We start from the raw sequence: 135,817 nt of genomic DNA, 5'->3' as shown, positions 1-135,817 counted from the left end.
AGTATAATATATACTGTAGAAGCCGTTTAGAGCGACGTCCATATAAGATTTTATTATGTTGTTATTTTGTTATTTTGATTTGAATATATTTTTGTTTTATTTATTAGTTTTAAATTTCAAAATTATTGACCCAAAACAAATGAGGACTTACTATAGTATATTTTATGTTTTTTAGAATATATAATTATAAAAAATAATATAAATGTATATACATATATTTAATAAAAAACATTTAAAAATGTAAGATAAATGTGTTTTCCACTTCTCTTTATGATTATTGATCCAAACTAAATTGTAAAATATTTAGCTATATTTTAAATTAAACAATACAATTTTAAGTATAATATATACTGTAGAAGCCGTTTAGAGCGACGTCCATATAAGATTTTATTATGTTATTTGTATTTTGTTATTTTGATTTGAATATATTTTTGTGTTATTTATTAGTTTTAAATTTCAAAATTATTGACCCAAAGCAAAAAAAAAAGACTTATTATAGTAAAATTTCTGTTTTTTAAAAGAATAATTAATCATAAAAAAATAATGTAATTGTGTATATATATATACTTAAAAAAAATATTTTTAAAAATGTAAGATAAGTGTGTTTTCCATTTCTTTGTTACTTACGTCTTACGATTATTAATCCAAACGAAATTGTTCTACGCTTAGCATTTTTATTTAGGCTAGTTAAACATATTGAATTTACTGATATCCTTAATTGCCTCATATTCTCTTGTAGCACTCCATTCAAGTTCTTTGTTGATTCATAATTAATATCTGTAAGAGTGTTTGCCCCTTTTCCTGGACAAGACAATTACGCATTCCTACAGCTGTTAGTGCAGCGCTGTGGAGGAGCGAGGCAATAGCTGAAGCTCAGCAACGTGTGTGGCCGCTTAAAAGGTTGCTAGCAACTGTTGCTCTTGGCTGTTGCTGCTGGCGTTGCCTTTTGCAGTTGCAGCTCTTGTCGTTGCTCGTGCATAAATCGTGTGAAATATCGCATTTCGCGCAGTTTCGCATCGTGTTAACGAGTGTGACATACACACACAAGCAGAAACACGCATTTATTTGTCTTAGCCAGGCAACGTTGCAGTTGTTGTAGTAGTTGCTGCAGTTGTTGTTGTTGTTGTCGTTGCTGCTACTGCCCAACTCCTTAGCTGGCAAGTGATTGTCACTTGATTGCTTTGCATGCAGTTGTTCACGTTGCTGTTGTTGCTGTTGTTGTTGTTGCTGTGTTCACTGTGTGTATACTTGCATATATTGACAGCGCTGTGTGATAATTCTGTTGACATTGATATAGCTCTGGGGCGAAGGCCCAACTATGGGCCATATTGTTACTGCAGTTGCTGCCGCTGCTGCAGCAACGCCCACCAAACAATTGACAGTCAACATGCCAAAAACCTACAAAAACCAAAAGCAAAAACAAGAAAAAGACTCAACTAAAAAAAAAAAAAAAAAAGCAAATGAACTGAGGCAGCGTCAGCTTTTGGAACTGCGGCAATCTGATAAAGTTGCGGCTGTTGCACATGCGCATGTTGCACGCCTACAAAATCATGTTGCACGTCAATTGCAAAGCTCGCAAAATGTGTATGCGCTGCATGCGTTTTTCTTAGCTCTTTTGTAGCTTTACTTGCCTGCTTATTTAAATTCTGCAATGATTTTTTTCAAAGTACTCTTCGCTGCTCGGATTGCTTTTCAAGGCCGCCCGTGCGATGTGTGTGGCCATAACTTAGTCGGGGGGAGGCGGCGGCAGCATGTTGCTGACAGACGGCAGCCAGAAAGCGGGCAGTACGACCAGCAACACCACTAACAACAGCAACAGCAACAACAACAACAACAATGAAAGCGACTGCAACACCAACGCCAAAGTCACAACGACAATATCGAATTGCGAGTTTTGGTGTTGTTGTTGCTGTTGCTGTAGCTGCTGCTGCTGCTGCTGTTGGGCGGCAATTGATTCTTAAAAAACGCTGACATCTTACATGTTGCAGCAACATGTTGCCGCATGCTCAATGGCTCGCGAGCAGAGATTTGCCTACGTTGTCCGCAGCGCAGTCGAGGCAGCGTTGACAAATTGTTACATGTGCTCCGCGGACTCGAAGAGCATCGCATTACGCAAAGGAAACGCAGCGTTGGCTCGAAATCCCAATTGCAATATGGCGAACGGAAATTGAAAATTACTTAAAAATTCGCCGAATAAAACGCCCACCAAATGGCAGCGAGTAGGTAGCGGGGCGTTGTGAGTAGTACAATAATCCTTGCCGGGCCAAGCTAATAATCGCATAATACACGTTCCAAGCTAATGATTAACTTGCATCATTATCGCACAAGATCAGCGCAGCAGCAATTGCAACAACAGCAGCAAACAACCCAATGCTGGCTCTAAGGGCTTTGAGCTGAGCCGTGCTCAAGGTTTGGGTTGGTTTTTTTTGCTCCAATCTTGAAATTAGCTGCTGCTGCTGCTGCTGCCGTATCTGCAGAAGCTGTTCCGATGGGCAGGACAACAGGGCATCCTGCACTTTTACTCGATTCATTGAAGAAACGACGCGCGCTCGATGCCCGGGGCAATGCTTTGGCTGCAATCTGCTTTTATTTTATGCGCAGCGCGCTTAAAAATGCAGTCAACGTCTCAGAAGCTGGGCTCCAGACGACACAGACAGGAACCTGCCGCTTAGGCGAAGACCTGATGGCCCCAAAAAGGCAAACGGCCCGACAGCGACAGGCACTACAGCAACAACAACAACAACAACTCAAAGCAAAAGCAACAAAGTAAACGGCAGCCAACGCTAAAAAATAAGTTTTGCCGAGGGAGAAAATTCACTGCATCCTCCCACTTTTTGCTGCTGCTGCTGCTGCTACGTGGCCCAGGCAATTGGCTATTATGTTGCTGTTGTTTCTGATGTTGCTCTTGTATTAGTCGTTGTTGTTGTTGTTGTTGCTGCTGCTGCTCTGGAGCCAATCATTATATGCGTTTTTCATACTTTTTTTATGCGGGAGTTGCTGCCGGGAGTTGCTCTTGCTCTTGCTCTTGCTCTTGCTGTTGCTGTTGCTGTTGCTGTTGCTATTGCTGAGTTGCTGGTTAAGAAATGCTGCTACAATTTTTGATTTATGCACGACCAAATGAGTTCGAGTTTGCGAGAGAAACAGCATACGAGAGCCAAAAGCAGTAATAAAGAAAAATTAAAATCCTGGCTGCAGCAGTGGGTACATCAACGTGCGTGCACACCCACACTTCCGGCTCTAAATTGAATGTGGGCGTGGCATGTGGTGCACACAAACGGCAACGGGCAACGAATGGCCAAATGGAATGTAGCACCCATGTTGCTGGCGGGCAATCGCAGCAGCGAAATACACACATAATTATTCTGCTGCTGCTGCTGCTGCTGTAGTTGTTGCTGTTGTTGTTGCTGTTGTTGTTGCTGGAGTCTTTTGATCGTTTGGTAGCCAAACATCAAAGTATCAAGCTTGAAGCAAACGAAAAGCGAATTGCAAACAAGTCAAGAAACCAACGACGATCGCTGAGCGACAAATCGTCGAAAGTTACAGTTTAAGTTGCTGCTTAGCTAGACTCGCGGCAACAGTTGCTTGTTGTGATTGGCAGCAGCCAGCCAGCCGAGCAGCCAGCAGATAATCAGAATTCCAACATTTTCACCTGTTGCCGTTTGCTGCTGCCTGCAGTTTGACATGTGCCGCACATGCCGTTGCCATTTGTCTGCACTTTAATGACACACCACGTCCCCAGCCTCAGCCCCAGCCCCTGCTCCAGCCCCAACCACAGCCACAGATTCAGCTTCAGCTGTAGCTACAGTCACTGACTCCAATCCTCGCCTCGACGGCAGCAATCAGCTAAGCATCTTGGCGCGTTGACAATCTATGCGCATAGTTTAGCATTTACTGTTGGAATTATTGAACCACATGCGAAGTTCGACTGGCAGTCGCTGGCTGACCCACTTGCTGCACCAGCTGATGTCCGCTCACGGCTGTCACGGAGCGGGACTCCAGCGGGCCGAGTCGCATGGTCGCATGGTCGCATGGGCAGCCCAAACATCATCAATGGGCAGCGGGCACCACCCTTGGCCAGCCTCAAAGTGTCATTAGTATGTTAATTTCACAGAAAATTCATACGCAGCGTGGTACGCCTGCAATGCAATTGCCAATGCGCATATTTAAATGTCTGCTTAGTGCGACTGTTTCTTGTTGCGGCTACCGTGCACATACCCTAGACGCCTTCAAGGCGGTCCCGGGTAGCTTAGCTATATAGTTAATACAATAATAACTGATTTCATTTCAATTATATTAGTCCTTTCAATATACACATACATATAATAATTATGATTTTGAGTAGAAAATAAATATAAAATTTATATGACTTTTATATTATAACTTTTGACTCCTGCAAATTCAAGCTGCTTGAGTTGGCTGCATTTCCTTCAGCTCTGATTTGTAGTTTGCTCACATGATTTTCATAAGCAATACATAGTAATAATATTTATACCTTATTGATATTAATTTTCATATAATATATGTGTCAGGATTATTATTTGATACATTATATATTTTTTAAACTAAATGCAAATAAAATATCAAAATACAATATGTGAAATTGTAATAAAAATACTTTAAATTATAAAAGTATATATTAAATGTTATACAAATATATTTATATATATAAATATTTTTTGTTTAATACAAATTTATTACTATATATTCAAGAAATATATATATATATATATATATATTCAAAATAATATATAATATATATTATTTATTATTATATTGAAGTATGTTATATTTAAGTTTAATACAGATATAATACTATTCGAAATATAATAAGCCAAATTTAAAAAAACAAAATAATATTTACATAAATATTATTTTAATACCATTCAGATATTGCTCACAGTTGTAACCAACTGCTTTTGGTCACATATATACCATATATGTATATATATGCTTGATTAGAAGTGTACAAATTTTAAATTCCTGACCTCCCACACACACGCATACACACACATATACATACATTGTGTGTGTGACGATAGCAGGCGCATCGAAGGGGGAAATACTCAATAACAAATAGCAAAAGCAACTGCAATCAAATGCGTAGTTGACCCCTGGCTTGGCCTCGGCGAAAACAAATAAACAACACAGCAAAAGACACTTGGTAAATGCGAAAAGGGGCACCGGCTGAATTTGCATAGAAAAAACGTCGTTTCCGCCAACACAAAGCGGCCACGGGGCGGTTTAGTTGGTCAAAGGGGATGTGGGACTGAGGGGGCTGGCGTGGGGGCAATTGTATATATTAAATGTGTACTCGCACTCACACACTCGCACTCACACACTAACACTTGTTATTTCGCACAACTACTATCTCGCCTCGTACTCCCAGCGGGCGGCCTTCCATGGGCCGCACACAATGGGGACTCAGATTTAACTAGAAACTGTACTTTCATCGAGTCGCCTTAAACGATGTGGTGCTGTGCGGTGGTGCAGTGGTGCAGTGGTGCAGTGGCTTGGCCAATTTATGGACAGTGCCATCATCACTAGGCATTTGAGAAATGCGTGCAAAATGACAGAGCTGGCCACACTAATTAGTTTGTCTTTCAGCCCGCCTAGAGCTTGGCGAACGGAACAAGGCGTGGCTGCAGCTCCAGTTGGATCATCGCCGCCTGGCCGGCTTGCCGCTTCGATAGCCAGCGGCTGCTGCATAATTTAGGTAGCAAAAGCAGCCACCATACGGCGAACAAATTCCAAAGTCCTGCCAGTCCGAGCTCTTGGCCTGTTTTTATGGCCAGATCACTTTGCCAGGCTACAAACGCCCACACAGCAAACTCGGTTTCGCTACCTCTTGCTGGTGTGCTTAATTTCCTGGAATTAATCCCTGCTCTGGGCCATGCTAATATTTAAGCATTAAACTGAAAGGGAAATTGCCTTGACTGCATTGAACACAGAATACCCTATAAAAATATGAAAACACTATCCAACCGATCAATGGCCTAACTGAGCTCGAATATATTTCAATAGATATACAGTTATTTCAAAATATTTGTTTTCCACTTTCATCTAGTCCTCTTTGTATATCTGCTCTGTATATGGCATTATGCATTTACAAATTTTAGAAAGGGTATGCGAACTGTGCGGCCTTCCACAATAGGCGCATGTCTTTGCCTTCTCTTCGCTTAGCTATTTACATAATTGGCAACACAGTTGGCCCTGAATATAGTCTCCCTCTATATAGTCTTTCGAAGAGATCAGTGTTTAAAAACCTATTTTATTGAAATGCTAAAATGTTACCAAAGAATTCACCAGGCCGTCGGCGTTTGATTTCTCAAGTCAACGAAGAGGTGGAAAGATATACTGGATTTGCCCCGAGACTCTTCCATTTCCTGAACGTGAACTTAGGGTAAGTAAGGATGAGTCACTCCATGAATTGTGGTATTGTATATAGTTTACAGTTAAACAGCCTCTTATGCTTCAGCTTCGTCCCCTACAGAAATCCTCAATTTCTTCCTGAAATGAAGTACCAACTGACGTAAGAAACTTGTATTACTTGTCCAGCATATCATCTAAATGACCATCTATCCATAGGGACTCGGAGGCGTTTGTTAATTTGCTCAAATGTATTCTTGGCACGGGTGTTTTGGCTCTGCCCAGAGCCTACTGTAACACTGGCTGGCTGCTGGGCCTGGCAGGCTCAGTTCTAATCTCCTCCCTTCTGTTGTATGCTATGCATGTGTTGGTAGTGTTTGAATATATGCATGATCTTATAGCTCTTACACCATCCTGCCCCATACAGCTCAACGACATCAACCTGACTCGCAAGCGCTATAAAATGACAATGCTCAGCTACAGCGAGACCATGCATTTGGCTATCTTGAATGGACCCTATTGGATCCGGCCTCTGAGCAAGTACTTTGCGTGAGTTTCTGTCCCCCAAGATCAATATGGATGATCAATATATGTGATTCATAGCCGACAGGTGGATGCATTTCTGTGCATTTATCACTTTGGCGTGGATGTGGTGTACGTCGTGTTTATTGGCAAGAATCTCAAGGAGTTGGGCGACGATTATCTGCCGCCCATCGACACGCGCATTTATATTGCCCTCATGACGCTGCCTCTAATCCTAACCTTTCTCATACGCAACCTCAAGTATCTTGTGCCACTGGCCGTCATCTCAAACCTCTTTCTGATTGTTGGTAGGTATTAGGTATCAGATCTAGTAGAATGACTTAAATGTGGACTACCTTGCAGGTCTTGGAATTGTTGTTACCTATTTATTAGTCGATTTGCCCGATTTGGAGGAGCGACGACCCGTGCAAAGTTTATCCCAATTGCCGTCATTCTTTGGCACCATTATGTTTTCGGTTAATGCGATAGGCGTGGTGAGTTGTATTCTAGCACGTGTCTGCCTTATTGCCGACCCTTCTTCTTACTTCTTATTAGACGCTCCAGCTGCAAGTAAATATGCGACAGCCAGAAAATTTTATGGGCACGTGTGGCGTACTGAATCGGGCCATGTTTATCTCGATTGCGTTCAACACAGCCTTCGGTTTCTTGGGATATTGGAAATACGGAGACGATACTGCGACATACATTCTTAAAAATCTACCCGACGAAACGTATGCTAATGCTCGAAATCTTTCACTTCCCAATACCTCCATTAATTAAGTCTTCAACAGCCTGTCCAAGTGCGCCACTGCCCTATTTGTTATGGCCATATTTTGTAGCTATGCCCTGCAGGGCTACGTGATCATTGAGATTATCTGGCACAGCTACATGGCACCCAGGCCAATGGATAGCGCCACACTGTGGGTAGAGTATCTGATGCGCATGGCCATGGTGGTGGCGTCAGTTCTGTGCGCCATTGCCTATCCAGACTTCGGTCTGCTCCTCTCGCTTGTCGGCTCCTTCTGCCTGTCCCAGCTGGGCCTGATTTATCCAGGCATTATCAATATATGCGTCTGCTATAGTGACGGATATGGACCCTTGAAAATTCTGTTCTGGCGCTCTTTGCTTTTCATCGCTTTAGGCTTTTTCGGAGGCATTGCTGGCACTATGGCCTCAGTAGCAGCCATCAAGCAAAAATATGACAATCGCATTTTATATTTTTTTAGTTATTTTCAACCGCATTAAATTCAAATTTCTATTGATAAAAGCTAACATATTCTAATCGTTTTAATTATTTTTGTACTAGTACCAGTAATAAAATCATGGGTTTACCTGCACATATATAAATATAAATTTAGTTCGACTATTATTTATTTTCAACATATTAGAACCTTAGTATGCCGACAGATACATTTCAGAATTAGATATTCGTTTTTTAGGGTTTTTTCTAATTTATTTTTTGAACCTTTTCTTTAATAACTTACCATTGTTGAGTCTAATTAAAATTGATATAGTGAAAAATTCTGCAGTGTAAACCACAGATAGAGATAGTTCGAGATGGCAGAAAAGTATGTGATTGCCTGTAAAATTATTCGGAGCATCTATAATAATCAGTTTCTATTAACTATCAACAGATCCAATGAAAAGGTGTTTGATCCATATGAGGCCCGTGAAGTGGAAAAACCCTTATCGTAAGTCTGATCCACATATATGAACCTACTGCAGGTTACTGAGCTCTTCCACAGAAATTGCGATGCGTTATTATCGCTGCTGAAGTGTGTGGTCGGAACCGGTTGCTTGGCCCTGCCCCTCGCCTTCTTCTACGTTGGCTATGTGGGCGGCATCATTCTGACGATCGTTGTCACAGCCCTTTTAATTTATGGATTGCAACTACTGGTAAGCGGCATATTTGTGAAAGGATCTTGCTAAACATCCCCCATCCTTAGATACGTTGTATGGTAGAGTCTAGTCGTCGGAACATGGTCGGCTATATGACCTTTCCAGAGACAATGTCATATGCAATTTCTGTAGGGCCGAAGTGCTGTCATTGGGCCTCAAAGTGCTCTGGGCATTTAGTAAATGGTATTCTGATATTCTCCCACTACGGTGTGTGCGTGGTTTATATCGTGTTTGTAAGCGTAAATGTGAAGCAAGTTATTGACCATAACTGCAAGGAATTGGATGTCCGGCTTTATTGTTTCATAGTAGGAATGTTATCATTACCACTATTTCTACTGCGGCATCTGAAGTACTTGGTGCCCACAAATATAATTGCCAATATTTTGATGTACACTGGTTTTGGATGTATCTTTTACTATTTTTTTACAAATTTACCTCCCATTAAAGATGTCGAGCTTTTTAATTATCAGCTTCCATTGTTTTTTGGCATCCTGCTGTTTGCCACTTCGTCCGTGGGCGTGGTAAGTCAACGTCAGATCCATACCTAAAATATTTGAAATTAAACGGCCTTTCCCGCAGATGCTTGCCATCGAATCGAAAATGGCCAAACCACGGGATTATCTGGGCTGGTTCGGGGTTCTGAATCGCGGAGCAGTGTTTGTGGCTCTGACATATATAATATTTGGATTCATGGGGTATTGGCGCTATGGTAGTATTGTGGCGGCTAGTGTGACTTTAAATATGCCCACTAGTGAAGCGTAAGTATTCTTCACAAAGGCTCTAATATATGCTCGTATTTATGCACACTTATGCCAACAGGCTGGCGCAGGTTATCAAACTGTTCATTGCGATATCCGTGTTCTTCACGTTTCCGTTGAGTGGATACGTTGTTGTCGATATCGTGTGCAATCAATATATTGCAAAAAACCACAATCCCAAGAACCCGCATATGATAGAATACATATTTCGCGCTTGCTTCGTGATTGTGTGCACAGCTAATGCAATCGCTTTCCCCAATTTGGGTCCACTCTTAGCTTTGGTTGGAGCATTTTCCATATCGCTACTGAATATCATTTTTCCGTGTTGGATTGAGATTTGCCTCTTGTATGGCTCATCGTATGGCCCTGGAAAATGGAAACTGGTTAAAGATATAATAATAATTATAATAGGGTTGGCTATTCTTGTATACGGAACTTATTCGGCTATCATGGATATGATACGCGAGTATGGCGGTAGTAGTGATGCTGTCGCTGATAATAGCAAAAAAACCAAGGGACCCGAAGATTTAGAAGATGAACTAAATGCAGCTACCATAAATGATCCAATTATTGATAATATAACTCCCGAAAAGCAATTTTACTTGTGATTGTAGATTGCAACAAAGTTGATCCTGACAACGTACAGAAATCCAGAAACCCACATACAACTCTATAAATAGTCTCTTCAAAGAGATCAGTGCATATTTTATCTATATTATGAGGTGTTACCGTCGTCGTTTGATTTCAAAATTCGACGAGGGAGCACAGAAAATACTAGATATATGGCCTCCTTCTATTTCCTGCACCCAAACTTAGGGTAAGTATAGATGAGTCACTCTATGAATTATGGTATTTTTATATAGTTCACAGATAACCAGCTCAGTTTTGGCTTTTATGTTTCAGCTTCGTGCCCTACAAGAATCCACAACTGATGTAAGCAACTTGTACTACTTATCCAGTATATCATCGAAAAGGTCATTTGTCCATAATGATTTGTGTGCGTTTCTTATTTTGACTCTGATCAAAGCATGCTCCACCATATTGCTCCATCTTGCACCATCCAGCTTACTTCGAACAGCCGCGCAGGCGCTATAAATTGGCTAAAGAGCTCAGCTTCAGCGAGGCCGTGCATTTGGTTATTTCGAATGGAGTTTGCATAACCAGATTGAGCAACATCCTCTCGATTGTGACAATCGAGTGTCTTTGTTTATCCAGAATACATACCTCACCATAGTAAAGGATATGGACCCTCGAAAGATTCGGCTATGGCGCTCTTTGCTTTTCATCATTTTAGGTGTCTGCAGAGGCATTGCTGGCACTATGGGCTTAGTAGCATCCAACAAGGAAAAGAATGAAGGCTTAAAGTTTCAATTTATACCAATATACGTTAATATTGTAGTAAATTGAGTTAGTATTTAATCTATTTACCGTTAATGGGATAGACCAGGGTGGGTTGGGCGCATTGCCCTGAAAGGACTTTTTTCTTGGGTTCACCTGCATTTTCAAGGATTATTTATCTTTCAATAATATAATCTTAGTAGGGCTGCAGATACTTATCATTTTTGACATTCGTTTTTATGCCTTTTTTTTGTTTTACATCACTCACTTTTCTTTGTTTCCATTTATAGTTTCAAAATCTTTCGTTTTTATTTTTCTAATTTACAAAATTTGTTTATTTATTTATTTTTATTTTTTTCTTTTTTTTCATTTTTATATTAATGAATAATAGTTTTAAATTTATAGTATAATCCTTGGATCAGCGAAGCCATAGATCTGGCGAAAGGTTTAAATGGCAGAGTATGTGACTATTAGATTAATTGGTCAAATTCTTTCTTATGGTTAATAACAATCTGTCTCTATGCAGTGTCAACAAACCCGTTGAAAAGAAGTTTCATCCATATGATGCCCGTGAAGTGGAAAAACCATTATCGTAAGTCAGATCCGCAATGATGAATCCACTGAAGGCTATTGAGCTCTTCTTCGCAGCAATTGCGATGCTCTATTATCGCTGGTGAAGTGTGTGGTCGGATCCGGCTGCTTGGCCCTGCCGCTCGCCTTCTACCGTGTTGGCTATATAGGAGGCATCCTTATGACGATATTTATGACAGCCGTATTAATTTTTGGCCTGCAACTACTGGTGAGAGGAATATTAGTGGACGGATCGTGTTAAATATCGCTCATCCTTAGGTACGTTGTATGGTAGAGTCTAGTCGACAGAATATGGTCGGTTATATGAACTTTCCAGAGACAATGACATATGCAATTAGTGTAGGGCCGAAGTGCTGCCAATGTCTCTCAAAGTGTGCTGGACATTTTGTGAATGGTATTCTGATATTTTTCCACTATGGTGTGTGCGTGGTTTATATCGTGTTTGTCAGCATAAATGTGAAGCAAGTTGTTGATTATAATTGCCACGAACGTATAAATACCAGGCTTTATTGTTTCATAGTAGGGACACTATCATTACCACTATTTTCATTGCGGCATCTGAAGTATTTGGTGCCCACGAATATATTAGCTAATCTTTTGATGTACACTGGTCTCGCATGTATCTTTTACTATTTGTTTACAAATTTACCCCCTATTGATGAGATTAGGCGATTCAATTCCCAACTGTCTTTGTTTGTTGGCATAATAATGTTTGGCACTTCGTCCGTGGGTGTGGTAAGTCACTGTTAGATGAATATATATCATATATCATATATTTGGACTTTGCCTTAAAACACTTTCCTTTTTCGCAGATGCTTGCCATTGAAGCAAAAATGGCCACGCCAGGGTCTTATGTGGGCTGGCTTGGTGTTCTGAACCGTTGTGCTCTGTTTGTGGCCGTCACGTATATCTTAATTGGATTCATGGGCTATTGGAGATATGGAGATTATGTGGCGGCTAGTGTTACCCTAAATATACCCATTGATGAAGCGTAAGTATTCTTCGAAAACTGTAATTGTGCTTTCATATATGTACGCATCTATACACACTTATGCCAATAGGCTAGCGCAGGTTGCCAAAATGTTCATTGCGATATCCGTGTTCTTCTCGTTTCCGTTGAGTGGATACGTTGTTGTCGATATCGTGTGCAATCAATATATTGCAAAAAACCACAATCCCAAGAACCCGCATAGGATTGAATACATATTTCGCATTTGCTTTGTGGTTGTGTGCACAGCCAATGCAATCGCTTTCCCCAATTTGGGTCCACTCTTAGCCTTGGTTGGAGCATTTTCCATATCGCTACTGAATATCATTTTTCCTAGCTGCATCGATATGTGCCTCTTGTATCGCTCTTCATACGGCCCTGGCAGATGGAAACTGGTTAGAGACTTATTGATGCTTTTACTTGGTCTAGTTATTCTCGGATACGGAACTTATTCGGCTGTCATAGATATGATCCGCGAGTATAGTTATCGTGCTCATGAGGTTAAAGCTGGCAGTAGCACGGAGATCAAAACTCCCGAGGAAATAAATGCAGCACAAGACGCAGCCACTCTGGATTATCCAATTGTGGATGATGTAACTGCCGCTGGCAAATCTGTTAAAGACTTTTACCTGTGACTTTAGACAATTTGTTAATCTTATTTTAATAAGAAATAATACCAAGCTTACATTTCTGTCTGTTCATTATTTGTAATTTAAGCAATATAGATATAAGGGTTACCCGACTATGTAATATTCGTAATTAAAAGGTAAATATTAAGTAATTAATGTAACTTAATTACAAATAAAAATTGTATTTGTGTTCTCGTTCGTTCGTTGCCTTGCCGTATAATCGTCCGCACAATCGTATGATTAGTGGCAGAGTTATGATCGTACAGCAAGCAGTTAAGAAACTTCGGAAAGCTATTTCATAGTAGCATTGTGACATTTTAATATTGCCCTGAGGACTGCGATGATTCCTTCTGCCTGTTACATACTTTTCACAAAGCCAATATACCCTGATTTCCCATTTTTAATGGGCTTAGGGTATACAAACAAAGACCGAGATACGAACCGAACAGCGGCTCCTGTTTAGTATTAGTAGTATTAGTCGACTCAGCTTGTCACCCTGATCTGGAATATATATATGGGGATCCCTTCTAGGTGCTACATACTATTAGCATAACCATTATACCATGATTTCGCCTTTTCAATGGGTTCGGTGTATGGAAACCCAAATATCTGTGCAGCTCGTTTGATATTGAAAGAGAATTGGGAGTTGATAGGTCAAGTGCGAGTCAGCTCATACAATCGAATGGGCCCAATGGTTATACGGGCTGCCATTATCGATGGCGATGTCGGCATTGGCATTGGCATCGGCGCTCATTCCGTCATTAGGTGGCACTGGGTAGCCAGATGGACGGTGGCTTGTGGCATGTGGCATGAGGCATGCGGCATGCGGCTTGCGGCAGGCAACCTGCTTGCAACTACAGCTACTCAGCAGCAGTGGCAGCAGCTCAGCCTGTTTATCTGGCAGTCGTCTTCAGGCCCACTTAACGATGCTCCGGAATTTATGCCGATATGGTAATGCATCTGCGCTGGGACCGCTGCGTCTGTGGATGCTGCTGCTGCTGCTGGGGCGGCCCGCCGCTTGCCTCATTATGCCATTGATGGACTGCAGTTGAGCGTTTGAATTGCGTAATTTATTGTTTGGGTCGTCGCTTGATAAACTGGTGTTGGATTCCAACATAACCTAAATGGTCAAACGGGCGACAGGCGACATCTGTTTGTAGTTGTTGCTCTAGCTCTAGCTCTTGCTTATTATTGTTGCTGTTGTTGTTGTTGTTGCTGTTGTCGTTGTCGTTGTTATTGTTTTTGTTAGCCAGCCAAACAATTTTTTGCCAACGCCTGCATATCACTTTCCGTTCAATCCGCGGGGCTTTAAACAACTTCAACATGGCTCACATTGGGGGATTGAGCTATGCAAGTGTGTGTGTGTGTGTGTGTGCAGCATTTATGGCTCTAATTAGCTACGCTGGACGCATGCAAAGTAAAGGCGATTCAGCCAGTCGGCCAGGCGGACAAGCGGCAGCTGTTGCTGATCTTCAGCTAATGATTTCCATTGAAATCTGGCTGCCACACGTGCAACTCCACCCATGTGGCCAGTTCAAAAGGTTAAACAGCGCAACTGTTGTGTGCAAAAGTTCTGCGTATGCGACGATTGCAACAAAGTGCAACAAATCATTTCGAGGACCCCCAACCCAACCCAACCCGAACCCAACGCAGCCCCTGCCTCGGCTCCAGCAATCCAATTTGTGTTCCGTTGCTTTGCCGTTTGTATAAATCAATTGGCTGGGATAGCCGGCGCGCGGGTATCCCATCCCATACCATCCCATACCATTCTAAGCAGTTATCCAGCCAGTTCCTGTACCATGTTGGAGTCTCGGTTACCGTCACAGTCGCTCTTCGATTTGACAACCCGCTGTGCGGTGTCTATTGGCATGGCCATCCTATAAATTGCCTGGCTCTCTGATCTCCACTGATGCATTATGTGTTTGGACTATGGTTTTTCACTTGTTTTAGTGCGTGCGATCTGCGTCTGATTGGTCTATAAATTATAAAGTTTATTGCGCCCGAGTATTGACCACGATCGCCGACCGTCGACCGTCGACCACCGACCGCCCCCGACACTGATGGATTACAAACATCGAAGCAGCCCGTTATCTATCGCCCGACTTAATACAAATATTGCTTTATCGAAAATTCCTTCAAAAATCGGTGAGTTATTGGTTACATATTTATTTGCCAGACGACTTCACTTTCGATTTCTGTACAAATATTTGCACAATTTGACGGTCAGCGGCATTCGCTTGTTGACTATAGGATAAACAGAAGTCGACTCTTAATTTGGCTGCCCCCAAGGCCTTGACCTCTGCGCAGCGACAGCGACAATGACAGCAACTATCGTACGTTGCTGTTGCTGGGGCCTCAGAATGCCGCCGAATGTCAAAAGTTTAGCAGGGAACTTGAGGCCAGTTGTAGGAGCCGACATACAGAGGATGTGGACGACGCTGCACCAAATTTGCAGTCCCAGCCCAGCAACATGGCTGTGAGGTATGTCAGCAACATGTTGTCTAGCAACAACTGACAATTGCTGACTGACTGACTGACTGACTGACTGGCTGACTGAATGACTGCCTGGACAGGCAATGTCTGTTAGCGGTACCTTTAATTGCCTGGCTGCCCAAAATGCATAGACAAAATGTCAGCCTAAGTAGTAGCAGCAACAGCAGCAACAGCAGCAACAATTGCTGTTAACTGACAACTGTGTTGCAGCAACTGCTGCCACAGCAAGCAGGCAACAACTGCTGCGCCAGCATTAATATTAATTAAATAAACGTTAATTCAGCGCATTAATGCGTAATAAATAATGCCACTTTGAGGCAAAAATTAATGCATAAACGCTACTTATCGCTGCCGACGCCACCGCCACGCACTTATCTGTGTCAACACAGCGCCAGAGGCAACAAGCAGCCCAGTGCTGCTGCTGTTGCTGCTGCTGCTGCCGCCGTTTGTTTCTGCTACTGACAAACGCATTGTCAATAGGCCAGGCCAACTGCAATATAGATCCGTTTGGCAGCACTCGGGAGTTGGTAGTCAGAAGTCGGGAGTCGGTAGGCCGCAGTCGATGGCGCGTTGCAATTACATGTCTGTGACAAGAATTTTAAATGAAAACGGCCCGTTGCCGCACTGTGCACAGTGGACAAATGATTCAAACTTTCGCATTACGTGTGGAAAATGCTGAAAACTGCGCTGCCTGCAGAGGCGCCATGCCATGCCAGCAGGCACCAATCGCAGTGCTTTTCGCGATTTTTTCTCCCTCTTTTTTCGCTTTCCTGCGCTTTGCATGCCCGCCAGAAGGAGCCTTCTATGGCGGCAAAAACGGCGACGCATGAAATTAGAAAGGCATTATTGCAAATCTCTCGCATTTGAGGTTTATTTATCAGCAATTTGTCAGAAAGTGTTTGTCCAGATGCAGCGGCTCAGATTAAAGCGCCCATGTCTTCGTCTACTTTCTAATACGATTCACTGACGCAGAGCATTAAAAGTCACATTTTACGGCATGATGCGGACCGCACTTCAATCCCATTACAATTGGGTCAAAGGACTAGCCAAGCACTCCATTATGGTGAGTTATGAAGAGCTTAGGCTGCGCACCTCGTTAGCCTCTAAATAGCGTAGAGAATCACACAATCACAATTAAACCTTTAAAGAGGTAGAGTTTATGTTGTCTTTTATGTTTTTGGGGCCATCTAGCAGTATAAAGGTGTTTGCTTCTATCATTTGATTACAGTCGATAATTTAAAATAATTTTACATAATAAAATTTTATTTGATACAGTTCAAATATTAAACCAACTTATAAAGAGGGAAAGCTTTGATATTTTCTTTGTTTTGAATATTCAGAAACAATTCGAAGAATTATTTCAACAGTACTATATTATGCTTGATGAGCATATGTATGTCAGTGTTTTAACTCTTTCAAATACTTTCAGCATCAATAAGAAAACTGTGATTGCGGAACTCATTTAAAGTTTGTACGCGTTTTTTATTCCATGTTAAAAAGCAAATAAATAAAAATGTATCTTTTTTTCTTTGTGATTTTGGACATATAATATATATTGTTTTTAATATATATAATTGCTGATTTGTTGTTATTATTTATTATTTCTTACATTTTTACGATTCCTGAAACTCAATTTATTTTGCTGCAACGAAAAGAAATATCATTACTGGTAAGCGCTATAATATAATGAATAACAAATATAACAAGTAAGAAGGCTCTAGTCGAGACTGCTCGACTAGGAGATACCCTGAACCCTCTAAGCTGATATTCTAATCATTCTGCACTTCTTTTGTGCACACATACATACACATGCATCCACACGCACGCATAAGCCTGCGCTTTGCTAACTGCGCAGTAAGCAGCGACTGCGCTTGGGCTGCGCTGCAGTGAGGGCAATATTATGAGAATTTATTTGTTGAATAATTTCTTTTGTAGACATAAGATCTTAATGAAACTTTCTGAGTGTAATTATATGATGAATATGTGTGTACATTCCATAGCGCAAGTCTCTAGTACTTGAAATGCGTTTTTTACAAATTGGGGGGAAAGGGGGCGTGGTATCCAAAATCTGTAAATTACAAAATCTTTGTATCGATTAACTTTATATACATCGCAAATTTGAAGACTCCAGGTCTAAAAATGTTCAAATTAGGTTAAAAAACCAAATAAATTTTTCGATTATTCTCGATAAAAAAGTTATCGGACGATTTATCGAAAAAATAAAGCAAACTCGTACTGCGTATGGTACACACGAGTATGCATGCCAAATTTCAGCTCTCTAGCTCTTATAGCTTCTGAGATCGCCGCACTCGTACGGACGGACGGACGGACGGACGGACGGACGGACGGACGGACAGGGCTATATCAACTCAGCTCGTCGCGCTGATCAAGAATATATATACTTTGTGGGGTCTGTCACGCCTCCTTCTGCCCGTTACATACTTTTTCACAAAACCATTATACCCTGATTTCCCATTTTCAATGGGTTCAGGGTATAAAAAGTATAATACAAAAAATAATAAAAAAACAAGTAAGAAAGCTCTAGTCGAGACTGCTCGACTACGAGATCCCCTGAACCCTTGGAGCAATAGATATTTCAATACTTTTTCGCGACTTTCAGCTTACACAAGAAACACACACACACACACACACGCACACACGTACGCACACACAGGTATACATACACACACACGCATACAGACACACATACACACACATATGCATACAGACACAAACGCATACACACACACACATACACACACACATACACATACAAGCAACCACGCATAAACACGCATGGGCTGCAGTGTGCGCTTACTATGAGAACTTAATTGTTTAATAACTTTTTTTATGGACATACGATCTTCATGAAACTTTTAGATTATGATTATAACATGAATATGCATGTAATTGCCAAAGCACAAGTCTCTAGTATTTGAAATACGCTTTTTACAAAAGTGAGGGGGAGGGGGTGAATTTAGAGGTGGGGGGTAAATTTTAACAAAAACCGAAATTGTATAAATTGCATATAAGCATACATTAAAAATTTGGAGACTCTAGCTATAAAGGTGTAGAAGATATAATTTTATAACTGGGTTTCGATAAGGTTTTTTATCGATAAAAAAAGATCGAGATGAGTTATCGATTTTTAATGATAAACTTGATATGCGCGCTGTAATTACGGACATTTAAAAAAAGATTTGAAGTCTCTAGCACTTATATCTTCTGAAATCGACGCGTTCATACATACGGACAGACGGACAGACGGACAGACGGACAGACGGACAGACAGACGGACAGGGCCAAATCAACTCAGCTCGTCACCCTGATCAAGAATATATATACTTTGTGGGGTCTGCCACGCCTCCTTCTCCCTGTTACATACATTTCAACAAAACCATTATACCCTGATTTCCCATTGAAAATGGGTTCAGGGTATAATAATATATAATATATTCATAAATATTAATATACTTATATACTGAAATTCATAATTTATTTTGAATATTTTAACGTTAATCGAATAATCTATACACAAATCTTGTTGGTTAAGTATAGATTACATACACAAAGACATCAGAAAGGTCTATTGTACTCAATGTTAATTTCATTATTGTATTTAATGTCATTTTCATCAAGGAAACAATTTATTTCTTGCTTTATAACTCTCTGGCATAGCTCTGTCTGGAACAATTCCTGGCTGTGCCTCAGACATCATTACAACCAGGCATCGCAGTTTTGGGGCACTTTAGATTTGTGTTTATGTGAATGTATTTTAGCAGCCCAATATGGTAATCGCTTTGAGCTGCATTGCACAGCATATGGGATGCTCTGGAGCATTTCGGAATCTGCTTAAACTGCAATTTAATGCAGTAAATCGCTGTACCCACGCCTCAGCACAACTTGCTCGTGTAATTTATAGCCAGGCAGTGGGCCATGTTACTGCCAGCCCATGAGTGCATTAGAAGAGCCACGCAGTGTGGCTGTGCCAGGAGCAATATAATTTAGCAGCGCACCTTTAGTGCGGTTAACAAATAACATCAACTTATTAAATAAAGTTTCAATTCATGGAGAGAGCAACAACAGCAGCAACAACAGCAGCAAAACTGGAAGATGGCAACGCATCCAAGTGAACAGCGGCTACCGTACTGTGATTCTGGACATTAGACATCGGTGAGCAAAGGATGGAGGTCGCTGCAGGCGCAGCCGCAATAAATCATCACATCGAAGCCATGGGCGCAATTTGGGAGAGGAGACTGTGGGGGCAGCTCCGGCTGTTTGGCTGTTTGGCTGTTTGGCTGTCTGGCTGTCGGAGTGGCTGGGCTGGCAGTAACTGCGGCCAAGTTATGTGGCTTCATTGTGGACAGAATGAACGCTTTTAAGCAGACAATTGCAGCCTGCGGCGCAACTGCAGCAGCAGCGGGAATAGGAGCAGCAACAACGCCAACACGGCAGCAGGTACGCAAAAAAAAAAAATGAAAATGAAAAAAGAAATACAAAACTGAGACTAAAGATTGCTGAGCCACCATCTAGCAGCTCCCACTGCCCCAATGCCATTGTTCAGCAGCGAGGAGTTGGTTCTTGTTGCTGCAGGAACAGCAACTGCTGCTGCTGCTCTTGTTGTTGTTGTTGCTGCTGCTGCTGCTGATACACATTTTCGTAGGCAGCGCTGTGCACATAAATCATTGAGTCGACTCCAACTGCAGCGTCGAATTGCCTGCTTGCTCGCTTGCAATATGAGTTAATTTCTGCGAGCCGAGAGCAGTGTGCGGGGCCGAAAGCGTATTTACGTATTTGCGTATTTGTCAACTGCAAATTACAACTTTTTCCCACACGTTCGCCTGCCTACCTATCGCAACGTTGACACACAGCACAGAGCACATGTGGGTGTATGTTGCGATTTATGGCACGCCCGGCATTATAAATTTTCTATTAACTCGCCAGACGTCAGCCGGCGACCAGCACCTGGGCGAGAGTGTGAGATTTGCATTGAATGCCCAGAGACAGAGCCAGAGCTAGAGCAGGGCACCTTTGTCGACTGTCGACTCTCCGCTGTCTGCTGTCTGCTGTCTGCTCTCTGCTGTTGATAGCGCATTATCTGTTTAAGGCTTTAATTTTGCTTACCAAAAATGTACGCAAAATAAGTGCGCGAGCCACAACGCCTTCTACGGAGCGAGGACGCGACGTCTGCTGACTTCAGGCAACTGCATTTGCATGCAATTGACTTGAAAGGCGTTGCGTTGCGGATGTTCGTGAGTGTCCCTGGTGCTGGCGTTGCAGCAGTTGGCTGTCGCATCTCATTGAACCCGACAAATTGGTCATAATTTTTAGCAACTAAGTAATCCCAATAAACATGGCCCAACATTGTGCACCTGACATTAAGCTGCCAAGCGTACAACTAAACAGCTATCAGCTGTCGAGAATAGAGATAGAGAGCGGCAGAGATAGAGACTCGCTCTTGCACTTGCAGTGGACAGCAGCAGCCGCAGCAGCAGCAGCAGCAGCAGCAGCAACAGCGGCAGCAGCCAATAAAATGCATTTATCTGTGCATCGATCAGCCAGAAACCTGTGTGCATGCAGCCTGCACAACTGTAGCGCGCCGCATCGGCTTGGCCAGCAGTCACACATCAATTGCAAATTAACAGTAGTTAAAATCCAAATGAATTTGCGAGTGCCGCCAATTTATGCAGCTGGCAGCTTATGCCGCTTAATCTGCCGGTTCAAAGGTTGTGCTCACATCGCCCGTGTGATTTAAGCACCAGCGCTGAAATATCCTCAATGAAAACCTCCTCGACCCAGCCTGATTTAGCATTGGCTAAACGGACTCCAAAAGCAGCGCGTATCCATCAGATACACACACACTCACACAATCAGTATGGCAACGTTTGCTCAATCAGTATGGCAACGAAGTCTGATTGGTTTTCAAAATTCACACGCTGCGCGCTGCTTATCGAGCTGCAATAAAAAAAAAAAGCAAAAGAGGTAAAGGAGTTGCACGTGTGTGTATCTGTCAGATACAATTTTTGGCTGTGCACGAACTTTAAACTCTTTTTCCAATTGCTAGCTGCCTTGAACGTTGGTAAACAATAACATTTCAATTGCACACACACACACACACACACAACTGTATATTGCGTCACATGCAAAACGCTTATCGCATCAGTATAGCAGCGATATATGAGTTCTTGCCGCTTATTTGTGTGTGTGTGTGTGTGTGTGTGTGCCTGTGTGTTATCTGTGGGTGTAATTTTCTCACGGTTCAGTTTTCAGTTACTCGGACCTAAATTGCGTTTGCACATTTCCCTTTTCTTGTATCTTCTCTTTTTCTGTAGTCCACTCGCCTTTTTGCCCACCGTTTTGTGGGTGATTACGAGAGAAGCAGAAAATAACAAATAAAAAACATACAGTCTACAGCACCTGAATAAATATCTTATCAGCGTTTCGTTTCGTTTTTCAGCACTTAATATCACATGTTAATTTGACTTCTTAGCTCTCAGCTCTCAGTTCTCGCTCGCCCTTCCGAACGCCATAAAGAAGCGTGGGAATGCGCTAAAAATTGTTGCAAAATATGGCAACTGTTGTTGTCGCTGCGGTTTGGCAGTCGACTCCTTATCACTCGCTATCAAGTGCTCGGCTTGCTTGCGCTTACCGCAAATAAACATGTGTGCCAAATCTCCTCTCGCTAGCCGCTGGGAAATGTCAATAGAGCGAAGGCGATAACTAATTATTGGGACGCATTCCCAAGGTCCAGTGAATTAGGGGGCGTTTGGGAACAATTAAAAATCGGGTAGACCATGGGAATGCTAAAGTGCATACGGATTCAACTGTTTTAAAGTCAAGTCCATATTATAACATATTATATGGATAATACTTAATAAAAATAATATAATAATAAAAGTAATTACATCTATAGTTTAAATTTAATCTGCCTTAACCAATGAGCTCATTCTCAATTTCACATAAAAATAGAATAAACTTAATCTCTGAAGTAAGAAAGCTCTAGTCGAGACTGCTCGACTACGAAATCCCCTGGGCCCTTCGAGTAACTGATATTTCAATAATTATTACATAGCTTCTTTTCGGCTCACACAGAATAAAGCACATGCACACACACATGCACACAGTGTGGGCTCAATTGTTTAATAAATTTGCTTGTGCGTGGACTATCTTCATAAAACTTCAGACCCTTATTATAACATTAATATGCATATATTTGCCATAACACAAAGTCTCTACTTATTGAAATGCAGGACTAGCTATCGATTTTTTAAGAAAAATGCGCGTGGTATACACGGACCTAGGAAATCAAATTTCAAGTCTCTAGCTGTTATATCTTCTGAGATCGACGCGTTAAAACATACGGACAGACGGACAAGAATATATATACTTTATGGCGCTTGCGATGATTCCTTCTACCTGTTACATACCTTTCACAAAACCAGTATACCCTGATTTCCCATTTTCAATGGGTTCAGGGTATAAAAAACACTCCAAATTTTGGGATACTTTATTATTCGATCTTTTCTTTAACAACTAACGAAATTATAGTTTCATTAGAAGACGGATTATATTTAAAACTTGGAATGGTATCCTTCATATTTAAGATTGTATTTATAAATTTAACCAGTCGATTGAGCCTTCATTGACCAATTGCTGGTCACTCAGTTTTCTCTTAGTTTTAGGAAGCAGGGGCTATCATATATTTGAGCTAAAATACCTATTCTAATATGTGACTTAGCACTCGTCAATTAAGAGTCATCGTACATAAGATGATAAATAATTCAGGATTCTTTTGTCAGCATTTCACTCCTCAGCCTGTTCTTGGAATGATTTAAGGAACATAGTCTTAGAATCCAGTAACTAAAGTGTAAGTTAGCCTATCCGCAGTGAAGATAGAATAGAACACAAGGCATTATTCTATTACTGTTCTCTTTTGCTTTCAAGTCAGTGATCAAGAAAAAGACGTTGGCAGTTTTAAAAGTAGCCTTCTTAATCTAAAGGTCAAAAAGCATGCAATACTTTTGTCAAACAAATTCCATAGCATACTTTGATGCTGCACATAATAATTATCTGTAGCATACTTTTGGTCTGTCGTTTATAAATACGTATACATATATGTATAAAGAATGATTAATAAGACATACAGGGCACTCCAGAAGCCCCTTTGGGATCTTAGTTTCAAAATTCTACTCATTTCGGAGCGCTGTCCAGCTTAGCTGTAGCAATTGACTTTAGTCAATATTTACAAATCAATATTAATGAGACATGTGCGACAGCTTCTGTTCATCATTGCAGGAGACCTCCAGTTGAGCCTGCTAAGAGTTCGGTGTCTTGGGAGTGTGTTTCTGTGCTGCTCTGAACTCGAGATCTGGTTGATTGCATCAAATACCGTGGCCAAGGCTCTGACCCATGTGCTGTTTTGAATAAACCATTTGCAGCCAGTAATCAATCTAAAAATTTTGTTCTGGGTAACCTGAACAAAACTGAATTTACGTGCAAGCTTATACTAATATAATACATAACACTCAATGGCGTACCTAGAGCATTAACGCATGGAATAACAGATAATTGCGGTCGGGGCGACCGCCTGCCCAATCTGTATCTCTCTCTGTCCCTCTCTATCTCTCTCTTTATGCATGTATATATATTATATAACACTATGATTGTCTGTGGACAAGAGAAAAAGAGAGAGAGAAGAGAAATAGTCGATCTGGATAAGACTGCCTACCGGAAATCCGTTATTGGGCACAGTTGAAAATATATAAAATTTGAAAGGAATACACAGGTACTATTATATTATATTAGTTTAATTGATTTTATTACAAATTTTGAATTGCTTTTGGTTTATACTGATTAAATTTTGTTTTCCCGTTCATGTCATCTAGAAAAACTAAATAAAATTCGAATATGGTATTTGTATTATTTTGAAAATAAAATTTTATTTGCAAATGATGCAATTTGTGTCATTTAGGATACGTATGTGTATATATATATATGTCATGAATAATAGAATAGGGCATACAAATTAAGAAATTCAATGATATTATAATGAACGAAAAATATAACGAAACTAACATTGGTTCTGCGCATGCGTTCATGTTTTGTGTGTTGTCAGTTTTTGTTTTGTTTCCTCTTGTTGTGTGTGTAACTAATTTAGTTCGGCTAAGAACTAATTACAACTACTTTAACTACGATATATTTTGCTGTCAAAAGATCACTACGTTTACAAAATCACTTTTGGAAGAATTCTCTAAATAAATGTGATGCCACGATTACTGTTCGTAATGCGGCATCGACTAAATCAAATACTTTGCTTGGATGATAGTAATTTTATGGTTAGAAAGGCAGAGGGGTATAGGGGCAGAGGGGTTGCAAGATAGCCGCCTGTTGATTAGCTTGAATGAGGCTCATGATGTTAGAACATAATCGGTTTATAGTTTTATTTTAATGTTTTAATAGGGTGGATGGATAAATGAGAGTGGTGGGGGCATTGATTGGGAACGTAGGTGAAAGTGTCGCAGAGGGAGAATCTTATAAAACTTTGGTTAGCCCTAAAATTAGTTAAAAACTTAACTTAGATATCCCTGTGCTTAGAAGAGTTTTATTAAAACTAATCTAAATTAAATTAGCATAATCCTTCGGCGGCCGCTCACTGTGCATCGCCCCCATGGCCGCCGTCGAACTCGGCCTGGAACTCGCGTATGCTCACGTACGTGCCTGTCACAAAGCCAACAATGCCGAACAGTATCAGGCCGGAGTTCTTCCACAGTCGCCACTTGAAGCGCCCGAAGCCGGGCTCCTCGTAGTACACAGCCAATTCGATGACCGCTGGCACGATCATGCCCAGCGTACTCAGGCAGACGGCGCCGATGAGCGAGATGAATGGCCCGAGATTGGGCAGCGCCACTGCAATGCCGCAGCACAGGCACTGGCAGATAGAGAAATTCCACAGTGAGTTATTAGCAGAGCATTGAGCAATCTAATGAGACTTACCACCAGGCCCACTCGCATGCCGTACTCGCTCATGTTCTGGCGGGCAGCGGGAATCTTGCTCTCGATGCCCTTCCAGAGAATGCTGACTGGCACATAGAACTGCAGCGTAAAGGTGAAGAATATGGCAATGGCAATCATCAGCTTGACGGACTGAGCCAATCTGCAAGAGAGAATATGAATCGAAAATAAATAAGTCGGTACGACGCTCACGCTCTGCGCTACTCACTTGTCTTCCAGTGGCAGGTTCAGCGTTATGCTTGCCTGGGTCTCGTCCCCGTACTTGAGGTAGCCGAAGAAGCCGACGAGTGTGTAGAGGCCGATGACCAGGCCCATGCCGAAGTTAAGCACCGAGGGGCAGCCAATGAAGTGGCTGGGGTTCTTCATGTCGTTCTCCAGGGACATGACTACACCGATGCCCTCGAGGGCGAAGATGACCGTGCCGAAGAAGAGGGGCCATTGTGCGGGCGGCACGATGCCCGCGCGCTCAGACGGCGCTGGCAGATCCGAGAACATATAGATGAACGTTATGACAATGCCCACAAACATCAGAATATTGGCGATCATGGAGAAGGGCGTCAGAAACTTGAGATTGCGCACCAGGCACATGAACACCAAGGGCGCCGACACGATCACAATCCACAGGCGCACGCTCAGCTCGGTGTCCATGTAAACGCCGACGACCTGCTGCACATTGGTTGCCACAAACACCAGATAGATGCAGCAGCAGCCCAGCAGATCGATCACCAGAAACGTGTTCACCATGAAGCGTATGAAGCGGGACCAGCGATTCAGGGCGGGCGGGCCATCCAGGAAGGCCTGCTCGGCCACATCGGCGAAACCCATCATGGGTATCTTGCGACGCCGGCACAGTATGTGGGCACACTTGACCAGCACGTGGACGCAGTAGGTGCACAAGGTGCCGACGGCAAAGGTGGCCAACAGGCCGAACCACAGACCGGCATTGGCGAAGGCCATGGGCATGGCCAATATGCCGGAGCCCAGAGAGCCCTTAAGCAGATGCACAAAGGTCTCCAGGTCACTGGAAATCGAAATGAGCTCGAGTAAAAATTGGCATGCAATGCATCTACTACTTAAATAATATCTATATTACGCAAATCCCGTCTGGCTGCCAAAAATAAATAAACTATCTTAAGTTGCATTCAAATATTTACAGACTATCAGAGAACTCTGCCAAAACACTGCCGACTGCTGCGTTTCTAGCGATGATTCGCATGGTCAGAGATATATAATAGAGAGCGCGTTGCATGCACATATACAGGTATATCTTGTATGAACACACACTCACACGCTTATATCAGTGCGTCAACTAGCCGTAAATTTCATAATTAAAATTAAAAATTGTATTTCTATGTTTAGAGCAGTTCGTTAGTGAGTCAATTCCAAAGTATGAATCGAAATTGTTGAATCTAGATTGTATTAAACTTAGTTTGCCTAACCCAACATTCTCTTTTTGTTCTGGCAGTGCAGCGCAAATGATTTCATGCCGCGCATGCCCCTCTCTCTGCGATTCTCATCCACAGCCACATTTTGAATTTTGCACTGCGAACGAATCGTTTAGCATTATCTCGACATTTGTTTTTGTTTTTGTCGTATTCTGTTCTCGTTTCTATTTGCGAATTTACTTTATTTTTAGTTTAAAAGCTTTTCGGCAAAAGTCCAAGGACAATGTCAATAGAATTTCAAATGTATTTCCGTTTTTTTCCTTTTCGTTGAAACCACAAAGCCAAGCAGAGAAATCAAAGTCTAGGCAAAAGTTCAATGACGTTAATTAACTAGTTAGTCATTGATTTATCTATAGCAAATATCAGCTGTTTATATAAGATATTTCGAGAACACACTTTTGATTCGATTGTGTTGCACATTGCCATAGATACCAATATGCATACACCCGTACACCCGGTGCAAAGGACATTGGGTCCTTAACTGAATTTAAGGTTTCTACGAGTTAATTTTCATACCATTGATACTTACGATGTGGGGTGCTCCACTTTGCGATGCTCGAAGGGATTGTAGAGGCCGTCCTCGCCATCGTCGCCGCCTTTTTTGCGCGTCAACACCAAAGGAAGGGTGGAGCCCGCCGCCTGCTGGGCAGGCACATCGGCCATGTCGGAGCGGATGAACCTATCCGAGGATGAATACATTTCGAACATTGTAGTCGAGGAATTGTTATCGACATTCTTGTACATCTTGTACAGCGAGTGCACAATCTGTATCTAGTTGTAGGAGTGATTGGTTCTTGAGTCGGATGCGCGATATAGCTACGTTGGCCACGGCATCGAAAACTTAAATGAAAGGTACTCACTTGGGCTGGCCCATGCTCGCGTTGTTCCTGTTGCCATTTTTCCTCTCGCTGTCGTAGACCGTCACAACCGTCGGAATTTTCTGCAAAAGAGATTGCCGATCGTCAGAATTCGATTGAGCAACTGATCTAGTGCAATGAATCAAATGCCACTGCACAGAGAGAAACAGAGAGAGACAGAGAACGAGAGCGCGCACTTATGTAAATCGGCCAGCTGCTGCTGCTGGCACTAGCTACTAGCTACCACTGCAGAGAAATGCAGCTATGCCAAAAATTATTTACGTATTTGTTGGTGCGAACATTGTTTTCGTCAGTTTATGGCCAGCGGCGAGAGTTGAGCGGCATCTTGGTAACTTGTTGCTGGATATGCAGCCAGATGACCTTGGGAATCTCAGTGCGCAAGGTCAAACGAGCACAGTTTACATCACTAGACGCGAACGAATCGAAAAACTTGTGCGATTCAACTGTAATGTTTCGATAAACAAAACACCCGACAATGCAGCGCATTGAGACAATTTTTGGCACCACACGCCGTATGCGCAATATTCAAGTTCAATAGACAAACTGCTATGCGGAAGAAGCAAAATGCGTTCAAACGCGTACACACACGCAGTACACAGCAAGCAGTTCATTTTCAGCTTTTCAGGCGCACCTGCTGATCCATGCTGGCGCCACTCAACGATGTGGTCATTGTGGCAGCACCACTTGATGGCGCCGGCGGTGGACCGCCGCGTTTGAGCGACATCTTCAGCTTGTGGCGACTGAGCACGCCGCTGGATAAACGCGTCTCGTGCTTCCTTGGGCCAAAGCTGCTCAACTCCTGCTCATGCGGCTGCTGCTGACGCGGCGGCAGTGGCGGCTTTCCGGCGGTGGCGTTCAGCTTGAAGGCGTTGCGCTTTTCGCAGTCGATTTCGAGATCAAATTCAAGATCGAGCGATTAAGCGACATGCGCGACGTTTTCACGTGCAGTTCCAGTGAGTGACGATACAAATCTGTTCGCGTCCACGGCCAATGTCGTCCGCTTATATGCACTTTTGTTGCCAAAATGAAAAGCGACAACTACAGCAGCGGCCACAGCGAGAGTGGTCTGCGGTATATTGCGAATAGCTCGAAAATAAATAGTAGACACAGAGCAGCACAGGAACCCACACAGCAGCAGAGACTGCTGCATCAGAAGGGGCGCCTTTTCCGAACTGAGCAGCCATTGAGTGGTGCCAGTAGTGGGAGAGCTCAGAACGAGATTTTCGGCAGCTGTAACTGCTGAGATACACTGCTTGGGCTGCAGCAGCATACAGAATGCCCGCATTAAAAATGACGTCATTGAATGTTTTGTCTGCTGCTATTGTTTCCTATATATTCACACGTGTATCTAGCAAGGCAGCGAAATAGAGAAAGAGAGAGAGAGTGAAAGAGAGAGAGAGAGAGAGACAGAGGGACGGGGATCGGAGAACGGAGAAAGAGAATCGTGCGCGTTGCTATTAAAAAATAGGTACAATATCAACGTGTGCTCCCACATATAAATTGATCGAAATCAGTGCGACGCCGTAAGCGACATGATCCGCCTATGGTAAGTGCGACGTAAATAAAATTAATGAGGAAACTGTAAATTTGCGCAAAAATGTGCGAAAAATATTTACGACGGCAGGCGCAATACACAAATAGAGCCAAAAGCCAGCTTGATTTTAGTAATTTTTCATGATTTGTATTTTTGTTTGAAATTGTCCAGAGTTAAAGCAAGGGGCAGATGTGTGTTTTATTTATTTATTTTTTTATTTTATTTTTTTTTTTTTTATTAGAAAATTGCAGCATAAATAACCCATTTATTCGCCACATTTAGCTCAATTAAAATAAAAAATTTGTTATTTTGAATTATTTATGAGATAAACGGATTATGTCAAATAAACAACGACAGGCAACAGTGCGTATACTTATTGTACATTTGCTACTGCCATCTATGGTCGTTTAGGCGAAACTGCAGCAAATACGCCACACTTAACAGCGGCGAGCGCTGGCGCGCAGAAAAGTAGGCAACGACTTTTTAAAAACATTTTCGCGGCAATTGCAGTAAGGCCGAACGCGCTCGGTTTTGACGTTTATTATATAATACAAAATAAATATTTTAATTTCAATGACTAGTGACATTCGAACGTTGAGTTATAAAAAATTTAGTTGCTATTCGCTACAAATAATTTTTAAATATAAAAAAAAAAAAATAGAAACATTTAAATATTGAATTTTAAAATAAACTCGAATTGAAAAAGAAATTTATTTTAATCAAAAATAAAAACAAAGATACAGTCGACTCTCGTTATTTCGACATTCAAGGGACTCTTAAAATATTTCGAATTATCGAATGTTTGAAATATTAAATGGTAAAATTTTAAGAGAAAATAAATAAAACTTCGAATTATCAAGGGTTTTTATTTAACGTAATGTACATACACATGTTCAAATTAATTAAGACTTATAAAGAACTCATTTATACGGGTTTGCTTCGAAGCACATTGCTTCTGCTCAGACTTTTCAATAATTTTTTTAAAGACAAAAAGTGCCTGATATGCTTCTTCATCAGTTTCGTTTTGTAGACAAAAGCTTTGTAAGTTATCCAATGAGGCTCTTGCTACCTTAACTGACACCATTGCCAAAGATTCTGATGTATCGTGAGTGGAGTGGAATCTTAAATTCTTTTGCAACATCGCTTTTCTTCTCACCTCCTTCTACTTTTCCAATTAGTTTCTTCTTTTCAGCAATCGTCACACTTTTATACTTTTTAGGACTCATTGAATAAAAAATTTTAATATGTATACTAACGAAGCGATTCGTGCGGAAGCGAGCATCAAAATGTGCCTATGTTTTATGCGTAACTCGTAGCCACGCACAATAAAGTTAGTTTCAGGGGAGTCCCAAAATTCAAATTCAAAGTTCTTACTAACACACCAAGAAACTTCGCAAATTCGAATTGTCAAGTGTTTAACCATATGAGTACGAATTACCGCGTCTTAGCAATGATTTTTTAGCTCGAATTACTGAGTGCTTAAAAATGTATGGACTTAATTCGAAATATAAAGAGATTTTGTAGGGGACTCGTGATAACTTTGAATTAATGAGAGGTTCGAAATAACGCGGTTTCAAATAACAAGAGTCTACTGTATTTGTTTACAATAGACAAATTTAATTCAGTCTAAGCTCTAACCTTACATATATTTTATATTAAATGTGCTTTCTATAAGTCTCCCGGTTCATAAGAAGCTGATAAAACTTAGTAGAGGTATACCTCCATTCCATTGCTTCACTCCCTCCTTAATGGTGTTCACTCTTAGAAAAAATCTTAAACAACTGTAGCACATGCCAAAATGGAACTTGACAGTTTAACGCATCAGTTGACATTTTTTATGGACCACAAACATATGAGTGCTATAAGCGTAAGCGCATAAATTTCAGACTGCTAGATACCCTCGAGAAACATTCATATATTCATATATACTATTTATAAATAATACAGATGTATATAAATATTTTTTCGTACATATTTTAGGTTGCCAGAGTACCAGAGTACACATTTGGTTTTCTTTTTCATTAAGTTGTATTGTTAATAAAATATATTTAAATGACTTGGATTCAATTTTAATAAAAAACAACTGCAAAAACTATATAGCTAAGACTATAATCTTAGTCTGTAAAACCCATGCATATGGATAACGACATCACACCCTGTTTATGCATATTGCATCGAGATTAACACAGAAATTCCGAGAGCTGTAAATCAACGAATTCCCTAGTTTTCCATAGACAAAAGCCAACATTCGAGCAATAAAATGTGCCTTATTTAGTGTTTAAGTATATGGCATAACAATAATTGCTTATAATCATCGCTTCACATCACAAGTTCGAAATAAAAATAGTTTACGCAATAATTAGACAGCTGGGCAGGCAGAAACTCAGCTGCATTGTGGCGCCAGTGCATCTACAATAATAATAATATCCAGCCAATCCGGCAGCCAGTCACCCAATGAGACAGTCAACTGTTTTGTCGCGTGCAACATTATATACTGTGCAATAGTTTAAAAATAAAAAACATTTACAGTGCTAACAATTTTTTTCCGCATTTAACGTAGCGTGTGGTCTTTTGTTGGAGGGTCTAGAATTTGTACCCGCATTCAAATAGCAGCAACAGCTACCCAAATAACACGAGCAAAATGGAAGCGATTCGAGACTGCCTGACTAGAAGATGCCCTGAACCCTGGGAGAAACTCCAGTCTTTCCATGATTCTCTGATTCATAAGCAAGAGCTCTGCTAGCAGCGCAGTTTAATTTGAGCTATTTAATGGGTGCCTTTATTCTTTCTTTTAGGAAGACTTGCACAAATAATATTCATATGCGTAAGTTTGTCAAAGTAAAAGTCGCTTATATTCAAAAAAAACATTATTTTGAATATAGAAGAGAAAAAAAATACTTTTCTCATTTCATAGAAGTAAAAAGTTAATTTGATATCTCCAGCTTCTACAGTGGGCACACCAAAATGGGATGAGTTCTCTATACCAATTTATATATCTCATTTCATTTTTACCAGATCTCTGACATCATAAGGACGGACTGAAAGACGGTCATGGGTATATCGCTATAACTCACTTCGACACGCAGATTAAGAACGTATATACTTTATGTCGTTCGCCGGGCCTTGTTCTGCCCGTTCCCCTTGCTCAAAATCATTATACCCCGACTTCCCATTTGCAATGGGTTGAGGGTATATGCATAAAGTAAGGCACAAAGCATGTGCACAAAACAACATTAACGTAAATGGAGCTCAAAAGCGAACAGCAAACAAGCTTCCCGCTCCCCCAGAGAGAGCAGCGAAAATAGCGATCGACACGTGTCGCTGGGGCTCTTCAAGTTCAATATGGTCACAACGGACGATAGAAATGCAAGCCATGGCGAATTAGGAGCTAGAGAAGCCGTGATAAGAAATAATTTTTTATCAAATGAACATTAAATTGAACAAATGAAAACTAAAGAAATAGTTATTGCAAAAATTTCAAAGAGTTTCATTGTTAAGCGTATTTCTCCTCTCCCTCAGCACATGATATAATAATCGGAATTGGGAGCAGGAATGGGTAACTACTTCTGTCTTTAACTTGAATAAGATCATGAAGGTTTATTTAATTTATTTTTATCCAGCTGCCAGTTCAATATAGATATATGCCGCTTTTAAATATTTGCGAAATGATTTATTCTACAAGCGTAGCCGTATTATATTATAGAAACAATATACCTTATTGATATATTGCATAGGCATGCAATGAGAAAATTCTATTTATAGTGCCGATTGTCAAGTATGCATTGTATAATAGTCAGCCTAAAGCAAACAGCATGCCAAATGTCACAGCTAATATAACCCCAAGATGACGCAGAAAGTCGTGAAATGTACTAAAATTAAAGTAAACGTGATTATGGCCAAATGGCAAATGGCAAATTCAAATTGAATCTTTTTTTATTAAATCGATACAACAATTGGCAAAGTTGGTAGCCCATCAATCAATACTGAATTCCTAGTTTATTGTAGGTATTTCTTAATGTGTGCATTTCGATAGCGATAGCATACAAATTGATTCCAATAAGTCCGATAAGAACCACAAGAGGAAACACTGTCCGCAGCACAAAAATCTCAGTGTAATCTGAGTACGTGCTATTACAAAATTGCGCTACAAGTGTAAATAATTATTTTCTAGACTTGCAATGCGTGTTGGCACGATATGACGAAATGGCCCACACTCTGCCCTAGCACACTCAACAACCCCTCCCACCCATCCCCTTATAAGTGCAATGACTAACTAAGCAAATTCGCACATTCGCAGGCGTACAGGGCTAGCAGAAACATGCCTTCATGTCTCACATCTAATTAAAAGGCACCTTTGGAGCGTTAGAGCTAGGGCAGTTCTGAAGCTCCATAATTCTGCGTCTATGGGCTCTTCATAGTTCCAACCGCATGCCATTGAACTTACATAAGCGAGTGGAATAGAAACAGAAACAGAAGCAGCAGGGAAATGAAATCGAAAACGGCACAAGCAGCACAAAAAATAACAAACAAAGCCAACAATTTGTAATGGAAAATTTTTTACAAAACTGGCTAAAATGCAAGCAGCGAATATACATACATACATACATACATATATAAAGCACAAACGAATAGTGCATCACGTGGCGCCCCGCGTCGGCTGAGCGGGGCTTGTTGCGGCTGCGACTGAACTCGGCACAGTCGAGTTCTAGCTAAATAACTGTTAGCAATCAGTCAATGCAAACACGTCGATTTATGGCTAGGTATGCTCGCCGAAATGTCGCACGGGGCGTATGGCAAATGCATTGAAATTGCATTTTAGGCGCCAAACAACGCTCAGATAAGATAGTCAATGGGGCGGCAAGTCCATGAGGGGGATACCATTTCGATATTCCAGCTGCGACGGGCACCAATCAGAGACAGCATTAATAAGCGCAAATTGAAACGGATTCGATCCGAACACAAGTTGCTCACAACTGAACAGCAATTAGAGAACCCATTCGAGACTCTGTTTACCTGAGCCCCTAACAGAATTTGTGCGGCAGTCGGGTTTCAAGTGCAGCGGAGTTGCTTGGCTCGGGGAGAACACGAGCGATATTTGCAGTGCCAGAGTCGAGAGAGTTTGGCCACACTTTCTCAATGCGACATGAATGCTCATGGCATGGAAAATTACCAAATGCGATCGAATTTTACATTGTGCCACTTAGTGAAAACCAAACTCAGCAAATTCACTGGCGGCGCTTGCGCACCAGCAGCACGAGCGACAGACCGCCTGATCGGGCGACTGACCGACTAACGGACTAGCAGACAGACCGACAGACAGACAGAGTATTCGAGTCAAAGTACAAAATACCATGATTTTTGTGCATATTGCCACGAAATCGTAAACGCGCTCAGCACAAATATGTAAACCCTGAAATATGCTGACGCGGTAGGTAGACGAAAGACGAAAGACGACAACGTCGACGTCGACGTCGCCGTCGGCATAGACGGCGAGCAACATGCCCTACATCGTCCCCTTGAGCATACGCGCACCGAGCTCGAGTCCCAGCCAGGCAAACATAAAAATGCAAGGCGCTCGCACAGGCTGCGAGTGGAAAATTCCACTGCTCACAAACAAAGACAACAAACATTAGCAACAGCAACAACAACAGCAGCAGCAACAGCAGCAATTACAACAGGAACGAGCATGCAAAAGTCATTGTTTGGCTGTAGGAATAAGAGCGAGCGAGGGTGGAAATGTTTAAGTGTGTTTCTCATAGCGACAACAGTAGCCGAAGCAGAAACATCCCCGAAATTAGACTTCAGTTTTGGGATTCCTCGATTCGTTATCATATCATGCAAGGTAAACGATTTGCATGCCAATTCGATCAATCAATAAAAGAAGCAGCAAAGAGTTCTAGAAGGTTTAGAAGTAAGCTCTATTTATATGGAATGCTTATTGTCAAATGACACCTGATTAAATAGATATGTCACATGATTCACTATCTCTGGGAATCAAGTAAGACCGAGCTAGGTGGAATTCACTCTGACTCAGAACTTAAATTGAATATCGCAACAAATTACATGAGAAATAATTATCAATTGGTCTAATGCAGATTTCGTTTCATTCTAATACGATAGAATGAACCAGTCGAATGGGAACACAACTGTCATTACAGGCCACTCTAACGGTTTTCAGATAACAACAACCTAGTGGCTCTGTCGTCATCAGGCGAGCCCAACATTAACCCCCTGAGGGAGTTCTCTCATTAACATAAGTCGGAAACCGGAACTCGGAACTCGGAACTTGAAGCCCTCACGAACCACTTGGGTATGGTACTTACAGTATATTCCGCCGGTGCGAGCGGCGTGCGTGAGTCGCTTTTGTGAAAACTCATTTTCACCGCAGCGAAAATCCAGTTGGTCCTGTTATCCTGTCGGCAATGGCAACTGTCGCGCGCTTAACGTATTCTGTAAACTCTCGGTCAACGCGTTGCAGTGCGTTTTCCAGCAATTTCCAAACACTTTTTGCGATACAAAATAAAATTTAATGGGGAAATTTAGTGCAAAAATTGAGACTCGATTTTTTTGGTTTATTTAATTTTGTAAAAAGATAAAATGCAATATTACTAATGCAATTCTCAACACTTGCGACCGCTCTAGCTTCGATAGAAAACCAAAATTTTCTTCTCAGCCTTATTTTCTTTGTGTCGAGGGAAATTGAAAACGTTGCCAAGACGTTGCAAAGAAATTTTCAAAGTTCTGACAACCGCACGGTTTGACAAACAGAACAAGAATGCCAACCTTCGCGTAAAAACGAGCGAGTAAAAATGCACGACTTGGCGATTGAGCTGCCAGAGAAAAGAGAGCGTGAAGCCGCGAGAGACGCACAGAGAGCGACGGAGAGTGAGAGAGAGGAAGAGAGCCCGTCCAGTTCCGTGTTTGATAATGAACACGTAAACTTCCATCGAAAGGAAACTTGTTCGGTACTCATATGGGCGTACCGGGGACTATCCAATATTCTCAGTTCCGCTGCACTTATTTGATACATGAATCCGAAACTCTCGCTCTCTCGAACAAATAGTAACGCAATCATGAAATCGAAATCTATCAATCGACAGAGTCGACTCATAACAATACCCTGCTCGAACAATCCACCCCGCTAGCATTATCATGTGCATTCATTTTGCTCATGACATATGTTCCTAACTGAATAGTTAAAGTAAATACGAATATATATGTAGAGCGAGAAAAAGGTTAAAAGTTAAGTACAAATATAATTTATACTATTCGATAATAATAATGTGTGTATAAAAACCCAAAAATAGTTGACGACAATAAGTTGCAATAAATCAATATAATTTTTGTATATCGATAAGAATAATATGCTATCCATAAACAAAAAAAAAAAAAAAAAAAAAAAAATTGTTTGTTTAATTATTTATTTGTATTTATTTTTGCAACTTATGATAGCTATTGGTTATATATGTTTATTGCTGTATAACTAATGTGCAGGCATTGTAGATAAGGCATTCCATACATGGAAAACTCTCCACAATATGCATAGCAAATAATGCTCTAATTAATTAGCGATGCCGTTAGATAAAAGAGGGCCCAAACAGAGACAGAAATAGAAAGGGTCGTTTATTCACTGGGGCCGAGCTTGGCGAAAATATGTAAAAATATCCAACTGCGCAAAACCGAATGGAACGGAACGTCATGAAGTTGCATTTGCCTCTCCGCAATTTCCCCTTTGGCTGATAAAAATAACTTTTCTGTCACTCGCCCAATTAGGCATCAATTGAATTGTGTGACGTTTACCCGAAGCAAGGCAAGCAATTGGCCACTGATTGCCGAAAATGTGAAAACGCAACATCGACGCATTGACATCGATTAAGTCAAGGAAAGTATATAATATATAAATTGAATACGTGCTCGTATATAAGCAAATAAATGGAAATGTGTCTATAAAACAACTGCAAATTTAAATCAATTTATGTAGGTTCTTTGCGGCGCATTTATTTATGTGTAATTCGAAACGTGACAGCTGCAAAAATCGAATCGATACCGATCTCGTCTAACATATAACCGGAGCAAACCAGATCGCTGCGAGCATATGGAAACTTTTCTGATTCCGATTTATTATTTGCGGATCAAAAAACAATTGAAGGAATTAGAAATAGCTTCAACTTGACCGACTTTAGCGTTTGAAATCAAAATCCATCAAGAGAGCAGATTATATAAAAATGGCATTGAAGTCAACCTGAACCTTTGTCCTTGCATGAATTCCAATCGCAAATCAATATGTGCATATGATATTATATCTAATGGATGTATGTATGCAATGAATTAGAGACTGACCGCTTCCTTTTCGATTCTAAGTATAGGAAAATTGTTTTTCAAATAATTCTAATTTAATCAAATATTTAGTTTATAAAGCCATCTGTATGATGAATAATATTTTAAAATTCCAAATCTGAAATGCATCTCATTTGAACTTCCGTTTCAGTTTACTTTGTCGCGTAAATTAATATTGCATACTTTTTTGCGCAGCGGCTATTGGCGCCATCTAGCGGGCAGTGTTGACAAGTCGCGTTCAATCGACGAAACACTTGCAGTCGTCAAATCTGAGCCACTTAACGAACACTCACAGTGCGCCAGCTTGGCTGGACATCGCGCATACGCCCCAAGGCGTAAGTTGTGTGTTTTGAATGCGAATTATATTCGCTTGAAAAGCGCGATTAAAATGGACTTAATTTTTGTGACCTTTGCAATGATATCAACAATTTTAGCTGCTTCATTTATAGAAAAACAAAACGACAAATCCAAGTTCACACGCTCATCGCACAAATCAAAATCAAGTCGTACTTGACTGCTTATTTACTGCAATTCCTTCCAACTGTTATCCAAATTGTAGCTGGCGTGCAAATTAGCTTTAAGTTGAGCTGAGCTGAGCTGAGCTGAGCTGATCTGAGAAATTTATTTGCATACAGAACTGCCAGAGACCGGAGACATAATGCATTCTAAATTTAGTCAGAAAACCGGTTGCCCACATTTGCTACATTCATTTATATTATGATTTTATTTTATTATTTAGCTCGCACAAAAGCCAAAAGAATAAAAACACAGCCGACCGTGGCTAAACTTAATTCTATAGAAACAATAAACAAGAATTTGTACTATGCTCCATTCAGATAAACATGTACAGATATATACGTATCACTTTCGTATGCAAGCCGCATGCCTGAACTGCTAAGCCGACTCCCCATTAAGCTCATTGGACGATAAACGAAACACATTTCCGAGAGCCTACGACGTGATATTTGTCAAAATGTCGATAAGTCCCAGACTCACAGGGTTTAACCCAATACTTGTTTACCTCAAGTCTAAGATCCTGTTGAGAACCTAAATGAGGTTCGTTGCTTATCGATAGAGTTCTCACTTCTGCATCAGCTGACATTTCGTATATATCCATTGTCGAATGTATATCACTTGCTCCTAATTAATTCACTCCGTTAATTCACTCCGTTCAATAATCACTGCGGAACTGATTTCTAGACGATATTTTCGCTCCTAAAGTAACGTTGGCCAGCCGCGTATCTTGCGACTTTGTTATTGGCCAATTAAGCTAATCAGAGTGCAACTAATCAAATCGGTTCTGAGAGTTTGTAATTAATAAACAACTATGGAACTCATCAACATTCCATTCTATTCCATTCCGATACACTATAAATGAGAAGCGACGATCCCACAGATTCGGCGGGCCAAGAGAAGGTGTAGAAAACAGTATTAGCTCTGTGCCATATGTTCCTTTAAGCAAAAATCATGCATTCCCCTGACTGATTAGCTTACTATTGCCAGCTACTTTTGCTATTATCAGCTGTGCATTATTTAAAATACTTACTTACAGCAATAATACTACCACAAAAAAAAAAAAAAAAAATCATAATAAGACTGTTTGAATAAAAGAATGGCTGCAAATCGAACTGGGGATATTAAACCAATGCAATATCAGTGTTTATGGTCAATAATCAGACACGATAAGAAATGCTGTTGTGGTTTTAAATTTCCATTACGTATTGAATTAGATTACGTTACTGCAATTATCTTTACGTTGAGAAAACACACTGTTCTTGGCACTTTAAGGAAGTAGAACGCAGAACCACACGGACTGACAGCAATCCAGTAATAAAGAGAAACATGTAATTTATATTGTCTACAGATCAACTTTGTAATGGAATTTGTTTAGCTGGCAGACACGATTTTACAATCACAATCCCATGAGAATATGCTTAACTGCAATTGTTGTTGGCGACGAGTTATCAATTATATTGTGTATAACTTTTATTTGAGCCATTAAAGTAATCCATTCAATGCACTTGACAGAGCGCGGTTATTAGGTAACTTTTTAGGTAGATGAGCGTCGGACTACTGCCGCTTCTTGCCATCATATAAGCACCTCTAGGCAATCCAAATGGGGTGAGCTGATAAGAGATTTGACTGATGTGTCTTTGTCATTGTTTATTGTCGTCACAAACTGTCGACCAAACAGATGAGATACAGAAATCCTAGCCCAGTCTGTACCAAAAACAGTGGATGTCAGCGGCAAATCAAGGACTCACCCAGCTTAGATATCACTTTGGCAGATTTATATCAGCCTAATTGTAATTTAATCACACACAAACTGGGCGCACGACCACAAGGTCTGATCCACAATCACAATCATTATTGATGTACGATAATCAATTCATAAATATGTCACGCACAATCGGGCACTTATTGTCGAGAGCTGATAAAGGCACTTTTCATTGGTAAGAACTTACTGCTCCATTATTAGATTCCGTAGCTGGTCCACTAATTACAGCCAGCGTCATTATTTTCGTTGTTTTTTTCAATCACGTGCCTTTATATACACTGAACTCGTGAAGTAATTAAGTTAAGTATACGCCGTGCTGTGCGACGGTTTGCTGTTTATGTGGCGATCGGCGTGAACGGAATAAGCCCGCAAACCTTACAATACATTCCGTTTTAAACACAGAGCTAATACCAATTTACTCAACGTTTTAACTAACTGCACTCCATTCGAAAATAAAAACCAAGCAGAAAATGGTATAAATATAATGAAAAAGCACTCAAAACCCGCTCGCTGCCTGAGTGAGTTTTATGGTTGCAGCCTGCTGTGCTGTGATATTGGAATTTACTTTGAGACTGAGATCATTCGGAATACACATAAAGCGCCTGGCAATGGCTGCGGCTTAACATTAACATTGAACATTGAAATAACGCCTGCCAGCCCGTACTCGTCGGGCTTGGCATGATTTTGCTTTTGTTTTGTCAATGCAAATGATTCAGTACAATTTGTGATGCAGACAGCGAAACGTGCGAATAGACTCAGAGAACCCGACAAATGTTTACCTGTCAAGCTGATAAGATGGAGACACTTTTGTGGGCCAGCGAGCACAGCGACTAGCCTGCGCTTATCTAGACTGCTTAAGGGAAGCCAAACACACACCAAACTCACTCAGATTAGTGCTGGAGTGGTTGTTGTTCCATTAGTCAGTTTTGGCATGCGGCTGCCAAGATTAGGCCAACTGATTGAAGCGTCAGCCTCGTGCCAATCGTGTGCAAGTGCAAAAAGCCACCGAGCTGCTGCTGACAACTGCTCAAGAGGGGCGAAAATAATTAGCTATTATTATCAATGTAATTACAGAAATATTTCAAATTCCACGACAACAGTTGTAAATCAATTTCAGATACTCTTTATAATAAACTTGAAATTTTACAGAATTATTACCGATTGCCATGTGAGCCTTAATCAGCTCTCAATTCTCATTTCCTTTAATGGTGAGTGTGCGTATGTGTGTGTGTGGGTATCTGTTTTCGGAGCGAGAGCAACAGATAAATCAACATCACCCAGTTTTACATTTTACGGTATGCCGAAAAGTACTATGCGCAATTTTTTACTTGATTTTAGTTGCACGCTAAATTTCTATTAAGTATATAATACGTGAAATAGTTGAGATATGAGATGCCCCACAAATTGACAATAACAAGGTAATCATTCAATTAGGCCACCACTTGCATATGCCACATGAGCCATGGGTGGCTAGCAAGATTTCAATATCATACTGATAGAAACAAAGGACCAGATATAATACAAATGCAACTCTGACTGCTAGCAGTCGGGAGTGCCAGACTAGCAGATGACCTAAACAGCATTAATGTTGTACATTTTGGAAGCGAATTTTATACACACCTACTTTATGTACTGTAAGATATTATGTATACGAACTTTGGTTGAAATACCTCTTTAAAGCTCCTCGATTACTCACATATATTAATTGATATCTGCTTTTTACTTAGGAGGAGAAAAGCATACGACATCATTTTGCTCGGATTTAGAGGCGCACAGGAAGAAGAAGCACACAGATCTACATATTACTCAGCTGTTGATCCTGACTCTGAATATAGTTGATATACTCTCCAAAACCAGCATCTGTCTCTTTTGCTGATTATATATATGTGAGCAAAAGCCAGCATACCCCGCGTTCCCATTTTGAATGCGCATCTGAACGGAAAGTGAAATAAAAGTCTGGAATATAAATTATAATTAATAAATGTATTAATATATACATACATATATGTATTTATGTACATATATTTACATATATTTCGCGTGGCTTTGACCCTTCAAGCGACCCTAAAGGGTTACTCCGACACGATTCTAATTTTAAGTTAATAACATGTGTTTATTAGTGTAATGGAATTGTTGTTGATCGCACAAGTTCATGGCGAAAACAATTTTCAATTATGTATTACTTTATTTTTCAGTGTTTATTTTTTTTTATTGTTATGAATATTTTCCGCGTATTTATTTCTATATTTATCAAAATCGAGCCAGAGTCAACTACAATATAGCAACTGTTTATCATATACTCGATTTTCGCTTCTAATTATTCTATGCAATTCATATTTATCTAGATTTGTTTTTTTTTTATTTGTTTTTTTTTGCCAGCAGCGTGCAAATTAAACCATTTAATTAGCGTGTTTACTGGTCAGCCAAATAATTGGCCTGCTTACGTATCAGCTAAAAGGTTTTCTAGTTGACAAAAAAATAGAATTCGCTTAGGGCAGCACTTGCACGGAAATTCTCAATTTAATTAAGAGCATTTCGCAAACAACGATCCGGTTTTAATTATGTAATTTAATTTGAATAAACAACGCAAATCGAATTGATAATTTAATTATACTTTTCAGCAGGTTTCAAACGGTTCGGCAGCAATAGAGGAAACTCCAGCTGCTCTCAAATTAGCACCAATTTCTCAAGACTCGCGGAGGCGACTCTTAGCACCTGGTGCTTAGCTATTCTACCCTTTAAATGGATGAACACGGACATAGGCAATGGAATCTGTGGTCAGAGATGGCAGGCGAATAACATTGTGTGAAGTGCGTAGATAGCATTTGGAGAGATGATCATCAGCTTCAACTGCTTGATTTACATGCTCGATACAGCTCCATATGATTCACGAGACTACCAACTCGCCGCTGACGTCACAGGCCAAACATGTTCAAGAGATGATAATGGGGTCTACGAAACTACGTCAGAGTCCGTGTAACGCCCGACCGGTTTTTAGCAGCAGCTAGACATGGGCCTGGGCAAATGGTTAGCCGGCTTTCGGCTCTGCTCACACTAGCGCTGGCTGGGTCTTGTTCGATATCCAAGAAACTGTAACACACGGCGTATGCGCAATGCATGCAAAACAAAAACTATTGGAAGGCCGCCGCTGCAAATGAAATTTGGCGCAAGCGCGCGAATTCTCTTCAGCGCAAACCGGTTGCGCGCCTGAGAAAGTGCATTAAGGCACTGCTGCCCCAGCCAGCGACACTAACAAAAAGCAAAAAATGTTAATTGACGATTTTGGCAACAACAAAGTGCTCAGCCACTGCAGTCACATACAGTGCCCGCTGAAAGCACCTTACACCTCACTGCGCACTGGTTCTTTCGGCAGTCGAAGCATTGTTACGAGTCCCAGCAGCAATGGTCGAATATTTGGCAACAACTTTTTACGCCTGGCCCTGCCGCGACTGGAAAGCGCTCAAAAAGAAGCCAGTTTATCGTCTTTTATCGTTTTGTATGGCTTACGCATTAAAAGACAAGACGCATCATGTTTACAATTATCGTAGTTGCTTTTTCATGTCATGCCTTCGATAATGTTTGCCGACTGAGAGTGCGCATCGACGACGTACTGACGCAGTCGCAGAGCTAAGTAAATAAAATTAATTTGAGTTCATAAAAAAATAACGACTTTAAGCAAACTTGATATGCTTTATACTATGAATGAATTTCTACTATGAATAAACAACACATTTATATAATTGTACATATTAGATTTAGCTGTAACATTTTTGAGTAATTTTATTGAATTTATTTAATTAATTGTTTGTAAAGTGCACAAATATATTGATCAACTGAATTTCCTTGAAGATCATAAATGATTGATTTAAATGATGTGATTTCCCTCGATGCTCAAAGTTGCTTCAATGATTGCTTTACATAGCCATACATCTTCTAGGTCTCTGTAAAATCAATTCTAAAAGTGGAACTACCTTAAAAAGCTCTAGCCAGATTATGTGAAATTAAGCTGGGACCATTAGCGCGCACATTTGAGTGGATATGAGCTGTAGCATCATATGGTACGCAGTTCGTTCATACGGCATCTCACTCTCATCTCGCTCTCAGTGAGGTTTTTTGTTTTAATGTGATGCCAAAGTCTGTAGTGAATAATTTTATGTGACTGTGGATTCTGCGCGAAACGACGTTACTTAAAAATTTAAGTTACATTTTGACGCTCGGTGTGATTTTCCATGAGACTGGTGGTGCAGCTACCCCGTACCCTGAGAGAACGAGTATTCGTGAGTGGTTAGTTGGTTGCTTGCCTGCTGGCGTTACAATCGGGGGGCAACATTTAGCGGAGTGCATAAAACCGGTGATCCACGTTGGATCTGATTTAGTCGTTAGCGCGCGGGCAACTCGATCACATCGTTCACATCGCAAAGCGTGGATCGTTCCCGTTAGATTCGCTACCTTTGACACCGGCAGCTCGCGATTTTTTTAATATTAGTTTCGGCTTCGGCCTTTCAAGGTGTTTCTCAGTCTTTACTTACTGTAATTTAAAATAAAGTAATTCAATAAACCCGACTCATCACGTGCGAATTGGCGATAATTTACAATCGTGTATTTTCACATTCTGCTAGCATATTACTCAAAAAATAATCTGTTCTTGGGCTCATCGGTAAGTTGTATTCGTGGGCAGTGTCTCAGCACGCATGCTTAAAATTTTTGCGGCTAATTAACACCGGAAGTGTCACAGCATTTGCAAATTACCAAGCATAGCTCAAACCTCTAAAAAACAAATGAAACAAATGAGAAATTCGGAGTCAAGCTTCAGCGCACACTCTCAGGCCGGACTCTGACCAGGCGTGTTGAATGAGTGAACGAGAGACTAGCTGAATAGCTCTTTTGTAGATCTAAATTAATTGCGCTTAAAATTAGCACACAAAGCGTCGAAACTGTAGACGTAAATTATTGATCAAGTGTACGAAAATAGAACAATCTCAACGGTTTCGCGACATGCAAAAAGAGCGTGATGCAAACTCATATGGAGTCGAGTGTCAGCAGTAGAATGTTAGTAGATATATGAAAATAGAGTCGATCATATCTATCCGATTCCCGTTTCCAGTCTGTACTCCTATATGAGCATTAGATGTTGCTGAAAAAGTAGACTAAGTAATATTGCGCAGATCTCGGACTTAGGAGCATTTCTGAAATAATATCTTACTCAAATTTCTCCAACAATTTTACTTGTCTTGCCATCTTCAATTCTGGCTATAATTTCTTCTTTACTAATCTAACATCGGAATTCGCTTTCAAAACATATATGATCAACAGGGAAATCTTCTATATTTCCATTTTGTCCATTATTTAATGATATGCTGAAATGTTAATGATGATAATCGTAACAGAAGAAAGTAGTATAAGCTAATTCGCTTAATTCTTTAGGGCCTATGCAAATATTTTTAAATTCAAATCAAAATGCATTTATTTTTTTTATTTATTTTTTTTTTGCCGCCCTATAAATACGTTAATCAAAATGACATGAGCCCAGATGTGGACAGAGACCTCTGATTAAGATAGCTACAAGAACACGGCTATTACGAAGGCAAACTTCAAATAAGTGGTGCAGCCTTCAATGTGTTAAATATTCTGAGCTCTAAGGCTAAATAGTTGAGTTGGACTATAATTAAAATGTCATTCAATCGTACATAATTGATATGCGTAAATTTTCCGTTAATACAGGTTTCTGCATAAAAGAATCGGAAAATTTTCTCAATGTCAAGCCAAGTAAATGAAATATGCAAGCGAAATAAAACTAAACTGCACTCAGAGCGTATCAAATGTCCATGCAAATAGGCATACGGTTGATAGGTTGATAGAGTCGAGCTGAGTTGCTAGAAATGAAAGGATATTATCAACTAGTCAGTATTTCTCTCAACATGTAAATGATAAAATCATATAATAATCGTAAATTTATATAAAATTCAATTAGAATAAAGGTACTGTTACCTATTGCATACTCGTTCATTTCATAAATTTAAATAAAAGTTAAAGCCAAAATGCAGAGCAAGGCCAACAACTTCTCGACAGCAGTCATAAGCATGACCAATTGATATTGCGAACACGTCGCTGACAAATGACTGTTGAATTTCAAACACAAATAACAATAACAGAAACTCCACAAAGGCCGGCCAGTAAACTTGGCTCATTGAACTCGAACCCGTCGGCAGATCTTGTAAAGTGCTTAGCACACATTATATAAAGTGTCGCGTGCTGATTGAGTTTGATGATATTTCAATTATTCTGTATACACTTGCAGAGGGTATTACAATTCTTATCACGAAAAGTGTAACGCACACAAGATGACAACAAATGCATCAATAAATAAGCTATATATACTCGATCAATAACCGTACCAGGCAAGTCTACATTATGGTAGCTATGGGCATCATTAAAATGAAATAAAAGTTAAAATTTGTATACGTATTCCTCTATCCCACACCCACAATGGATTTTAGATATTAATCATGTGAGCTCAAGCTAGGGAAAGACAAGGTCAGATTAAATCAAATTTGTTGTCTTGTATATCCATAATTGATTAAACGAACATTAATATACATATTTTTTAAATTTAAATTTATTAAATTTATATACACCTTGCAAATAACAACAATAACTCACTATTATGTCTCACCTATAGATAATAGCGAAGAAGGGTATTCGAGCTTTGGCGCCTATATCCACTTAATATTCGCATATTTATGTATAGTATTTAACGCGCTGTTAATATTTGCTAAAACGTCGTTTTTTGCTATTCTACTAATTATTTTATTCATCAAAGCAAATTTGCATCGAATGGTATTGCGCATTTAGGCAAAATCACGTTTGATTTGTGTTTTGTCAAATGGAATTTATTAAGCGTATTGGGTCTTTGGCTGGCGGCATACAAGTTTTTCTTGCCTCTCTGTTTTGGCCAAAAGGTTCGGTGCGAAAGACAGCACGCATCCAGTTTGAACCGGTTGCAGTTAATTAATAAAACAAACTATGAAGTTTTTTTTTCTTTTGCTTTATTTTAGTAAAGTTTCGCATAAATTATTGATGAATAAATTATCTGAAGTATTTCTGCGAAATTAGGTACAACCACTAGGAATAAGTGAGTTTTGTGAACAAAAAAATAAATAAAAATTAAAAATGAATAAATTGACAGAAAAACGTTTTAATTATGGACATACGTAATCTGTAGATTAGAAAGTTATTAATTTTGTATATTTAAATGTTGACTAGGTCCATTCTTTTCATTTCTACTGCTTGTCTAGCGTTTGATATTCTCCCGAGTTTATTCGAGCGGGCAATTCTCCTAATCTATCCATTTGAATATAGTTTCTAGAGCTTTATGTTGCTGTGATTTCAGATGAAGCTTACTCTCAAATTCTATCCTTGCTATTTCGCAGAACTCGTGATGGTTTTCTCATGTCGGAGTTTTTTGTTTTAGATTTGCACTCAAAGCCAATTGCCGTAGTCATTTGGCTACAGTGCTTTTTATGACTTCCGCATACCTCAGATCTGATTGCGGCGTACCTCACACTACGGGCTAGAACAAAAAACTAGCTGTACTTGAAATTATGCATAATTTGAGCTTCCGTACCAAAGTGGGTGTCAAAAATTGGTTGCTCAACATATAGTATAGTCATTTAATTATTCAACCCGAGACAAGCTGATCGATGAATCAGTTGCGAATGACCTTCTGCGCTCGTCAGTTATGTAAGTCAGTGCAGTTGGAAATGTTTCGAATAATATACATACATTATGCAGGCATGCATTCAACCGAATCACAGTATATATAAGTATATATGTATTCATATGTATGTGAAATATGTATGTGAAAGTCGAGAAGTCAACTGGTATAATTAAATATAGCAATTGCTCTCAAAACCGGAAAAATTGCCATAGGTCCACTGATATTTTGATTGACCAAATTTAGTTGTAGTGCCTAGCATTCGGGAATTTTCGACTGGGATTTTGACTTTATCTCCACTAAGATCTTGTGCCTAATAGCGGGCAATAAAATGTCAAATTGTGCATGTCACACGAAAAGATTTTCTCATTAAGAAATAGGCAATTATTTTTTGTTTGTAGATTTGTATATAACAGAAAGTTTTCCTGTCTTTCTTTTTAAAAAGGGTAACAGCAAAGGTCAGCAATGCCAAGCGCTAAATGAAATCACAACAATTTATGTACACTCCGAAGCCACTCACAAGTGACAGTAAAATTGGCTGCAATTAGAAAATGTTAGCACGTTTCATTTGCAACAAGTGGTTGGCAATATTATATATACACATTCCGTCTCACTCTCTCTCTCTCTCTCTCTATCGTTCTCTATCTGTGTCACACTAACCAACACAGACACAATAGAGACCATGTGCCCCGATGCGGGGCAATGATTCCGTCACACTGAACTTGACATTGTCGTGGGTCTGCTTTTAATTTAGATATATGTCAGACTTTTTTGAGCTGCATTTGTTGCTCTTAGATATGTAGATCGCGATCTCTATGGAGAGTGTCAGAAATTAAATAATGATTTTATACACAGAGTACAAGTAAAAGTGCTCAAGTGTGGAAGAGCTCGACTAGGAGATGCCCGGAACTCACACAAAATCAGGCACTCTGCTGACTGCATTAACTAGACTATGGAAAATAAAATAAATTGCATAAGTTTTGTATTAGTTGCACATTCGTAACCAAATTATAGGTCAAATTGCTCTATAGTAAATTTCAAATTTACAGCTTTTGCTGGAATATAAGCTATGCTTAGTAAACAATATATATATATATATATATATATATATATATATATGTATATGTTTTATTACAATAACAGTGGGGACTTATTATGGGAATTTGATAACTTTTCTTGTGGAAAGAAACTTTCATGAACTTTCTTCATGAAACTTTCAGATCGTGATTATTTCTAGTCTATAGCTCTTATATCTTCTGAGATCGACGCGTTCAAACATACGGACAGACGGACGGACAGCCAGGGCTAAATCGACTCAGCTCGTCGCCCCGATCAAGAATATATATACTTTGTGGGGTCTGTCACGCCTCCCTCTGCCTGTTACATACATTTCAACAAAACCATTATACCCTGATGTTCCATTTTCAATGGGCTCAGGGTATAAACAGTACTGCCCATAGTACACATATATTCAGAAAGTCAAGTATCCGGCTTTTGTGGTTTATAAGATCGTTGAGACCGACTCCGCTCGGCGTCCTAATTGAGAATTTATGAGTCTGCCACGCCATAAGCCTTTTCACAAAACAGTTATGCCAGGGAATCCCATTTAAGAACAATACGATGAAGACTTTATATCGCCTGGGCAAAGATATTACAAGTGTATTTTTAAACAAACTGGATATAATATACGCCGTTTATAATGTAGAAGCTCAAAGAGGGAAAGACGCTTATATTTTATGACGCGCGTACTGTTTTGGCCAAATCAGGTTTTAGCATTAGGCTTTGGGCGAAGCAGACAGACGCTCAGACGACAATCTATTGCGCATAACCTGTTGATCAAGAATCAAATGAGCTATATGAATCATTAAAATCATTAAAATTCAAATTATAATTAAATCAGAAATTTATTTAAGTTTACCTCTCTCTCTCTCTCTCTTTGTCTGTATTCTTTCCAGCCATGAGTAAAAATGGACACAATAATCAGGCGTTTGTCAGTGATCATGTGGACAACATCAAGCAGCAGAGCAGCAACAAGTACTCACTGGAGCTAGCGGAGAAGGGTGCTGTCAAGGCTCCCGACTACAATCCCTACGAGCATCGGGAGGTGCCGCATCCCACAACGTAAGTGTAGCAGGAATGCAAACTCTACTCCATGCTAAGATTTCAATGCCTTCAACAGCAACTGGGAGACCCTATTCCATTTGCTGAAGGGCTCTCTAGGCACTGGCATTCTGGCCATGCCAAATGCCTTTCGCAACTCGGGCTATGTGACGGGGACCATAGGAACCATTGTAATCGGCTTCATATGCACCTACTGTATACACCAGCTGGTCAAGGCGGAGTATGAGCTCTGCCGGCGTAAGAAGGTTAGTTAACGTCAACTCTTATCTCTATTGGAAGCTCTTCTCATTGCGAATCTACAAACAGGTGCCCAGCATGAACTATCCAGCTGTGGCGGAGGCAGCCCTGGGCGAGGGTCCTTCTTTCTTCAAGAACTGTGCCCCCTACATAGGCACCGTAGTAAATGTATTCCTGCTGATTTACCAACTGGGCACTTGCTGTGTCTACGTGGTGTTCGTTGCGTCCAACATAAAATCCATTGTCGATACCGTCTACGAGACCAACGTCGACGTGCGTCTCTGCATGATAATCATATTGGTGCCACTGATACTCATCAATTGGGTGCGACAGCTGAAGTACCTGGCGCCCTTCTCCACACTAGCCAATTTCATCACAATGATATCCTTTGGCTTCATTTGCTACTATATCTTCCGGGAGCCAGTTACACTGGAGGGCAAGGATGCCATTGGCAAGATTGAGAACTTCCCACTGTTCTTTGGAACAGTTTTGTTCGCCTTGGAGGCCATTGGCGTTATTTTGCCTCTGGAGAACGAGATGAAAACGCCACACAAGTTTGGCGGCTCCTGTGGCGTTCTGAACATTTCCATGGTATGGATCGTTTTCTTGTACGTGGGCATGGGTCTGTTCGGATATCTAAATTACGGTGCCAGTGTACTGGGCTCCATCACCCTAAATCTGCCAGAGCATGAAATGTAAGTAAACAGAGCACAATGCTCTTGACCAAAACTCACGATTGTCTCATGTCCTTTTGCAGTCCAGCGCAATGCGTGAAAGCCATGTTAGCATTCGCCATCTATATCACACACGGTCTGGCCTGTTACGTGGCCATTGACATCACATGGAACGACTACGTCGGCAAGAAGCTGGGCCCCCAACGCAATAAGCTCTTCTGGGAGTATGCCGTGCGTACCGGCCTTGTGCTGATCACCTGTAAGTAGCTGGACAAGCGAATAAAGAGTGAAGATATTAAGTATCTGACTGATCTTCTAGTTCTGCTCGCCGTGGCCATACCCAATCTGGAGCTCTTCATTTCGCTTTTTGGCGCTCTGTGCTTATCCGCCTTGGGCCTGGCTTTTCCAGCTCTGATTCAGATCTGCACGCACTGGTACGAGACCACTGGAATGGCCAAGGGCTGGCTGCTGTTAAGTGAGTGTTTGATCTAATGCCTCGTCTATGCGTATGATTACATATCTTTCGTTTTTAGGCAACTTTGTGCTGATTATTGTTGGCATTCTGGGTCTAGTTATTGGCACCTATACCTCTGTCAAGGAGATTGTTCTCACATTCACCGAATAGTTGGCCACTTGCAATTACTTTAAGTCAAATAATATAATTTGTTATATTCCATTCCTTCGAATTTGTCGTACAAGCAAAGCACTACGCACTCAATATGACAAATGGGCCAATTCGAAAAGAACGAGTGCTGCACCGAGCGACTGCATGTCAACTACTGATTCGTAAAGTTAAACTTCAATACTTGTAAAAACAAAAAACTAAAAAAAATTTATCAAATTTGTGATATTTTTAAGCATTGTGCCCAAAAATTTTTACATACACATATTGTATTTGTTCATAATTTATACCTGTATAGATGGTTAAGTTCTAAGTCGTTTATTTTTAAGCATTATTTAAAATACGATAACAAAACAACAATGAATTACAATTATTTTTGCCATATTATAAAATTAAAATAGCTCACGTGTGTTTAACACTCTTTATAAAGGCTTTTAGAGCCAGACACAGACGGCTGATCCCATCCACAAGTTTTTCCTTCTTGTGAAAAGCTATGGATATGCGAAAGAACTGTTGTCCCTTTCCCTCCTCAACAGCAAATCGTGAACCAACAATGAATGTAATCTTCTCATGCTCGAAACAGTATTCCAGAAATTCGGATGCCTTCACCTGGTCCGGCAAACGTATCCAAATAAAGTAACCGCCAGAAGGTGTTACAAATCGACAGGTGTTGGGTAGTTCAGACTTTAACACCGCGATGGCGGCCAACATCCGCTCTTTGTATGCTGCATAGAGTCTTGCAATATGCGGTTGCGCCAGTTGAAGTTCAAATAGACTGCCAACAATTCCAGCTGTGTAGTTATTGAAGCAACCACCGCTGTTAATGATCCCACTGTGACGAAGTTGCGGTTTAAGACGTGGAGGCACCTCTAGCCAGCCTACGCGCACCCCAGGTCCAATAATCTTCGAAAAGCTGCCATTGGAAATCACATGGCCGACGTAGTCTGCATCTGTGCGTGTGTCATAAGACATTAGACGCGAGTGCTGCGGTTTATTGTCATAATGAAGAATGTTGTAGACATCATCGCACACTACTAAGAAGTCGTATTTACGAGAGAGCGCCACAATTCCACGACAAACAGCTAGCATAGAAGATAAAGCGATGAGTGATTAAAGTTTTCACAATTTTATAGTTATAGTTACTTGGTGAGAACAAAATGCCAGTAGGATTGTGATATGTGGGTATCGTATAGTAAATGGCCCAAAACTCTTTGTTCTGTGATTTAAAGCGACGTTCTTTGACTTTAACCTCCAGATCGTTAAGGTCGACGCCATCGTCATTCAGCTTAAGAGGAACAATCGTAAGACTGGTGAAGTGTTTCATGCTGTCCAAGGCAATCATATACGTGTACTCATCCACAAATAAATAGCCATTAAAGTCTATCATTGTAGAAAGCAAGAAATGCAAGCCTTGACTAGCGCCAGTTGTGACTATCAGGTCTTCGCTTAAAGTGGGAATATCAATAGCTGAGCAAATCTTAAAATTTCTCATTACATACCAGTTTACGGGACTATCATACATTCCGGTCAAGTATTTGGCGATTTCGTTGCGTATTTCATAAGTGCCGTTGGTTGGTCCATATTGAAATATCAGAGACTGGTTGACCTTTTTTTCCCTTTGCTACGGATAACCAAAGGTTATTTAGAATAATGGCGAAATCTAATAATCATAAAAATAGTTTAATACTAACCAAGCAATGTGCAGTAGCCTCTTGAAAAATATCACAGCAAGGCTCTAATAGATCTGTGCCTGGAGCACCAACACCCAAATTTAATACAGTCGGTTCATATACATTCCATTCCCCGCCATCAAAAAGATGCTTAAGCTTCCGCTCCATATTCTGATCAGACATTATTTTGCGTTATCTTGAGCGCTGGCAAAACTGAACTGATCTCATATCGATAAGGAAAATCCACGAACTTTATGAGCGCCACAATATTAACCATTCCCAAGGAGACGCGTGCGTTTGACATTAACACTGTCAAAAGCATTTAGCATTCACTTATATCGGAGACATCAGCTGTTGATGTAATTGTTTTGGAAAATTCGTCAAGTAACATGGATAAGGAGCAGGCAACAACAAGCGCTAACGCCGCTCAGGCAAAGGATCAGGATCATAATCCGCTACTCGACTCACCGATGCGGGGTCCCACACTGTCGACTTCAACATCCAGCTTCGAGGCCTTAGCCCACGCCCATGACCCAAATCTTACCAAACTAGCCACGAAGATGTTCCAAAAAACAGAAGAATATATAACACACGAGCTCAATGCGCCATTAGAAGACTATAAATTGCTCGAGGAAATGAACAAGGCAACCATAGCTAAGTACAAAGACATGCGTCAAATAGCCGAAAACCTCAACGTATCCACCAACGAGCTGTGCGTCAAGTTTCAACAGCTAGCACCCCTCATGCAGCAAATTGATGAAATATCAGACACCGTGGACAAGTTGGAGGCGGCTGCTTACAAGCTGGATGCATATAGCATAGCCCTAGAGAACCGCGTTAAGTGTGTGCTGCAGCGCAAGTCAAGTCACCATGTAGGATAATAATTGCGAGTTTTTCGAAACCCATTAATAGTACATTTATTACAATAGAATTTAAGTTTTACCCAAGTAACAGTTTAAATATAATCGCTATTATGTTAAGAAATATCAGTGGAACTGTGAAATTGAAAATATAGACACGTGTTAGCTATATTCGCTTTATTTTATGCAAATAGGCAAAATTATGTACAAATACTCACTCTTGGCAACTGTGCGGATCGATCGAATAAGATTTAGGACTTGATCCTTAGCACTGGGAGCTCCGAAATCCTGTTGACCGGCTTGTCGTCCCCAGCCAACTATAAATATCATTTTTTTTGTCAGAGGTACAAATATCGTCCTGCAAATACTTACACTTGGCCAAGAAACGCTCTTCGTGCAAAATGCAAACTGCATTTAGACAAAGCAGCGAGGCCTCAATCAGTGTCCACAGTGTAAACATTTTTACAACTTATCGAAAAAAAATAAACTAAAAAATTGTTGACGTCAGTTTCAAAGCGACACTTGCCAATCACTACGAGACGCGCACAAACAGCTGATTGTGCTACTGCGACGACCAGCCTCTGTCAGTCTAAAGTTGTTTTCCAGCACTGTGTTATTTATTCTTTTCAAGAGATCCGTCAAATTGTTTACTCGTTTTTGTGTGCTCATAATTTTGAATTTTTGGGAATTATTTTTGAAATAAATCAAATCTCAACTATAATGGCCTCATTTGTAAAGGTTATTTTATTGCTGGCCTCTTTAGTCACATTCTGCTACACATTTTATGTTGTCGGAAAATTGACGCTGTTTCTCTCCAAGCCGCGATCGATTTCAAGAGCGCACATCTGGGTCTTTAATTTATTGGACAACGTCTCGCGAGTGGAAACCGCATTTGGACCTCTTGTATTCGACACTATCTATTTAATCACATTCATATTCCAGCATAGCTTCTTTAAGTCAGCAATAGTGAAGAATCTGCTGCGCAAGTTGCACTTGGCTCCAGCCGAGCGAACTATTTATACTTTGACGTCATCGCTTTGTTTACATGTATGTATACGCCATATACACCGAAATAGCCTTGAGTTCCTGTATACATAAACTTCTCTCCCTATTCGTTTAGCACCTGGTGAAGAACTGGGTGCCTGCTCAGTCGATTGTGCTCTGGCAAATCGACGTGGACGAGAGCATCCCGCTTTGGTGGACTTTTGTTATAACCCATGGTATATGTTGGGCTATCATTTACGGAGGCAGCTTCATTATGGACCTGGGAGAGCTGCTGGGCATCAAGCAGACCTATTATTATCTACATAACTACTCGGAGCCCATCACATTCAAGTCGCTTGAGCTGCGCAACCTGTACTCCCATGTTCGTCATCCATCCTTTGTAGGATTTACTCTCATTCTGTTTGCCACCAACGTGATGAGTATTGATCGCTTCCTACTCGCTGTGCTGCTCACTGCGTACATGTATGTGGCCTGGTCCTCCGATCAGACCGACGTCGCCTACCAAAAAAAACAGCTGCAGCGCAAGAAACAAGAACTAAAAGCTCATTAAGGACAAGATTAACATTCATTCTAGTGGGTCCTTTCCTGGATACCCTTTTAATTTAAGGATCATACATGTTTTAGTATCTCATCTATATATATGTGCCTAATAAACTACTAGCTCATCCGCACCACCGACGGATCAAAGGGTTGTCCTTTAAACGGGGAGCCTTCTACATCCCATGCTGTACGCAGGCGCTCTAGCGTTTTGGCATGCTCCGGATCTGTAGTCCGCATGGAATTTTGTTGTGAATCCGCTTCCATCTGTTGTACGCGAAGCTTTTCAATGGCCGCCTGCGACTCTTGGGGCAATTCATCTATGTAGCGCTCACAGTCAAGTTTTTTTATATCGATCTCATCGTCATGCTCGAAGAGCCGCTCCCACCAACGTTCCTTCACCTTGTCTAGAACAGTAACCAATTAAAGCTTGTTTCGATATTAGCTTGAAATACCTACCACAACAGATCAGCAACCGGCCATCTTCTATAGACCACATGGCTTCATTCTGTCTTATACGCTGGCTGAGCGTACCCTCGAGGATCACCTGCTCCGGTGTGCTCTTACTGCTCACCTTGATTCGCTGAGCTTTGATATCGATTGACAGTTGCTTGGCAGTTCTTAGTGTGGGTGGGAGTTGAACCTGCACTTCCAAATCCTTTAGGGTCTGAGACCAACAATGGTGCTCAAACACGGCGCCATTCTTAAAGTCACCTGCCTCAAACGGACGGCTAAGGTCGTCCACTTTCTCGCTTGGCTGCGTCGGATGGGTTTTTGGCGGCGTTTCCTCTGTAGTCTCTACACAGATTTCTTCAACTGCGGGCGGAGCAGTCTCCCCAGAATCCCCAATATCGCTTTCAGCGCTCATAGTTTGTAGCCAGCAGTCAGGATCATAGCGCTGCATGGCGCCATAAAGGATTTGATCCCTCATTCCTTTGGGGAACCCGATTTGGTCTGATGCATCCTTCTTGGTATGATAAAAATCGGTGCTGCAAAATATTTTTATCTTTCCTTATGCTTTCTATTACTGAGGAATATTTATTACTTGCGCCTCAAGAAACCAAATATCGCGTCTAAAAACCCAGTGATTGTTTTGCGCTCCTGCAATATTTCCATAAGAATAGCATCGCTTCGTTGAAAATCCATACTTAATTGCTCTTAATATTTATAAATTGTAAAAGTGTAAACAAATTTGTTGGCTTAACTAGTGCAGACAGTGTTGATAAACGATATCAGGGAAATCGCTGGGAATGGTAAAAACAAAAAAATGAGGAGGTTTCGCGCCTAACTATTTTATTTAAATATTATTTTTAATATCTTCAATTTTTTCAAATGCTGTTTTATTTTTTCGCCTTTTAACAAATTAATTAGCATTGGTCGGCAGTACTCCAAGTGCACATTTGGACCAGGCATTATCTGTAATAGAGTATATTAAAGCAGTGTACATTGCAGTAAAAACTGCTACTTACCCTCTTCGAGCTTCCAAATGCCAAATACAGTTTGAGTTTTATTAGAATTATCTTCTGTGGCAACCACCGTAGAATGATTATCAGTGTTAAGAGGCTTTTCCTCGTCTATATCTTGCATCTTAGCATTACAAACCTTAGTAAAATCGTCAATCTGTTCGTCTGTTAAAGGTGGAACCACGAGAGGCAGCAAACTGAAATATAAGGAAATAAAAACATTTAAAATCTATTTCCAACTAAATAAAAATTCATTTTACCCCTTCACGATGGGTACTGAGTATTTATTCAGTGGACCAAGTCTATTCATTAGAAATTCTCGCTCAAATACCCAAGAGCGAGGCTTCCTTGGACATTCGCCAAAAATCAATGTGAGACTCTGATCCACACCCGAGTGAATAAGCAGACGACGCATAGTTTTTGATATCTCCGATTTGTTAAGAGTTGTAAAATCCACAGCCTTTATATTGGAGTTCTATAAATAAGAAAATGTTGTAGAAATGGCGGCAGTCTATTTCAAATGCTTACCGAATCTAATTCCTCTTTGTACATGCGCTTCATTCGGCACAGCATGCCAAAAGTCTGTAGCATCTTTGTGGCCCAATAACTCGCGCCTCGCCGTCTCTCATCGCATTCAGTTGCATTCTCTGATAATTGCACGAATGCTACAAACATATTCTCTATGTAACCCTGCATGGCCAGCAGTCGGAAGAGGCCCTGGGTAGCCTTAATGACGAGCTCCTCGTTGTCGTTGTGCGCAAGGCCTGCGCCTAGGAAATATTTCATTTTAAGCACACCCGCCATATAAATGTCAATCAAATCTTTCATTGCCGAATTTTGTCTTTTCACAGCTACGCCCAATTCACTGACCACCGTATCAAGTACCTCCTTAGTAATTTTAAGCTTTCTCGTAGAACAATAAACCCGAATTTTGTTGAACTCCGCGCTAGGCTTCAGTTTACTGATCGACTTTAACTTTTGTGCACCGTTCAGTTCGCATTCTAAGGCCAAATCGAACATCTCAAAAAGAGTCCCCACCTCATTCTCAAATTTGACCACATCCTTCCGCTGCAGCTTTGGCGCATCCAGATTACTCAGTCTCTCTTTTTGTGGAAGCCAGTAGTAGGAACGTAGCCAGTCTAAGCAGTGGGCGGCTGTGTGCCGCAATACAAGCACAGGCGGCAGATCCTGTCCATGAGAGCACAAGTGCCTCAAATCCACGATAAAAGACTGCAGGCCAAGCTGCTGAGCCGTGACGTACATGCTAGTCATGTTGTAATTCTGCATAATCGAAGACATAAAGTTGAAGAAGCGCGTGAAGGCGCTTGCATATATTGACTGTATGTTGTCGCTGCCTTCTTTATCGTCCAGCTGCGCCTTGACCAGCACGGCAGTCGCCAGCACGGAAGCCGGACATAGGCTGCCCCGGCGCAAGTTCCATATTCGCATGTGGCTAAGAGCCTTGCGAAGATTTGCAGGTGATGACTGCTTTCCAAATAACCAGTCGAATACAGAGCTAAACTCTGTGCTAAAAATGAAAACAGTTTAGATTTTAGGGAACCTTTTTAGAGCCAATCACCATGTGTTTACGCACGTGTCACGCCAAGGTGTGACAACCATTCTCTGTTTAGCAGGCGGAGGTGTTGTTGTTGCAGGCAGAGGACCCTCGGCATGTTTTCTTTTCGCATTCGGCTCTTTTTCTTTGGCGGCGACCATGATTTAGTTATAAATTCAATTTTTATGACGCGCGTCCAAACACTTGTGGAATGTGGCTGTCAGTGTTAAGTACAAAAACACCCTTGAATGTTACTATCGATATCGCACATTCAATTCAAAATACATAGATAGTATATCCCAAATTTATGATTGTCTAAGTAAGGTCATTTAGATGAACGTTTTATTTTTTTAGTTAAAATTAGGTTTGTAAAGTGAATGTTAAACAAACATGCAAATATTTGCAATGTGTCCATCTCTAGCAGTGTACATCGTTCATCTCTAACGTGTGCAAAGTTCAGTGTTGCAAGGCGCGAAAAAAGGTACACAACAAGAGCGACGAATTTTTCTTGTGATTAAAATACATTTAAAATTTGCATTTTATATTGCAATCGTAGATAAATATGAAATTCTTTATATAATTCCAGTGAATGCCAAATACAGCTACTAGAAGGCATAGCACAAAAAATAAAACGTTTTTCCCGCCCGTACAACACGCGCCTTTTTTCTACCTACGTCTACCTGCTGCATTTACTCCACACATGCATATCGTCTACAATAACAACTATAACAATAACAACTTGGTGGATATTTTTAACAGTGAATATGTGGATGGGCCGCTGACGTCCAAGAGAATGATAATTGGCTCGTTTTCAATGTTTCTGATATTTTCATACCTTAAGCTGCTGTACATACTCGTGGCAATCTATTTGGCGCTGCACCACGTCCACATATAAATAGGTCGAAAAAGGGGCAAATGTATCACTTTGTCTCAGAGCGAACAGCGGAAGTACGCGTCTCCGAGAACGTGCTGATTCCCAGCAAGACGACGCAGTACTTAAAGAGCTTTCAACTCGAAGCAGTGCGTTTTCTCTATAAACGGCTGTCCCAACAAGAGTTTTGCATTTTGAATGATGAGAGCGGTTTGGGCAAAACAGCGTCTGTTGTGGCCCTGTTAAGTGGACTGGGAACGGCCAAGAAGACGCTAGTTGTGTTGCAAAACGATGAGCAGTTGCTGGCTGGCTGGCAGTTTCACCTGGGAGTGCTCACTGATTTGTCCGTATGCGTTATTAAGGACGTTAATGGTATTTATGGTTTATTTATTATATATATGTAAATATTAAATTATTGATTCACGTCTATTTTATAGACACCACAGAGTCGGCGCATAGCGTTTATCTGAGCAAGTGGAGTGTATTACGCAGCATAGGCGATCTCAGCAAGCTGAATTTTGACTATATCATTGTAGATCATCGCGGATACACATTAAATAATAACTTTTGCACCTCCATGCTGCTGAAGCAGTTCGAAGGCAAAGTGAACATTGTGATCTCTAGTGTGGACATAACGGTAATAGCATTATATATATAAAAATATGAAAGTCTAAGCATAAGAACTTGATCCTTTTTCCAGTCCGACGTTAAGTTGCTGTATAAGGTGATGCAATTGGGAGGCTGTTTGGATCATCAATTCAATAGCTTTAGAAGTTTCGAGAGCAAGTTTCGTCTACCAGATGTTCAGGAGGTGCTAAGCAAGCGTGTCGATCTCGAGGAGTACTATAAGCAGCGGGGTATCCTCGGCGAATACATCAAGTTGGTGAACCTCAGCAGTAAATTTAAACTCATTTACTAATATCTCAATAATAATTTTATAAACATTTTTATTTATACTTGCAGGGATTATCGTCTTCGTCGCTACCGCCATCAGTTCGATTCATGCCTGCCTCTTGTCACGGCCGAGCAATACAAGAGGAACGTCTCTCTGTGGCTGGGCGAGAACAATAGTAACAGCACAATAAGTGACTCAACTGGAGGTTCAAAAACATCAGAAGTTCCTTCCACAGGCGACACCGAAGAAATCTTTGGGTGTCTATTAAGCCTTCAACAGGAGCGACATTTGGCGGAACGCCAAGAGCCAGATAAAATATCGCTTTCTGAGCAGAGTGATGACGTGATTGCCATGGAGCCTTTGATTTTGGAGTCCGAATCAGAACCTGAGGTTGAAGCGGATGCCCATGCGAACAAGTGCAGCACTAATGTGGTATTGCTTTCCAGCGATGATTGCGAAATTATTGAGTCGTCAAAATCGGCGCCAATGACATCGAACTCGCCAGCCAAACGAAAATACACGAAACGTGTACAAGCTCCAAAGTCAGTGGAGCTGACTGAATCGGAAACGGAAGAGCCGCCTAATACATCGACGATAACAAGGAAAGTACTTAACGTGAGGCTAAGACGAGCTTCCATACAGATCGACCCCACAAACTCTGCAAAGGCGTCGGAGCTGCCGACGAAAGCTGTCAAGGCTTCACCTAAGAAATCACCCAATTCTCCGCGTAAGCCGAAGTTACCTATAAAACCCGAGCCGAAAACTCCGAAACGTGACACATTGTTGCCAGTTACGCCTAAAACTGAGCCAAGGTCAGGACGCTCTAATGGAAATAAAAACGTTGACGTGGAACCCAGACAGACGCGTGGAATGCAAAGATTAACGCGTTCGGCGGAGTCACGGTCGAACAGCAAGTACATGACGCAGCTGAAGGCCCTGGACTATGAGAAGAAAGGGACACCCAGAAGAAAACGTAATTCCAGCACTAATCAAACGCCCAAAAGTAGCAAGGTCAAAGAGGAGAAGGCTACTGTGAAGCAAGAGATTGCTGTCACGCCTAGGACATCAAAGACAACGCCAATGAAAATGAACCAAAAGGAACCAGAACCCAAAAGGACAACGAGGAGCCGAGCGGAAAAGGAACATTTTTCCAATAAGCTGACCTCCTTGCCTGTTAATAAAAGAGTCGAAAAGGTCAGTTCTAAAACGATTAAGGCTCCGACCGCTGCCACCTTGAAGCCATCGGAATCTGTTCCGAATAACGAAAGAAAGGGCAAGGCCAGTCCAAAAGTTGTAACAGCTTCATCAGTTACGCCCGATCTACCGAATTCTCCTCTTGGCAGTCAAAAAAATGGAAAGGCCAGCTCGAAGCCCGTGACAGCTGCTCCCGCTGCAACACCTGAGATACTAAGCTCTGGTTCCATTTTGTCTGATAACTCGTATTTGCAATGCGCACAAAAGCTCCCAGAGAACCTCGCAGAACTTGAGGCTTTGGAACTGCCCGAGTTTCGGGTGCCGCACGCACCGCCGACAACTCAGCTGCTGTTGCCCGTGAACCTGAATCTGTTTAGTGGCTCCGAGGTGGCTGTCGTGCCTAGTCCAAACCCAAAGCCAGATGTCGTGGTGATCAATAGTTCCCATGATGAGAGCTCGCAGCCCACGACTAAGCCATCGCAATCCCGGCGCACTCGAGCATTGAAGAGGAAGTCTGTAGCTCCTGCCAAGGAACAACAGTCCCAGCCGACCACCTCCCGATTCGGCCTCATGCTGGCTCAGCACCGCGGCTCGGTGAACAAATCCCCAGACATCTTCAGCAACTGCTCGGAAACGTCGCAAGTTTCGCTAGCGCAGCCGGTGCCATTTGAGGGCTTCAAGATATTCGGTTCGGAGGTGAGGCAGTCGCATCAGCAGCTGCATGACAAAACAGGTGTAGGCATGCCGGCTAAAAGGAAGCGCGAACGCTCCTGCCTGGAACTTTTGGAGAAAATGTTTGAGCCCCATCAGGCTAATCATAACGAGCCGGGCGTTCAATTGCTGCCGGATCTGCCCAGTCCCAAGCAGCAGCTGCCACAGCGTCGGTTCACCTTGCTGGACGACGACATCTTCGAGATAACCAATAATGGGGAATTCGGCAGTCGCCTGCGAGTTGACTCCACAGGCAACGTGTCGCCCGTGCAGACACAGCAGCTGGCACAGCGTAACAAAATCACAAACTATCTGATCAGCTCTGGTGGCGCTCCGGAGGATACTGGCCAGCGTACCCAATCCAACCAATTGCTGCGCAAGTCACCCAAACCGGTCAAGTCCACGCAATCTACAAAGCTGACGCGCTGGTTTGGCACGGCCATCTCAGGCGGATCCCAGAGCGCCCCTAGCACACCTGTGTTGCCTACCGAGGCAGCAGACCGCGCCCGATTGGCGCGCAGCGCGGGATCGAAGAAACGCAAGCGACTAGTGCTGGACAAGTGACTCGATATCGATATCAAGTTGACGACGTGATCTATTCAAAAGACTCGAGAGACTCAAGACTATGTAGCGAGTCGAGCTAAGAAAATTTGCCAAAACTCTTATCAAAATCTAAGTCCCATTGTCTAACAACCCAACCAGACTTTACTTATCAATTTTTTTTCTTTCTTATAAATTTTAATTCTTTTTTTATTAAATTTTTTTATGGCTTATAGCATGTACCTCAAGCTAGGAGTTTAGAGAATCTAATACAAAGATCTTTCACTGCAGAATTTCAATTGTGATGTCTATTCACAGATCGATGAATTATTTATAAAACAAAAAATATATATATACACATATATATTTGTATATTTTATGGAGGCAAGCATTTCAATTTGTAAAGAATATTCTATACTATGCCTGAATTTTCGATTTAGTATACATTGGAATCATGTATTTTAATTGTTTTGTTATAATTGAACAAATACTTAGCAACAATTCCTGTTTGTTAATTTAGTTGAGTTGCACATTCAATACAATGTAATTTTAAAACTTTTTAGATGTGAAAATACAAAGAAATAGAGCAAAAGAATGAATAGAATGGAATACGAGACTTTCATTATTGCAGGCGCTAACCTGGGACTAAGCCCGCTTGAATATTTGAGTCAGATTGTGCATCACAGCGCGGCGCTGGAACTCGAGCTCGCGGCGACAGGCGGTGCCCAGGAACGGCGGGCACTGATATTGGATCTTCTCATTGGCATATGTGCCCGCTCCTATTGAGCTGAAACTGAATTCGCTGCGCGAGAGCACTGAAAAAAAAAATAAGTGGAATGAAAAGCAAACGCAATTCATGAGAAACGTGCAAGCATGTGCTTGGACTGCTCGATCACTTACAGCAGTAGTGGCCGCCGAGGAAGCAGGTCTCGTGTGTCGATTGGATGGACCAGGCGGGCGGATGGACGCCCGGCAGGGTCTTGGTCACCACATAGTGGGCGGTGGCTTCGTTCAGCCAGTGCGGCCAGTGCGACAGCCGCTCCGTATACCGCACCGTGTAGCGCCAGTCGTGGGCGTGGCCCTGATCGGCGAGAATCCTAAAATTGATGCTGGTGCGCGAAGCTCGTGTTATTCGTTGCTATCCGAGACGCGGGCGCATACTCACATTGTGGGATTCAACAGGCGCATTTTGTTGAAGTCCGCCACATACTCCCAAACTGCTTCCGGTCTGGCATTGTCGATAACGCGGTCTATTTGATACTTGTGATAGCCGCCAGAGAACACGAATAAGTACAGCAAGACGACCGCGCCGAGCAGCAGCGCCAGCCGCTTCAGATTCCATAGACGCATGCTGTGCATGGTGGCAATGTGTGAATGTGTTTGTTAGAATTACAATAAACAAATCGAGACAGAGGCGGAAGCAAAAACAGAGACAGAGACCGAGACGATGCCCACATAAACAATGCTCCAGCAGTCCGGCGCCGAACCGAACAGCAGCGAGGCAGGCAGATGACTAAATGTGGAAGAGTTTACCCGGCTAGTCGTAAATATCTCACTGGATCAAAGGCTTTGCCTGTGGCGTAGCACGAAGGGGGTGGAATAAAACTCAAAAATAGTGCAGGGAATTTAACTCCGCTTTATATACGATTATATACAAATATTCTATTTTTATGGATTTCCTTAATTTCTATTATGGTTTTATGAATCAGGGAGGATCTGATAGCAATTTAATAGTCTTGAAAGAACTGATGTCCATGCATCTCTTCATCGGTTGGTGTTTTATTAATTTTAACACAATTTGTTAATTATTTTAAACATTCATATGTATTTGTATATAATACTATCATCTCATTTTCATTCAGTCATTCAATCTCTATTTTGTAAAATTTTGTTATTGATCTAATATAAGATATTATTATAATATTAATTTATTTATTTATTATTTTATTTATTTTTTTGTATTGGTCATCAAAATGTATTCAGTTCAGTTCTGATTAAAACCCTTAAAAATTTGTTTTATATTATCTAAAAATAAAATGCGAGAAAGACAGTGAAGCTCATGAAACTTCACAATGACACCCTGTTTAAATTATAAATTACTTAGGAATAATGAAGTTTTATGAATGTGTGCAACGACCGAAATTTCTAATTGATTCAGCAAAAAATTTGTTTTTGTATTATTTTTGATATATGTAATATATATACATATATATAACCAAATGTGGAATGGAATATACATATATGTATATAAAACTAAATAAATAAAATTTTTATAAAAACTTAAAAGCATTCAAAATATGCTTTATTTTTATACCCTGAACCCATTGAAAATGGGAAATCAGGGTATAATGGTTTTGTGAAAAAGTATGTAACGGGCAGAAGGAGGCGTGGCAGACCCCACAAAGTATATATATTCTTGATCAGCGCGATGAGCTGAGTCGATATAGCCCTGTCCGTCTGTCCGTCCGTCCGTCCGTCCGTATGAGTGCGTCGATCTCAGAAGTTATAAGAGCTAGAGAGCTGAAATTTGGCATGCATACTGGTGTGTACCATACGCAGTACGAGTTTGCTTTATTTTTTCGATAAATCGTCCGATAACTTTTTTATCGAGAATAATCGAAAAATTGATTTTGTTTTTTTAGCCTAATTTGAACACTTTTAGACCTGGAGTCTTCAATATTGCGTTGTATATAAAGACAATCGATACAAAGATTTTGTCATTTACAGATTTACAGATTTTACAGATACCACGCCCCCTTTCCCCCCAATTTACAAAAAACGCATTTCAAGTACTAGAGACTTGTGCTTTGGAATGTACACACATATTCACCATATGATTACGTTCTAAAAGTTTCATTAAGATCGTATGTCTACAAAAGAAATTATTCAACAAAGAAATTCACATAATATTGCCCACACTGCAGCGCAGCCCAAGCGCAGTCGCTGCTTACTGCGCAGTTAGCAGAGCACGGGCTTATGCGTGCGTGTGGATGCATGTGCATAAAAGAAGTGCAGAATGATTAGAATATCAGCTTAGAGGGTTCAGGGTATCTCTTAGTCGAGCAGTCTCGACTGGAGCCTTCTTACTTGTTTATTTTATAAGATCTTTACTTACTCATATATTTTATGTATTATTACATTTATATTTTCATATGAAATGTCCGATAAGATGAAATCATTCATATAGTAGGGCTACCCGCCAGCGTAGTAGATTACAAATTGGTTGTTCATTAATTAGACTTGTTACACCAATACAACTTTCAACTGTGTGCGTGCGCTTAGATGGATTTGCAGAGCTTTCGGACCAAAGCTCGCGGTGTACAAATGCCATATGATCAAAGCGTTCAGTTTATAAACAACGCTCGGCTGTTGATGTTCGTATTTTCGCCGGTGCGGAGCTATTCGAGTTGGAATTACAAACGCTTTCGCTTGTGAGGTAAGCGTAAGCACATTGCCGAGTCTAAGTGCATGCTTATCAGAATTGCTTCTAATTGGAATGTTTTGATGGCACAGCGGAATCCAGGCGGCAAGCCCCCAGCATCGAATTGTAGGTTAGGTAATCCATCGGCCGTGTCAATAGTCTCTGATTAGAGGCAACAACGTAGAAACGTCCATCAAATGCGATTGCTGGTGAAACGCTCGGACCTGTGGCTGCGTCAATGCACGGCACAGCTAAGGCGGCAGGCGGCAAACATGGCAACCGGTTCCCAGTTCCACAAACTGGCGACGGCGGCAGAGAGTGCGGCAACAGGTGCACAACTCGATATTAAGAGCGACAACAATGCGCTGGAAGCGGCTGTCACGCAGGTGATTATCATATAATTTATATAAAATAGACTTTGATTAATCTGTGTGAATGACATTCGTACATAGAGCGCTGCTGCCGCCTCACCCCTGACAGACAGGTTTGGGCGGCATCACACATACCTGAGGATTTCGCTCACCGAGCGCTGCAACCTGCGCTGTAAGTCCACTTCAGTGCTGCCCGATTGGGTGAGGACGTTATCTGTCCGAGTGCCAGACTTTGAGTGCTCGTCGCTGATAAGCAGTGGTGAAATACTTTCGGCTCTTCAATTACAGGTGACTATTGCATGCCGGCCGAGGGTGTGCCGCTGCAGCCCAAGTCCCAGCTGCTGAGCACCGAGGAGGTGCTGCGCCTGGCGCGCATCTTCGTGGAGCAGGGCGTGCGCAAGATACGTCTGACGGGCGGCGAGCCGACGGTGCGGCGCGACATAGTGGAGGTGGTGGCTCAGCTGAAGGCGCTGCCCCAGCTCGAGCATGTGGGCATCACCACCAATGGGCTGGTGCTGACGCGCTTACTGGTGCCGCTGCAGCGCGCTGGCCTGGATTCGCTGAACATCAGCTTGGACACGCTGCGCAAGGAGCGCTTTGAGCAGATAACGCGCCGCAAGGGCTGGGAGCGGGTCATCGCGGGCATCGATCTGGCCATTCAGCTCGGCTACCGACCAAAGGTCAGCATAATATAGACTAAATATTATCATTCTCAATAGGGCGACTCATGATACATAATTCTAGATCAACTGCGTGCTGATGCGCAAGTTCAATGAGGATGAGATTTGCGACTTTGTCGAATTCACCCGCGAGCGACCCGTGGACGTGCGGTTCATAGAATATATGCCCTTCTCGGGCAACAAGTGGCAGACGGAGCGCCTGATCTCTTACAGCGAAACGGTGCAGACTATTCGTCAGCGATGGCCCGAGTTCCAGGCGTTGCCCAACGGACCGAATGACACCTCCAAGGCGTATGCGGTGCCTGGCTTTGCTGGCCAACTGGGCTTCATCACCTCCATGACTGAGCACTTCTGCGGCACCTGCAATCGCCTGCGCCTGACGGCCGACGGCAACATCAAGGTGTGCCTCTTTGGCAACAAGGAGTTCTCGCTGCGCGACGCCATGCGTAGCGAGGGGTGCACGGAGCAGCAGCTGGTCGAGCTCATAGGCGCCGCAGTGCAGCGCAAGAAGCGACAGCATGCAGGTGGGTGTCAAATTGTTGGGGATCACCATTTGTAGTTGTCTGTATTAATGGGCGCATTAATCCTACGCAGGCATGCTGAATCTGTCGCAAATGGAAAATCGCCCAATGATACTCATAGGCGGCTAGCACAGAGATTGCACACCATTCCCCTAGAACGAACTGTTTGCTTGCAGGTATCGGCAGCTACAGGATCGGCAGCAGGACCATGCTTCACCCTCATCAACCACAGCACGCACAGCTGCGCAACTGCAGTGGATTGACGCACATCAACGCCCAAGGCAAGGCGCAAATGGTGGATGTCGCCGGCAAAGCTCATACCACCCGCACGGCCAGCGCCGAGGCCACGGTTCTTGTGGGCGAGCGTCTGACAGCGCTGATTGCAGCCAACGAACTGGCCAAGGGCGACGTTCTCAGCGTGGCACAGCTGGCCGGCATCATGGGGGCCAAGCAAACGTCGCTCCTGATACCGCTGTGCCACAATATTGCCTTATCCTTGGTGCGGGTGCAGGCCACGCTACTGGAGCAGCAACACTCCGTGCGCCTGGTAGCCACTGTGCGCTGCAGCGGCCAGACTGGCGTTGAAATGGAAGCCCTGATGGCCGTCTCAGTGGCCGCGCTCACCGTCTACGACATGTGCAAGGCCGTCTCCCACGACATCTGCATCCAGAATGTGCGCTTGCTCAGCAAGTCGGGCGGCAAGCGGGATTACCAGCGTCAATAAAATCACTCAGCTTGTGCATCCATTTGCCATTTCAAATTAGCTCTATTTGTTTTAATTGTGGGCCGATCGGGTGAGAGTTATGCATGTGAATGTGTGTGAATCAATGAGTGGGTGGTGTGAATGTGGAATCGTGAGTGGGGTGGTGGGGTGGGTCGGGACATGGATGATTGACATTTGCGTGTGTAACGGCGCCTTATAGCTAAAATTACATATAACATTAGAATCATAATCAATGCATTCATTATTGTAGTGCCGCCGCACAAAGAACCTCAATGGACACAATAAATACGCTTCGTTCTCCTCGTACATCTCGTCTGCTGTTTGGTGTTTATTTCTTGGCTTCGATTAGGAGACCAGCACGTTGCGATTTTCCGATTTGCTGGCGTTATCCGTGTCCGCCGGTTTGGCGGCGTCGGTGCCTATTTGTTCACCGCGTATTTTGATGTTGTGCTCCTCCTTGAATTTGTTCAGCTCCACGCCCTTTTTGCTCAGATCAGCTGTGACAGTCGCGATGGTCTTCGCAATGAATTCCTTGTTTTCCATGAGCTGAGGCAGGACGTCTTTAACGGTGCGCTCGCACAGCACGCCACCGATGAGGCGGAAGCACTTGCGGTCGGGGTCCACTGCATTCAGTGTTTCTATCACAGTTCTATTGGAATATATGGATATCGACAATTTGTTGTTTATATTTGATATTTTGGAGGTTAGGTTTAGCGGTCCCTTCTGACTCACTTGTGTTCGCGAAGATCCATTTCCAGCGTATTGAGGCTGTTGGCCAGGTTTCTTTGTTCATTCCGCAGCTGTTGGAACTGGGCGACAATTTTCTCTTGGGCGATCTGGGCTTTAGCCGCTTCGTTGCTCATTTTTCAAGTTAATTTTTGAACAGATGTCTAATGAAGTTGAATGCTAGCTCGATAAGGTGTGGCCGAAATTCATTTAGTTTGGTATTTCAAAATTAATGTAGGCCCATTTTTGCATAATTTAGATGCGGTCACACTGATTTCAGGATGTGGATCTTATTATTTCTTGCACAGCGCTGCCCATTTATTATAAGCAAGGTTGGCAGCGCAGATAATAGAGCGCGTACTTCAAATTTTGCTCAGATATTAAGAATATAATTAAACAACAACTAACTATTTGAATACTGAAATAAAGTTGTCTGTTATTATTAATACATTTTTCTAAGCAAAAGTGCTTAGAATATATAGATTAAATCTTATAGGCAATTGGCAATTGCAACACGCATAAATGTCATTCTATTCAAGTTGGCAGCTCAGATTTATGCAGCGGGTATTTCAAAATTGAATTAACTATTATTTTATTACTATTATTATTGCATTGACTATTAGTGATTAGAATAATTCAGATATGTTTTTGTATTGTATTTATTAATAATTATATGTGAATTATGGAAAATTATTCAAGCTGCATGAATCGCGGTGCCAAGCTTTATAACCCAATTCATCTGCTAATTGTGTGCGCAAATATTGGTTTTATTTGTATCATTCATCATAGCGGCATTCGAAATTCTGATTGTTTCGGAGCTATCAACGATGATTCTTCAAGCGCTTTTTGCACTCCACACACAACTGTCATTGAAGTTCGCAATGCATTTTACAATCTGTCTGCTATCGCTCATTGGCCTCTTGCCTGTCCTGCACTGCTCCTACGATGTGATAGCGCCTGCCCAGAACTTAACGGCTTACATGCTCGCGCGCCAGAAGCGCCAGCTGATTTTCCCGAGAGGAAGCTCCATTCGCCTGTTGCTTGTCCCCGTGTCTGCCATCCAGCTGGATGATCCGTATAAGTGGCGCAGCTTTGTCGCGTTCGTGGTGGTGCACCTGGGAGGCTACAATTTGCCTTCAGCACCCCTCTACCCGTGGGACAAATGGGATTCCGTGTTTTCCCGATCTCTCAAGGAAAAGATACGGCAGCTGGACGAATCGCACGAGGATGACACACGCCTCTTTGCCTACGCCGCCCTGGAGCACTACATGGACAACGCGAGCAGCATCCCGGGTCGTGGTCGCCAGTGCCTGCTCCGTGCCATGTGCGAGAATGCGCAAGTGCATCACCATGTGGGCATCATAGCCGAGCTGCTGAATTTGTTGCTAACGTAAGTCGTGTAGATCGAAGATCTCAATTGCCTTAAGGCTTCATTTCCCCATTGCAGACCCGGCAAGGCGCGACTCGATCAGCACTACAAGGAGGCCCACGCCGCGGGCCTGGCCGGCGTCGACTGTCTGCACCAGTTCCACGGTTGTCCCAGAGGCGCCAGCGTCTTGGATGAGCTAACGGTGGATGTGAATTATTGAGTTTCTGTTATGGTCCAATCTGAAATAAACTTGAATTAAAGAGCAAACTATGCCAAACAATTTGGAATGCGTTTCACAGTTTCTTTGCTAGTGTAAGCTGACTTCACTGCCACGCCCCCCGAGCAGGTTGCGGCTGCGGCATGCTGAGAGCTAAATGCTGTGCAGCGAGCGTCTGACCGCCATTTTTCAACAATGGCTTCAATTAAATGGAAATGCAGCAACAACAACAGCAACAACAACTACATCTAGTGCAACTACGACAGCTGAAAGACAGACAATAAATGCGTCTTAAGTGCCACATTAGGCTTGCCAGGTGGCTAACGCGCTGACAACAACAGCGACAACATCGCCCGGGTGCAACGGGTGCTCCACTCCAGCGCAGCTCCAACAACAGCCTCTGCATAGGCAGCAGCCTCCAGCTGCAGTTGGAGCACCCTGTACGACTATCGCTCGCCGTTTTGTATGCACAGCTAATTCAAATGCGATTATGACAACGCGAACAACGCTGCTGCTCGGTGGGGCGGCTACTCGGTGGGTGGACAGTGTTGACAGGGAGTTAAGCATAGCTATATATAGAAGGAGAGAGGGAGACAGAGAGAGCGATATATATATAGAGAGAGAGAGAGAGAGTGAGAGCAGCAGCAGTTGTGCAACTTTGCGGTATTTGAACTTCTGATGTCGCATAGGAATAGGTAACAATCCAGCGGCAGAGACGTTAGTGCGCACAGCGAATTCGTGAAATGGAGAACTGGAATGAAAATTCAAAGAATAATTTGGTGAGTGTTGCTCGAGAACCAGTTCATTCAGTTTAAGGTATCTGAATCAAAATATTTAAATACATATGCATGTATATTAAATGTATGTATATAATCAGCTCCTTTCTGAAGTGAGAGGTAAAAGCTCGTCAATAATAATTCCGATTTCCATTTTGATCATCCAAACAAACAAACAAATGAAATTGTAATATTTGAAGTTATAGTTGAATCGCATATTCAAGTTTTCCTAGTTTTTGATCTAATCGAGCTCTGTTGGCAGACAGAGGTAAAATTATTTTAAAATTCGTGTCTAATGTTAATTAAACTAATCAGGTTTGCTTCTGTGTCCAGAAATGGATGTGATCAAAATATATGAGATTCTGTAGAGTAGTAACTAAAAGTTTTTACCATAATGCCGAAATACCGCTAATTTCATTTGAGGAACCCTCGTGTAAACTGTAATGTTTGTTTAGCCTTTGTGTGCTATAGGTTTGCTTGTGCAGCCGCCCCTATTGCCTTTTCCTGCCGCATTCCGCATGCCACATGCCGCATGCCACATGCCGCATGCCACATGCCGCATGCCACATGCCGCATGCCACATGCTCACTGCGTGCGCCTTTGACAGAGAGTCGCAAATTATGCAACAGTTGCAACAACAAGAAGCAGAAGACATGCATTTTGATTTGTGCCAAAACTTTATTGTTGTCCAATCCAATGCATCAATCGATCCGTAGCGAAAATCCAATTAATCAAATTTCAGCTGCGCTCCGCAACCAACATCTCGTCCAGAAAGTTGAGGCCACGTGGACAGGCCTCAAACACGGCCAGGCAATTAGCACCCGCCTGTCCAGCCGCAAAGGCATCGTGATAGCAGTTATCTATATCGGCTTTGCCCGGACTGCACGGATAGGAGAGAGGTGATGGAGGTAGGGCGGGGTAAATGATGCCAGAAGGAAAGGTTGGAACAGTTCGAATTGTTTGCTCACCTCAGCACAATGTTCAGTATTTCGGAGAAGATGCCAACGTGATGATGCACCTGGGCATTCTCGCATATGGAGCGCAACAGGCATTGCCTGCCCGCAACCATGTCGTTGTTCCGCCTGCCCATGTACTCCTCTAGGGCCGTGTACACCAGCTGTCGTGCGTCGTCCGCGTATCGGAGAGCTCCGCTGGCCGTGTGCCTCTCGATGTTGCGCCTCATTTGCTGCAGAGATCGGGCAAAGGTGGTCTCCCACTTGTCCCAGGGCCAAATCGGACTCGTGGGCATGCTGTAGGTGCCGCCCTGCAGGGAGAACGAAAGGACCGCAGAGCGGAACTTCACGGGATCGCCCAAAGGAATCGGCATCGAGGCCCCTATGCTGAACTTGATGGAGCCGCTTTTCTGAAAGATAAGTCCGCGCCGCTGCCGATGGGCCAGGAACTCGGTCAGATTGGCCGACGCGCTGGCACTGTAAATACAGCCTAGGGCCAGTAATGTGAAGCCCATGAATCTCTTGCCCGTTCCAGACATATCCGCAGCACGCCTCGAAGCTAACTAACGACCGCCGCGCCTAATCAGCAGGGCTAAAGTGAGTCGTCAACGATGATGACAAGTGGACAAGATGACAAGAGGCACAAACATTTGCCCCGCCAATTAGCATTCGAATTGTGCTGGAAATTGAAGCCCCGAAATTAGTTGGGTTTCTATTTGCGCACGTGAGCTAAGAATTTACATTCGACTGCCCGAAGGGGTATCTGTGGCACGCTTGATAGCCTGACCAAGATCTGGACTGGAGACCACTTAAAAGACCATTAGGAAAACACACAATGAAAAACGAAAAATCTTTTGCAAATTATTTATCCAAATAAACATGACAGAGCCTGCCCCAAAAAGATGGGGATGGGACACCGCAGCGACGATAGTGTGGCCACGGAAACAGTTTTGCTGCAGATAATATCCTTTTTGGTTGTTTGTGATTTGTCGACGTGGCCGGAAATGAAAAGCAAACAACAGCAGCAGGAGCAGCAGGAGGAGCAGCAGGAGGAGCAGCAGCAGGAGCAGTGCCAACATCATACGAATAAATTTGCTTATACAAAAACAGCAGCAGCCAAGAAATATCGTCTCTGCAAATCGGCCTGACTAGGTGAGACACATGTGCACACACTTTAATCTAATTCATTGTGCAATCTTCATCCAGAATATTTAGATTAAACGCCCCAATAAAAATATGGTAAACAATAGTTATATAATCAACAGCAGAAGTTTTCAAACATTTAATATTATATTATATTATTGTTGAGCTATCACAAATATTTTTAGATCATTTTTTTTTATTATTTGTATATATTTTATTTTTAGATCATTTTTATTATTATTTTTATATATTTTATTGTAAATTAATATACTAGATAATAACAAAAAATAAAAGAAAATTAATTGCATATTAATAAAATATAATTTATTTACAAATATGAATGAAATGAAAATATATATAGTAAAACAATTATTTATACAAATTATATATAGTATATAGTAAAATTGAAAATAAAGTAAATTTATTATTAATTTATTAAAGTTGAGTTTAGGAATCAGCTCTTATTCTAGCACTTTTTGTCCAGGCCTTTAGCTTGATTTAAAAAGAAATTAATAAAACTCCTCCTCTAATACTTTTCATCTGGACTTTTAGCTTAGTGAAAAAAAAAAAAAAAAAATAAAATAAAAAAAATTATGAATTATACTTCTAAAGTAATAAGCTCAGTGAAGAGTAAAATGACGAGGTGGAATAGCAATAACAGAGAGAGCGAAAGAGAAAATAATAAAACTAGAGAAAAAATTTGATTTTAACATAATTTTTTTTGAGCGAAAATAAATTAATTGCAATATAAAAGTTAATGAAAAGTCATAGAAAATAAAAAGAGATATAATAGCAAATATCAAATTCATTGCAATAATATTGTAATACTGAAAGGTAAATGCCCTACTGGAACATCATTCACTCGAAATATTATTATTTGTATGTTATTTTTGCTGCCTTTAGTTAGGGTATCTCAACTACAATAAAGCTGCCTACCGCAAGGGCGAACAAAATGACAACAGAACAGCATAAACTATTACATTAACACACATTCACGCACACCTACAATCACACACACACATATACAGTCACCCATACTGTTGCATAAATCTACAAATACGAAAAGACACTGGGACAGACTGCGTCGCCAGCAACTTGAGCTCTGACAAGCTCTGACAAAAGCAAAATGTACTGAAGCTGTAGCTCGCCTTTGCTCCTCCTTCCCCTCTACAGAGTCCTTATGACACCCTTGATCATCACCTTGGTCGCTACCACTGGCACTGCTACTGCCACTCCGAGCCCCACTCTGTGGTCCATTTCCGCTTGGGATACCGCAAGAAACTTACATGAAACGAAAACGCAACGCAAATAAATTCCTGTTGACAATTTGAATGATTTATTTATGGGTGCGTACCCAAAAATCGTCAGACACCCAAGAGGGAGCGGAAGGGTTGGGGCTAAGTTCAAAATAAACAAGCACCACAGCACGATTAGAAGTGGTAAGTGGAAGGGCCAACAATATTAAATTTATTTAACTACAAATTGGGAAGATCTCATTCGAAGCTGGAACTGGAAAGATTCTCTGCACGACTCAACTGGACCAGAAGAGTACAAATAGTCTTAATTATGATTCAAATCTAGTCACATTACTCTATATTAACGAAGATGTATACCGCTATTTACATTTGCGGGTTGCTTTATTGATATAATGTGTTAAATCTAATATGAATTGAAAAAAGAAAAAACATGCATGAATAAAAAATAAACATTTTGTTTATTAAATAATATTATTTCAGAAATAAATATATCTATTCGTTCATATATCTTATATCGATTTGACCTATTAAATAAAGAAATACAATGAAAAAATAAAAAAAATAAAGAAAGAGATAAATAAAATAAATATAAAAAAAAAAATAAATAAAAATAAAAATTAAATAAAAAAAAAAAAATTAAAAAAAAAATGAATTAAAAAAATAAAAAATAAAAAAAAAACTACAATTAAATAAAACAAGTAAGAAGGCTCTAGTCAAGACTGCTCGACTAGGAGATACCATAGACATACACATGAATCCAGACGCGCGTATAACAACGCGCTCTGCTAACTGCGCAGTAAGCAGCTACTGCGCTTGGGCTGCGCTGCGATGTGAGCAATATTATGATAATTTATTTGTTGAATAATTTTTTTTGTAGACATACGATCTTAATGAAAGCGTAATTATAGGGTAAAAATGTGTGTACATTCTAAAGCACAAGTCTCTAGTACTTGAAATGCACTTGCACTAGTACTTACAAATTGGTGGAAAAGGGGGCGTGGTATTAAAAATCTGTAAATTGCAAAATCTTTGTATCGATATACTTTATATACAACGCAAATTTGAAGACTCCAGGTCTAAAAATGTTTAAATTAGGCTAAAAAAAATAAAATTTTCGATTATTCTCGATAAAAAAGTTATCGGATGATTTATCGAAAAAATAAAGCAAACTCGTACTGCGTATGGTACACACGAGTATGCATGCCAAATTTCAGCTCTCTAGCTCTTATAACTTCTGAGATCGACGCACTCATACGGACGGACGGACGGACGGACAGACGGACAGGGCTATATCGACTCAGGTCGTCGCGCTGATCAAGAATATATATACTTTGTGGGGTCTGCCACGCCTCCTTCTGTCCGTTACATACTTTTTCAGGAATCAGGCCTTCTAGATACTGGTGCAAATATAAGTTGCATTGGCGCTACTCTAGCGAAAAACGACTTTTCAAAGAGTCCATGTTTCAAATCTTTTGTCAAACCAGCAGGAGGCGCAAATCAAGCCGTCATAGGGGTTTTGAGTGTTGTCATGCAATATAAGAGATTAGTGGTAAAACCAAACAAAGTTCGTCTCTGTTTAGATGCTCAAAAGCTTAACGCCGTGACCAAGAGGACGCATATCCATTGCCTAGTATAGATGAAATCTTTTCGAGATTGCCAAAAGCTAACATTATCTCAAAACTTGATTTAATAGACGCCTATTGGCAAATAGGGCTGACAGATGACTCAAAGCCACTGACAGCGTTCTCAGTACCAGGAAGACCACTATATCAATTCAAGGTCATGCCATTTGGTCTGTGCAATGCGCCGTCAATGATGTGTAGGCTAATAGATGAAATCATTCCTCCTGATTTACGGAATTGTGTCTTTGGATATTTAGATGATTTATGCATTGTATTGGAGGATTTTAATTCGCACATCTCCGTACTAGTAACAATTGCAGAGCAATTTCGGAAAGCTAATGTCACTCTAAATATCGAGAAGAGCCATTTTGCAGTCATCAAAGCTAACTATCTTGGTAATGTAATTGACAAAAAAGACATATGCACAGACCCTGATAAAATCTCTTGGCCACCTCTGAAAAACTTAAAGCAAGTGAGAGACTTTTTAGGTGTGTGTGGTTGGTATCGCCGTCTTATACAAAACTTTTCGGACTTAGCCTGTCCTATAACTGAGGTTTAATTTTCTAAAAAGAAGTTTAACTGGACGCCAGAAGCCCAAACTGCTATAGAAAAACTAAAAGCTGTGTTAACCACGTCTCCAGTTTTGCAAAATCCAAAGTTAGACCAGAAATTCTTTTTGCATTGCGACGCTAGTGATTTTGGAATAGGCGCAGTTTTAGAACAGCTTTTCGAAGAAAATGAAGAAATACCGGTCTAAAAAACTTAGTCGATCGCAGCGTAACTATAGTGTTACAGAGCGTGAATGTCTTGCAGTTATTCTCGCTATAGAAAAGTTTCGTTGCTATTTAGAGCTTCAAGAGTTTGAAGTCGTTACTGACCACTCCAGTCTATTGTGGTTAATGAGACAACAGAACGTTTCTGGACGCAGGTAGATAGATTTTTCGTTTGCAACTGTATAAGTTTACTATGTCGTATCGTAAGGGAAAGGATCACATTGTGCCCGATGCTTTATCGCGATTGCACGATTGCAATGAAATCGCTTCTTTAGAAATGAGTTTCATCATAAATTTAGAATCAGAGGCATTTCAGTCCGATGAGTACAACCAATTGAAGTCTAATCTAGAGCAAAATAGTTCACGTTTTCCAGATATACAAATTGTGGATCATAACATCTATATCCGAACTGAACACTCGACCGGAGATGAAGTTCAGGATAAGTTTTTGTGGAAGCTATTGGTGCCCGAACCACTTAAAGGCGAGGCATTAAAGTAAGCACATGATAGTTTAATGTCAGCACACTCGGGTATACAAAAAACCATCGAAAAATTGCGAAGAAATCTTTTTTGGCCTGGGTTAGCAAAGGATGTCCGCGATTATAATAAAAATTGTTCTGTATGCTAACAATCCGAAGCCCCGAAGTATACTCTCCGTCCGCCAATGGTAGGGCCATTTCCAAGGGCCATTTCCAAAGAGAAAAGGGCATGTGGGACTATTAATAGTATTTGATCATTTCAGTAAATTTAATTAGCTTTGGCCTTTGAAAAAACTTGCATCATCTGTTATCCAAGACTTTCTTTTAAAACATTTTTTCCACAGTTTTGGCGTACCAGAGACCAGAGTAAGCGATAATGGACAGCAGTTCAAGTCCAATGAGTTTAATGCTTTTTTAACGGAACTGGGAATACGTCATATATATATGGTTTTGTACTCCCCTCAGAGCAATGCTGCTGAGCGAGTCAATCGCTCTCTATTAGCTGCTATTCGGTCGTACCTCGAAAGTGACCAAACTTATTGGGACCAACATATTTCCAGTATCTCATGTGCATTACGATCAGCTTTGCATCAATCCATAGGATGTTCCCCTTTTAGAGCTTTATTTGGGTTAGATATGATTACTCATGGTTCAGACTATAAGTTGATAAAGCAATTAACATTGCTTGAAGAACCATTGGTACCACTAACTAGATCCGATAACTTATCCCTAATTCGTAAAGATATACAGGCCAACATAAAACAAGCCTATGAACGAAATGTTAAGCAGTATAATTTGCGTTCTAAGCCTGTTGCATTTAAGGAAGGGCAGGAAGTGTATCGCCGAAATTTTGCACTTAGTAAATTCGCTCACAATTTTAATGCGAAATTGGCACCCCAATTTTTAAAATGTAGACTGAAAAAGAAACTGGGAAATTGTTTTTATCTATTAGAGAATTTGCAAGGTCAAGAGATCGGTACCTTTCATGCCAAAGACATTAAGCAATAGACATCCGAACATATTCCCGCTAATATTCCCTCTAACGGTGCTATATTATCGGGTGGTGTAATGGTCGCAAGCCATACAACTCGAAAGCTTCTATTTTCACAAAGATATAAAAGCACCTTGTAAAAATATATATCAATATATATTTCTATATGTAAATATTGCATGGAAGGACTTCGGGGAAAAATAATAAAAAACAAGTAAGAAAACTCTAGTCAAGAGTGCTCGACTAGATACTACCCTGAACCTATCTAATAACAAGAAGGCTCCAGTCGAGACTGCTCGACTAGGAGATACACTGAACTCTCCAAGCTGATATTTTAATCATTCTGGACTGCACACATACATACACATGCACTTTTAAGCACGCGCTCTGATACTGCGCAGTAGACAGCGGCTGCGCTTGGGCTGCGCTGCAATATGGGCAATATTATGAGAATTTATTTGTTGAATAATTTCTTTTGTAGACGTACAATCTTAATGAAAGAACGTAATACCCTGAACCCATTGAAAATGGGAAATCAGGGTATAATGGTTTTGTGAAAAGTATGTAACAGGCAGAAGGAATCATCGCAGACCCCATAAAGTATACATATTCTTGATCAGGACGACGAGCTGAGTCGATATAGCCCTGTCCGTCCGTCCGTCCGTCAAATTTGCGTTGTATATAAAGTTAATAGATACAAAGATTTTGTAATTTACAGATTTTGGATACCACGCCCCCTTCGCCCCCAATTTGTAAAAAACGCATTTCAAGTACTAGAGACTTGTGCTTTGGAATGTACACACATTTTATGATTACGCTTTAAAAGTTTCATTAGGATCGTATGTCTACAAAAGAAATTATTCAACAAATAAATTCTCATAATATTGCCCACACTGCAGTGCAGCCCAAGCGCAGCCGCTGCTAGCTGCGCAGTTTGCAGAGCGCGTGCTTATACGTGCATGTGTATGTATGTGTGCATAAAAGAAGTGCAGAATGATTAGAATATCAGTTTGGAGGGTTCAGGGTATCTCCTAGTCGAGCAGTCTCGACTGGAGCCTTCTTACTTGTTCTGTGTAATTTTCTGTGATAAGCAAGCTATCACCATTTAAATTACGGAAAATTAATTCGAAACTCTTAATACAATTCATAATTTCCTGTGATGGTTTGCAAAGCCCTCCTTCACTGATTTGATCGACCCAGGTAAATGATGAATCTACATCTCCATCATTCTGCTCTGACATCTTTAGGTGGTGGGAAATGTATCCAGCCAAATTTTCCAAGTCATCGTATTCCAATTCTGGTAGATCTTCCTCGTCATCTGTAGGCGCTGGCTAATAATACCTGTCATAGAAGGACTTGCTGACTCTAAGTCCGGTGTGTTGTCTGGCGCCACATTTGCATTGTTGGAGAGCACGCCAAAATTTCGACCCAACAAATATGACCGAAGTCTATATTTAAATTCCTGGCGATCGTGATGGTCGTGCATTCCACCTCTGGCTCTTATAATACCAAAGAAGTTATCTAATACATCTTGGTTGAGCCGGTATGTCAATAAGAATGTTATTTTATCTTTGAAGTCGTTGTTAGTTTTAAGGATACCTATAATATAAAATCTATTTTATTCTTGTCAATATAAAGAAATACTGCATTGCACAAACCTTTTTGAAATGGCAAAATTGTTGAATTTCTGCCAACTTAAATGTTCAATATAAGGCAGCTCATTTTTTCCAAAATATTATTTATAAAGGCGTGCATTCGCTCCCTGCTATCTGCTCTTGGCACTCGGACATTGAGAACATCGAACCAGTCATTCGTCTAGAAAAAAATAGACTTTTTAAAGATGTTGTTCCACAAATATATTATTCTAACGTACTGTTTTAAAAAGTTCATAGCACTCAGCCCAATTATGATCAGTTAAGTATCCAAGGCTTGCTGCCCTTTGAATAGCTGCAGCGACTGTATTTGAAAAGAGCTTTGTTGCCATCTTAACCTTTTGCCTTTCTGCTCTTGCAGCAGTTAAACTTTTGTGGCTTATTTTATGGGTGATGGACAAGTCACCCGCAAAATTATTTAAAAGCTCCGATATGATAGCTGCATTAACGGATTTCCCATTAATTATAAATTCGGAATCTATAAAATGATTTCTTATCAATTTTATTAGATGCGGCACATCGGCAAAGACGTAAACTCTTCTGCCATCAAAGAAAAACCTAAGTGAAAATGTATTTTAATAAAAATATTTCATAAAATATATTATTGTTGTCCACTCTCACCTCGCAGCATTGCAACTTGCACATAGTTAGAGGCGGCAATGTAGAGTCTGCAGATTTATCGTATGTATAAACACTGCGCACTTTCCTTTCATCGAAACTCAAAATTTCGGACATATGGATAGTTGCACTTAAAATTCTTACAGCTGGCGCCAAAATTCCGGGGCATATATCAATTTTTTGAGCCCAATGCTGCAAAGTTCTTATTGCAGGAAGTGGAAAATTATTCCTGCGCAGCAGTCTGTATCCGTTTGGACTGGCTGAATAAAATATTATTGACCTGGCAATGTCGTCAGTATTCCAATTTTGCCTTCGGTCTTTATTTTTCAATTTTGTTATTTGCCTTTCTGTAAATATTATTTTCAGGCTGTTTTCCATATTTTTGGAGTCGTTTTCCACTTTTTCGAACTTTCTTTGTAGTTCACTAAATTCGAACTCCTTTTTACGCAACTCTTTATCATGTGCGTAGCCTTTATCACGTAAAGCAGTTTGCAGCTTCTGATTTTCTGATTGCAATGCTCTTATTTGGCTTTCCAAGAGCATTATGCGTTCCTTCAACTCATTTTGGAAAACATTATTATTATTTATATCCTCTAATAACGTTTCTGCTTCCAATAGTCGAACATTGTCTTCTTCAATAACCGCAGGCTCACATACATTTTCTTTATTAGCTAGAATTTGTTTAACTAGTTGCCGCCTCTTATGATCTTCCGAGCGCTGTGTACGGTGCCTTATATTAGCGCCGTCAGGGTCGGCTTTAATTGTTGGCACGGCGCCTGGCTTGAGGAGCAGCTTTCTTGAGAAGCCTGCAAAACTAATTTGTAGTTATACTATTATTAAATTAACTCTTATAGATTTACTTACCAGGACCACATTGAACTTTGCCTATCAAGCATTCTGATTCAAAATGTGCCTCGCACACTTTCCAAATTGGGCAGTTATTTTGTCTTGGCCACTTTCCACAGAACTCCATCCATTTCCTCTTCAGCTTAATATCTAAAGGAAACGAAAAAAAAAAAAGAAATATCATTTTTCTCATAATGGTTCTTACAATTTAGCACCGAACACTTCATTTTTGGTTTTTGATTATAATTATTTATTAGTTGTAAACAACAAAATCTCAGACTATGCTTTAATTGAGTGCGCGCACTAATGAATCTAATCTGAATATGTGACGTCATAAGAGAGTTAGTTAACATTAAAATTAACGGGACTGCTTTTTGCGCAACCTACTGTGTCTTTTAACAGTGGTCTGTGATGGTCGTCTATTTGTCTGTCAACAGCTTGTCTGTTACAGCTGCCAACTGATCTTGCTACTTTTATAGTTGATATTATTACGATTTTTTTTCGTTTACTCTTCCTCTTCCCTCTTTAAGCACTAATACAATTTGTGAGTCACATGCAAGCAAGAACAAAATTGAGCGTGAAGACATCTTTTGTTCAACATTTGACCAGCTTGGCCGAGCGCATGAAGCGAAATGATTGTGCTTTCGTATATTTTCGTAGCCTAAACTTAAAAGTGAAGAGCCGAGCGAATACGAACTTGTTGGTACCTACTAGACAGACTTTTCGCTGTTGAAAAACTTTGTTTTACATGTCTAGTAGGACTGCAAATCCATCGATGGAAAAAACTATCGAGTATATCGATGGTTCCATCGAAAATTTAAAAAGCTGAAGAACATTTTATTTTAAAGTTTTATATTATTTACATTTAAATATTTCGCAATTTATATTGTACTTTAATTAAAAAAAAAAAAAAATTCAACAATATAATAAAACAATATAATAAAACATAATAAAACAATAATAAAAACAATAAAAAAGGTATTTATTTTCGAGCAACCGCTCTGTCGATATTAATATTTTTTATGATGAGATTTCATATGTGTCATGGCATTTTACAAATTTATCTCTTTTATTTAAAGTAGATGAATCATTTGATGTCACTGGATGTGCCACTTGTTCTGCATTCTTTACCGCAAAGGCGACACTTGGATATTCAATATCCATCGATAGATCGGTAACAGCCATCGATAGATTTGCAGCCCTAATGTCCAAATTCGAAATTCATTTAGTTTGGTATTTGAAAATTAATGTAGGGCATTTTTGCATAATTCGGATGCGGTCACACTGATTTGAGGATGTTGTGGATCTTATTATTTCTTGCACAGCAGTGCTGATATAAGAGCGCGCACTTTAAATTTTGCTCAGATTTTAAGAATGACAATTTAACAACAACTAACTATTTGAATACCGAAATAAGTTGCCTGTTATGATTAATACATTTTTCTAAGCAAAAGTGCTTAGAATATATAGATTAAATCTCATTGGCAATTGGAAGTGCAACACGCAAAAATGTCATTCTATTCAAGTTGGCAGCTCAGATTTATGCAGCGGGTATTTCAAAATTGAATAAACAATTATTTTATTGCATTGACTATTATAGGTGATTAGAATAAATCAGGTATGTTTTTGTATTGTATTTATTAATAATTATGTGTAAATTATGGAAAATTATTCAAGCTGTATGAATCGCGCTGCCAAGGTGAAGAATTTATAACCCAATTCATCTGCTAATTATGTACGCAAATATTGATTTTATTTGTGTCATTCATCATAGCGGCATTCGAAACTCTGATCGTTTCGGAGCTGTCGACGATGGTTTTTCCAGCGCTTTGTGCACTCCACACACAACTGTCTTTGCAGTTCGCAATGCATTTTACAATCTGCCTGCTGTCGCTCATTGGCCTCTTGCCAGTCCTGCACTGTGCCTACGATGTGATAGCACCTGCCCAGAACTTAACGGATTACTTGCTCGCGCGCCAGAAGCGCCATCAGCTGATCTACCCCAGCGGAAGCTCCGTTCGCTTATTGCTTGGCCCCGTGATTGGCGTCCACCTGGATGATCCGGTTAAGTGGCGCAGCTTTGTCGAGTTCATGGCGGTGCACTTGGGTGGCTACAATTTGCCTTCGGCACCCCTCTACCCGTGGGACAAATGGGATTCCGTGTTTTCCCGATCTCTCAAGGAAAAGATACGGCAGCTGGACGAATCGCACGAGGATGACACACGCCTCTTTGCCTACGCCGCCCTGGAGCACTACATGGACAACGCGAGCAGCGTCCCGGGTCGTGGTCGCCAGTGCCTGCTCCGTGCCATGTGCGAGAATGCGCAAGTGCATCACCATGTGGGCATCATAGCCGAGCTGCTGAATTTGTTGCTAACGTAAGTCGTGTAGATCGAAGATCTCAATTGCCTTAAGGCTTCATTTCCCCATTGCAGACCCGGCAAGGCGCGACTCGATCAGCACTACAAGGAGGCCCACGCCGCGGGCCTGGCCGGCGTCGACTGTCTGCACCAGTTCCACGGTTGTCCCAGAGGCGCCAGCGTCTTGGATGAGCTAACTGTGGATGTGAATTATTGAGTTTCTGTTATGGTCCAATCTGAAATAAACTTGAATTAAAGCGCAAACTATGCAAAACAATTTGGAATGCGTTTCACAGTTTCTTTGCTAGTGTAAGCTGACTTCACTGCCACGCCCCCCGAGCAGGTTGCGGCTGCGGCATGCTGAGAGCTAAATGCTGTGCAGCGAGCGTGTGACCGCCATTTGTCAACAATGGCTTCAATTAAATGGAAATGCAGCAACAACAACAGCAACAACAACTACATCTAGTGCAACTACGACAGCTGAAAGACAGACAATAAATGCGTCTTAAGTGCCACATTAGGCTTGCCAGGTGGCTAACGCGCTGACAACAACAGCGACAACATCGCCCGGGTGCAACGGGTGCTCCACTCCAGCGCAGCTCCAACAACAGCCTCTGCATAGGCAGCAGCCTCCAGCTGCAGTTGGAGCACCCTGTACGACTATCGCTCGCCGTTTTGTATGCACAGCTAATTCAAATGCGATTATGACAACGCGAACAACGCTGCTGCTCGGTGGGGCGGCTACTCGGTGGGTGGACAGTGTTGACAGGGAGTTAAGCATAGCTATATATAGAAGGAGAGAGGGAGACAGAGAGAGCGATATATATATAGAGAGAGAGAGAGAGAGAGAGCAGCAGCAGTTGTGCAACTTTGCGGTATTTGAACTTCTGATGTCGCATAGGAATAGGTAACAATCCAGCGGCAGAGACGTTTCTACGGACAGGGAATTCGTGAAATGGAAAACTGAAATGAAAATTCAAAGAACAATTTGGTGAGTGTTGCTCGAGAACCAGTTCATTCAGTTTAAGGTATCTGAATCAAAATATTTAAATACATATGCATGTATATTAAATGTATGTATATAATCAGCTCCTTTCTGAAGTGAGAGGTAAAAGCTCTTCAATAATAATTCCGATTTCCATTTTGATCATCCACTGTGGGTAAACAAAATTAAATTGTAATATTTGAAGTCATAGTTGAATCGCATACTCAAGTTTTCCTAGTTTTTGATCTAATCGAGCTCTGTTGGCAAACAGAGGAAAAATTATTTTAAAATTCGTGTCTAATGTTAATTAAACTAATCAGGTTTGCTTCTGTGTCCAGAAATGGATGTGATCAAAATATATGAGATTCTGTAGAGTAGTAACTAAAAGTTTTTACCATAATGCCGAAATACCGCTAATTTCATTTGAGGAACCTTCGTGTAAACTGTAATGTTTGTTTAGCCTTTGTGTACTATAGGTTTGCTTGTGCAGCCGCCCCTATTGCCGTTTCCTGCCGCATTCCGCATTCCGCATGCCACATGCCGCATGCCGCACGCCACATGCTCACTGCGTGCGCCTTTGACAGAGAGTCGCAAATTATGCAACAGTCGCAACAACAAGAAGCAGAAGACATGCATTTTGATTTGTGCCAAAACTTTATTGTTGTCCAATCCAATGCATCAATCGATCCGTAGCGAAAATCCAATTAATCAAATTTCAGCTGCGCTCCGCAACCAACATCTCGTCCAGAAAGTTGAGGCCACGTGGACAGGCCTCAAATACGGCCAGGCAATTAGCACCCGCCTGTCCAGCCGCAAAGGCATCGTGATAGCAGTTATCTATATCGGCTTTGCCCGGACTGCACGGATAGGAGAGAGGTGATGGAGGTAGATGGAGGGTAAATGATGCCAGAAGGAAAGGTTGGAACAGTTCGAATTGTTTGCTCACCTCAGCACAATGTTCAGTATTTCGGAGAAGATGCCAACGTGATGATGCACCTGGGCATTCTCGCATATGGAGCGCAACAGGCATTGCCTGCCCGCAACCATGTCGTTGTTCCGCCTGCCCATGTACTCCTCTAGGGCCGTGTACACCAGCTGTCGTGCGTCGTCCGCGTATCGGAGAGCTCCGCTGGCCGTGTGCCTCTCGATGTTGCGCCTCATTTGCTGCAGAGATCGGGCAAAGGTGGTCTCCCACTTGTCCCAGGGCCAAATCGGACTCGTGGGCATGCTGTAGGTGCCGCCCTGCAGGGAGAACGAAAGGACCGCAGAGCGGAACTTCACGGGATCGCCCAAAGGGATCGGCATCGAGGCCCCTATGCTGAACTTGATGGAGCCGCTTTTCTGAAAGATAAGTCCGCGCCGCTGCCGATGGGCCAGGAACTCGGTCAGATTGGCCGACGCGCTGGCACTGTAAATACAGCCTAGGGCCAGTAATGTGAAGCCCATGAATCTCTTGCCCGTTCCAGACATATCCGCAGCACGCCTCGAAGCTAACTAACGACCGCCGCGCCTAATCAGCAGGGCTAAAGTGAGTCGTCAACGATGATGACAAGTGGACAAGATGACAAGAGGCACAAACATTTGCCCCGCCAATTAGCATTCGAATTGTGCTGGAAATTGAAGCCCCGAAATTAGTTGGGTTTCTATTTGCGCACGTGAGCTAAGAATTTACATTCGACTGCCCGAAGGGGTATCTGTGGCACGCTTGATAGCCTGACCAAGATCTGGACTGGAGACCACTTAAAAGACCATTAGGAAAACACACAATGAAAAACGAAAAATCTTTTGCAAATTATTTATCCAAATAAACATGACAGAGCCTGCCCCAAAAATATGGGGATGGGACACCGCAGCGACGATAGTGTGGCCACGGAAACAGTTTTGCTGCAGATAATATCCTTTTTGGTTGTTTGTGATTTGTCGACGTGGCCGGAAATGAAAAGCAAACAACAGCAGCAAGAGCAGCAGGAGCAGGAGCAGTGCCAACATCGTACGAATAAATTTGCTTATACAAAAACAGCAGCAGCCAAGAAAATCGGCCTGACTAGGTGAGACACATGTGCACACTCTTTAATCTAATTCATTGTGCAATCTTCATCCAGAATATTTAGATTAAACGCCCCAATAAAAATATGAAAAACAATAGTTTGATAATCAACAGCAGAAGTTTTCCAACATTTAATATTATATTATATTATTGTTGAGCTATCAGAAATATTTTTAGATCATTTTCTTTTTATTATTTGTATATATTTTATTTTTAGATCATTTTTATTATTATTTTTATATATTTTATTTTAAATTAATATAATAGATAATAACGAAAAATAAAAGAAAATTAATTAAATTTGTCCGGGCCATTAGCTTGATTTAAAAAGCAATTAATAAAACTCTTCCTCTAATACTTTTCATCTGGACTTTTAGCTTTGTGAAAAAAATAAATAAAATAAAAAATAAAAAAAATTATGAATTATACTTCTAAAGTAATGAGTTCAGTGAAGAGTAAAATGACGAGGTGGAATAGCAATAACAGAGAGAGCGAGAGAAAAAAAAATAAAAAAGAGAAAAAATTTGATTTTAACATAATTTTTTTGAGCGAAAATAAATTATTCAAGAGATATATTTTAATTGAAAATAAATTATTTGCAATATAAAAAGTTCAATTGTTGTTAGCAATGTATACATGTAAGTGACAATACCACAAATAAAAAAAAAAAAAAAATTAATGAAAAGTCATAGAAAATAAATAGAGATATGATAGCAAATGTCAAATACATTGCATTAATATTTTAATACTGAAACGCAAATGTATGGGATTTTGGTGCCTTTAGTTAGGGTATCTCAACTACAATAAAGCTGCCTACCGCAAGGGTGACCAAGATGACAACAGAACAGCATAAACTATTACATTAACACACATTCACGCACACTTACAATCACACACACATATACAGTCACCCATACTGTTGCATAAATCTACAAATACGAAAAGACACTACGACAGACTGCGTCGCCAGCAACTTGAGCTCTGACAAGCTCTGACAAAAGCAAAATGTACTGAAGCTGTAGCTCCCCTTAGCTCCTCCTTCCCCTCTACAGAGTCCTTATGACACCCTTGATCATCACCTTGGTCGCTCCCACTGGCACTGCTACTGCCACTCCGAGCCCCACTCTGTGGTCCATTTCCGCTTGGGATACCGCAAGAAACTTACATGAAACGAAAACGCAACGCAAATAAATTCCTGTTGACAATTTGAATGATTTATTTATGGGTGCGTACCCAAAAATCGTCAGACACCCAAGAGGGAGCGGAAGGGTTGGGGCTAAGTTCAAAATAAACAAGCACCACAGCACGGTTAGAAGTGGTAAGTGGAAGGACCAACAATATTAAATTTATTTAGCTCCAAATTGGGAAGATCTCATTCGAAGCTGGAACTGGAAAGATTCTTTGCACGACTCAACTGGACCAGAAGAGTACAAATAGTCTTAATTCTGATTCAAATCTAGTCTTATTACTCTATATTAACGAAGATGTATACCGCTACTTGCATTTGCGGGTTGCTATGTTGATGTAATGTGTTAAATCTACTGCAAGTGCTTAGACTGATGAGTTGGCGATTTCTTTTCCCGAGTTGGCAAGTACATATTATAGATGTATGTACGTGGTCGGGTACTCAAAGTGTTACACATTCAAAAGATCATTAATTCAGTTTCGAAACTGAGTTTTAACAAAAAAATAATCAAGAAATATATAATCAATTCACTTCGACTCGTTATAGACAACCTTTACTTTGACTACCGAATGTATTGCAGATGGCATAGATATACATACATATACAAGTATATGTAAATAAAATACTTATGATTGATTCATTTCCTATGCGAATATTATTAATTAGTTATTATCTGTACTGGCACATTTAGTTTGTTTAGTTTGTCCCTTCCACACATTTTATACAAAAATGAGCTATAAAGCAAGTTGTATTTCTTATATTGCTAAGTACGCAAAGAGAATGTACAGCCATTCCTAACGACCGAATATAGATGGGCTCTATACTCTAATTACAATGGTCGTACATTGGAATTTTTAACAAAAGCCGGTGTTCTTTGGAGCTACAATCAGTTCAGTGTATATGTTGTAACTCAAATAGATATGCATTTAGGGTTAAATTAACTTAGACATACAATGTATTTATCGTATAAATATTATACTATATATGAAAACAGGTAAAAATGTTGAGTCTTGTATACTTATAAAATAAATAAATATATGGTGTTCATTTGCCCTCGCCCCATAGATGTGTGTAGCACTATTAGCTGACGAGTTCAACTGTAAAACTTATTGATCTTTAGCTTTTTCTAGTTTATATTGCTTGTTACTAAACTTGTGCATAAAAATAATAATATTCTATTTTCTTTAACCAGCTGCCGAATATTCTTGGTGTCCTCCCTAGTATTTTGATTTCATTCCGATGACTAACTTTACACTCCAAACTAACATTTTGTCTATCGCTGTTTGGATTTCAAGATTTCATTCAGGTAGTGTCACTTTACTTTTATAACAAATTTAACAAAATATCTGCAGGAAATAGTTTCGTTCGTTTCTCTTTTTGGCTGCAAAGAGCCAACTTTAGTTTCAGCCACAATTAGGCTAGGAGTGTGGCAATGCTTTAAACATTTCTCGAACTGTTACAAAGCGGAATTGTGCCACCAAAGGCGAGGCGACAATGACGCGCAGGAGACCCTCCCCTCTGCAATGGGCCGTCGGAGTCAGTGAGTGCCTGACACACCAACTGTATATAATATTTATTATGTTGGCATAATAAATTGCAACATGGGGCAGATTCATTTTCGCACTTGCGGACATTTTTCATTCTGTTGTCCGGGCAGCAGCTGCTCGGACGTCTGTCTATGTGTGTGGCGAGGGTAGAGCGGAATGTGTGCCGGGGGTGGGGCGGGGCCAAAGTTAGGCAGCTGATAGGTAGCAAAGGAGAGTGCGAAAGTCGCAATGGCGCCACTTCCATGTCGCCAACACTCGACTCGATGCAGTGCAGCCGCCCACTTGCGCTGATGAGCAGAGAAAGAGAGAAAAAATGCAGGAGACTTGTTGCCATTCCTTGCTGCTGCTGCTAGGGCAGAGGAGCATCTTCCTCTGGGCAACTTGCCATGTGCGCATTTTAAAAAGGAAATTTAATAAACCTTGTCACATTTCATGCTCATTAGTGTCATGATAAATTTTAGAGCAACTCTGCAGGTAGAGCGACCCAGCCAGACCCAGCCAGGCCCAGCCCTGCTCAGTCCAGTCCAGCCCAGCCCAGCTGTGGGGCGTGGTGGCTGAGGTCGGTCCGTGTGCATGTAAATGTGGCCGGGGTCGAGAGTTCAAAAGGCCACCGGCGCTTAACTGTTGCATTCCACGGTCGTAAATTAGAAAAGTTGGCCGACGCGGGACAAGTTGCTTTGATTTGCCATTTTGCCAACGTTTTATGGCCGTTTAATGTGCTGACATGTCGGCAATTACAAGGCAAATTGCGTGGGGGGCTGGGTGGTAGCGAGGGGCGTGGGGCGCAGCCCGTGCAGCAGCAGCAGCCTCACTTCATAGAGAGCACATAAATTTAACCAATAATTTCATTGTTTCCACATGCGCTCCATTGCGCGGTTTTTAGCCGCTAGATTCTCGGCTCAGCCATTCTCCTTGTTGTTGTATCTCCACATTGTTGTTGTTGTGGTTGCTGTTGTCAACAAAGTTTTGCAGACACAATATGTCTGTGACGGTCGTCTATTTGTCTGTCCTCCAGTCTGTCTGTCGTTAGGTTTGCTTACAGCTGCCAACTGATGTTGCTACTTTTATAGTTGATATTATTACGATTTTTTTCCGTTTACTCTCTCGCTCTCTTCCCCCTTTAAACACTCATACAAACTGGGTCTTGCCCTCTCTCTCTCTCCTCTCTCTCTGTCTGCCTCTTTTCAGCATCTGCGGCATATGCACAAAAAGTTTTGAAAAGTTTTCTTAGCGTTGGTTAGCTGCACCTGCAAATACACTTTTAGTTCATGCCAGAGCAGAATTTAACAGAAGTTAAGTGACGAAGCTCATTTGAAATAAATAATTGAGAGCGAATATAAGAGTGTTTTCAAGTTGACTTATTAATGTACCTCAAATTCAAATAATTTAATTTTAATGGCTTAATTTGGCGCTTATTAGATTTAGCTTAGCTTTTATTTTAATGATTTTTTTAAGAGACCATTTTGATTTTTTTCAGAAACCAAATGAACTTTAAGATAGTTAAAAGAGAAGGAATCTATTGTAATGATACACTCAAAGTACTGTAAATGATTAGTATGAACTAAACATTTCCCGTTTTGAATGTGTTCAATTTAAAACATTAAAATGTGGAATTTTCCGTTTTTCTATTGAACAATTAGTGGATATTTTTTTGGATATGGATCGGTGAACCGATATATTTAATAAATTCCATAAATATATTGGAAAATTTACTGTCACTGATATTATTGTTTCAACAGAGCTCGGTCAGTCAGTGCTTCGTATATTACTTTCTGGTCATGATACGATTCATTTAGATATAAGCTATGGAAATAGTTAGGCTAATCTACCGCACAGATACAATAGAAGATGTCGGAGCTGTTTCTGTTGACTGCACCCAAATCCGGATTAACAATTATGTAACTAGATAGTTCCTAGGGGCACCCGATTTTAGGGGTTACTAAAAAATTAAAGAGTCTCTATTTATACCCTGAACCCATTTTCAATGGGAAATCAGGGTATAATGGTTTTGTTGAAATGTATGTAACAGGGAGAAGGAGGCGTGGCAGACCCCACAAAGTATATATATTCTTGATCAGGGTGACGAGCTGAGTTGATTTGGCCCTGTCCGTCTGTCTGTCCGTCTGTCCGTCTGTCCGTCTGTCCGTATGTATGAACGCGTCGATTTCAGAAGATATAAGAGCTAGAGACTTCAAATTTTTTTAAAATGTCCGTAATTACAGCGCGCATATCAAGTTTATCATTAAAAATCGATAACTCATCTCGATCTTTTTTTATCGATAAAAAACCTTATCGAAACCCAGTTATAAAATTATATCTTCTACACCTTTATTGCTAGAGTCTCCAAATTTTTAATGTATGCTTATATGCAATTTATACAATTTCGGTTTTTGTTAAAATTTACCCCCCACCTCTAAATTCACCCCCTCACCCTCACTTTTGTAAAAAGCGTATTTCAAATACTAGAGACTTGTGCTTTGGCAATTACATGCATATTCATGTTATAATCATAATCTAAAAGTTTCACGAAGATCGTACGTCCATAAAAAAAGTTATTAAACAATTAAGTTCTCATAGTAAGCGCACACTGCAGCCCATGCGTGTTTATGCGTGGTTGCTTGTGTGTGTATGTGTTTGTGTATGTGTGTGTGTATGTGTGTGTGTATGCGTTTGTGTATGTATGCGTGTGTGTGTGTATGTGTGTCTGTATGCGTGTGTGTGTATGTATGCCTGTGTGTGCGTACGTGCGTGTGTGTGTGCGTGTTTCTTGTGTAAGCTGAAAGTCGCGAAAAAGTATTGAAATATCTATTGCTCCAAGGGTTCAGGGGATCTCGTAGTCGAGCAGTCTCGACTAGAGCTTTCTTACTTGTTTAATATAGAATTTGTATTTTAACCGCAAAGAGAAGCTGCTCCCCAAATTTATAGTAGCCTAGGGCCCCGTTGAACCTTCATATCATTATATCATATGATACGCTCATACATCAATAACTTTCGAAGTTTCCCAATTGAATATTTCAGCTTGACAGTGACAAAGAATTTAGCACAAATGCTTGAGATTCAAAGTCCATTCTCATGTCGATTTTGAAGCATAGTTTATGCTGCCCCGATCTATAAATATTATTCGCACATATATATATAGTATTCACATCATGCGGGCAGCTTTCTCACCATTGGTAGAGTATAGCTGCAGTCTGCATTGCAGCTCTGCTGTTGTTGTTAGTTGCCTTTGTGGCTACTGCGGCGGCTGTTGCACTTCAGACGTCGCTGCTGTCGACACTGGAGACGACATTTAAAGCGCCATGAATATGCAAAACTTTTGCACTCGCTTTTTATGCGCAAATATATAAATCTAAAAAACAGAAATGCATCGACAAGAATATTGTGCGGGGGCCTTGCGCTATTAGTCGTTCCTCGGAGGCGGCGATGGGGCTGGGATGGGGCATCGTCTGTATTGGCAACTTCTGTTGCCACTCCGCGTAATAATTCTTCAATAATAACCGCCCGATGGAGGGGTCGGGGGTCGGTGGACGGATGGATGCGGGCAATGCAGCAGGAGCAAAGCGTTTGGTGGTTAGCTGCCGGGAGCCAGGCACGGGCACTGGCAGAGGCACAGGCAGACGAAGCCAACTCCGTGGCGACTATAAAATAAACACTCGCTCACATTTGCCACAGCTCCTTGCAACGTGGCATCCTGTTCGTCGCGCTCTCCAGCGCCGCCGCGGGCTGTGCGATTTCGTGTTGTCTTCCGCTGCGTTTTTGTCGCGCGTTGCGGTTTAAGTTTTCTCTGCGGCTCAGCGAAATTTGTTTGCATTTGCAATGCAGAATTAAATTATTGCTTCCTCTAACACTCTCCGCACCGCGCTCCCCCCTCTTCTTTGCGACACATTCTGGCTGTCCTGGCTGCCTCCCAACTGTCTTGCCTGTCCTCTGGCTGTCCTGGCTGTCCTGGCTGTCCCAGCTGTCGCAGCTTCTGTTGCGGTTTTTCTAGCTGTTGCCAGTTGTCGTTGCAGCTCTTGTTTTTGCGCACCACAGCAACATTATCGCTGCCTTTGCCTCCGAGCTATTCGGAGCTCTGCACTGCGGTCTGCGGAGCATATTGATTGGGTCCCACAGGCGCGTCGCTTTAGCCAACATGGAGAGGCGTAAGCTCGAAAATTAGTTAGCCGAGAAGCTATAGCCGGCTATGCAATGAGATCCACATGAACATGAAAAGCCAATTTGAATTGGGAAAGATATAAACTACATTAATATGGAGCAATGGCTGTAGACCTAAGTCTATTGTTGGGCAACTATCGGAATAATGCAGATTAGCATTATAAATCTTTGCATGTGTAAATATTGGTTTTTTATTTGGTGTTCAATTAGAGCTTGAAGAAATTCGATTTTCCATTTTGCATGTTATCACAAGTAACATTAAACTATAATTTAATTAAATAAAAGAATTTATTATATCTTTTTATATAAAAATATCTTGAGCAAATCAATTTCTAGCATAAGTTTGTGCAAATTCAACTTAATGGATAATGGATCAATACGTACATGTTATACATACGTTAATAATACTTGGTAAAAAAATGGAATACGTGATATTAAAATTAAATTATTTTTTATTAATATTCAGCATAAAATAAAGAAACTCAATTAAAACCTGGGCATTTCTCTACGAGCTCCACTGTTGATTTATCATTGATATGCTAAATTCATTCAAACTACTCAAATATTTATCATCAGAGAACAATGTTAATTATGCAATATCCATCAATATATTAGATAAATTAGCTGACCGATCCACCTAGTAGTAATTAAATTAGATTAATAAAATAATCAAAAATCATTCAAATTAAATTACTAATTATAGTATTTACTATTTATATATTACTACATACATATATCTAAGATGAAATGGTAAAGTAACTAATGATATATTACATTGTTTTCTAAGTAATAAATTAGTTGAATTGAATATACAGTTGAGTCACTTTGTATGTAAGTTGTCTAATTTAATATAACTACATATTTTCTTAAATACATTTAACTACATAGTTTTCCATCTGTGTAGCCAGATTCTTTATCGCTTTGCCAGGAGACAGGCCAAGACAGTTTCAGTTTATGTAGCATCTCGTAGTCATGGCTTGTATGTACGTATGTACGTATATATTTAATCTATGAAAACTTGAAAGCAAGCAAATTCCTTAACGCGTTTTTGCTTATCCTGTTGCTGATCCGGTTGCTAGCTGTCGTTTATTTGCCGCTTTGCGCTTATTTCAAATATTTGGCGCCACATTCTGCAAACAATATTTGCATGCATATTTACCAAAGACTGAAAACCGAATCAAAAAATGCAAAAAAAAAAAAAACGTGAAAATAAAAAGAAAAGGGAGTAGGAGGAGTAGAAAAACACAAGCTGACAGAGGAGCAAGACGAACGATTTTTTTTCTGATTTTTATGGGCTACAAGAAATCAACTAACCAAGGCAGACAAGATGTCCGCAAGGCGACAACGCAGCTTCCTCGGCTCGATGCGTGTCTCTAAATTATGCACAGCGCAAACAACGTGAAAAAAGAAAGGAGGAAGCTAGATAAGGGCAGGGGGCAAGCAGAGATAGACAGAGAGAGGGGAATAGAGAGAGAGAGAGAGAATCAGAGCGAGGTGAGAAGAGTCCTGAAGGAAACAAGCAGCCCGAGTGCTGCCAAGGAAGTTTGCCCCAGCTTGTGGGCCAGCATGACCTGGCCTAGCCCGATCTCTGAACCTGCCCCTTTGGCATCCCGTTATGCAGCAATGCGGTGGATGGAGAGGGGTGGCTTAAATATGTTTTTGTTATTTATGCAAATTCGTTTTTGTTGCCACTGCGAGGTGAGCGTTGGCTTCGTTGTATTGTCAAAATGCCACAGCACACAGCCAACTGCCAGCAGATGGATGTGGTGTGGTGAGGTGTGGTGGGGCGTTTGTGGGTCTATAATAAGTGGGCGTGTCGGGTGCTAACCTGTTGGCATTTGAGACGCTTCGCTCATCGCCAGCTTGTTTATGTGCCAACAGTCGCGCGCTTTTCTTTCAGCCTTTGGCCTTCTGCTGCATTTATTCGCTCATTTTATGCAAATATCGTAACGGGCGCATTTTCTTGCTCATTTTCCACAACAACAACAGCAACATCAACTAGTCTAACAAAGTTGCAAACTTTGACTTGACATTCTCCTATCCAACCAATGCTTTCACATATTTTATGCACGACAATAGTTTGAATAATGAAAGCATTTTGCCCAGCTTTAACACTTGACTAACCGTTTCTGGCCAAAACACTTACACACACACGCACACACTCACAGAGACATTCATACCAACATTATTTGGCATCTCAGTCTGTACACTCAATATTTGACACTCTCTATCCAAGGGTCGATCCTGGGGCTTATTACATTTTTATGTCATAATTTATAATGTGCCTGGGTCTCGGTGTCCAATAACCGGGCAAGGCCAACATATCCGACATATTATGTTATATAGTAACGCTCCCAGTCGCCTGCTTCTGACCAAAACACTAGAAGCCACAACAGCACAACATTAACAACAACAACAACAACAAGGGCATGAGAAATTGCTAGCAATTTGTGGGGCAAAGGGTCAGAGAACCGTACCGAGTGCCTGGGCAGCTTCATAAGCACAGAAAATACTTGAAAAAAACTTAATTAAAATTTGAGTTCAGTGTTTGGGGGATAAAACAGGCTAAAAGGTGCGATTTATTCGTATATAGGGTGTTCCATGCAGGCCAGAATACATAAACAGAGTCGAACTGAAGAAACGTTTTATATTAAATAGAATGAAAGAGTTGAACTGTACAAGTGTTTTATATGAAATGTGAAGAATATTTGTTCAACTTGATTCATTGTGAAGCTTCATTGATTTCCTGTGCAAAACAGCAAAGTTTTATGACATGCTAAGCTTTTAAGCTCGTTGCATGAGAATCACATAGAAGAGCGAATTCGACGCCCTTTACCTATAATTATAGCTGAACATATTCCCATTAGTTAGCCGAGCTTGTTTAATACATCCCTGGGAATTGTACAAGGCCTGCAACAAGGACGAACTGAAAGGATTGACAATGTGCATTTGCCTGACAAGCTGTATGTGTGGCTATTTGTGAGTGTGTGTGTGTGTATCAAGTGTGCCAGTGTGCGAGGGCGTAGGCTAATTTATTTAAATCTCACTTGTAATTCATATTTTAGAGGCGACGTCGGCTGCATAACAAGTAATGCGATCCTGTTAAATGATTTTAGCATGAGTAGTCGAGTCGAGTCGAGTCGAGTCGGGTCGAGTAGTGCGCCAGAGTCAGCGCTGTCGGGAGCTGCCAAAAAACGACCTTCAAGTTACAGGCTCCGTGTGAGTGTGTGTGTGTGTGTGTGTATATGTGTGGTTGTGTATATTTGAGACATAAATTTAGTAAATTTTTGGTAGGGAGCAAAGTGTGCGACGTGTTGCCTCGTGGTGCCTGGTGTAAATTTGCAGATAAGTCGCATTAGTTGGGCCCTCTGTATCAGGAGGCTGCTTCTGCTGCTGTTGCTGTTGTGGCTCCTGCTGGGTTATTATGTACTTAACGAGTGTTTATTAGCATTTTAATTACCTTTCGGCGCGTGAAAGCTGCGCGCATTAGTCAACTTTTAGTCCTGGTTTCAGGCATTTGTCCCAAAGGATCGGCACCATGCAAAACTTTAATTATGTTTTTCAACTTTGTTAAGCTGGCAGTACAACCTCCCTCCAGCCCCCTCCCATCCCGCTCACAATATTAGTTTTGTATACATAATAACAGCATATACTAATTCTGTTATATGTACTATGTATATGTTTGCTGGTATATTATCAGAGTATTGCGAACAGAATTTGATTCCATTATGGAACTTATCTTAAGCTTCTTTGTCAACTTACAATTTATAGAAGGCTAAACAAAATTATGTTCAATTTAATTAAATTTTTTAAATTGCTGTTAAGTATCTAATAATCTGGTAAGAGATACGTGAGCTAACATCTATCAGCATTCATGGAGTAAAAGCTCAACATGTTGAGCTAGGACTTCAGCTAGCATATCTGCAACAGGGTATCAAATCTCTATCACTATAACCATAACTGTATAAATCTCTCACTCTATGTATATGTATGTAGATATAATCTGCATGGTGTTATTTTTATTTCCTTTTCGCTTGATGGATGTGTAGTGGAGCAGTTGAACAATATTTGCATTGCGCTAATAAAAGCATTGGAAAAAATTGCAAAAACTAATTGGATGCGCAAAAACTAACGCGTCGACGCCGGGCTGTGTATGGTTGGGCATTGGGCATTGTGGGCGTGGCAGTTGCTTGTTAAAAGTTCATTACACTCATAGAATGCTTGTAAAGCGAGATGATAAATTAATCTACAGTGTGCAGCGAAGCGCGCTATTGAGTGGGCGCGCTAAGAGAGCGAAGAGGGGAGAGAAAGAGAATGAGATGGTTATAAAGAGAGAGGGAGAATGGAAGCGAGAGAGACAAAGATAAAGAGGCATGAAGAGAGAAAATGACAGAGAGTGGGAGATAGAGAAAGAAAGAGAGAGAGAGAGAGAGGGAGAGAGAGCGCACGTATATGACGAGTTTAATTTGTATGCAAACAAGTTGGCGGCGTTGTCGACACAAACACGATGATGACGTTGGACATACAATAATTACATACACACACACACACCGACACACTCACACACACGCTGGCAGGCTTTAAGAAATGCATGCGCACACATACATTAAGAGAACAGGGTGAGGGAGCGCGGGCCGAGCAGCCATGATGGCTGCTAACTGTTTCCGCTTGTCGCTGACGTGCGAATGCCAGGAATGAAGCATTACATGCCATGGACTCCAGTGTCAGCGCCAGAAATGGCTGCGAGGGTTTGCCAGTGCTGAAGGGTTTTGGGTTTTCGTGATGAGTTAGTAAGTGCATTAGTTTAAGATGCTGTCTAAGTTTCAAATAAAGGAGCTGGCGCTTACAATGAGCTCATGTTTTAATATGGAATGCACTCTTTTACTCGTTCACAAAGTCAGTGGAGTATATTGGATTCGTTCATCTGCCTGTCTGTATATATGTATATGTATACATGTATGCCTGTATGTAAGAAATGGAATTTAATTTGCAAAATGAGCGAGTATTAGGCAGCCGGTTACGTTCGACTGCAGGTTACGCTTTAAATTCATAATGGAGTGCTGGAGATAAAATGTTTGAAGTGTTGAAAACGGAAACACACGGGGACTCTATTTAAAATGCATTACATTCTTTAAAGAAGAGAATGGATGTAGACATAGTTTGGTATGTGTACATAAATGTGGGGAGTTGTAAAATAAGGTATTCGGGACAAATGTACAATATAGTAATATTATATGCCTGTGCTCAAGCATAAAAATTGAATATATAGGGCAGACCATTTTGCATAAACTTAAAATATTTTTAAGAAGATTTGAGTTTATTAGAAAAGTATTCTTGTTAAAGAATCATTTAAAATACGGCGTTGCTCCTAAGAGTTTACGTATTATTATCTTTCAGAATATAGCATAGATTTTTATTAGTATTAGAAATATTCAAATTATAAGCCACATGGCGAACCGTCAATGACAAAAGCAAACCAAATCCGAAAGGCTTTGCCTCATCTCACAATCATAAATCTAAGCAATAATAAAATCTCATCCCTTAGCTGCAGCTGGAAAAAACGTAAAATGTGAAACAAAGAAATAAAAAGTTGAAATGTGAAGGTAGGAGAAGAGAAACGTAAGTATGCGAGCATGTGAAAATACGCTTAAGATTATAATACGGCAGCTTTAAGCAACTAAAATACTTTGCTGCTTTTTCTTTTCTTTTTGTTTCCATCAGATGTAGAGGTGTACATAAGTAGGCAAGGCAAAGTAAGGTAATTAAAAATAAAGCAGCAGACAGTCTTAAAGTCCATAAAGATGTTGCGCAACTCTAAATCCCAAATCCGCTGCGAAAACCTAATTGAATTGCTTTGAATATATTAGAGAGACCGTTTCGTTTGGATTGAATATTCTATGAGCTGAGTGAAATCTGATATTGGCTTGTCTATCCGACGTATGTATATGTTGCAAGTTCTGGAGACATTTCATTTCGCTTGTACTTGGCATTGGGCGACCTTTTAATTGAGCGCTTGCCAGGAAGTGTTTCGGGTGACTTGGGCGCGTGTAATTAGCATAAACTTAAACAGTTAATTAGCGCAATAATTGCGTTACATGAGCACCCACAGGAAGCGAAGCGAAACGAAAATTGGATTGTGAAGCAAAGCGCTACACAGCCAAATACCAGATAGAACCCAAGCTGCGCACAATCGACAATACCAACAACTAAAACTAAAACTAAAACTAAAAGTAAAGCCAGAACTATTGGTGTCTTAATTAGCGTGCGTGTTCAATTAAAAGCGTGGCTGCTCCTGCAGATGTTGCTTAGGGCGGAGCTATATGTGAATAGAGGGGCTAAGTATGCCATTATCAGCTGCTGCTCCTTGAATTTATTTGCCAGACAGAACGTGGGGCTTCCAGCGAGAGCCGGAATGCCACTCATGAATTTCAAATAATGTCGAACACTTTGACTTTGACTTGCTGCCATGCAATGCAATGCGATTGAGTGAGGGTGGCTTACAGCTACTCGCCTCAATTCCATTGTTGTTGTTGCTGTTGCTGTTGGTGTTGGTATTGGTGTTGTTTTGCTGTCGGCTGCTGGGAGTCGTGATTCCAAACCTGATGCCTGGCATGCCAAAATCCAATGAAAGACGTTTAGTTTGCCTTGGTGTCCTCAGCTCCATGGCCGTTGTCGTCGGAAGAAATTCGCAAAGAAAACAAGCAATGAAATCGCATAACTAACAATGAATTCCTAACTTGAAGCTACTTGAGGAGCCAAGCACAGGATGAACGTGGTCTCAACCATCTCACGTATTCCTACACTGCGCAAAATGTGCTCAGCTCACTGCGTCGACTGTCGACAATTGAAGTTCCCAGGGATTTCATGGCAAAACTTACTTCGAGCGAATTCTCCTGCGTTGCCCTGCTGCGATTCATTCTTATTCTATTTGTGTGCGCGATAGTCGCGATGCCTCGCACACCCCATATCAGATGTATTATCATGGGGTATATTAGTTCGTTGATTTGAATGCATCTGGCTTAAATTCAGTATAAGAAATTATTATTATTTCTCTGAATTATAATGAAGTACAATGCTTAATTCAATATAGACAATCTATTGATGTTTTCCTATTTCTTTATAATTATTTTGCCAAGTACATTTGCATAGCTCATAACGACCTAAGCACATGAGAAAATTATAATTGAATAAAATAAATTAAATAATATCTTCTCTTAGAGCTTTTAACTTACAGGGTATTCGATGATTGATTACTCCAGCACTCAACTTTAATTCGGCTAGTTGAGAACGCATTTTGATTTTCTACTGCGAATTCGATCAAAAATTCAGCTTTGCAATTCCTATTTTATTTATTTTTTGTTATTGTCATGGCATTTGGCATGATTTTTGAAACATTGTATTTATAATTTAACGGTTCGCTATGACTCAGCGTAAACGTTTACCGTACATTTGGCGGCAGCGCAAAAACGTTTCGAAGCTTATCGAACGTTTGTAAACGTTTACCAAACGCCACTCGAGTTTCTATAAAAGCTGTGGAGGCATTCTACTTCTTATCAGTTGATAACGAGAGCTGCAAGTGCGAGCATCGGGAAAGTCGGGGCCCAATCAAAGAGTGAGTGCTAAAAGTTAAAAAAAAAATATTATCATGTCGGCTGGGGACAATAAAGAGTTGATTGCTCGCTTAATTTTACAGGCGAATAAAGCGCAGTCTTTGCTTGTGAATGTCTTTAAAGATTTGGAGAAGAGCCAACTCTTGGAGGAGCAGCGCTCAAAGAGGACGCGTTACTCGTGCCGTTGTCGTGATTATCCCGACTCAGACTGTTCCTTGGAAGAGCTTGCAGTCACTAGAAAACGCTCTGCAGCTAGACGAGATCGCAAATGCGATCGCTCTAGCTCTCGCGGCCGTTCCCGTGGGCATTCCAGGGGGCGGTCCCAGGGGCGTTCGCGTTCTCGCTCTCATACTAACAAACAGCGCAAGCAATTGGCATTGGCTGTGAGAGAGAGTGAGAATTTTGATAATCTTAAATTATGATATTAACAAATATATGTATTAAAAGTAATAAAAATATATTATTATCTCAAACCAACGTTGATTTGTATTTATCTAAAAATGTATTTATTATTTTTTTAAGCAATTCATTAGTTTATGAAAAATGAACGATTTTCAAGAGAATTATTATCTGTAATCATATCTGTAAACATATAATATAATGAATATTCTTCCTACTTTTACCGTCTCTCTCTATTCCTCACTTTCTCTCTCACTTTCTATCTCTCTCCCTCTCTCTCCCTACACTCGATCGTTCTGTAATAACTATCGTCGACTTTATTAACAAAGCTCTTTTGGGCGCCTAAAATCACTGGATCTCAAATGAAAGCTATCCAGCTTAAAGTGAAAGACTTGGAGCTAACCATAGACCGGTCTAACCATAGACCGCCCACCAAGGTGCTTCAACTCTTGGTAAACATGTGTGTAATTACATTTGCAAACATCGTAATTGTTTTTGTTCTCTTGTTATTATATTTGTATTCGCATTGTTCTGTTTACAGCACTAAAAAAAAAAAAAAAAAAAAAACAATATAAAAACATTGGCCTCAAAAACCATTTTCCAACAACATATTTTGGGGCGACTGCGCTGTTGCTGCCGCTGCTCTTGACTGGTATTTCAAGTGCATGACGCAGCAGCTGTAGCAGTCGCTGCTGCCGTTGTTGGGGCTCTCTGCTTTTTAGCGAAACAATGCCGCAAATGCTGCACATGACGGCGCTTCAAGTTGTAGTACACACAAATAAATGTACAAATCTACGTATTGTTGTTAGTGCCGTCGGCTCGCGGCAGCTGGTGGAGCAACTGCTCGAACACGCTGGAAATCGTGTCGGTTCTGGTTGCCTGGCTGCGCCAATGAGCCACTGTGCCACTGCACCACAGCGATAATCACGGCTAATGCAAAACGCACCGCAAAAGACGCAGACGGATAGATGGATGCATAATTTTTATGGGCTGCTTGAAATAGGACGACTTGGCTTATCAACACCTCTAATCAGGGCAATAGCGCATAGTTCTCTGGCCGACAGGCAGAAGGCAACAACAACAGGCAGCAAATGGGTGCTAAACAACAACACGTAAAAAATAAGAAAAATAAATGTGTACAAAATAATTCCACAGCATGCAGAGGACAAAAATAAACAAGCTGCCAACGGGCGAATGTTAAATCGTGTACAATGGCATCGAATCGAAGGGACTGCGGTGAAAAATGCAAGGAAAGGCTGGAAACTTGAGTGAAATATTAAAATGTGTTATATTACATAATATTTGGGTTGACTTAACTAAACTAAACATAATGATAATGAAGGAAATGTCTTCATCTAAAACCAATAATTAATTTTTTGACTAGCTTCATTTTGAATAAGTTCTTTGGATTTAACAAATCTATTTAATTAACAAAGTTGGTTCTTTTCAATAGGGGCTAAAATCTTAGATCAGAAAATGTTTATTAGTGAATCAATGAAAATAACAAATATCTAAGATGTAGATGTCTTTAATCAACCTCTATGGCCTATACTCTCGACTTTTACCACATTTGCAGATACAGTACACCATCTCAAATCCGAGTATCGCTTAACTGACTAATGATATCACTGATAAAATCAATAATTTAGATCTAGATCCGGCATGTCAAATTTCCGTTTATAATTTCAGCTTAGAATGAAAAACTTAAGCAAATATATATATTTAAATAAATTAAATAAATTAAATTATGTATTGTGCTTTCGGTGTTTCCGGTTATTGCACATCGTTTTATATGGCCATAAGTTATATTACCTTCTTTACATAAGATATAAATACTGGTTTCTAACCCACATATAGGTTAAGGTTTAGTGATGACTGCGCTATAGATTCATAGACAATGAGCTGCAATTAATAATTCTTTAAATAAAAAAAAAAAGATTTATTATTATTATTATTATTATTATGTACAGCTAACTAACAATGTGAAATTATATAGCTAGCTTAAATTATAGAGTGCTGGCTGCTGGGGCCTTAGACTCTCTTGTTGTGAATTATATTTTGTTCACAATTTTTGTTTGGGTGAGGAACTTAAGGATAATATTTACATTATTTGGTGTTGGTTGGGATAGGAGTTGGATGGGGTCAAGAGTTTTGAATACTTTATTATTAAATGTTTGTAGGGATTGGCATTCTTTTAGTATATGGCGTAATGTTATTACTGTGTTGTTGCAGAATGGACATGCTGAATTTAATGTTGGGTCGAGGTAATGTTGCTGGGTGATGTTGGTGTGGCCGAGTCTAAGTCTTGTGATTATAATTTGTTGAGATCTTGGCGTGTGAATTGATTGAATGGGATGTGTAAACACTAAAATCGAAAGTGGTTCTAACGGCATTGCCAGATGAGAGTGTTGTAGAAAGAGTGCTAATAGAAAGCACAACTAACTACAGTCTGATGGAATATTACAGATATGAATTGACAGATTGGAATACTAATGAATGTTAATTAGCAGACATATACTTTCACAATTTCTAAACAGTTATCAAGTCTACTTTATGTCTGGCTGGGATGTAAATTGAAATACAAAATATTAGAACATCTTAATTATCACATAAGTAGTTTTGGGCCTGAGCCCTGTTACTGATCTGAACTATATAATTGGAATTGTTCTATAGCCAAGCTATTATATTACAAATCAAGTTTACTTGTTATGAAATGTTTCCATTGCCTTTTCCCTAAGTTTTTTTTATAAAAGTAGTAAAGTGAAGGGATTTTCAGTACCTGGCCCATTGTGCAGCTGTCATTTTGCGTGTTGGCAGCGTCGACGTTTTTATGACACGCCAACACCGAGGCATACGACACGCCCACCACACCCAGCAGAGCGCGTTGCTTCATGTTGGCTGCCCGGCAACCGGCAACCGGCACACAGCACACGGCACCCGGCGCACGGCAGCTGGCAAGGCCGGGTCCGGGCCGGGCTGGGCGCCTTTCGGATGAATGCAGACAGCGAATTGAGCAAGGAAGGGAAAGAACTGTCCATGTTTGTGTATGTATGTACACAGTGTACATTGGAGGCTGCAAGCAATTTAGAGTCGGGAAGCCAAGACGGGCAGGCTCCAAACGCCAAGCTAAAAGTCTTCGCACAAATTCTAATAAATGTTAAAGAAATTGTATGAGGTTATGCCACGGCAGCTGTGAATATAGCAAAAAGTGGCAAGCGAGCGCATTTGCAGTGTTGCTCGGAAAATGAAATGAAAACTAAACGAGTTTTTGCCCGCCTAGGCCGGCTGGCGGTCTGGCAGGCAGTCGTCCTTGCCGTCCTTGGCGTCCCCCAGCCGTGTCCTGTCTGCTGTCAGCAAATTGCCAACGCACTGCGTATTCAGGGCGCTAAAATACGAGATATGAAAGTCTTGCGCTGCACGACGACACCGAGACGAAATTGCTGAGCCAAAATGGATATCGTTTTAATTTTTTCTATTTTGTATTTCTTTTTTTTTCAGCTGCTTCTTCTTCCACTTCCCTATGTTAAATTACAGCCGCAGAAGATGAAGCGTGGGTGGTTCGTTAACTGTGCGCGCGCTGGCTCGTCAGGTGAATTGCGGCAAGAGCAATTTGCAACGCCTTAAATTGGCTGCGCTGGGGCACGTTGCGCATACGCCGCAATGTACAAGCGACTGCCTGCTGCTCCTGCTGTTGCTTGCTTGACTGACTTTACATAATGGCTGCTGATTAGTAGAAAATGCCTGGTAGGGCGACAGGGCGGTAGGGCGGTGGGGTCGTGGGGTGGTGAGGTGTTGCGCTAGTAATGAGCCTGACCAGAGTTAATAGCGCTCGCAACTAAGTAGGGCTCAAAATACATAACGGGACCAGTGCCATATGCAGCTGCCAGCTACATAATGCCAAAAATATGCATGTACATGCCTGCATGCGTGTGTGTGCATGTGTGCATGTGTGTGCATGCATGTACGAGTTTATGTGCAAGTGCGTACGTAAAATTCATGTCTCTATACGCACAGCGGCGGCGAGTGCGAATCAATAATGATGACCTGAATACGCACGTTGCAGCCGATTAACTGGACCTGCAACACGCCCCGAAATATGCAACGTGCAGCATTGCCAGCCTACTCTGCAATGTGGCTGCTGTGCTGTTGTTGTGCTTCAATTTGTTGTTGCTGTTGCTTCAGCTGCTTCTGATGCTGCTGCTGCTGCTCCTGCTGCTGCTGCTACTACTACTGCATGCCGTCTACACAATTTTTCATTTTCATTTACGCTTTCGACAGCTGCGTTGCGTTTACTCTTTTGCTTTCATTGTCTCTGCTTGCCTGCTCTCTATGTGTGTGTGTGTGTGTGCGTGTGCTGCACGCTTGATTGTTCAAAGCGCAGTTTTCAGCTGCAAATTTGTAAAGTGCCGTGGAGCTGGGCCAGCCTCTTACCTGCGCCAAGCGTTTTACTACGACTCTACATACACAACAGAGCCTCAATAAATAGGCCCATGTGTATATGGCTCTGTCTCTCTTCCTCTGTGTGTGTGTGTGTGTGTGTGTGCTATATTTATGGGACATGTGCATGTGCATGTGCATGTGGTCGAATGTGTGTATCCATTGCTGCTGCTGCTCCTATTTGTACACACTGTCCGTTTTCATTGTGGGTCATTCCCGTTCTCGTTGTCGTTTCGTCGTTTTTATGCTTTCGAAATCCGCTTTACACACACACGCACACACACATATATATATCTATATACATATGTTTGTACGCCACAGTTATATACACGTCCCGTTCATGGTTTGCGCCAGTGCGTATGTATTGCGTATACGCCGTGTCGCCCATTGTGAGCCGCACCTCGATTCGCCGCTGCCTCCTGCCGCGTTGTCTGCCCATTTGCATTACTCATACACGACGCGAAACAACAACAGCAACAGCAGGAGCAGCAGCAAATGAAAAATAAAAATAAAAATAAATACACAAATAAAAAATTGCAAAATATTTATTCATTTATGCTGCAGACCAGGGCTGCCGCACAATGAAAGAGCCTGCATAAGATGTTTGGATTATCTGAAATTTAATATTGAAAATAAATTGAATTTATTTACAAATTTTTGTATATCTGAATATTTCGATGATATGTATAGTTCCGTTTTTTTTCAGCAAACTGAGTTAATCTTTTAAAAATCCGAAATGAAAATATTTTTTTTTTTTTCAGTTTCTAGTGTAGAATTGAAATATATTTTAATCTTTAATCTAAATTTGTAATAAATTGTATGCAGAACAAGATTAAGTTGTTACTAACATATCAAAAATCTTTTTTAATGAAAAAAAAAAACATGTTCATTGAAAAATTTTAAAAATGTAGATATTTCATTATTCTCTTTATAAGCTTATATTACAAAATACCAAGACCTCAATTCATTATATATATGAGTAAAATATTTTGATTCCATTTCCATTTCCATTTTTCAGATATTCAAATCTTTAAATATTAAAATTCAAATATTTTATTGTTTAGTTTTTATTTTAAATTTGAAATAGTATCTGTAATATTTGTATTTATTTTAAATCTCTGTACAATCATATTTTGGGTAGAGTTAATTTCTATATTAAAATATAAAATTTGTATTGGTATTGGAAATATGTAAAAAGCTTTATAATATTTATAATATTTATTCTTTGATACGTGAATTTGCCACTTCTCAGCATAGGAAACCTAACGAGCCTAGGTATTGAATTTTTATAAAAAATTAAAAAATATTAATTAAATGAAAATCCCATTTTTGTTCACATTTTAGTATAGTATAAAGAGAAGATTTAATATAAATTGTATATAAATTATAATTCTGCATAGAAACCCATTTAGGGCATCGAGTTTATTTCCTTACAAAATATTTGTATTTGATTTGGACCTCGCCTTGGATTATACACCTATTGATGGTCTTATGTACTTGAACCCTTGGCTTAATCCTTCAATGTGGGGCTTCTTTATGTGCGTGCGACCAGCTGGGCTGACCGCATCACAAATCTCATTTTTGTCCAGCCCTTGGCTCCCCACCGCTCGCCGTCCCTCTCTAGCCCACACTTCGCCCAAACATCGTTGTCAGCTTCTGTGCTCTTTCTTCTGTTGCTGTGCAATGCGCTTGCTGCATTTTATTTATTGTACGCTGCATCTGCATGCTGTTCACCTCAGTCTGTGTGTGTGTGTGTGTGTGTGTGTGTGTGTGTGTGTGTGTGTCGGTGTGCGTTTGTATTTACGCCTGCTCCAATTTATTTATTGTATGTATATTTGTTTATGTCGTATATAGTAGAACTTTCAACAAATTGAAGTCGCTGTTGTTGTTATTGTTGTTTTCCGCCATTTTTTATTGGGCGTTGGCTGCTGTATCGATTGGTTTTCAAGAGTCCGTGTGTGTGTGGGTGTGTGTGGGTTTCTGGCTGTTGGCAATGCATTTTCAATTATGCACGCACAAATAATTAAATTCTTTTAAATTGCGCGAAACGAATTTGCCATGCTGTTAATTAAGGAGCTGCACGAGCAGTACCCACAACAACTACTCGCAAAACGAGACCAAGTGCTTATCAGTTGAGTTGCCACACAAACATAGACGTCCTACATGGTGGGATCCAGTGAGAGGGTCTCAAGTCTCTGGCATGGGCATCAAAGCATTTCTGTCCTGCCAATTCTCTGCATCTTCTTTATTTCTATTTCTATTCCATCGCTTTGCTATCGTTTCATTTCGTTTCGTTTTGAGCTTATCTAAAATTGCTACACACACGCACACACACACACACACACACACGGAGACAGAGACACATCCATAGGGAAAGGACGAAGGCACGCAGCAAGATTAGAAAATATTAAGGTCAACAGGTTAGTGTGCTGAGCCCAAAGGACATAAAAAAAGGCGGCAACTGAAACGGCAAACGAAAAACTGTTTCAAATTTGAGTTGAAAGTGGGTTGGGCAAAACTCTCAAAGAAACCCTCATAAGCACACGCAAGCGTTGCCTCTATATATGTGTATGTGAGAGTGTGTGCTGCGTAAGTGTGGGCGTGCGTTTGTGTGTATTTTGATTACTGCCTAATTTTGTGACGAGGCGTATGTAACGCTTTTGCTTCGGCCCTCCTCTCGGGGCATCTGCAGCTTCCTTTTGACGTGAAGTGTGTATGTGTGGTATGAGAGATTCGCAGCGACACCACCCGGCCACCTCTTGCTCCTGCCTCACCACTGCCCACCAACACAATTTACGTACAATTGCCAGGGCCACTGTGTGTATGCGAGAGTGTGTGTGCGTGCGTATGTGTGTGTAGAGCGTGTGCGTGCTGATGACGATGCCAGAAACGTTTCAGCAACACTTGTCGCAAAATGCTGCATTAAGCAACAGCAACAACAACGTGCGTGGTGTACCAAGTCGCTAAAGCGGTCACCAGCTACGTTTTCAGCGTTGCTCTCACTCACTGTCTGGCAGTCAGGCATTTAGACAGTCAGGCAGCCAGTGCTGCAAATGGATCAGCTATGAAAGCTTTGGTTAAATATTATAATCTAATCGGCATACTTAATCGTTTCAAGAAGACGAGCTAAATTCGTTATAAATTTGCCACATTTCATTGTAATTAATGGGCTAATTATCATTTAAAAGTTTGCTACAATTTTACATAATTGTAAAGCCAATTAAAATATACCCTATGTATAAATTTATTTTTCTGTACATGAATTACCAACAAATGCTTCGTCACTCTGTGGGGCAGACTGTTATCAACGAAACGGTTAGGTCGATTCAAGGACTATGCCACACTTTAATACCTTCAGCGAATGCCATACAAAGTTATATTTTCGAAATATATATCTTATTCATTTGAGTTTACTTTACATATTTCTGAAATTTTCTGTAGATCAGAGTCGTTTTTATACCTTAACCCAATAAATATGTAATGTTTTATAGTATATGATGTTAGGGAGTTTCTCTATAGAAGTAATCGTAAAACGACTCCGTATGCAAGTATTATAGTCAATTAAAGGTTCAACGAAACGTTAATTAATGAGATAAATTGTGATTGGAGTAATAAATACATAAATACTTCATAGAACGAACGGACTGTGTCTTAAGTCAAATTATTTAATATACATTTTTCTGGCTTATTGCGGAGGTGTTTTAAAAAAGAAACTGAGAACATGTCTTATTCACAAACTCTTATAATAAAACTTTAATATTAAAACTTGTATGGAAAAACTATTATACCAAAATTCGTCTACAAAATCTTTTATACAAAAACTCTTCTTCAAAAACCCATATGAAAATGCTTATAGGAACACTCTTATACACAACTCTAATACAAAAACTCTTATATACAGCTGCTATAGAAAAACTGTACATTATATGAAACATTTTATACAAAAACTCGTATGCAAAAACTGTTATACTGATTTTATATAATCTCATAAAAAAAACTTGAGTACAAATACTCTTATACAAAAATGGATCGCTTACTTTACTCACTTTGCGTTTCTTTCTGTATTAACAATCTTCATTTTCTTTCGGCTTCATCGGATCATGCCATGGCATAGTCTGCTGCTCGCCTCACGTCAGACTTTCTTGATTTGCATTCTCATTAAACTCTTTAAGTTTTTGCGCTGTGTATTGGCACATATGCTGCTACTTAGGGAAAGTGACTTTCCGCTATGCGACAGCACACACTCTTCTGCACATTTACACACACACACTCACACACTGCCGTGCATACGTGTGCATACACACGTGTAACTCAAACCGCCGCACGGACAAAATGTTAGCATAATTTTAGGCACGAATGCGCTGAGCTGCGCTGATGTTTCTCATGTGCTAGTGTGTGTGTATGTGTGTGAGTCTGGATGTGACTGTGTGCGCGGTGTATGCTAGCCTACAACTACAATGATACCGTTGTAGGGCTCGTTGTAAGCATAACTCAACGAGTCAATGACTTCTTGGTGGCGTCGTTGATGTGCTTTAATATTAACAACAACGCCAGTTGGCCAACACACACATACACACACATACACACACACATACACACATCGGCATCTCTATTAAGTCCCCTTCATGCGCATGGGGCGGCATTTGAAGAGCACATTGCGCATCAAACTGCCACTTACCGACACACAAATAAATTTGCAAATGAACACGTTCCAAGCAATGATGCTTCATGTGCTTTATGCATGCGACTATGCCAGCTATGTGTATATGTGTATGGGTGTGTGGGTGTGTGTGCGAGTGCGGGTGCGGGTGCGTATGTGTTGATAAGTGTGTCAACAGCTAAGTTTTTACGGTCCCCGTTGACTAAATCAGCAAATTGGCTAGGCTACACTTGGGCCGGTGACTTCTGACTGCTTATTATTAATAATCATCTTTCTCTCGTGCTCTTTCTGCACTCTGCTTACTTCTTTTTCTCTTTGCGGGCGGCCTCTGCTTGGGGAATGACAATTAAGCAGAACACAATAATAATCAGCCAGCAAGGCATAAATCAGCAAATTGCCATCAGCAACGGGAGCCGTAGCAGCAGCAGCAGCTGGGACAGTGGGCGGCCAGTGGGTGGGCGGGAGGCGCTAGTGTCGCGGCAGTGCATAATTAAATAAAAGCCAACGTGATAAATAACAATCTTTCAGCAGCGACGCTTGGCGGCTAAAGCGAATCGCTAGGGAGATTTTTGCATTAAATTGATTAAATGCGCAGCACATGCAACATGATAACAGCAATGGCAACGGCAACCAGCAGCCAGCAACAGCAACAGCAACAACAACAACGGCAGCAACAAAATCAAGCAGAAGCCGCAGCAGCATCAGCAGTGAAAATTATCAACTCGGAGCAAAAACCCGTCGAGACTCATAAAAATGTGCCACTTAGCAGCAATGGACGCAATGAGCTGGGTGGCCAGCAGGCGAATGTTGGGTACGTTGGCTACGTACATTGCGGTGTGTGTGTGTGTGTGTGTGTGCGTGAGTGTGTGAGTGCGGCACACACAACAAGGGCATGCAAATGAAATGCTGTTTTTGTTACTTCTCTCTTGTCATGGTGAGCATGCGCAATGCGGCGAGTAGTCAAAATGGCGGACTGTATTGGCCGAGACGAGAGCGAGTTGAAATTTGAAAGTCAGGCAAGAGCAAGAGGAGCAATAGGCACGAGAGTGAGAGATATGCTTCGTTGCTGCTGCTGCTGTTGCTGTTGCCATTTCTGAGGCAACTGAAACATCAGCGGCAGCAGCAGTTACCGCCGTAAATGTCAAGTGTAATGTCACAATCAGCAGCAATCAAATACGCAAACACACGCAGACACACACACGCACATACACTCGCACTCACACACAAACACCTATGGAGAGAGTATGTTGCATGCATACCAAATGCAAATGCTAATACGAGCGAATGCAGTTTTGCAATTGCAGCGTGCACAGGAAATGGAAGTGCAACGACAGACAGCGAGGCAGACAGACAGACAGACATACAGATAGTCAGGCAGTCAGCGACAGAACGACGCAGGCTGAGCACATACATGCGACTACATGACATTTGCGCAAATATTTAGAAATTGAATTAACCATCAGCCACGGAGTATCAGCAGATTTTGCTGAAAGCGATACAGATCTGATATTCTCATTATATAAAATGGGAAACCAGGGTATAATGGTTTTGTTGAAATGTATGTAACAGGTAGAAGGAGGCGTGGCAGATCCCATTCTTGATCAGGGCGACGAGCTGAGTCGATTTGGCCCAGTCCATCTGTTTCGCTGTCCGTATGTTTGAAGGCGTCGATTTCAGAAGATATAAGAGCTAGAAACTTCAAAAAAAATTTCTAATGTCCGTATATATAGCGCAGATATCGAGCTTATCACCAAAAATCGATAACTCGTCCCGTTATCGAAACCTTATCGAAAATCAGTTTTAAAATTATATTTCCTACATCTTTAAAGATAGAGTCTTCAAATTTTATATGTATACTTATGTATCTTATACAATTTCGGTTTTTGTTGAAATTTATCCTCCACCCCTATATCCACCCCTCACCCACATATTTGTAAAAGACGTATTTCTCAAATACTAGAGAGTTGCGCTTTGGAAATAATCATAATCTGAAAGTTTCATCCAAAAAGTACATCCATATTATTAATCAAGTTCCTATAGTAAGACACCACTGCAGCCAATGCGTGTATATGCGTGCATACGTATGTCTGTGTGCGTGCGTGTGTGTGTGCATATGCGAATAATTATTAAAATATCAGCTGCTCGAAGGGTTATTATTATATTTATTAATATTATAATTATTATTATTTCTTATTATTATTATTAATTATTTAAGATGAATCTATTCAGCTGATTTATTTATTATTTTGACAGCCTTCACATCTTTCTTTAAGACTGCCCTGTGCTAAATTTTATTAAAAATAAAAAAACTTTATTAAATTTGAAAGAACTTTACAAAGACTTTTTACAGTTGTGGTGTTCACTTTTAGCAGTTGCGAAATATAAGTTCTTATTTCATCCTTCTTTGAGAGGTTTTTTCTGTGGTTCAAGTATAGCAAGAAAGAACTTGCAATAAAATGTATTCGACGAAGATATACTCTTCACTAAGGTAATCTATAATAATATTTAATAACGAAGGTTTTGAAACCACTTTAATTTAATGGAATACAGCTTCATGTTCTTTGATCACAGATTAAAATGAAATTCCATTGACTTGAATTTCGAAATGATATTCTATGTTATCAACTTAAATTAATATTAAGAATAACATGTGGAATCCTAAACTTCTTTCGGCTAACTCTTTGCTCGAATTGTAAGTAAATGAAATTTTAATTATATTGATCAAAATTCGACTAAAAGCCTGCTGAGAGAGGACAATTTTAGTATCATGTCTAAGTCTGCATAGGGCCTATTTTTATAAAATATGCCTTTAATTGTTCTTTAATTTCACAGTTATTTAAGAGTTTGCTTTGTTTTTATACTATGAGAAAAAAATGCAAAATAAAAGCTGGGTGAAAACTAACAAAAAGCAAAGGCTTAGCAATTGCAGTTTGGGTCAGCTTCAACTCTTGGCTCAAGTTTCAAGCGCAAGACAGAGACTAGGGCTGCGGAATCAGGGCTGCATTTAGTGGATGTCGAGGGGGCGTGCCAAAGTGTTATTAGTTTTTGCGGTGCCCGCTCGTAAAATATTTTCTTCTCTTTTTTTTCAAGTGCTCCTACAAGCAACCACGACTCTTTTTGAGCAACTTTTTAATAGTTTTTTTTTGTTGTTGTTGACTATTATATAAAAGGGAAAATAATTAAAAACTCAAAGTGCCTGTTTGGCTGCTTAGTTATAAAGTTGAAAAATGCAGCATAAAGTTGTTCGTTGTTGGATGACTGACAGGTTGAAGCAGCTGGCTTATGGTCAAAAGCGAAACTTTGACAGCGGGGATTTGAGTAGATTGAATTAATATTGAAAATGTTTCAAATGGCCGAATAAACTTTTTATATCCCAGTGAAAAACTATTTTTTTTTTACAAAGAGTTCCATTGTCAACAATATTATAGTATTTATGGAAATGGCTTACAGTTTGCAATCATTTGATAAAAATCAATTTGCCAAGCTTACGTTCTACAAAACTATCAACATAATTTTATTTGCAATAACAAATGTTTGTTAGACTTTGCTTTAAGCTGTTTATGTTTGGTTTGTAATGCATACGAGAGTTGCATTGACTCCATTACCACACACACCACACACACACACGCCTGTATGTTGGCATGTCTTTGTGCATGTAGCAGGTTTCGTGTTCTCAAACAGTTCATCTTGGCGTTCGAGACTGTGCTTGACATAGTCGAAGCAATGCTTGAAAGCAGCCAAGCGCATGAATATGGGCAGCCTTTCAGCGGATGAAGATGACGATGTGGAGTGGCTCTTCGAAGGACGGCCTGTTGATGGAATAGAGTGAAGCGAAACTTTGAGTGGATTGCAAGTGTCAAAGGGTTTTTTCTTTTTTTTTTTGTTCGGTCTGCCACAGCTGAACAAGCAAACCGAATTGGGCCGCATTCAACCATTGATCTGTGTGTCGTCCACTGGCCTCTCTGGTAATTGCCATAAAAATAATTTCCGAAAAAAAGTTGTTTCTCTGTGTTTCTCGACTCTGAAGCATTTTTACGCAGTTCTTTTTAGTTTGCCTTGCTTTGGCTTCTGTTTTTCCGCATTGTTGCTACACTTTGGGGGCTTTTGCCAGTCTAAACAGCAACCGTCGCGACCTCGGGGAGCTCAAGTTGAAGTCTCCTCGGGCATTTGCCAACGTCAACGGCAGCTTGGCAAAGTTATTGTTCCCCCAAGTGCGTGCAGAACATTTATATTGGCCATAAAATATTTCTCATATATGAAAGTAGCGCATGAAAAATGTCGCACAAACACCCACAGCCTCACCAGTACACACACTCACACACACATACACAATACATACAAATACATAAAGTAAAGTTGAATCGAAACGATTCCGCGCTGCAGTTCAATCAACCTTTCATTGCTTCGGTTTAGTGCGCAAATTGTTTACAAATGCAATGGCAATTATGCAATAATTTGTATGAGCAAATTAAAAGCAATTTATATGCGAGGCCAGCAGCCCCGCAGCACCCCCGCAGCGCCCCCGCTGCCCAGACACCGCACAAAATCGATGACCAAATACAGCAAATATAAATCGAGCTTTTCAAAGCACAGGCTCGGTTCAGTTTCATTGCAATGGTGTCCAGCTCCCTGGCCAGTCCGGGCTACGACGAACCAGTCGAGGGCAGGTCAGTTCACAGGGCTACTGCTGCTGCTGCTACTGCTGCTGCTGCAGCCAACGCCCTATCAGCCCATCTCACTCTCAACCTAGCAGGCGCTGATTGCATGCATTTGTACATGGGTGGGGTCGACGCTGCGTATGAATGACCAGAGACCACATTGCGAATGAGGGCTTTCTGCTCGTGTTCACGTTGTTTGTCGTGTGTCTCTCCCTCTCTATCTCACTCGCTCTCTCTCTCTCTCATTCTCTCTCGCTTTTGGTCGTTTGTCCCTCGCACTGTCTGACTCTGACGCTGGGTCAGTCACAGTCACCCATCTGCTTATTTGTATGTATTGTATTAGCCAACATAATGGCCCGAATAGCCGCAGCAGCAGCAGAAGAAGCAACAGCAGCAGCAGCAACAGCAACAGCAACAGCAACAAAAACCACAGGCAGACAGGCCATTGCTCATAACGTAGGCTCGTCTTCCGAGTGTGGGTCAGGCGAGGCTTACGTTACCGTTTCCGTATCCTGCTGCTGCTGCAGCAATCCAATTTTCAGAGCTGCTATGTTTTTGACACTTACAAAGTGGTTACGACTTTTGCTTTGGCATGTCTCACTTCAGCAACCGCACAACGACCCTCGGTTGCATCCACACACACACACACCCACACATATACCAACCACAGCGATTTCCAAATGTGTGTCAAAATCTGCACACTTGGTTTACTGCATGCACCTTCATGTCGGCTTCTCTGTGTTTGCCGAGCCTGCTTGACTGCTCGACTGCCTGACTGCCTGACTGGCGCCCAATTTTCATTGACGAGGTCAACTTTTAACAAAGCATTACACTTCACCAGAATTTGCTTTCATCAACATCCCCAGCCTCAACAACATCGTTAGCCGGAGCAGAAGCCTCATCTCATGATTGAATTACCCTGCCAATCCTAAGCATACGACCGCACATCACGTACTTTGTGCATCTGAGCTCTGTCTGCGCTGTTAATGGATTTGGTACTTTTAAATTGCACGGCGATAGCTGAATTCCAATTTATATCCAGCATTCGAGTATGGAAAATATTTGCTTTAACATTAAAGACTCTTTTTTTTTTTATAGAATTTTGAATAAATCGAATAATAGAATTGATACAATGGAAAACTAACAATAAAATACGCGTGGGAGACAATGAAATTATCAATATAATTTTGGATGCAAAATATATTAGCTCAACTCTCATTTAATTTCAGTAAAATTGTGCAATAATACAATGGGTGAAAATTAAAAAAATTTATAAAATAATGTGTCTGAATAATTAAATTTTCAATAATTAATAATTTTAATATACTCTGTATTTTTTAAGCACAATATTGGCGGCCACTTTCTGTAGCCTCCAAATGGGGCAGCAATTTATTTAAGACCATTCTTATTATAAGCACAAGTCCAACAAGTATAGGAACATAAGAAAACGGTTCTGTCAAATCACATAGAATTACAAGCCATGGAAACAGATAAAGATATAAGGATAAGGATAAGAAATTTCAACAAAAACGTCGCTCTGAATAAGAGTCATTATTATCATTATCATCATTATAAACAGAACAACTTGCAGCTCAAACAATATTATTGAAGAGAGTGCAATGAAGCAATTTATTTATAATTCTTCCGATAATCATTTAATTAGTCTCACGAGTTACCAACAGAAGACTCTCATGGGAACTTATAAACCTGCATATGTAATCGTACGACATAGGCTCTAACTATAAGAACTGCCGAATAAAAACTTATTTCCGATTTGAACTCCAAAAACTATTTTAATTTATCTATCTGAACTTTTGCGCATTTGCACGAATCGTCGATTTGGCTCGCTTAGGAATGCACCGAGGAGCATCTAATAATCAGACATTTCGTTATTTCCCCTGCATGCCAACCAATTTCATATAGATATAGATTAACATCCTCGGACGAGCACCCCACATCCAAGGAGAACTATCTACAATATTTTTTATCTTTTCAGCTCCCAAGGGTAATAAATCATCTCATGCATTATTTATTACTAGATAAGTAAATTTATTACACGAATTTTAAATATGAACTCAAATTCTATTATCATAAATCTATGTAATGAATGCGAATCAATGCTCTCTGCTCAGATTAATAATTTCATAAGCGAAGGTATTTCAGCATACTATGCTGTTGCATATTATCTGGTTTACTGATTCCACAATGTGTTGTTGTTTAAGATTATTATAAGCCTAAGAATGATTGTATTAAGCAGGACATTTTTTATTTCTCTTATCTGTCTGATTATACTTTATGCAATTCTATATTGTTCGCATATTAGATATGACATTGGGATAGCAATTTTGATGCTTCGGCCTTCAAAATTGATAATGTTGAGTGCTGGACCACATATATATCAAATGTTGTGCATGAAGCGTATGAATTTTGCACACTTATGGCACCCAAGCGACTCGTAAAAAGTACCGCACGCAAATAACATTAGTCGGCGTTGGCTGAATGGAACGCGGAGTGGAGTGGAGCGGAGAGGGCGCGGAGGTAAGTGTCTGTCAGCTGAGCTGCTGCGGCATTTATTTGAGATGCCACACGACAGCCACAGCGGCAGCCCACAGCGTGGCTTAAGCTCATGCCAAATGGCTGTCCATGTGACAGCTGGGGCCGTGCAGGGCAGAGCGAGGGCGAAGACGAGGGCAAGGGATTGACTTTGGTCCGTGTCCCAGTCGTGGCTGAGCGTCTTATTGTTTTGTGAGCAATACCGTAGTCTGGGCGCTCTAACAAGGCAGTCAAATTGTATTTGCATGCAAGTCGCAGCAGCAACGGCAACATGCCTGCAATGTTCTTGCATCCGGTTGCTACAAATATGCAGATGCCAGGCAACAGATACAAGACAGCAAAGCAACGCATACGACAGCCAGGACACCCAGGACAGCCACGACAGTCTAAGTGAATTTGATGTCGAAAACTTTGAAAAGGGTAGCTGCTGGAGAGGGGCAGCGAGAGGGGGCAGGGGACGAAGAAGGAGATGCTGCAGCTTAAGCAACAAGTGCTTACCAAATGCTCAGCAAGACGTAAGTCAACGTCTCTGGCTCCGTCGGCTCCGTCGTCTCCGCCGTCTCCGCCGTCTTAGTCTTAGTCTTAGCCGCATATTCAGACTGCTGCTTCCTGCCTGTGTAACATTTGCATTTTTGGGGCTTTTGGTCGTTCCGATTTAGTTATTTTTGTTTTTCTTTTCCCTTTTTTGCGAATTATGTAAATGGCGAACTAAATTGAAATTTATACCAGAAACCGCGCTGCGGATTGCTTAAGCTAATTGAAACAACCAAATTAAGCTGCGAGCATCTCTCGCTCCGCAGCTTTAATTATCTCTCTGTCAGAAAGTACGCCATCAACTGCAGCTCCCTGCCTGCAACGAAATGCACTTGCCTCATCAGCTCGGAACTGGCGACACTGTGGGCTCAAATGGCACTCATTGCAATTAGGTCCGCAGTGCAATTGCAGTGGAGTGGCCCTGGCCAGCGCAGTCCTGGCCATAAAAAGAAACGACTACTTACGGTCACGCACTTCTGTGGGCCTTTGGTTGCCTGGCAAATTATGCGCTGGAGGCGAATGCCATCGAAATGTTCAGCCACTGGCGAATGAATCACACTCGCACTCGCCACATCTAGCCCCATCAGCCGAAAGGCGGCCAGCAGCTGCCACGGCACGCCATTTGCGCCAATTATAAATATTTTCAGCCATAAACAACATTCGTGGCACGCTGCTCCATTGTTATTGTGTTTGCTTGAGCCTTGCTACGCATTTATTAAATTACGCTCAGAGACATAAATTTCCAGCTATCGTCTTTGGCAATCCAGTAATGTATAAAGTGCGACGCAGCTGCGGCTAAGACTCCAAAGTCTGTCTACGCAGTGCAGCAGTCCCACAGATTTCGTTTTATTCGAACTTTAAGTAAAATGAACAATTGGCATTAGGCGGGTCGCTCTAATGATAAGAAATGCCATATAATTAAACTGCTCATATTTTATTCGTAAAGTTCTCTTAACTCATTATGTAAAGTGAGCAATGAAGTTGAAGTTGAAATTTCGACTTTAAATAGTGGGTTCCGCTAATAAAATATGATTTCCTTATGGATGAAGCAAAAGTAATTATCCAATTGGAAACGTTTTTAAATTTTGCAATTATAAAATTTTAGCAAAATGACATCGTGTCGGATTTCTTTTTTGCCACTTTGATTATTTACTTAAATTTTATGCAGTTCAATTTGTTAACATTTTTTCTTAACTAGTAAGTGGACCTGAAAGCCCCCAAATCATATGGAAACTTATTTATTCTGTATTCTTTTCTCTTCTGTAATATGTTAAGCTCATCACATATTTTCAGCCTTTTTCTTATCACGCTCTTGTCAATATCGCATAAACATATATATATTAAGTAATTATTTAGAAATTCAGTCTTGCTGTCACTGAATAATAATGTGATAATCATTATATTCATAAAACCTAATCTATTTTTTATAATATTAATTATATTTTATGCAATGTAAGCATATATTTTTCTTAAATTTGTTACATGACAAAAAATATAAGTCAATATACTTAGTACTCGTCATATCATGCAGCTCCATGGGTAGACTTCTCAAGTAATCAACCTAAGTATTTTCAATAAAATACTTTATGATTTTTGTAAAATATGTATCCTTTTTTTTATGAGTTTACACATATACTATGTATCTGTATTTCTAGTAGCCTTTAGTATGAACATTGTGATTTTGCAGAAACTGCAGATGTTTCTCTTCTAAGCGAAGCGAAAGCGAGACAGATTTGTAAGCTCGTCAGCTTCGTGGTAGTCTACACCTTCCTCCAGCCAGGCTCCATCCATATCAATGTCCTTTTGTCTCGGCCTCTGCACGCATGCTGCATACTTAATGGAGTTAGACGGCCGCATGGACACGTCTGTGTCTAACAGGGCTGGCCAGGCCTTGGGGTTACCCACTTATGGGTTATGCCTGGAATTTTAAGCATAATTGAGCGCATATTTGGCACTGCATTATTTAACTATTAACGTTCAATTGCCACTAGGATTTATTTCGCATTTTTCCATATCTCAGAGCTGTGCGCGCTGGAATGTTCCATTCACGTTACCAGCTCAGCGGGGGATGGGCGTCAGCGGAACCGAGTCGGTTGGGTCTGAGCTGCACGAACTGAAAGGTAATTCAATATCTTAATATCCGCATAGATCAAGTGCAGGTACGTGCAGGTTTGGACAGTTTGACTCGGGCGCCGTTTAACGTGAGCCACGTCTTTACTGGGGCTTCCTTCGGCTTTAAGAGGCATGGCTGAGGGCAGACAGGGGCGTATTGGGTCTCCGGCACCTGTAACTGTTTATGGCAGGAAGGCAGCGCTTGATTAGAGCCGCTTTGCATTTTTGTTTGGCTGCTCAACAGTTTTATGGGCAAACAGCGCCCGGGCACTTTGTCAGCCAGGCGGGCTACAGCCAGGCTAGGCACTCAGTCAGTCAGTCACTTAGTCGTCGATTTGTGAGTGGAGCTCAAACTAACTGCAAAGCGAAAGTGTTGTTGAGACAAGTTTTGGGAGCGCTTTGTGGCCGGGCCCCAAAACTTCTGCCTTGTGGCTATTATTATACATAGACGTTTTTTTTTTTTTTTTTGGCTGTATGTTGTTTCGACAGAAAATCTCGTCGAAACTTTGGCAATAAAACTAAAAGTTTCAACGTTTATTGTCGCCAACTTGAAAGTTTAAACAATGAACCACAGTTCATGAGCTACATTTTTGTGGGGGCCTCTTCGGTTGCAGCTGACGAGCACTCTAGTAAGGGTTGCCAGCATAATTAAAGCCAAAGCTAAGTGTGCGATAGAAAAAGTGGATATAAAACGTTAGTTTTCCCATTTTTTGGTCGGGGTGCCCCCTTATTGTTGTGAAAAAGATAGGCCGCCATAAAAAAAGAAAACGAAAAAATTAAATTAAAATTTCAAATATGTACAGTTTGCGCATTATATAAAAGTAATAAAATATTTAAATTGCCGTTTGGTGAAAACCAAATTAAAAGCACACGCATTGAAAATATTACGTATACGGGCTTATATTTAATTTAAAGCAGCGAATTTTATGCTGGCGTTGACATTTTTATTGACCCACCCATTGGCCCAAAAACCCACCCACCCAATGTAGAAATAAAAATAAAATTAAACAAGAAAGGCTGAGCAAAGAGCTTCGAATCGAAAATACCCTGTAATAATAAATAAATAAATAAATATATGAAACCTGATTGTTGTATGAGAATTGCATATGAGAATTCTTTGAAACCAGAATTTAATTTTTGAGCTCAACGGGCTTACATATAATAGCTAAAATATAAGAATCAATATATGAAGTACATTTAGAGGCATATGAATATGTATATGAATATTTATATAAATGTCTTCATCTCCCTAAAAATCAACGATTTTTATTAGATTTTGTCGCATTTCGTTGCATAGTAACGGTTCTCTTACATAAGTCCATGTAAATAGAAAAAAATATACTTTTGTATATATAGATAACATTACATATATCGCTTTAATTCCTCTTTTTAGTAAATAAATTCTATTTATTTAATTTTTCTGTTTGCCTTCGCGTTCTGTGCAAACAAAAGCGCGAACAATTCATTTAAAATGTAACGTGCTCACCTACATACATACACACGCACTCCTACACACCACTGTCTCACACACATGTACATGCATCCACTCGTATTTGCATATAAAGTTGCCTGGCAACGGAAAGCCAACTTTTTATTGTGGCATATTTTTTGTGGTGCATTTGCGGTGATTTTATTTTCATGTTTTAAGGGGGTTTTAATTGATTTTTAGCGTATGTAAAGGAGATTAAAAATATCGCGTGCATCCAGGCAGAGATAAAGAATAGACAGAATTTATAAAAAATAAATAGAGTTTGTAGCTTAATGATTAAATAATAGATTTTAAATTAGCTAGCCAATTAAAATAGTTAAATTGAATTTTATGCTCTATAAATATAGCTGGAAGTCTTATCAAACTCTATCAAATTGCTTAGGCTTAAAGGCGCTTTGATAACATCTAAAGACTGTAAGTAATATTTGAATTTAGTTTAGTCTCTTCTGTTTCCAAGATGCTTTAAATAAATTTATGAAACTTGCTCTTAAGCCTCAAAGCCAAAAACCGAGGGCAAACTTATGTCATTTGCGCACAGGGCGCACAGGGCGCAGAGGAGGCACAGGGGAAGCTACAAACCGACAACTGGATTGCAACGAGCTGTGCATCTAATAAATGCCAAAAGCTTTACTCAACTATCTCAGTGGCTGTTGCTGCTGCTGTTGTTGTTGTTGTTGTTGCTGTTCGTCCTGTTGCTGCTGGTCGTGGACAATTGCTTAAGAAAGTTGGGAGTTGCTTTGCCTTTGGCTAAGCGAACGTAAAAACTTTCTGCTGCATTGTAAACAAACCCCAATACACAATTCAATGCGCTTCAACACGCCTTAATGCATGCTCCTCAGTGAAAGTTGTACAGTCGGACGGAATGAGATGGCGATAGTTGGTGCAGTGGAGCAGCGCGGCAGACAGAGGCAGCCATAGGCACGGAATGGCCCCAGAGCAGGGGCATGGCGAGAGCAGTGTGCTGCATATTATTGTATTAGTTTTTGTTTTTTGGACCAGAGTCCCCCCAGAGCTTAAGCTCGCAGTACAAGTGGCATGTGCTACTAAAAGTGTATGTATGTATGTGTGTGTGTGTGTGTGTGTGTTGGTGTGTACGACCAGATTTGACATGTTGATGCACGGCAGAGAGCCGCTCGCTTAGCTTGGCTCACACTTTGTTTGCACTTCAATCTGTCGGCAGTGTCCAGGTCCTGCCTACTCCTCCTCCTGCTCCTCCTCCTGCTCCTGCTGCTGCTGTCAATTGGCCATCGGCATTTTGTTTGCCGAACATATCACAAACTTTCCTCTGACGGCTTGCTTGTGTGTGGCCTTCGGCTTTGGACGCCTGTTCATTATAGCTGCTGTATTATAATAACATGCTTATCGACTCGGCCCGGCCATTGAACCCTGAGCAGAGCAAATTGAGCCATCGCATAAAAATCGTTAGCCAAATCTATCTCATATTCCATAGTAACAAATAAAAATGAAATTAATTTCCGTTTTGTCTGCGCCAGAACCTACGCTTTCATTTTGCTACTGACATCGCATATCTAATAGCGCCCGTAGCGGAAATGAAACTTCGCATACATAGAAATGCGATTTAATTGCGTGTAATTGACATTCGCTTTGAAATATCAAACGAACAAACCGCAAAACGGATGCTGTTATTATGCTCGTCCACGAAGTGCAAATAAAAATATATTCGTTTTGTTGACTGACCATTTGTCCGATTTTAAAGCTGGATAAACGAAAATGAATAAAAATCCAGTTTATATAGAATGTATGTCTACATACATTTGTAGTAGAACTCGATATCAAATGCAAAAAAATAATAAAATAAATATTCTTCTAAGAATATTTTAATGAATAATGCTTTATGTGAAATCTAATAAATTGGCAAATATTTATGATTGTAGTATATTTTGTATTCATATTCAATAAATATAAACGAGTATTATGCATTCTGCTACACCCACTTTATAAATTCTCCTTTATATTTTCTCTATATCTATCCCGCGTAATTTTCTGATTTGGAGTGGACCTCAACAGCTGCCTATGATCATCTGCTTTTCACTTGCAGCATTTGCAAATGGAACAATCTCGATTATATGCTGAATATTTAATGGAAATGGAATTAAATTCAATTTGTGCTGCTGTTGGTGAAATATTTGACGAGACTTATCAAATTATTTTCTCTATGATTTGCGAAAGCGAAATTAAGTGAAATGCATTCGAATTATTGTTATCGTATAGTTTAAGCATAGTTTGTTTGATGTAAATTGCAAATTGTGTGCTTACGAGCACCTGCAACAACATTTTGTTGCCTTTTAGCACACACACACACACACACACACATTTACTCACACCGGAACCGTTTGCAGACAAAGTCAATTTACCTCGAACTTTTGGCTAATATCCTGTCGCCGCACTGACAAAACTATTTTCAACGTACTATCAGAATTGTTGTGATTTTTAATTGCTTTTGCTGGGGGCGGTCGAGTCTTAATTATAATTTGAATTTGAATTGCTTTTACGACTGCCCGCAAAACTACAGCAATTATTTTGATTGCTTTGCCTGGGGCTTTAACATTTCGCTACGTAGCTGGGCGCTGTTAAGTCTTTCGTTAATGTATGTTGGGACTGTTAAAACTACGAAATCGTATACGTAATAAATTGTCGAAAATTGCTTTTTATGCTCATTAATTAGAAATACAATTTCCTCAGGCAAACAACAGCAGCGCCGGCAGCAGCAGGAGTAACGACAGCAGCAGGAAGCGAACAATGCTCTGGGGCTTCGGCTGACACCTGAACAACAAGAGTCGGTTACATCCGGTCAAAGGACGACCAGCTGGGCTAACTGATGAGATTAATTAAGGCAGAGCAAACAAAAGGATTTTAGTTTCATGTATACACACTTGGCATTTGTAGTGGTTGTTGTTGCCAATGTAGTTGTTGTTGCTGCTGCTGCTGCTGCTGTAGCCTTTGTATCCTGACAGGCAGCAATGCGTATGCCTGCTGGCATTTTCATTGACAAGGACACATTAATTACTCAATGACATTGTAATCAAATGTAAGCTTTGCCTTCGAGCGTTTCATGATTGTTGTTGTTATTATTATTATTATTATTCAGCCTGTTCCTGTAGCGTGTGCGTGTCTGCATGTTAAAGTTCAACCTGCCTCTGTAAATCTTGCGCTGTCAATATTGCGTATACGCCGCCATCACTCAGGCTGTGTCAGGCTCCTGTTTACCTACATAGCTTCAGCTACGAGCATCACATGGGCACCTGGGTAGGTGTGTGTGTGTGTGTGTGTGTACTGGCAGCGTGTTTTATTAATTACGTAATTATGTAGCAAATTAAATGTTAGTAGTGTAAGCGAAGTATCTCTCGTGTTATATGGAGCAGAACACATAGAGCTGAATTGGATTTCAGCTACTCAAAGTGTCGGCCCCAACGTGTGTATAACCAAATAGGTTAGTTTGTTCAAAGGGTAATATGAAGTGGCACAGTTGATAAAGGATTGTGTTAGGGCATTACATGCACTGCTGGATACACGAGAGCTTGTGCTGAGCACACAGTCAGCAGAGAAGAATCTGATAAAGCAACGAATTCAAAGCTTAATACAAAGCAGCTATAGTCGTAAGTGGCCGATCTTTTAACACAGCTAATTTTTTTTTTTTATTCTACATACATAAATATATTGGTGCACTCACATGAATCAGCACAAAAAAAAATCTAAAATAAATAAAATCTAAGCCGAAAGAGGTATTATTGAAGTTTAAATGCCAATAAGCAGTCTCGCTTACATAATATTAAAATATTTTATAATAATTAAAACTAAAAAGATTCCCACATTATTTTAACTATTTGCTTTGCTGAGTTAAGATCAATATTGTTAAAATTAAACTCGTTGCTTTTTTATGTTTCAGTCATTGTTTCCCCGATAAAATAAAAAAGTGCTGAAGTCTGGTAACGAATCCGACAGAAATAGCACTATAATAATATTACAACCTAATATCAAATGAATAAAATGTTGTATTCAAAGTATCCCAATTTTTTTCATATTTTTTGTGTTGCAGTAGGTTTCTGTTTAAGACAGACAATTTATTCAGAGCTGTTAAAATATTTTCAGAACGAGTTAAGAAACAGCGTCTCAGATGAACGCTTTCCAGTTTTGGCTTTTGGTCATTCTCTAATTCTTACTTTGTGATATATAGACAAACATAACTTAATAAGAGTGAGATAATTATTTATAAAGGGTCGTTAGATCTATCAGTGAATGAAGCGAAGCCACAAGAAATTGTCATTCGAGAGAACTTTATATAGGAAGGTGACTATTTGAAGACATACCACTTCAAGTTAATTTATTTATAACATTATACAAACTAATATACATATTTTTTAGATGCCTGCAACGTGTGTTTATTTTATACAAATATCGAGGCAGTGATTCTTGGGCTTACTCGAAGGCATTTTGTATACCTGTCATGCCATAATCGGACGTCAAATGCTGCAAAAATTATTGTAGTTAAATAATGATTCCCGTTGAAAAGTTGTTGAAATTCTGAATCTTTCGAGTTGTTAACATTGACATCGATACGCAGACATTAATTTGCAAAATAAATTAAATAAATGTTGTTTTCGCCCGAGTCAAGGAAAACATATGAGCAGAGCATGTTCGATTGGGGCACAATGTCTACAAGTCTTAGCAATTAGCTGTAGTTCCCATAATCAATTAGATGTTGGCTGACAGCATGACTAACATTGTGGAAGCCAATACGAGGCGAAATCTGAGCTAGCGCTCAAACTTTGTTAGCTCGGAAGTCAGTCACACCTGAAGCTGAGACGACAGGCCGTAGGATGGGGAGCTGCGACCTAGAAGGGGAGTTGACTGCCGCAGGCACACGACCGTAAAAAGTTTCGCTTGGCATTCGTGCCGCACCTCTCTCGTTTTCATGGAGCTGGCATCGTGCCACAGCTGCGACAAGAGGTAAAGTTGCTTCGCTTCAAGGGTCGCTTCGCTGGTCTTGGATTACGGCGCGGCAGCACGCACTTAAAATCCAAATTAAATATTTCCGCATGAAACAAAAATCTTACAACTGATTTAATAAACCCGCGTCGAACGCCAGCTCGGCTTCCAGCCGAATGGCTGCAGGGCAAGTCAAAAGGCGGCGCGCGTGAAATGCCACAAGTATATGAATGCGAATGCTCGGCTTGTGTGTTTGTTTAATTGTCAGGCCAGAAGACACACGTTTGGCATGTTTGGTAATTACGGCTGCTCCTGCTGAACATTCGCAGATGCGGTGAAAGCGCTTTTAGCATTAAAGAAGAACTCCAGCCACGTCGCTGGCATAATTGTGCTGTTAGTTGCTGGCAGCCCCCTCCGCAGCTGTAAAAACTTTCTCCTAGACAAAAAGTCATTTGACTGTCCGTTGCGCGGATGGCAACAGTACCCAGCTGGCAGCTGCACACCTCAAGTATGTCTCCTGGCTTTGCCTGTTCCATGCACGGATTCAGCTGCTCGCATTCAGATTTCAACTCGCATTGCAACTCCAACTTTACCTGACTGCCTGACTGGCTGACTGGCTGCCTAGCTGCCTGGCCCGGGGCAGGGCAAATGACAATGAGGCGAATGCCGCAGAAGCGAAGATGAAAATGTTGTCCTTTGCCTTAGCTAGCTAGCTAGCCTCGCCCCGCGTCTCCCGCATCGCCCACATCCGATTTCCCGTTGCCTCATTGCCTGCAGTTACAACTTGCTCGTGCAGCGACAAGTTGCTCGTCCCGGCCAGGGCGGAATGAAAATCATTTGCACGGTAAAACGTTTTTCGGTAAACTTGACTTGACTTAGATTGTGGAATATAAAATAAAATTACCAACAAATTGAAAATTGCATCCTGCGTGAGCTGGCAAGGGTTCCTGCCAACTAAGCGCCTCCTCCCCCGCCGCCCGCTCAACGTCGCTGCACGAAAAACTTTTCCATTTTATACCCAAGGATTATTCAATGAATATAAAATCTTGCAAAATTACACATATACCCCCATGTAGAAAGTAACTATAAGTTGTGGTCGTGATGTTCCAGCGGTCGTGCCAGGGGTTATGACTGTGGCTGTCTGTCTCCTCAGATGTGTGTGTGCGTGTGGGAGTTTGTGTGTGTGTGGGTATGTCTGTATTTGTAGGTTTGGCAACTTTGTGCACTGCAAGAAATTGCAAGTTAACTTAATTGCACTTAACTAGACAAATTACTAAAATAGAACCTATTGTGGCTCCAAAAGTAGAAGAGTAAGTAATTCGAGTCTGTTCGCCAGTGAACACGTTTTCACCTCAATTAATAGAGGGCAACTACTGTGATCAGAGGAGTAAACTGCAAGTAGCTGTGCTGGGAATAGAAATCGGAGCTTGGTTTCTTAAATGAGTCAGGTTGTGAGTCTTTTTATATTGTCTTATGCATATTTCATTTGATTTAGTCTTTTGCTTAGACGAATTTTATTGATGTATTCCTCTATGAAATGCTTATAGAATTTAACTGCCAGTTGAAATGGAAAAGCATCAAATTAGTTATTACAGCAACTGTAGAAAAGCATTAAACTCAGCTAAGCAGAGCCTGATTGCTATATTTATATCGCCATTATCTACAGCCCAACACGAACTCTTATCCATTTCTTATAAATTAGTTTGAAAGACAATACTAGAATTCAGTATGACTCAAACATATTTAGTTATAACTTCATTTGCTTAAGGGTTAATAAAAATCCGACTTATCACGATATTGCATTTAATACCAGAATTTACGATGATTCAATCATCTTTTGTTTTTTATTCCATTTGAATAAAGCTTAATATATACTTTATATACAATAATCTCTTCACTTTCAACAGTGAGTACCCTTAACAGATTTATTTCGTAAACAACTCTTCTACGTAGAAAGCGTATGGCGTGTTGTTCAGATTGACTGAACTTGTTAGCTTTACGTCGTTGTATGACGTTAAAGTGCGCTACAGGCTGAGAGCATTTCAAAGGCTCACATAAATAGTCGCTGGCCTCGGGCTAGGTAAGCTCAGTGTAGCATCTCAAATTCGCTGCAATTTAAGCAACTTAGTTGCAGTTTTTGTCGCTGCATCCAACGGCAAAACGAGACGCAGAAAGTTCAAGCAGCAGCAGGAGCAGGAGCAGGAGTAGCAGCAGGAGCAGCTGGCAATGCTGCCGCAAGCGCAATCATAAGCCAACACCTAAGCACGTCAACAACTCTGGCAGTCCCCAGGTACCCCTTGCTGCCCGATGCTGCTGCCTCCTGTTGCTCCTGCTACTGCTGCTGCTGCTAACGCTATTTAGTGTAAGAGCAAGCGAAACTTCTTGCAGCTACTACAAGTAAAACTAAAATTTGCCAGATCATTGCTTCCGCTACGTGTAAGGATTCACTGAGGCTGCAGCCGAGGCTAAGGATGCAGTAGCTTGGCACAGATTTCATAGTCGTGGCCACGGATGTGCTGTGCTGCATACATAAGCGGCTGCTGCTTTTTTGGCCAACTGCAATGTAATGCTGTAATGCATATGGTACGGCAACAGCAGCCCATGTTGTGATTGTCACCAGTAAAAAGCTTGTGCTCGTGTACAACTTTCCAGGGCCAAGCTTGTGTTTGTAGTCCTGGCTTAGGGGCCTTTAAGCCATATGGCAAGGCGCAAGTTTGGCCAAATTAAATGTTAATTAAATTTTAAACAGGACATGCAAGGGCCACTTGCCTGCTGCACAGCAACTGTTGGAATTCGCTTATCATACCCTGTGAAAACTCCTTAAAAAAGTTCCAAAGAGAGGGGCCTCAACTAGCAGAAAAGCATTCTATTCTCATTTTCCTCATTAAATACAAAATAAACGATTTAGATATATACAGACATTCCAGTATAAAATCCCAGCTTAATATAACTGGCCTCCGGATTCTATTGGGAGGAATAAGAGTGAGGATTACAAGGGTTTCGCACAGTCGAGCATTTCAACTTGGCTCTCCTGCTTCCTCACCATGTCTCTCTCTCTCTCAAAAACTACTGTTTTTTAGCAGTGCAACTCGCTTTGAAAATAAAGTTAAATAAAGTTAAAATACAATTTCTGCACGGATTGCCACTTTACAGCTGGCAAAGCTGGCAGCGATAATCAGAGAATACAGCTTATAGTAGCTACGGCACAAATACGAGCTGCTTGCTCCTTGAGCGTAAATTGCATGGCTCCGGCACAGTCGGAGTGAGAATCAGAATCCGAATCAGAATGGGAATGAGAATCTGAATCGGAGCCGGAGTGGAGGCCCGAAGCACACAAAGCCAACCACTCAGGCGGCTAAAGTATGGGCTAAGGGTAGCTCACTGAAAGGCAAAAGCCAAGTCACTCAGGCAAGCAAGCAGTTGGCAGCAAACATCGACCAAAAGCCAGTGACCAGCTGCAACTGCACCTGCAACTACGGCTGAAACTAGAGGAGTTGCAGAGGAGTCCGGCTTCAGTTATTGAGGCAGTATAAAGCAGCAAAGCAATGAATGGTTAATCAAGCAACCGGCCTGAACTGTTTTTGGCTTCACTTTGCACTTTACAGCTGCACTTGCTCGAGTGGAAAGAGGCCAGTAACTCCCATTTCGCAAATGTATAGAAATATATCTATATATCTACATTGAGCTAAACGCGCATTAACCAAACGCATATTACAAGCATAGTAAGCAGAGCAGAGAATGGGATTCCTGTGGACACAGCCACGCCTAAAAGGATTTGTATTTATATACGACAGCAGACGGAGGCATAGACCAGTCCTGGCCAGACACTGCTCAGTATCGATGTTACTTGAGCTGGTAATTCCAACAATTTACTGTAACATAGCTTAATTGGCTAAAATCCTCTCCTGATAACTAAGAATAAATCTATTTTTATACTTATTAATTTATACTTTATTAATTTAACCGCCGATCACACTTGAGTTGAAAAACGTCCATTCTGTGATTACGCTAATCACAATAAAAACATAAACAAACCAGATTGTAATGATGAGACTCTAACAGAGGTCCAAATATCTCTCTCGAGCAGTACAACAGGATGCATAACCATGGTGTAAACGTTCAATGAAAACTATTGGAAATACTAAATCGAACCAAATCAAAGCCTTTAAATGTGTAGCTGTGTCTTGGGTTTTTCTTTATCCTAATCTGTAAATTGAATTAGATATTTTAGTCGATTAAACAACGTTCAAAATTTTAAATGTAATATACGTACCTAATGTAGATATGTAATATATTCGTAGGCAACATTTTCTTTACTAATTTTTTATAAAAAACTGAAACGATGTCACTTTGGGTGCTACAGAGCAGAAACTGAATATAATAAACACAAGCTTCGTATACGAATATATAGTTTATACACCAAAGCCTACTGAGTAATGTTAATTTTGTAAAAATATTCTTCTATAGCTTTGCAAATTAATATGTTAATGTATTATTTGTATGTAAGCTTATTCTATGGCTTTACATAATGCTGAGACTTACTAAGAATTCTGCATGCATATATAAGTCAACAGCTAATTATTGGTGATTTCTATGCCTCTTACGGGCGTAGCATGTCAGAGAAAGACTAGAATTTTCTAACGTCATATTAAACCTTATCCACACATAGACATCTAACTGATATGGTCCATCCCCACTTTAAGCTATCTATGGATAAAAACATTTAACTGTTTTTTAACGAATGCAATATTCTCCGTTGATTTCTGTGCAGTTTTTGCACGCGTTTTGCTGAATAGCTGATAAATATATTTAGCAACTCTCAGGGCTTTTAATATCCGGTCGGCCCAAAAGTATGCAGTGGCAACAACAACAACAAATGCAGCGCAAAGCCAGCGGCCATTGACTGCGACGCGAACGTGGCCGCGACCGCCATTGTCATTTGCTGGGGCAATGTCAGAGACGCAGGCCGCAAAAACAAACTGCCGGCACCAGCGACAACAACAACAACAACAATAGCAACAGCAACAAAATACCACAAAAAACACTCGCAATCACACATACATGCACATAGCTGACGAGTGTGAGCGGCCAAACAGCAAATAACAAAAAGCACACGGCAAAACACTCAACCAACATCCATACCAACAAGAACAGCAACAACAGCAACAACAACAACAACGAAAACGGGAGAGAATCAGGCAGCAGCAGCCGTCAGCCAACAGCGAGCAAAGTAATTTTAATTAAAACTTATGGCAACGTCTGCGAGTGAGTAAAACACGGCGAAACGAGTTGATAAAAGCGCTCACAAACACACACACTCACACAGACACACTTAAATACAACTACAGCAAAGCTCACAAATACCAACATACTGAGCTCGCACATAGAAGCTCAAGGCCCCGTTGGCTTAAACGAGGTAATTAAAAAAGCGTAAGCACCTTCATTCCCAGCCAACAGCGTCGATTCCCCGATCCCATACCTTATATGAACCCTTCTTCCCGTCGCCCACGTCCAGGTTTTTTCTATATCTCTCTCCCGCCTTCTCTCTCCGTGTAATTTCCATTTTATTTTATGCGCGCGTTTTTGTTTGCTGCACTCCTTTTTTTATTCTTTTGCTATTTACCTTTGTTGTTTTGTTATTTTCCTTTATTTCTATTTTTTGCTGTGCTTTTGTTTGTTTGCCTTTAAGCCGGCGCCGTAATCTGATATTACGTATACGATGTGAGCGCCAGATATTTAATAGAAATTCAACGTTTTCATGCTTGACAGCCAATAAAAACTGGAATTTACCTTTAGTTTCTGCTTTTCTCGTTGTTTTGCATTATTTATCCTCCTTTTTAACAGATAGTTAAGCTGTCGTGGGGCTGGGACTGCAGCAGACAAAAGGGTTGGCTTCTATTTATCAGCTCCGTTTTGTGTGCACATAATAAATCGAGATGTATTATTTGTTTTGTATATAGGGACGAATAGGCATGTGATTTGCACCCAATTAAGCGCACTAATTAATTCACATGAATTATCAATCAGAATCGAATAGAGTTATGCACTCACATATAAGGATATACATATATGCAAGAGATGATTAAGCATAACAATATTTAATATTACATAAATATCAATATATAATAATATATAAATATAATCTGTTGTTTTTAATTGCTAGAACTACCAGCTCAACTAAAATCACTGTGCGTGTGCCTCTGTCTGCTCTTGCATTACTGAGAAATCATTCTAATCTCGACATGCTACGCGACCTGCAACGCCCATAGAAACCTTAAGGGTGGACCAATTACTAGCTGTTGACTTATATACATAAGTTTTGGTGATTTCAAGATAATGATATTGCTTTGAAAAGCTATAGTAAAAAATTGTTTCTCTGTTACTATGCCTTAGTAAGCTTTGGCGTATAAACTATATATTCGTATACGAGGCTTGTGTATAAGATGTTCAGTTTCTGCTCTGTTGCACCCAAAGTGACGTCGTTTCATCTTTATATAAAAAATAAAAAAATAAAAATATAAAAATAAAGAAAATGTTGGCCCCAAATTTGTTACATATCTATTTTAAGCATTACATTTAAAATTGAACGTTGTTTCATCGACTAAAATATCTAAATCAATTTACAATTTGATTTGCTTTGATTTAGCATTTCCAATCATTTTCATTGAAAGTTTACACCATGGCTCTGCGTGAAGTCCTGCTGGAGAGGGACTTTTGGGCCACTGTTAGTGTCTCATCATTACAATCTGATTTTGTTTTTTGTTTTTATTGTGTTTAGTGTAATTACAGAATGGACGAATGGATACATGTCGTGTTTTGAAATGTTCGTATTTCAGTCGGTGCCAAAATAAAATTCCTAGCCATTCTACGAATATATAATAATTTGCTCTACAAATATTAGTAACTCGGAAAATATAGAAATCTGACAATTGTTAGACTATGATATCTTAGAATTTAGCTTTTCTATTTTCTCATGTCAAATGGAGAATTTATAATAGCATTAAAATGCATATTTAAAATTTTCCTTATAAATTGGTGAATTTTATTCTAAATCATATTTTGTAAAAATACAAGAGATTTGGAAAAATGTATTTGAAACGTATGAGGTGCACATGCTTTGGCTGGAATAATGCAGAGCAGTGTTTAACTGGGCGTGACAATTCAATGCCAGTTAGCATCAAAGCGCAGCTTTATGGGCTTTGCCCGCTGCTGACGTCGTCATCATTCAAACAATCAGCGAACTGTAAAGCGACGCGCCCAAACGAGCGGCTCTAAACGCGCATTTCAACGCATGGCTTGGCTTGGCTTGGCTCGGCTCGGCTCGGATCCCCGGCCTAGGGCACGGAGCTAGGGGGCGCGCGGGCCTCTGGCGCTGGCACAGGCGGTGGTCCTGGAGTATATTTGCCACATGCTGATAAGCAGACATAATAATAAAAAATGTATGAGCTGCCTCGCAAGCGGCAGTCATAATAAAATGTGCAAAATAAAATGAAATGGCGAATAACCACAGAGTGGGGGCAACCGCACGACGAACAGGACCAGGACGGCGGCAACGGATGTGCGCCAAAAGCAGCAGCGGAAACGTTGCACAATTTTGCGGCGACAAAGCGACGCGGGCACAACAACTGAGAGAGGCAGACAGAAAGAGAGAGAGAGAGAGTGGGATAAGGATAGAGCGAGAAAAGAGAGCCCGACATAATGAAGTCAAAAGTTGGCCAAAGAGCTCTGAACGTTTTGCTAATGAGAGCTTTGAAAGGCGACAGTGATTATCAGGTTTGGGCTTAAAGTTTATCCGTCTAAAGCGAAAACACAGTTTGAAATTCTCTTCCAACTGCATTCCGCAAATCATAAACTAAGTTTAGAGAAAGAGAGGGAGAGATAGAGAGAGAGAGAGCTAAGCTGCAAAGACATCAATAATAGCTAGAGCGAAAAATATTTGTTGTTGCTGTTGCTGTTGTTGTTGTCGTTGTTGATATTTCTCGACCCAAGGCAGCACATTCATAGCCTTGGCCATTAAGAACCTTCATAAATTTCTGAGAGTGTAGCAGAACAGCGCTCAGCGGCGTCTGTTTTTGATTGATACTTGACGGCGGCAGCGACGCGACGGCCGCAGCAGCGTCGACTGCGTCGCCAAAATGTGCAGAGGAAGCGTTGAAGTTGATATTGGAGTCGATGGTACGTTGCTGTTGTTTGTTTGCGTTGCCAGTGTTATCGTTGTTGTTGCGGTTGTCATTGTTGTTGTTGCTGCTGCTGGCATAAGCAAC

The 135,817-nt window shown here is 40.8% G+C and overlaps 21 protein-coding genes and 2 long non-coding RNA genes across 45 annotated transcripts; 12 read left to right on the top strand and 11 right to left on the bottom strand.

Moving 5' to 3' along the window:
* The first annotated feature begins 6,044 nt into the window (after positions 1-6,044).
* LOC6583445 (proton-coupled amino acid transporter-like protein CG1139) lies at positions 6,045-8,164 on the top strand. 4 transcript variants are annotated; one of them, XM_044009922.1, is made up of 8 exons: positions 6,045-6,400; positions 6,461-6,529; positions 6,586-6,736; positions 6,794-6,915; positions 6,970-7,196; positions 7,252-7,382; positions 7,453-7,619; positions 7,680-8,164. In XM_044009922.1, exons 1-8 carry the CDS (start codon positions 6,285-6,287, stop codon positions 8,131-8,133), a joined length of 1,437 nt encoding a protein of 478 aa, XP_043865857.1. In that variant the 5' UTR covers positions 6,045-6,284; the 3' UTR covers positions 8,134-8,164. The 4 variants fall into 4 exon arrangements, with proteins under 4 accessions (XP_043865857.1, XP_032586964.1, XP_043865858.1 ...); XM_032731073.2 differs by having other exon boundaries at positions 6,046-6,400; positions 6,491-6,529; positions 7,444-7,619; XM_044009923.1 differs by having other exon boundaries at positions 6,046-6,400; positions 6,476-6,529; positions 7,444-7,619.
* A 100-nt stretch (positions 8,165-8,264) lies between these two features.
* Positions 8,265-10,964, top strand: LOC6583444 (glutamate transporter polyphemus). Of its 3 annotated transcripts, none has more exons than XM_044009925.1 (7): positions 8,265-8,456; positions 8,523-8,579; positions 8,634-8,784; positions 8,835-9,308; positions 9,367-9,545; positions 9,607-10,362; positions 10,449-10,964. In XM_044009925.1, the coding sequence occupies exons 1-6, from the start codon at positions 8,446-8,448 to the stop codon at positions 10,151-10,153; spliced, it is 1,419 nt and encodes a 472-aa protein (XP_043865860.1). In that variant the 5' UTR covers positions 8,265-8,445; the 3' UTR covers positions 10,154-10,362; positions 10,449-10,964. The 3 variants fall into 3 exon arrangements, with proteins under 3 accessions (XP_043865860.1, XP_043865862.1, XP_043865861.1); XM_044009927.1 differs by having other exon boundaries at positions 10,429-10,964; XM_044009926.1 differs by having other exon boundaries at positions 10,416-10,964.
* A 258-nt stretch (positions 10,965-11,222) lies between these two features.
* LOC122756698 (glutamate transporter polyphemus) lies at positions 11,223-13,147 on the top strand. 3 transcript variants are annotated; one of them, XM_015162869.3, is made up of 6 exons: positions 11,223-11,342; positions 11,410-11,475; positions 11,532-11,682; positions 11,733-12,209; positions 12,287-12,465; positions 12,800-13,147. In XM_015162869.3, exons 1-6 carry the CDS (start codon positions 11,335-11,337, stop codon positions 13,095-13,097), a joined length of 1,179 nt encoding a protein of 392 aa, XP_015018355.1. In that variant the 5' UTR covers positions 11,223-11,334; the 3' UTR covers positions 13,098-13,147. The 3 variants fall into 3 exon arrangements, with proteins under 3 accessions (XP_015018355.1, XP_002009111.2, XP_043865859.1); XM_002009075.4 differs by having other exon boundaries at positions 12,536-13,147; XM_044009924.1 differs by lacking the exons at positions 11,223-11,342; positions 11,410-11,475; positions 11,733-12,209 and having other exon boundaries at positions 11,667-11,732; positions 12,536-13,147.
* An 11,356-nt stretch (positions 13,148-24,503) lies between these two features.
* LOC6583442 (proton-coupled amino acid transporter-like protein CG1139) lies at positions 24,504-40,409 on the bottom strand. Of its 5 annotated transcripts, XM_015162867.3 has the most exons (7): positions 36,062-36,230; positions 35,776-35,955; positions 27,901-27,980; positions 27,570-27,719; positions 25,804-26,616; positions 25,578-25,737; positions 24,504-25,512 (listed from the first exon to the last, which is right to left on the bottom strand). In XM_015162867.3, exons 2-7 carry the CDS (start codon positions 35,827-35,829, stop codon positions 25,234-25,236), a joined length of 1,536 nt encoding a protein of 511 aa, XP_015018353.1. In that variant the 5' UTR covers positions 35,830-35,955; positions 36,062-36,230; the 3' UTR covers positions 24,504-25,233. The 5 variants fall into 5 exon arrangements, with proteins under 5 accessions (XP_015018353.1, XP_015018351.1, XP_015018354.3 ...); XM_015162865.3 differs by lacking the exons at positions 35,776-35,955; positions 36,062-36,230 and adding an exon at positions 40,255-40,409; XM_015162868.3 differs by lacking the exons at positions 35,776-35,955; positions 36,062-36,230 and adding an exon at positions 38,811-38,972.
* A 97-nt stretch (positions 40,410-40,506) lies between these two features.
* On the top strand, positions 40,507-43,915 carry LOC116804302. Of its 2 annotated transcripts, XR_004364272.2 has the most exons (3): positions 40,507-41,131; positions 41,217-41,275; positions 41,795-43,915. It is a non-coding gene; the product is annotated as an uncharacterized LOC116804302 (long non-coding RNA). The 2 variants fall into 2 exon arrangements; XR_004364271.2 differs by having other exon boundaries at positions 40,507-41,275.
* Positions 43,916-44,431: 516 nt separating this feature from the next.
* LOC6583441 (proton-coupled amino acid transporter-like protein CG1139) lies at positions 44,432-51,799 on the top strand. Its single transcript, XM_015162864.3, has 7 exons — positions 44,432-44,724; positions 49,737-49,902; positions 49,961-50,147; positions 50,209-50,834; positions 50,897-51,072; positions 51,133-51,288; positions 51,347-51,799. The coding sequence occupies exons 2-7, from the start codon at positions 49,739-49,741 to the stop codon at positions 51,436-51,438; spliced, it is 1,401 nt and encodes a 466-aa protein (XP_015018350.1). The 5' UTR covers positions 44,432-44,724; positions 49,737-49,738; the 3' UTR covers positions 51,439-51,799.
* LOC6583440 (uncharacterized protein YER152C) lies at positions 51,645-53,389 on the bottom strand. Of its 2 annotated transcripts, XM_002009072.4 has the most exons (4): positions 53,127-53,389; positions 52,935-53,056; positions 52,579-52,880; positions 51,645-52,517 (listed from the first exon to the last, which is right to left on the bottom strand). In XM_002009072.4, exons 1-4 carry the CDS (start codon positions 53,286-53,288, stop codon positions 51,838-51,840), a joined length of 1,266 nt encoding a protein of 421 aa, XP_002009108.1. In that variant the 5' UTR covers positions 53,289-53,389; the 3' UTR covers positions 51,645-51,837. The 2 variants fall into 2 exon arrangements, with proteins under 2 accessions (XP_002009108.1, XP_043866074.1); XM_044010139.1 differs by lacking the exon at positions 53,127-53,389 and having other exon boundaries at positions 52,579-52,875; positions 52,935-53,026.
* A 9-nt stretch (positions 53,390-53,398) lies between these two features.
* Positions 53,399-54,136, top strand: LOC6583439 (biogenesis of lysosome-related organelles complex 1 subunit 2). The gene has a single exon (XM_002009071.4). It carries the CDS (start codon positions 53,495-53,497, stop codon positions 53,984-53,986), a length of 492 nt encoding a protein of 163 aa, XP_002009107.1. The 5' UTR covers positions 53,399-53,494; the 3' UTR covers positions 53,987-54,136.
* LOC6583438 (immediate early response 3-interacting protein 1) lies at positions 53,997-54,527 on the bottom strand. The gene is made up of 3 exons (XM_002009070.4): positions 54,338-54,527; positions 54,184-54,282; positions 53,997-54,100 (listed from the first exon to the last, which is right to left on the bottom strand). Exons 1-3 carry the CDS (start codon positions 54,423-54,425, stop codon positions 54,045-54,047), a joined length of 243 nt encoding a protein of 80 aa, XP_002009106.1. The 5' UTR covers positions 54,426-54,527; the 3' UTR covers positions 53,997-54,044.
* A 52-nt stretch (positions 54,528-54,579) lies between these two features.
* Positions 54,580-55,648, top strand: LOC6583437 (nurim homolog). The gene is made up of 2 exons (XM_002009069.4): positions 54,580-55,012; positions 55,086-55,648. The coding sequence occupies exons 1-2, from the start codon at positions 54,686-54,688 to the stop codon at positions 55,518-55,520; spliced, it is 762 nt and encodes a 253-aa protein (XP_002009105.1). The 5' UTR covers positions 54,580-54,685; the 3' UTR covers positions 55,521-55,648.
* On the bottom strand, positions 55,535-56,751 carry LOC6583436 (nudC domain-containing protein 3). The gene is made up of 3 exons (XM_002009068.4): positions 56,553-56,751; positions 55,967-56,496; positions 55,535-55,914 (listed from the first exon to the last, which is right to left on the bottom strand). Exons 1-3 carry the CDS (start codon positions 56,651-56,653, stop codon positions 55,628-55,630), a joined length of 918 nt encoding a protein of 305 aa, XP_002009104.1. The 5' UTR covers positions 56,654-56,751; the 3' UTR covers positions 55,535-55,627.
* A 74-nt stretch (positions 56,752-56,825) lies between these two features.
* On the bottom strand, positions 56,826-58,686 carry LOC6583435. The gene is made up of 5 exons (XM_002009067.4): positions 58,565-58,686; positions 57,499-58,498; positions 57,231-57,445; positions 56,977-57,167; positions 56,826-56,923 (listed from the first exon to the last, which is right to left on the bottom strand). Exons 1-5 carry the CDS (start codon positions 58,684-58,686, stop codon positions 56,871-56,873), a joined length of 1,581 nt encoding a protein of 526 aa, XP_002009103.1. The 3' UTR covers positions 56,826-56,870.
* A 428-nt stretch (positions 58,687-59,114) lies between these two features.
* On the top strand, positions 59,115-59,420 carry LOC116804388. Its single transcript, XM_032731712.2, has one exon. The coding sequence runs from the start codon at positions 59,115-59,117 to the stop codon at positions 59,418-59,420; it is 306 nt and encodes a 101-aa protein (XP_032587603.1).
* A 20-nt stretch (positions 59,421-59,440) lies between these two features.
* LOC6583434 (protein suppressor of underreplication) lies at positions 59,441-63,345 on the top strand. Its single transcript, XM_015162862.3, has 4 exons — positions 59,441-59,768; positions 59,834-60,033; positions 60,097-60,275; positions 60,360-63,345. Exons 1-4 carry the CDS (start codon positions 59,441-59,443, stop codon positions 62,758-62,760), a joined length of 3,108 nt encoding a protein of 1,035 aa, XP_015018348.1. The 3' UTR covers positions 62,761-63,345.
* On the bottom strand, positions 63,085-64,295 carry LOC6583433. The gene is made up of 3 exons (XM_002009065.4): positions 63,902-64,295; positions 63,637-63,845; positions 63,085-63,551 (listed from the first exon to the last, which is right to left on the bottom strand). Exons 1-3 carry the CDS (start codon positions 64,093-64,095, stop codon positions 63,382-63,384), a joined length of 573 nt encoding a protein of 190 aa, XP_002009101.1. The 5' UTR covers positions 64,096-64,295; the 3' UTR covers positions 63,085-63,381.
* A 1,653-nt stretch (positions 64,296-65,948) lies between these two features.
* On the top strand, positions 65,949-68,492 carry LOC6583432 (molybdenum cofactor biosynthesis protein 1). Of its 2 annotated transcripts, none has more exons than XM_002009064.4 (6): positions 65,949-66,172; positions 66,250-66,543; positions 66,610-66,700; positions 66,817-67,208; positions 67,273-67,732; positions 67,803-67,947. In XM_002009064.4, the coding sequence occupies exons 2-6, from the start codon at positions 66,355-66,357 to the stop codon at positions 67,856-67,858; spliced, it is 1,188 nt and encodes a 395-aa protein (XP_002009100.2). In that variant the 5' UTR covers positions 65,949-66,172; positions 66,250-66,354; the 3' UTR covers positions 67,859-67,947. The 2 variants fall into 2 exon arrangements, with proteins under 2 accessions (XP_002009100.2, XP_015018346.1); XM_015162860.3 differs by having other exon boundaries at positions 65,950-66,172; positions 67,906-68,492.
* Positions 68,472-69,389, bottom strand: LOC6583430 (probable prefoldin subunit 2). The gene is made up of 2 exons (XM_002009062.4): positions 69,186-69,389; positions 68,472-69,102 (listed from the first exon to the last, which is right to left on the bottom strand). Exons 1-2 carry the CDS (start codon positions 69,314-69,316, stop codon positions 68,799-68,801), a joined length of 435 nt encoding a protein of 144 aa, XP_002009098.1. The 5' UTR covers positions 69,317-69,389; the 3' UTR covers positions 68,472-68,798.
* Positions 69,390-69,845: 456 nt separating this feature from the next.
* LOC6583429 lies at positions 69,846-72,095 on the top strand. Its single transcript, XM_002009061.4, has 2 exons — positions 69,846-70,569; positions 70,627-72,095. The coding sequence occupies exons 1-2, from the start codon at positions 70,007-70,009 to the stop codon at positions 70,766-70,768; spliced, it is 705 nt and encodes a 234-aa protein (XP_002009097.2). The 5' UTR covers positions 69,846-70,006; the 3' UTR covers positions 70,769-72,095.
* Positions 72,096-72,190: 95 nt separating this feature from the next.
* Positions 72,191-73,088, bottom strand: LOC6583428. Its single transcript, XM_002009060.3, has 2 exons — positions 72,510-73,088; positions 72,191-72,421 (listed from the first exon to the last, which is right to left on the bottom strand). Exons 1-2 carry the CDS (start codon positions 73,031-73,033, stop codon positions 72,280-72,282), a joined length of 666 nt encoding a protein of 221 aa, XP_002009096.1. The 5' UTR covers positions 73,034-73,088; the 3' UTR covers positions 72,191-72,279.
* Positions 73,089-80,803: 7,715 nt separating this feature from the next.
* Positions 80,804-82,605, bottom strand: LOC26527160 (transposable element P transposase). 8 transcript variants are annotated; one of them, XM_044010063.1, is made up of 5 exons: positions 82,586-82,602; positions 81,973-82,024; positions 81,893-81,932; positions 81,032-81,834; positions 80,804-80,968 (listed from the first exon to the last, which is right to left on the bottom strand). In XM_044010063.1, exons 2-5 carry the CDS (start codon positions 82,003-82,005, stop codon positions 80,957-80,959), a joined length of 888 nt encoding a protein of 295 aa, XP_043865998.1. In that variant the 5' UTR covers positions 82,006-82,024; positions 82,586-82,602; the 3' UTR covers positions 80,804-80,956. The 8 variants fall into 8 exon arrangements, with proteins under 8 accessions (XP_043865998.1, XP_043866000.1, XP_043865997.1 ...); XM_044010065.1 differs by lacking the exon at positions 82,586-82,602 and adding an exon at positions 82,262-82,524 and having other exon boundaries at positions 81,032-81,842; XM_044010062.1 differs by lacking the exon at positions 82,586-82,602 and adding an exon at positions 82,262-82,523.
* Positions 82,606-83,331: 726 nt separating this feature from the next.
* Positions 83,332-84,511, top strand: LOC6583426. 2 transcript variants are annotated; one of them, XM_044010112.1, is made up of 3 exons: positions 83,332-83,492; positions 83,735-84,252; positions 84,310-84,511. In XM_044010112.1, the coding sequence occupies exons 2-3, from the start codon at positions 83,741-83,743 to the stop codon at positions 84,449-84,451; spliced, it is 654 nt and encodes a 217-aa protein (XP_043866047.1). In that variant the 5' UTR covers positions 83,332-83,492; positions 83,735-83,740; the 3' UTR covers positions 84,452-84,511. The 2 variants fall into 2 exon arrangements, with proteins under 2 accessions (XP_043866047.1, XP_002009094.2); XM_002009058.4 differs by lacking the exon at positions 83,332-83,492 and having other exon boundaries at positions 83,513-84,252.
* A 1,380-nt stretch (positions 84,512-85,891) lies between these two features.
* LOC6583425 lies at positions 85,892-86,746 on the bottom strand. The gene is made up of 2 exons (XM_002009057.3): positions 86,166-86,746; positions 85,892-86,076 (listed from the first exon to the last, which is right to left on the bottom strand). The coding sequence occupies exons 1-2, from the start codon at positions 86,687-86,689 to the stop codon at positions 85,935-85,937; spliced, it is 666 nt and encodes a 221-aa protein (XP_002009093.1). The 5' UTR covers positions 86,690-86,746; the 3' UTR covers positions 85,892-85,934.
* Positions 86,747-131,480: 44,734 nt separating this feature from the next.
* On the bottom strand, positions 131,481-132,054 carry LOC116804364. Its single transcript, XR_004364354.2, has 2 exons — positions 131,827-132,054; positions 131,481-131,759 (listed from the first exon to the last, which is right to left on the bottom strand). It is a non-coding gene; the product is annotated as an uncharacterized LOC116804364 (long non-coding RNA).
* Between the last annotated feature and the right edge of the window lie 3,763 nt (positions 132,055-135,817).

Source organism: Drosophila mojavensis, unplaced genomic scaffold (assembly GCF_018153725.1).
Source record: "Drosophila mojavensis isolate 15081-1352.22 unplaced genomic scaffold, ASM1815372v1 contig_74, whole genome shotgun sequence".
In the NCBI taxonomy this organism is placed as follows: domain Eukaryota; kingdom Metazoa; phylum Arthropoda; class Insecta; order Diptera; family Drosophilidae; genus Drosophila; species Drosophila mojavensis.
This window is presented reverse-complemented; position numbering and strand designations above follow the sequence as displayed.

What these genes read in the sequence shown, in the direction of transcription:
- LOC6583445 (XM_044009921.1), top strand. Translation starts at nt 6,285, where the DNA reads ATGTTACCAAAGAATTCACCAGGCCGTCGGCGTTTGATTTCTCAAGTC. An exon ending in TTCCTGAACGTGAACTTAGG is followed by an intron (nt 6,401 to 6,460) that starts GTAAGTAAGGAT and finishes ACAGTTAAACAG; the next exon opens with CCTCTTATGCTTCAGCTTCG. An exon ending in CCTCTGAGCAAGTACTTTGC is followed by an intron (nt 6,916 to 6,969) that starts GTGAGTTTCTGT and finishes TGTGATTCATAG; the next exon opens with CCGACAGGTGGATGCATTTC.
- LOC6583444 (XM_044009925.1), top strand. An exon ending in GAAGTGGAAAAACCCTTATC is followed by an intron (nt 8,580 to 8,633) that starts GTAAGTCTGATC and finishes GCTCTTCCACAG; the next exon opens with AAATTGCGATGCGTTATTAT. An exon ending in TTTATGGATTGCAACTACTG is followed by an intron (nt 8,785 to 8,834) that starts GTAAGCGGCATA and finishes CCCCATCCTTAG; the next exon opens with ATACGTTGTATGGTAGAGTC.
- LOC122756698 (XM_002009075.4), top strand. An exon ending in GCACTTCGTCCGTGGGTGTG is followed by an intron (nt 12,210 to 12,286) that starts GTAAGTCACTGT and finishes CCTTTTTCGCAG; the next exon opens with ATGCTTGCCATTGAAGCAAA. An exon ending in AATATACCCATTGATGAAGC is followed by an intron (nt 12,466 to 12,535) that starts GTAAGTATTCTT and finishes TTATGCCAATAG; the next exon opens with GCTAGCGCAGGTTGCCAAAA.
- LOC6583442 (XM_015162868.3), bottom strand. Translation starts at nt 38,906, where the DNA reads ATGGATATATACGAAATGTCAGCTGATGCAGAAGTGAGAACTCTATCG. An exon ending in AACCTGCCACTGGAAGACAA is followed by an intron (nt 25,738 to 25,803) that starts GTGAGTAGCGCA and finishes TCTCTCTTGCAG; the next exon opens with ATTGGCTCAGTCCGTCAAGC. An exon ending in GCATGCGAGTGGGCCTGGTG is followed by an intron (nt 25,513 to 25,577) that starts GTAAGTCTCATT and finishes TCTATCTGCCAG; the next exon opens with TGCCTGTGCTGCGGCATTGC.
- LOC6583441 (XM_015162864.3), top strand. Translation starts at nt 49,739, where the DNA reads ATGAGTAAAAATGGACACAATAATCAGGCGTTTGTCAGTGATCATGTG. An exon ending in CGGCCTTGTGCTGATCACCT is followed by an intron (nt 51,073 to 51,132) that starts GTAAGTAGCTGG and finishes CTGATCTTCTAG; the next exon opens with TTCTGCTCGCCGTGGCCATA. An exon ending in CAAGGGCTGGCTGCTGTTAA is followed by an intron (nt 51,289 to 51,346) that starts GTGAGTGTTTGA and finishes TTTCGTTTTTAG; the next exon opens with GCAACTTTGTGCTGATTATT.
- LOC6583440 (XM_002009072.4), bottom strand. Translation starts at nt 53,288, where the DNA reads ATGTCTGATCAGAATATGGAGCGGAAGCTTAAGCATCTTTTTGATGGC. An exon ending in AGGCTACTGCACATTGCTTG is followed by an intron (nt 53,057 to 53,126) that starts GTTAGTATTAAA and finishes GGTTATCCGTAG; the next exon opens with CAAAGGGAAAAAAAGGTCAA. An exon ending in TATGATAGTCCCGTAAACTG is followed by an intron (nt 52,881 to 52,934) that starts GTATGTAATGAG and finishes TCCCACTTTAAG; the next exon opens with CGAAGACCTGATAGTCACAA.
- LOC6583439 (XM_002009071.4), top strand. Translation starts at nt 53,495, where the DNA reads ATGGATAAGGAGCAGGCAACAACAAGCGCTAACGCCGCTCAGGCAAAG.
- LOC6583438 (XM_002009070.4), bottom strand. Translation starts at nt 54,425, where the DNA reads ATGTTTACACTGTGGACACTGATTGAGGCCTCGCTGCTTTGTCTAAAT. An exon ending in AGAGCGTTTCTTGGCCAAGT is followed by an intron (nt 54,283 to 54,337) that starts GTAAGTATTTGC and finishes TGATATTTATAG; the next exon opens with TTGGCTGGGGACGACAAGCC. An exon ending in GATCCGCACAGTTGCCAAGA is followed by an intron (nt 54,101 to 54,183) that starts GTGAGTATTTGT and finishes TCAATTTCACAG; the next exon opens with TTCCACTGATATTTCTTAAC.
- LOC6583437 (XM_002009069.4), top strand. Translation starts at nt 54,686, where the DNA reads ATGGCCTCATTTGTAAAGGTTATTTTATTGCTGGCCTCTTTAGTCACA. An exon ending in CGTCATCGCTTTGTTTACAT is followed by an intron (nt 55,013 to 55,085) that starts GTATGTATACGC and finishes CTATTCGTTTAG; the next exon opens with CACCTGGTGAAGAACTGGGT.
- LOC6583436 (XM_002009068.4), bottom strand. Translation starts at nt 56,653, where the DNA reads ATGGATTTTCAACGAAGCGATGCTATTCTTATGGAAATATTGCAGGAG. An exon ending in TTTGGTTTCTTGAGGCGCAA is followed by an intron (nt 56,497 to 56,552) that starts GTAATAAATATT and finishes AATATTTTGCAG; the next exon opens with CACCGATTTTTATCATACCA. An exon ending in CCGGTTGCTGATCTGTTGTG is followed by an intron (nt 55,915 to 55,966) that starts GTAGGTATTTCA and finishes TTACTGTTCTAG; the next exon opens with ACAAGGTGAAGGAACGTTGG.
- LOC6583435 (XM_002009067.4), bottom strand. Translation starts at nt 58,686, where the DNA reads ATGGTCGCCGCCAAAGAAAAAGAGCCGAATGCGAAAAGAAAACATGCC. An exon ending in TCAGTACCCATCGTGAAGGG is followed by an intron (nt 57,168 to 57,230) that starts GTAAAATGAATT and finishes CTTATATTTCAG; the next exon opens with TTTGCTGCCTCTCGTGGTTC. An exon ending in CATTTGGAAGCTCGAAGAGG is followed by an intron (nt 56,924 to 56,976) that starts GTAAGTAGCAGT and finishes ACTCTATTACAG; the next exon opens with ATAATGCCTGGTCCAAATGT.
- LOC116804388 (XM_032731712.2), top strand. Translation starts at nt 59,115, where the DNA reads ATGCCAAATACAGCTACTAGAAGGCATAGCACAAAAAATAAAACGTTT.
- LOC6583434 (XM_015162862.3), top strand. Translation starts at nt 59,441, where the DNA reads ATGTATCACTTTGTCTCAGAGCGAACAGCGGAAGTACGCGTCTCCGAG. An exon ending in TCTCTAGTGTGGACATAACG is followed by an intron (nt 60,034 to 60,096) that starts GTAATAGCATTA and finishes TCCTTTTTCCAG; the next exon opens with TCCGACGTTAAGTTGCTGTA. An exon ending in ATCCTCGGCGAATACATCAA is followed by an intron (nt 60,276 to 60,359) that starts GTTGGTGAACCT and finishes TTATACTTGCAG; the next exon opens with GGATTATCGTCTTCGTCGCT.
- LOC6583433 (XM_002009065.4), bottom strand. Translation starts at nt 64,095, where the DNA reads ATGCACAGCATGCGTCTATGGAATCTGAAGCGGCTGGCGCTGCTGCTC. An exon ending in CGCCTGTTGAATCCCACAAT is followed by an intron (nt 63,846 to 63,901) that starts GTGAGTATGCGC and finishes TTCGCGCACCAG; the next exon opens with CATCAATTTTAGGATTCTCG. An exon ending in CCTCGGCGGCCACTACTGCT is followed by an intron (nt 63,552 to 63,636) that starts GTAAGTGATCGA and finishes TTTTTTTTTCAG; the next exon opens with TGCTCTCGCGCAGCGAATTC.
- LOC6583432 (XM_015162860.3), top strand. Translation starts at nt 66,355, where the DNA reads ATGCGATTGCTGGTGAAACGCTCGGACCTGTGGCTGCGTCAATGCACG. An exon ending in TGGAAGCGGCTGTCACGCAG is followed by an intron (nt 66,544 to 66,609) that starts GTGATTATCATA and finishes ATTCGTACATAG; the next exon opens with AGCGCTGCTGCCGCCTCACC. An exon ending in CAAGAAGCGACAGCATGCAG is followed by an intron (nt 67,733 to 67,905) that starts GTGGGTGTCAAA and finishes GTTTGCTTGCAG; the next exon opens with GTATCGGCAGCTACAGGATC.
- LOC6583430 (XM_002009062.4), bottom strand. Translation starts at nt 69,316, where the DNA reads ATGAGCAACGAAGCGGCTAAAGCCCAGATCGCCCAAGAGAAAATTGTC. An exon ending in ATGGATCTTCGCGAACACAA is followed by an intron (nt 69,103 to 69,185) that starts GTGAGTCAGAAG and finishes ATATTCCAATAG; the next exon opens with AACTGTGATAGAAACACTGA.
- LOC6583429 (XM_002009061.4), top strand. Translation starts at nt 70,007, where the DNA reads ATGATTCTTCAAGCGCTTTTTGCACTCCACACACAACTGTCATTGAAG. An exon ending in CTGCTGAATTTGTTGCTAAC is followed by an intron (nt 70,570 to 70,626) that starts GTAAGTCGTGTA and finishes TCCCCATTGCAG; the next exon opens with ACCCGGCAAGGCGCGACTCG.
- LOC6583428 (XM_002009060.3), bottom strand. Translation starts at nt 73,033, where the DNA reads ATGTCTGGAACGGGCAAGAGATTCATGGGCTTCACATTACTGGCCCTA. An exon ending in ATACTGAACATTGTGCTGAG is followed by an intron (nt 72,422 to 72,509) that starts GTGAGCAAACAA and finishes CTATCCGTGCAG; the next exon opens with TCCGGGCAAAGCCGATATAG.
- LOC26527160 (XM_015162859.3), bottom strand. Translation starts at nt 82,067, where the DNA reads ATGAGAAAAATGATATTTCTTTTTTTTTTTTCGTTTCCTTTAGATATT. An exon ending in CAAAGTTCAATGTGGTCCTG is followed by an intron (nt 81,835 to 81,892) that starts GTAAGTAAATCT and finishes TTAGTTTTGCAG; the next exon opens with GCTTCTCAAGAAAGCTGCTC.
- LOC6583426 (XM_002009058.4), top strand. Translation starts at nt 83,687, where the DNA reads ATGGTTTTTCCAGCGCTTTGTGCACTCCACACACAACTGTCTTTGCAG. An exon ending in CTGCTGAATTTGTTGCTAAC is followed by an intron (nt 84,253 to 84,309) that starts GTAAGTCGTGTA and finishes TCCCCATTGCAG; the next exon opens with ACCCGGCAAGGCGCGACTCG.
- LOC6583425 (XM_002009057.3), bottom strand. Translation starts at nt 86,689, where the DNA reads ATGTCTGGAACGGGCAAGAGATTCATGGGCTTCACATTACTGGCCCTA. An exon ending in ATACTGAACATTGTGCTGAG is followed by an intron (nt 86,077 to 86,165) that starts GTGAGCAAACAA and finishes CTATCCGTGCAG; the next exon opens with TCCGGGCAAAGCCGATATAG.